General features: G+C 50.2%; 2 protein-coding genes across 8 annotated transcripts; one reads left to right on the forward strand and one right to left on the reverse strand.

Moving 5' to 3' along the window:
* Window positions 1–7,279: 7,279 nt before the first annotated feature.
* On the forward strand, window positions 7,280–18,364 carry KCNJ1 (potassium inwardly rectifying channel subfamily J member 1). Its single transcript, XM_085560089.1, has one exon. It carries the CDS (start codon window positions 12,463–12,465, stop codon window positions 13,576–13,578), a length of 1,116 nt encoding a protein of 371 aa, XP_085416215.1. The 5' UTR covers window positions 7,280–12,462; the 3' UTR covers window positions 13,579–18,364.
* A 6,673-nt stretch (window positions 18,365–25,037) lies between these two features.
* FLI1 (Fli-1 proto-oncogene, ETS transcription factor) lies at window positions 25,038–114,012 on the reverse strand. Of its 7 annotated transcripts, none has more exons than XM_085560094.1 (10): window positions 113,750–114,012; window positions 111,750–111,858; window positions 65,237–65,445; window positions 54,716–54,870; window positions 51,320–51,523; window positions 44,914–44,979; window positions 31,452–31,517; window positions 30,165–30,227; window positions 28,468–28,515; window positions 26,904–27,577 (listed from the first exon to the last, which is right to left on the reverse strand). In XM_085560094.1, the coding sequence occupies exons 2-10, from the start codon at window positions 111,813–111,815 to the stop codon at window positions 27,048–27,050; spliced, it is 1,407 nt and encodes a 468-aa protein (XP_085416220.1). In that variant the 5' UTR covers window positions 111,816–111,858; window positions 113,750–114,012; the 3' UTR covers window positions 26,904–27,047. The 7 variants fall into 7 exon arrangements, with proteins under 7 accessions (XP_085416216.1, XP_085416219.1, XP_085416217.1 ...); XM_077787968.2 differs by having other exon boundaries at window positions 111,777–111,858; window positions 113,750–114,011; XM_085560090.1 differs by lacking the exon at window positions 31,452–31,517 and having other exon boundaries at window positions 25,038–27,577; window positions 113,750–114,011.
* Window positions 114,013–142,249: the final 28,237 nt, after the last annotated feature.

Raw genomic sequence — 142,249 nt, forward strand, 5'->3', positions numbered from 1 at the left:
GATTACAGCAGGAATGAGGACAGTTTGACATGGGAATGGAACTTCCCCTTCCCAGCCAGGCTGCCCCAAGAGTGCCTACTGTGTGTTCCCTGGGCACACAATCCCAAAGCTGCACCAGCACCACACACCCTGCCTGGACTGCAGCTCAGCCTGCCCACAGAGAAAAGGAGCTTTAGAGCTCAGTTCCAGTGCTCTGGGTGCCCCAGAGGTCTTCAGGAGTCCTGTCCCCAGAGCAGGAGCAGCACGGGGCCGATGAGGGCTCACCCTCCCTGCTGAGCCTCACTCAGGTAAGGGTTAGTTCCCTTCTTGCTGTCCCCAGTTTGAAATAGCTTGGGTTTTGGTGAGGAGGAAAGCTGGGCTGGGACATGGGAACCTGCAGCATTCCATGAGAAAGGCCAGAGACTTTAACTTCGCTCAGGCTTTAATAAACTCTCCCAAGCACTGTGTGCTGTGGCAGAGCTGTGCACAGAGGAACCCAGAACAGGTAACAAGCTGCCAGGCACTGCTCGAAGCCCTTGGAATGCCCATCCCAAAGGGAAAACCAGGCAGTTCTACAAGTGACATGTGCATCACAGGGCAGAGCTGCTGAGACCTCAATGGCCACCCTGTGTGTGGAGGTTTGTTATTATCGAGAGGAGTCCATCTCACTTCCCTTTCTTGTTTAAATTTGGGGGCTGTGTCTAATCTTGTCACCCTGGGTGAGAGGAGACGCCCTGAAGAGAAGCTCCTTCAGCCCTCAAATTTAAACTGCAGCTCTGGTGCCTCCCTTAAATGAGCTGCCTGTGCTCATCAAATGTTAGAAGGGTAAAATGAGGTGAGAGTAAATCCTTCATGGGTTTTACACCACTTTAGTAAAACTTTGGAAATCTCAAATAGCATCCCGAGGTTTGCTGCATAATTGAATCCTACATGAAGTGGCACAACTGATACAAGATTTTAAAAAGCTTATTAATGGCTGAGGTCAGAGCTTCAGTTTTGGAAGTAATTTAGTCCCAGGTTCAACTTAGGTACTTAACAGAAGCAGAAACTTAAAATAGGAATCTTGGTACCTAGAACTGCTTGTGTAGCTTATGATCCAGGGAAGTTTGAAGCAATTCACTTTGAAATGCCAGTTTCTGAGAACTGAGAGGAATTCTGAGCCACCAGAGTCACTTGAATAAATTCCCTCAGGTTGGTGGAATGAATCACCACCACAAAAATTCCATCGAGATTTAAGCTCCTAAATGAGTGGGAAGGATGTGAGATGCCTGGACAGGTTAAGCTGTTTTTCCCTGGAAATGGAACAGTGGGGTATACGTAAAGGGAGTCTGAGAGGTCAACATCTCTCTCACTTTTCTGTCTGGCTCTGTCTGGAACATAAGGACCTCCTGCAGGAACTGCATTAGGTGCTGAAACATAAGAGGCAGAAAGAGCCACTGGACACTTGGTGATGGTGTAATTTAAATACAAAGCCTTGCACAGTGTGGGAGCTCATCATAAATCTAGACTTAAAACTTCAGTTTGCAAAAGGATCTGCAAATCAGCTTTATGTTTGTCCTCCTCCAAAAGGCATTGTATATTCCCTCTGTTTCACTCCTTGCTGAGAATATTGAGATATTATACTCGCAGAACTTTTTCCCTTCACAGATAATAAGCAGGTGCCTGCCAATATAGCAATGGGGCATCTCTTGAGACTCTCCTAAAATCTGTGCTCCATTCCAACTCTGACTACAGCAAGCTGATGCTGTTACTAGCCCACAGCTCCACACTCAAAACTTTGCAGTCACTGAATTTATCCACCCAACCCCCTCCTTCCTCTTCCATCTTATAAGCAGATGGGAAAACAGGCACAAAGAGGAGAATATTTGTCCCACAGTGCACAAAAAAAATTGGAAAGTTGGGAATTCAGCTGAGCTATTTGGACCTGGGGAATGCTTTATCACTTGACTGCACTTCCTAGGTCCTGCAGCCAAAAGCCATTTCATTAGGAGAGATCAGCTGGGTTTTGGGTTAAGACAGAATCTGCTCCCTAAGTTTACTCCTTGCTGTGAAATAGCAAGGAATGAATGTACTGAATGCTGGTCTCTGACCTTGGTAATAAGTTGATTTAATTGGATTTGATTTTTCAAATGTAACATCTCAAGTCAGCCATAAACTCTGGAATTAGCATAGCACATCTCGGCACAGGAGAGATTTTCAAGCAGCAGAAGGAGATGAAGTCCGTGCCCAATGAATTTCAAATTGCACTGAGGATGAACTCAGCCATATGCATGTCAAACCCAAATTGGGCAGGCTGAGTGCAGCAGGCAGCACAGTTATTAATGGCTCACATTTGCTATTAGGAATGCAAAGTAGCTGCTTTGCACCCACTTTGTTCTGACATCTCCTCACATCAATGACCCATGTGACGGGTCAATAATTCACTCCGTGCACTCTGCAAGCCAAGAATGTCTTGCAAGTCAATTACACTCATAGAAATAATTAGGAGCACAAAAGTAACTGGAAGATTGGGATAGAAAAAGCCTTGCTGGTGAAGTATTGCATATCCCAGGCAAAGCAGAGTGTTCCTGCCTTTAGATCTGCAGCTCGTGCCCCCCAGCACCTTCCAAGGGCAGTGAGCATGCCCCTGACAGCAGGAAATGGTCTGAAAAGGGGCAATTCTCAGTGTCAGTATTTCAGGCAATAATCAGGCTCCCGTGTAACTAAAATCTATTTTCTTTATGCAGGAGATGTATAAAAAAGTAGGACATTAGGCAAATAGCTGCCTGCTGAGATTTGAGCTTCAAAATTGTTCCTGAAATTTGTTTAGCTTCCATGGCATTAAACTGTAATAAATCCCAGGAACATTTTAACCAATCTGCTGGGCACAAGCAGACTCTAATCCAGATGGACAAAATCTGCTTCATCAGACCCTGTATGAAAGAGCACAAAGTGCTTTTACCAGCTCTGAGCTCAGCTGGGAAGTTCTGAAGTCAGGATTCTCACAGCCTAAGTCTTGGGCTGAGCCTCATGGCTGTGCAGGGGCTGCAGGCTGTGCTGTGCATCCCTGGAATTAGGGCTGTTATCCCCACCTTGGGGAGGCAGCCAGGGAGAGCTGAGGGATGGAAATTGCTGAGGTGAGATTGGAATGGGACTGGATGATGTTGAAAATGATGGGAATCAGGCCACAGGAACCAGGGGCAGGACAAAACCCATCAGCCCCAGTCTGGAGCACTTGTGATGGACAGGAATCATCCCAGTCACTGGTGTCTGGTCTGTGATTGTGCAGCCTGGACTGGTTCAAGGTGGAGATCAGCCTGCAGGTGCCAGCCTGAGCAGCTCAGGAGAGCAGGGCCAGGGAGAAAAAGGGGAGTAGGGAAAATCAACAGGTCGTGGTTGATGTGCTTCAGTGTCAGCTCAGCTCGTCACATGGGCAGACACTTAAAGGAATGCACAGGGCAGAAAACCTGTATTATCCAAAGGAATGTTCAGGAATGCAACAAATCCTCTCCCTTTTTAGCAGTTCTGTGGGATCACCAGAGGTTCCTTTGCTTTCTGGAGGTACAATGAGAATTAGGAGGTTGCTTTCTCCCCCCCCCCCCCCCCCCATGCTCCCATTCCCTGTGGTGCCACTGTGGCTCAGCTGACTTTGACTGCAGATATCGGGGGGCCTTTATTCTTCTGAGGTAAAAGAGTGAGTTCAGAAGCTGAAGTTCAAAATGTCTATTAATGGAGGGCAAGTCTAGAGTGATGCTCCTTCCAACACATCTGCTGGGAAATTCCTGAATGAGAGGCAGGACACATTCAGAGGAATCTAGCACACAACCATGAAGCACAGGGTCTGTTAATACTCCTGTCTAAGAGAAACTGATCCTATGTACAGAAATTCAGGAAACAAGGACAACTTGACTGCAAAACAAAGCCAAATCCGAGCAACAGCAGAGCCAGGAACAGACACAACAGTAGCTGAAGAACTAAGAGTAGAAAAGCCCTCTGTAAACTATGTATTTGTGGGATTTACTATGAAAGTACTGCTGTTTAAAGAAGGGGGTGTGAGGTGCTAAATCATGAGCAGCACAGAACTGAGGCTGCAGTGCAGCCTTTAATCCCTGGCAGGTGAGACAGGCAGAGCTGGGAAATGCTTCACGCACAGTGCACTGATGTAAAGGATCCAAGGGAAGAGTTCCACACACACTTTGATCTGGAGAGAAAGCCTTCCTCACTTTGTTCTGTGTTTACATGAGGAAAGAGATAAAATGTGAAAGAACTGCCTTCTGTGGGAAACAAATAGCAGTGAATTCTATTTACAGCCCAGCAGTGCTCCTGAAAGGTCTCAGAATCCCTGACAGCTTGCCCAGGGATCACTGCAGTTACTACTGAAGGAACTGTAGTACTCTAACAGGGCAGGGCAGAGAGTGCTGGGCACTAAAATAACACCTGCTGAAACCCCAGCCTCAGCCTTAAAATAGCCTCACAGTTGCATGTAAAGAAATGATTCTCATTTCCTTTGCAGACAGGGACCAGGAGTTAGAGAGAGATGGAAATATCCGAGCACACAGAATCAGGGCCCCAGCTCAGCAACTGCTGTTTCCAGGCCAGTGAATCCTCACATGAACCATCTCGGGGGGATGGGACATGCAGCTCCCACCTATCACATCCTGCTGCACATCTCCAAGTCTTTCCTCTCCAATCCTGCTGTCTGGGAAGGGCTCAGGGGCTGGCATTCCCAATGGAAACCTGGCAAAGCAGGGTTTGAGTCTGGCTATCCAGAGCAGTGTGACAGACCTCTGTGCTCTGCTCGGGTTATTGGCACCAAACCAGCACAGCGCAGGGGGAGTTCAGAAACCAAAGTCACCTTGGTGAGCACCAAAGGCTGGGCTGCTGGAATTACAGCCTCAGGTGAGGATGGTGCTCTTCTCATTCCATGAAAACATTCCCTGACTGGCTGAGGTTTTCCTGGTGCTGTAAGCAGGGGAGAGATGGCAGCAGAGCAGTGACCCCCAGGGCAGCATTCCCACCAGGGCTGCCAGCAGCTTTTTGTATCCCAAACCCACAGAGCAGCCCTTCCTGCTGCGGTCACACACAGGACAGGGGTTTCTTTGCCTTTCCATTCGCTTCCTCAGGCTCAAATCCCAGCAAATCCTGCCCTAAGGACGCAGAGTGGCCATGGCAGGGCCTGCCAGGCTCCTGGGTGTGTTCGGAGCAGCCCGTGCCACGTCTCTGCTGCAGAGCTGGAGCTGCTCTCTGAGCTACCTGGGGAGCCTTTCTGGCACACAGCATTTGCTGTCCTGTTTGTGTCCTTGTGCAGAGCCCAGCCAGAGGAGCTGCAATGCTCCCGCTGTGCCCTGAGTGAGCAGAAGCCTTTCCCAGCCCACTGAGGTGACCAGTGCTGAGTTCTCTGCCTCCACGCAGAGCTGGGGCCTGTCTGGGGCAGCACCACAGCAATAAATCCACCAGCACGCTGGGAGAAGGCCTGGACAGGGGCAGAGCTTTTATCTGCCAGGGCGGTGCTGGGTGCTGAGTGTCTGCCAGCAGAGCAGGGTTAGACCTGTCCGTGCTCACAGGTGCATCTGCCTTGGCAAGGTCTGTCCCCTGCTGTGTCCCCAAGCCCAGAACCAGCTGCCCTCGGGCTCCTGCAGCAGCTGCTGCCTGACACTTGACATTGCCAGCCTGGAGAAACACCACAGGAGTTAATAATTCAACCCCTTAAATGCCTCAGCAAAGAGCAGCACCATGGGGAATGTGCAGAAGTGGCTCACATGACTCTGCCCGTTTCCCCTGTGGCTTTTTGGGGCTGTTTATGCAGCATTTGCCTTCCAGGCCTCGCTGCTGAGGGTTCACTGCATTCAGATCAATCCCACATGTCCAGGTGAGAACCCATTTCCATCTGCCCTTCTCACACATTCACAGGACACTGCTTTTGTCTGGCAACACAGAGCAGAGGCAGCCACACAAAACCTGCCTTTCTCCATTAAAAATTTCAGCTAAAATTGTCTTAAAGTAGAACAGAAATCTAGTGCAACACTCAGGGTAAGTTAAATCCCTATTTTTTTTTCTCATGCAACTGCAATATGTCACACACAACTCTACTACAATGAGAATTATTTGCAGGGATTTTTTTTGCCAAATTATAAATCCCAAAATATATAATTTGCTTGGGAAATTATTTCTCCTAGACAGCAATTTCCTACTAAAACCTGAATATTTTCAGTGGAAACCTATTCGTCTGAAAATAGAAATGAGTTCTGCTGAGAAATCCTGCTTGAAAGGCAGCTCAGCTCCCAGTTCTCTGCGTGCAGAGGCAACATCCCAGCGTGGCTGCAGCCTGAGCTGGTGCCTGGGAATTCCCTGTCCCAGCAGAAGGTGCAGCAGGAGGTTCAGGCCAGCCATGGAATTGAAGCTGGCACTGCAAAAATATCCAATCATGATGTTTTCTCTGGAGCCTGTGAAGTGATTGTTGCTGAATGCTGGCAGATGGTTTTGTGCAGCCAGAGGTGTTTGCAAGGGCCAGGACAGGAGGAAATGCTGCTTCTGCTCCTCTACCAAACCCTTGCCAGTGGTTGTGTATGGGATGTGTCCTTTGCTCTCAGTCTGCTGGAGCCTTTAAGTCTCCCGCAGCAAATGCAGCCCTGGATTAATTTCTGTGCAGCACTAATTACAGTATTATTAATTGCTAACAATGACAGTAATGTCTTTATCACTGTAAATCCTTTCTTTATATATCAGAGGTAAATATTTTAACCTTTGAAGACCCCAAACACTCCTAAGCTTTCAGGAAACAAGATTTGCTTGAGTCTTCAGTGTTGCAGTGCCTGTTCTTTCATTTATTCCCTGGCCTGCATTCCCATGAGGGTGTTATTTCTTCCCCTCAGATCTGGAGGGGGGAACTGCAGCCCCTCCTTTCTAACAATGTGTACAGGGCACAACATTCCTGGGTGGAATTAGTGACTGTTTTTTATCACAGCAATATGATGAAAAGTGGCTCCAAGGGGCACCCAAGTCACACTGGGGCTGCTCAGCAGCAGCACATCAGGTGCCAAACCCTAGCAAGCAGGTGGGAAGCACCATGAGAAGATCTCAGGTAAGGCAGAGGGGCAGAACCCCCTGGCAGGGCAGGGCAGGGCAGCACTTCTGAGATGACTGAGTCCCTTGAGCAACCAAGTGCTCCTGTAGAGTCCCTACATCCCACAGATGTCAGAACCATGCCAGCATGGCTCTGCCCCTGAAAGTCAGGGCATGAAGAGAGGAAGGGAGGGGGCTGCACATGTGCTGGTTATGGCCCTGCTGGCCTGGCTCTCAGGTCTGAGATAGGAGGAGGAGACCTCCCCCTTCTCCCATCTAAGGGGGACAGTTTGGCACTTCAGGGGTTTCATCACTGGGTGCTCACACAGAGCTGTGTGCTCCCACAGAAATCTGGGCTGGAAGACACATCTTCCAAGGATATTCCATTTTCCCAGTGGATATTGTGGGCTGATGCCCAGCCCCCAGGCAGGCAGGCAGGTGCCCCTCTGTCTGTTCTGATGGAAAAGGGCATGGAGAGCTCACAGCATTCTGTTCAGCTGGAGAGAAGGCAAGGCAGGGGATAAAATCCTTTGGGATATCCACTTGAAATTCCACTTGGGCTTTAGGCAAACGCAGTCACTTGGGCTGGAGCTGTGACAAGACTCCAGCTTAGCTCTGAGCCGGATGGAAGGATCACATTTCCCACATGGAGCTGGCATTTCAGGCGACACTCTGAGGCACAGCCACAGTGCTCAGAGCTCCGAGCTGCTGCCAAGGATAAATATTCCATGGTAGCATTGCCAGGGCCAAGAAGGAACCTCACCAGTGCCAGCAGGTCTGGTCCCTTGGCAGATGTGTCCCTCAGGAGGATGCTCAGAGGATGGTTCAAATCAGGTTCTCAGCAGACAAATCCCAAGGCCAACTGGCTGCTGCAGAGACCTTAGATTTTCTTCCATTCCCAATTGATTCAGCTTTCTGTGACAGTCCTTGATTCTGATTTTGATATAAGCAACAAGACAGAATGGTGCAACTGCTATCCCCTTCCTACAGGCTCATTCCTGCTCCATCCCATCCCATCCCATCCCATCCCATCCCATCCCATCCCATCCCATCCCAATCCCATCCCATCCCATCCCATCCCATCCCATCCCATCCCATCCCATCCCATCCCATCCCATCCCATCCCATCATCTGGCCATTCCTGCCCTCTGTGCCATCCAGGCTCATTCCTGCTCTGCCCAGGGCAGCTGGCAAAGGACAAACGAGCTCTCCTCCCCAAAGGGCTCAGCAGTGAAGCAGCCAGCAGATAATCCACCATGAGAGTAAGTGTGAGAGTTTGCTGTTCTAATAAAAATGGATTTGATAACGTATTAGGAATTGTATATTTCACATACTTTGTTCAGAGAAAGTTCAACAAAAAGAAAAACACAGAAAGGACTGAAAGAAGATCTGAGTTTTGCAAAGAACTGAACAGGACTGAAAAAAAAATAATCCTTTAACTCTGTATCCCCTTTTTTCTACCTAAGCTGCTTAGAACTTCCTCTGAATCCCTAACAAAGATGTGTTTCTAGGCAGGCTGCGGGCTCAGGGAGCTGCTCTGTCTCCCCCTAATGATGCCCTGGTGCCAGCTTGGCTCCCTCACCCACAGCTGCCAGGAAGGGAAGTCTGGAGCCACAGACACCAAACGTCAGGGACAGAGCAGGAGATGGAACCTTGTTCCTACCAGCCCCTCACCAAACATTCAACACCTTTTCCTTCCTCCCCTCTCTGATCTCCTCAAGGGCTGCACGTGGCTGGGATGAAAGCCAATTCCCGGGACTAAAATTTACCCAAGGAACAATTGAATGTCGTTATCCCCCACATCCAAACTTTTCAAAACAGACCAGCTGAAAGGAAGTAAGAGCAAAGAGAAGTGCTCAGTAGCATTCCTGAGGGAGCAGAGGAGCTCCAGCTGCTCAGGACCTGCAAGGGTTGGTGTCACCCACTTGCAGGGCTGCAGGGAGCAGGCAGAAATACAGGTAACAGCTCTCAGATATTTGGGGTGGAGGCACTGCTGGAGTGCTTGGAAAGCTGAGAATGGAAACGTGAAAGTTTTTTCTTCCTCTGGTGATCACTGGGAAATACAAGACTGGGTCAGGGAAGTGGGACCTCCTTGGTTTCACAGCTAACCTTGACAGGTGGTGTTTATTCATGGAGTTTTTGTTGGTGAACGTCCCCCTGTGCAGGAACTGGAGCAGTGCCCCGTCTATAAACCCTCTGTGCCCGGGGACAGCAGCACCCCCCAAGTCCCACAACACAGAATTCCACACTCCAGACAGACAGCAGTGCCCTGTTTATTTGGGCCCAACAGGAAACCAATCCTGGTAAACATTAGCTAGGATGTAGTCAGGCACCTTTGCTGATTTGAATTAAAAGGCCTTTAATTGCTGTATTATATAACTTTCTATAATCTTCTCCAGACAGTCACTGACATGCTCACAGCATGCTTATCCAGGAGGGAATTTTTCTCCTGCTGAAGCAAATCAACACATTTCAGCTGTGTGTGGGGGCAAGGGATTTGTTGAAAGAAGAATTCCTTTGTCAACCTGCCTGAAGAGAGGTGTAATTCTTCTGCCTCTTTGATCTGCTCAGGGGTAGCTTAAGCAGGACTTGGAAAGGAGCCTCAGGAGGGGCCATGGATCATTTAAAGAGGCAGGAGAAGAATGGTGGAGTTGGTTCAAGGATCCAGGCTGAGCAAGCTGTTCTCAGCTCTTCTGTGGCTGTTACCTGTTCAGCTGCATGTCCAGATCCTCACCCAAATTCCAGGAGGTTTCCAGTGGACACTGGATCAGAACTGTGACAGTAATTTATCATGATCTCTGCTGTGAGGAGATGGGCAGAGTAGAAACCAGAATTCCTGCAGATTTCTCCCCTTCACAGCTATTCCTTGAGGTTAGGAGCCCCTCTATGCCGAAGGAGTGCACGTGCAGCTAACGATGTACAAGGTGAGGCATCCCAGAATTCCACCCTGCCATTCTGGTAAAGCCAATGTTCATATTCCTGCAGAAAAGGACAAAATGAACACAAGGGCCAGCTGAAGTTGGGTGCATTTGTGCAGAAAGTCTAAACCCTGGAGAATTTCTTGGAATAATGTGTTGCACAGGAATATTTTATTTCTGGTCAAATTATGCATTAACATGGACATATTAAAAATGCGTCAGGAAAATAAAACTTGAGAATTGTTCAGGAAAATGTGACCTCATTCCCCTTTCCTTGAATACAGGCTTAAAGTTTAACCTCTGTCAGCTCCATATGCAACCAATAAATTCAACAGCAAAAGGGTGAAAAGGTACAGTACAAAGTGACCTTCATTTCTCTCTTTTATTGAGCAGGGGAAGAAGGTGATTCAGTCCAAGTGCAGAAAGAAGGCAGCTGTAAGAGACACAGAAATGAGTTTATTCTTAGGACTGCTGATACTAACAAGGACATTAAATAATAGAATTACTTCTGGCTTTACAAAATGCAATTAATTTGTACTTAGACTCTGTCCTTGATAATTTAATATCTTCTCTTTGCTACTGATTGACACCTGTGAAGGTGTTTCCTGGCGCCTGTAACTGGGTCCAGTGGGAGGATTTCTGCTTTAGCCAGCTGAGACATCAGACAGCTTCTCGAAATTAATATTACAGGGTAAAGGAACCTTGCCAAACAGCAATTCTTGACTTCATAAAGCTGTTGTGGTGGCAAGGGGACCCTCAGAGAGGGCACTTGGTCCTCCCTGTGTCAGCTGTACAACTAGCACACACACTTCCCCAGCGTTTAAATGGCTGCAGTTAAATGAGACAAATTTCTCAAGAAACTCCTACCAGTGTCTAACAGCTCACTTGGGATTATTCTCATTTTGGATGTATGAAATTAGAGTTTAGGAGAGGTCTTGACACAAATATTTAAGCACGCAAAGTCAAGCAAAACTTGGGCAGTCCACTTGACACCAATTTGAGCCCAAACATTTTGTTGCTGACCAAAAGGAAGCCTGGGTGGGCTGGTGATAGGAGGCAGGGTTTCAGATAAGGGTGTAGCATCTTTAGCTTGCTCTAAATAGTCATCCCTGAAGCTTCTTTTACTGTCCCTTCCTATTGGGAAGGTAAAGTAACAATAGAAACACAAAGCCCTCGACATCTCCTCATTCCAGGTGCACTCACAGGTTTTCCCAAAGGAAGCATCCCCAGGCAGCTGCAGGAACCCCAAACCCTCACTCTGTGTGACTGGAGAATCTCCTCAGAGACCCACAGGCTCAGAACAACCCTGTGTGAGTCAGCACTGGGAATATTTTCCCTTCACATTCTTGCACTGCTTGGAAGCTGCAGCATTTTGCCCCAGGACACATGATCACAGCACACAGCTCATTCAGGCACTCCAGAAGGATTTTATTCAACAAAAGCTAGATAAAAAGGCACACATGGGTCCAGGCTCACTGTGCACTAATCCAACATCCTCTCTGGCAACCAAACACATTTTATGCTTCAAGGGTGATAAACTCAGAAATCAATTATTTCTAAGAACACTCCTAAGTTTTGTGTCAAAATCAGGCCCTAGGATGGTCCAGGAACATCCCAGGCAGTGTCTGACTCCAGTGCATCAGCCTCTCCCCACACCTGTGTGTCTGAGGAACTCCAAGACTGGGAATTTTTCAGATGTAGGGTGATCCAAATTCCAGTCTGAACACATCTGTAGCATTTTCTCCATCAATGACTTTTATTCCCTGGGCCTCTTGTTAACATGGCCGGACATACAGGACAAAATAAGAGGGACAGAGAGATACACATTCCTTTAAAGGATCAGCTTCTGAAATTCATTCTTAGTCTTAGCATCACCTTTGCGGTGAGAAAACACCCAAATTCTCCTGCTGGAGTTTCATCTTTTCTTTTGTTCTCACCTAATAATCCTATTTGAGATACTTGTGTGATTCCAGGGTCTGAATTTCACACCTCCAACCCCATCTCTAACCATGCTAAAAATAACTGCGTATTTGGCTTAATTTTGCCTCCTGCATCTGCTCCCCTTTGTCCCTAAATTTCCTATCCACATTTCACCCAGGAGACCTACTGTCAAGATACACACAAAACTGCATCAACAGACCAGGGTTCATCTCCTAAAAGGCAGCAAGGTCTCCAAACCCAGCAGTTTTCCCCACACATGCCCATGATGGAGTTACTGCTGCTCCAGGCTTCCCTTACACAGCTGAGCACAGGACAATATTAACACTTGACTGACTCGGAGTTTATTGAGCAAACCTAAATGATTGATTTTTGCTGGAATGCTCCTTAGGCAAGGAACTCATGAGTTTCCTCACCAGCTTACGGGAACTCTTCCCCACCAACTGGGGGAAAATATGCAAATTATATAACTTTGTCCTAATCAAGCATCTTGAGCCTGTGTCCCTGTTTCCCCCTGGCCTGCAGGTAGAGGTTAAACCCCCCTGGTCGTTGTTTCTCGCCCTGCAGAGCCCTGTCAGCAGCGGGGATGTTCAGCTACCTCCGGGAACGCTTCACCAGCCACCTCCGGGAGCGCAGCCGGCGCCGGGCCAGGCTCGTCTCCAAGGATGGGAGGTGCAACATCGAATTTGGCAACGTGGAACAGTCCAGGTTTGTGTTCCTGATCGACATATGGACAACCATCCTGGACCTCAGGTGGAGGTACAAGATGACCATCTTCATCTCGGCCTTCCTGGGCAGCTGGTTCCTGTTTGGGCTGCTCTGGTACGTCGTGGCCTACATCCACAAAGACCTGCCCGAGTTCAACCCCTCCATCAACCACACCCCCTGCGTGGAGAACATCAACGGCCTCACCTCAGCCTTCCTCTTCTCCCTGGAGACCCAGGTGACCATCGGGTACGGCTTCAGGTGTGTCACAGAGCAGTGTGCCACTGCCATCTTCCTGCTCATCTTCCAGTCCATCCTGGGTGTCATCATCAACTCCTTCATGTGTGGGGCCATCCTGGCCAAGATCTCCAGGTCCAAAAACCGGGCCAAGACCATCACGTTCAGCAAGAACGCTGTCATCAGCAAGCGTGGGGGGAAGCTCTGCCTCCTGATCCGCGTGGCCAACCTCCGCAAGAGCCTGCTGATTGGGAGCCACATCTACGGGAAGCTGCTGAAGACCACCATCACCCCCGAGGGGGAGACCATCATCCTGGACCAGGTCAACATCGAATTCGTTGTGGACGCTGGCAACGAGAATCTCTTCTTCATCTCGCCCCTCACCATTTACCACATCATAGACAAGAACAGCCCCTTCTTCCACATGGCAGCAGAAACCCTCCTGCAGCAGGACTTTGAGCTGGTGGTGTTTTTGGATGGCACCGTGGAGGCCACCAGTGCCACCTGCCAGGTGAGGACGTCCTACATCCCCGAGGAGGTGCTCTGGGGGTACCGCTTCGCTCCCATCGTGTCCAAGACCAAAGAAGGGAAATACAGAGTGGACTTCCAGAATTTCAGCAAGACAGTGGCTGTGGAGACACCCCACTGTGCCTTCTGTCTCTACAATGAGAAGGAAGCCAAAGCCAAAGAGAAGAAAGGTTATGACAATCCTGGCTTTGTCTTGTCTGAAGTCAATGAAACCAGCGACACAAAAATGTAGTGCCAGGTATTCGTGGGACTGAGTTGTTAGAGAGAATTCAATCTTGAGAGGATTAATAAATAATCAATAAAACAAAACAGAAACATAGGTTTGGGTTTGCTCTAACCCAACATTTGTTTTCTCAAAAGCCTCCAATCAAAGAGGAGCAGCATACCAGTGATCACTATTTAACTACACTATATATATTTCATAGAATTTATATTTTTATATCTATGGGACATTTAATGAAGCTGCTATGTTGGAATGTCCAACTCATTGAAGTTTTCAGGGGCATGCAAAGCTGTTAAAAAGCCTGAAAAGATGGAAAGAAATTTCAGGACATTAAAGATACACAGCTGCTGGAAGGAGAATGTGAAAAGGCAAGACAGAAGGCAAAGCTAAAGAAACCTAAGGGACTTAGGATCCAAAACCTCAAAAAAATTTCTGGTTGCCAAAGACCTCTATGAAAACAAAGTCTCTGGCTCTGGAAATTGAGCACCTTTGAATGTTCTGGAACAATTCCTTCCCTCTTTCTTTGGGGCTGGTACAGCTGCAGGACAGAGCAGTAAGGGATAGGACAAGCTTAGGAAATACAGAAGACAGAGCTTGGGCCAAGCTGCTGCATTTCCAACTCCAAAATGTGACTTCTCCCCTCTGAAAGCCTTTGACTTCATTCAGGGAAAAAGACCAAATGGAAATGAAAACTGAAAAATCAAGGAAAAGCAGAAACCCACTCCGGGACAAAAGGACTTTTGCAGCTTATTCCCAACTGTTCCAGCCTTCAGCTCCTCTTCACTGCCCCAGGAGCTCCCTGGATGGGGAATAGGCAAATATTTGAAGACAACTCCTGAGAAAGGTGGGGAGGTGGAGAACACATTCATTCCTTCACACCTGGCAGAAAGGACTCCACTGGGAGAAGAGAGGAAGTTCCCAGCTCTGGCTGTATCCTTCCAAAAAATCCCCAATGCAAACAGAAATTATCTTCCCCTTTGAAGCACAAAGGTCTTGTTCAAACAAAAACACAGCCCAGGAGTCTCCTACCAACATTTGGCTTCAGACTTGATTCCAAACTGTTCATCCCCCCACAGCCAAACGTGCATCCCTACAGGAAACTACTCCTGCTTGGTGGGAGCTGAGTAGTGCTGAACATTTTCTGGGGATGATTTTTGACATAAATGCAACAACAAGCTTCAATACCTTTTTAGTGAATTTCTACTTCCTCACAGTCAGTTTTTTTTTTCCCCAATTCATTTTGTTACTGAGAGTCCTAGTGGCAGACCAAAGAGTTTTTGGGAACTCTTCCCAGTGATGTAACTCAACTCATCAATTTTCAATGCTGTGGTAAAATGGAAATAGTGTTAAAAGCTGCTGGACTAAGTGGTTTTAAAAGAAGGGGAGAACTCAGCAGGTCAGATGATGGCAAGAGAAAGTTGTGCTGCAAATGAGCACAGTATGAGTATGGAAGTCACACTCTGGGAACCAGGAGTGTTCAGGTCCTAGTCCCAGTGTAGTGTGAACTCCTCTCTTGGGCCAGAACAAATCACTTCACTCTGTATCTCTGATTTGCCATCTGTAATACGGGACATAAACACTGACAGAGAGCAATGGTTTGAACAATTATGTCACTAAAGCACTTTAAAAGCCAATTCTGAGCTGTGTCAATCTTTCCTCAGTGCACCACTGTCACACCCGTCTCCGCTCTGGATGGTGAGGTCAGCACACAAAGTTCTGCTCTCATCACACATCAGAGCTACCAAAAGTGGCTGTACCAGGGCCAGAACTGTGAATAAAGAAGCAGGAGTGAGACCTTTGAGGTAGCTCACAGATACTGTCTGATATTTTAATTGTGCTGGATTGCAACTTTGCAAACCAACAGTATAAAAAATACTTTACAGTCCAAATCATCACAGCACCTTAGTGCCCCTCATATAATCAGCTTGGAAGGGCAGTTTTGATCCCCCAAAACAAACATCAAGAAATCAGTGGGCATGCACAGAAATCTCAGAGAGTGCAGGGAAGTGAAATGATGTGTCCAGAGTCCCAGAGTGGTCTGAACCAAAAGGCTGCTCCATCCTTCCAGAGCTGCTGCTGCATTTCCTCCCAAGGCTTCCTGTTCAGTTCCCTGGGTATAATGTCTCCAGAAAGTGGCACTGCCAGTGCTCAAGGCTCACAAGCTGTACCTCGTACCCCTGGGAGAAGAGATGCATCAAGATGCCTTTAATAGAGGCAGAAAAAGTGTCCCCACTGGACAAAAATAGCAAGTCCAAGGAAAATCCATTTGAAAGCTCAAAGTCAGCTGTGCAATGAGGAGTCAGGCAAGATTCCTACTTTAAGTACTGGTTTGGGATGTTAGTGCTTGTGGGAAAAAGAAATCAAATGCTCTGCAGGGCCCGTCCAAGAGGTGGTGCACACCCTCCAAAGCTTAGAGGGTTCCTAAACAATGCAGTTCCAGGTACTGCCCTTGGAAAGCCTCCTCAAAATCCCAAACCTCAGTGTTCTTCTGACCCAGCGATGGAACCCTTTGCCCTGTCTCTGCAGCATGAGGAGGCATTGTTCCATTTCTAGAAGCACAAAATGCTACCACTGCTCCAAGAGAAAGCACCTGCAGGGGTGGTTGCCTGCTGTTCCCTCTGCTGCGGGTCACACCTGCACCAGAGGAGGGTGACTGTGTTCTTTTGTGTATTTTGGCGTTACTGGAAGGGATCCAGGAGCAGAGGAAATTCGAGAGGATGGACCCAAAGCTGACAGGCCCATGGCTGAGCTATCAGGCTCCCTCCGAGCGGGATCATGCTGGGAGCTGACTGGGAATCCTGGAGCGAGCCTCCTGCTCGTTGTCACCCCAGGGAGCCCTGCCAGCCCCGCAGCAGCAGGAGATAGAGCTGAGGCAGCAGCACAGCAACGAGTGGAATTTCCTCTGGCTGTCCAGGGAGAGCAGTTTGTCACCCGGCAGATAAGGGCCCGGCCAGGAAGGAGGTTATCAGGGACAGGCCACTCGGGACACGCTCCAGAGGAAAGCTATTCTGGGGGCTGTCACCTCTGCTGCCATTAAAAGAAAGTTCAGTTAAGAGGACGAAAATAAATTTAATCTTGCTGAGCAGAAGCGGCTGGAGGGAACCACAGAGCCGATATGGGAAGACAAAGGCCGGGTTCTTCAGCCTGGCAGGGCTTCACTTCTCCAGCTCTGCCCAGGCTCTCTGCTCCCTGGGGATGCCCTCCTGCCTTTGGGCTTCCCCCAGACTGGGAACCCCATGGAGCTGGCAGCCTGGCCCCTACCCTGCAAAGGTCTAGGGAGAAAGGCCAGCCCTTCAGGAGAGCAAACCAGACTGCTCCTGCTGGATTAAGGCCTGAAGGATTTCACTGGGAAAGCCAAGCAGCCAAGCTTGGGAAAAATGTGTCTGCACTAAACTTAATTTATCTTCTCATTTCACAAACAACATGTTTCTTCTACTGTATTTATTTTAAACATTCATTCAAGCTGTGCATAATATTTCAATCATTTTGAAATAGATTTACCCTCCTGCTGGCAAATGAATAAGGCATCCTGCTGACTGCTGGAGAAAGGGCCATGAATTAAAATAACTGCTTTTGGTAAACTGACATGTGCTGGTTTGCTGACTGCCTGCACACATGCTCTGGGAGGGACTGATGAAAAGACACCCCTAAATAATAACAACAACAATAATAATAACAAAAGTCCCTGGCACACTGTTCAGATGCTCCCACTGACTCGCACTGCTGGATTGTGGCAGACCACTGCTCACAGGCTGCCAGTGAATGCCTGGATAGCTCCTGCCTGTACACAATTCCCTGGAAACTCTGCTGCTCACCACAAACCAGGCAGCAGGGAGCAAGGACACAAGGCAGCAGCTGAGGTGTCCCATCCCCTTCCCTCTCCCCAGGCAAACTGAGGTGGTCATAACGTTGGGAGTTCAGCTGGGAACAGCCAGGATTTCCACCTCATTTCTTCCCCCTAAAATCACCCCTGCCTTGATCCACAGTCGTGGTGCTGGCCCAGCTCCTGTTTCCCAGAGGAGCAGGGAGAGAACACAGCACCAGGCCAGGAATGTGAGCAGAGAGAGGGAAGCAAAGAGGGAAAATGTGTAAGTCGGGTGAATTCTCCTGCTGCAGCTGGGGGAACCTCTGACACCACCAGCACTGTCCCTAAATCACATTTAACCCTGTGATAGCATCACTGGAACAAGAATGAAGAAGGCTGAAGCTCTCTCCATGGCTGCTCGAATACACACAAAAGATAATGCCTGAGGCCAAGCTGACATTCCTGTGGTGGAAGCATCTGCCTGGGGACACTTTCACTTGAACAAACTCATTGCTGCACATAAATTCTGCTGCTCAGGGAGGTGGATGAGCGAGAGGAGGCTGGAGATGAGACAGAATCACTTGTTGTCTCCTTTTTTTTATGCTGCTGGCCAAATTTAAGCAAAGAAAGCATTAAGCCCTTGCTCTCCTGGGCAACCACATCCCAACAAGCTGTGCAAAATCACCACATCAATCCATTGTGATAGCCCAGCACGGACAGGCTGTCAGGAACCCCAGGATCCCAGGCTGGGATGTTGGGGAGCATGGGGATGCTGGGGAGCATGGGAATTCTGGGGAGCACAGTGATTCTGGGGAGCACAGGGATTCTGGGGAGCACAGGAGTGCTGGGGAGGTCAGGGATGCTGGGGACCACAGGGACCTTGGGGAGCACAGGGATGTTGTGAGGCTCAGGGATGCTGGGGACTATCAGGGATGCTGGGAAGCTCAGGGATGCTGGGGAGCACAGGGACGCTGGGGAGCACAGGGATGTAAGGGAACACAGGGATTTTAGGGAGCTCAGGGATGTTGGGGAGCACACGGAAGTTGGAGAGCACAGGGATGTTGGGGAGCACAGGGATGTTGGGGAGCACAGGGATGTTGGGGAGCACAGGGATGCTGGGGAGCTCAAGGGCTCTGGGGACTATCTGGGATTTTGGGGAGCACAGGGATGTTGGGGAGCACAGGGATATTGGGGAGCTCAAGGATGTTGGGGAGCACAGGGATGCTGGGGAGCACAGGGATGTTGGGGAGGTCAGGGATTTTGGGGAGCACAGGGATGCTGGGGAGCACAGGGATGCTGGGGAGGTCAAGGATGTTGGGGAGCACAGGGATGCTGGGGAGCACAGGGATGTTGGGGAGGTCAGGGATTTTGGGGAGCACAGGGATGCTGGGGAGCACAGGGATGCTGGGGAGGTCAGGGATTTTGGGGAGCACAGGGATGCTGGGGAGGTCAGGGATTTTGGGGAGCACAGGGATGCTGGGGAGCACAGGGATGCTGGGGAGGTCAGGGATTTTGGGGAGCACAGGGATGCTGGGGAGCACAGGGATGTTGGGGAGCACGGGAATTCTGGGGAGCTCAAGGGCTCTGGGGACTATCTGGGGTTTTGGGGAGCACAGGGATGTTGGGGAGCAGGGGAATGCTGGGGAGTTCGGGGGTTCTGGGGACCATCGGGGATTTCTTTAGGGGATGCAGCGATCCCCGCGGTGTTTTCCTGCCGCCGCCACAGGATGGCACCGCTCACCTGCGGATCCGCCGCTCCGCAGCCCCGGACTCCGCAGGGCGGCAAGCTTGAAAAGCAAAGCAAGAATTTATTGGGACTGTTCCGTGTTTTATTACACAAAGTTCAATGCATTTAGTGGCTCGGTTTTGGCACGGGCCGTGCTAGCAGGATATATTTAGCCCCTTCACGGAAGCGCTGGGAATTGTCGGCAGTGAATTCGGAGCTGATGTGTGAGTGGAGGGCTGGGGGCTGTAAACATCGGCTGCTGCTGCACCCGAAGGGAGCGGGGCGATCAGGAACGGCGAGCTTGGGTCTGGAGACACCGATATTCCATAGGGAACTCTGCTCTGGAACGCCGGACACTGCTCCCTGCTTTGTGCCTCAGTTTCCCCAGCGGTTAAAACCCAACAGCGCCGTGGTGCTGGGTTAGTGGTTGGATTCCATGACCCCAGAGGGCTTTTCCAATCTCGCTGAGTCCATGATTCTGCCACACACCACCCGGGATGGCCCTGAGTCCCCACTGTGTTAGTTTGCAGCAGTGCCCAAGGTTCCTGCTCAGATGAGCTCCCCCGTGTCCAAAGTGCTCCTGGTGCAGCAGGAAGCCAACCCGCCAAACAGTCACTGTCACTGTGGCAGGGCCTGCAGGGCCTTGGGATAGTTCTGGAAGCCCAGATCCCATCCCTTCGTGTGCCTGGAGCTCCCCAAACACTGCTATGGAGCCAGCCCACAATCCCAGGATGGTTTGGGCTGGAAGGGACCTTAAAGCTCATCTCTTTCCACCCCCATGCCAGGCCCCCCTGCTCCCCTCTGTCCCTCATGGAGAGGGATGCTGCTCCCCAAATTCCCACAGCAAGGTTGGGTGCCACTGGGTCTGCAGAGCTTGCAGTGTGCTGGCTGAGGATTTGGGGAGCTTCTCAGCTGCCTGTCAGCCTTGAGCCTCCAGAAATGGAGCACTAAGGGAAGTTTTAAATTCTCCACTGAAACATCTGCCCCACACTGAACTCCCTTCTTAATTTGTTTTACTGTAACACCACAGTGCACTTTTACATCAAATAAGTGTACATACACATACACAATTGTATCAAATATGTGTATATATACACACATGCAATTATATCAAATAGGTGTATATACACACACAACTATATCTAATGTGTGTATATATACACTCACAAAATTATATCAAATATGTATGTGTACAAATATATAATGTTCTATGAAATATACATAAATCCATATGGAATCACAGAGTGGTTTAGGTTGGGAGGGACATTAAAGCTCATCCCATTTCACCCTCTGCCATGGGCGCTATCCCACATTGCTCCAAGCCCCTTCCAGCCTGGCCTTGGACACTTCCAGGGGTGTGGTAAGTGTACATCTGTATGATAGATAGATAGATAAATAGATGGATAGGTAGATAGATAGATAGATAGATAGATAGATCGATGGATGGATGGATGGATGGATGGATGGATGGATGGATGGATGGATAGATATGTATGTATTAAACATGGGTCCTGAGGGAGACAGAAAACCCAGGGAAGGTGTTCAGGTTTCTATAGGTACCCTCTGCCAATGCTCCCAGCACAACCTCCCTCAGCCACTGCATGGGAACACCGGGAACACCGGGAATACCGGGAACACCGGGAACACTGGGAACACCGGGAACACCGGGAACACTGGGGACACCGGGAATACCGGGAACACTGGGAACACTGGGAACACCGGGGACACCGGGAACACCGGGAACACTGGGAACACCGGGAACACCGGGAACACCGGGAACACCGGGAACACTGGGGACACCGGGAACACTGGGAACACCAGGAACACTGGGAACACCAGGAACACCGGGAACACTGGGAATACCGGGAACACCGGGAACACCGGGAACACCAGGAACACTGGGGACACCGGGAACACTGGGAACACCGGGAACACTGGGAACACCGGGAACACCGGGAACACTGGGGACACCGGGAATACCGGGAACACTGGGAACACCGGGGACACCGGGAACACTGGGGACACTGGGAATACCGGGAACACTGGGAACACTGGGGACACCGGGAACACTGGGATCACCAGGAACACTGGGATCACCGGGCACACCAGGAACACCAGGAACACTGGGATAACTGGGAACACTGGGAACACCGGGCACACCGGGATCACCGGGCACACGGGCACACGGGATCACCGGCACACGGGATCACCGGGCACACCGGGATCACCGGGCACACGGGCACACGGGATCACCGGGCACACCGGGATCACCGGGCACACGGGATCACCGGGCACACGGGATCACCGGGACACCGGGATCACCGGGCACACGGGATCACCGGGCACACGGGATCACCGGGCACACCGGGATCACCGGGCACACGGGATCACCGGGACACCGGGATCACCGGGCACACGGCCCCTGTCCCAGGGCCGCCCGCCGGGACGGGCTCTGCCGGGCTGAGCGCGGCGCTCGCAGCGGCAGCACGGGAGGCGCAGCCAGCCCGGCGCTTTCCAGCTCCGGCAGACAGAAACTCAGCGAGAGGCCAAAGCAAATAAGAAGTTTGCAGCAGTTCCTGGAAAGGAAGGAGCTGGCTCTGGTGGTGAAATCGCCCCGAGCTGCCGGAGCCCCATCCTCCTTCGGCGCGGCCACTTCTCACAAGGCGCCCGGGACAAAGCCTCGTGTGCCCGGCCCTGGCTGGGAGCAGCGCGTACATACACATACACAATGGTGAGACTTCAGCCCGCTGCAAACCCAGCTGTGCCCATGCCCTGCCTCACAGGGCTCCTCGGGGAGCTCTCTCCGCGAGGGGCACGGGGCTGAGGGGCTTACTGCTGTCAAAGCTGCTCTGCCTTTGGTCTTCACATTCTGTGGGTTTGGTGTCAGGCTGTTTGCTGCTCTTGGAGCCTAAGAGCTGATTCTTGCCAAGGATCTATAATTCTATTCTGATCGAATAGAAGAATCTGAGCTTCATGTGCAGGGATTTCCACCTCTGTAGTGGAAAAAAAAATCAGAATACGCAAGCTAAATTACATGTTGTCATTCTCCACACAGCCTTAATCAGAGATCTCTCAATACTTTCCTGATACGACAGAAAGGTCTGAGCTTTATTTGCAGGGAGTTCTGATTTCACAGATGAAAATTATCATGTGTATGTTATGCTGGGTATTGTGCAAAAATATACAAATAAGGTCTTTGAAGAGAATTCATAAACGCCAGCCCCTGATGTGCCCCTGGACTGCAGCTCTAATTAACACCAAATGCAGCCACGCTCAGTTTGATGTGGGAGAGCAGACTGGGGTAGGCAGCAGGCTGAAGTCTCACCAACTAATTTCACAGAAGTTATTAAAAATATTGGATCAGCACAGCAAAGCAGCCTGTAAAAACTCTATTATTGTAATAGGATAATGAAGTGAAACTGGCTGCTTTCATGCAGCATTTACAGACTGATGGTTCTTTCCTTGTGACACAGAGGTGTGAAACAGCAGCTGGGCTCATCCCTCCTTTGAGCACAAAGCTTCAGGCCCGGGCATTTACTGCCATGGATGTGGAGGAAACATTGCTGGGCAACTCCAGCCTCACATTAAATATTTACATCAACAGAAGTTATGTCAGATTTCCCCCATAATTAATGTCCTGTTTGGGCTGGAGTGTACTTGTTGGGCATGAGTATGAGAAATCTGTCTTTGTCTTTCCTAAGGGAAGGTCTTGGCACAGGGAAATCCCTCTCCTTTGCCATAGCACTCTGTTAGAAATTTGCAGCTATTTGGACATTCATCCTCAGGACTAAAACACAATTTTTAGATATATAAAGCAGGAAGGCACCAGTGTGCACAGGACGTGGGCTCTGGCATACAGGGATTCTGGACAGGAATGATCTCAGGTGCTCGGCTCTGGAAGGATTTGTTATCCTCTAGTTTAGAGCATCTAATAAGTGCTTAAGCTAGGAGCTCCTTCTTCCAGTGAGGATAAAAAACCTGATTCAAAATCCAGTTCAAAGCAGGTTCTAAACCTGCTGGCTGTAATTAAGCAGAAGGAATTCACACGCAGAGGCAGGACCAGCTCAAACAGAGATCCAGCCAAGAGAGCTCTGAGCCCGTAAAGCCATCACCGATTCTAGTCCATGTACAGGCTGCACTCTCTATAGATAGAGGAACATAGGGTTAATTCCACTTTGGCATGTTTGAGCTAGATCCCATTCAGGCTGGTGGAACAGAAATCCTGGGGAAATACCAGATCCCTGGAAATCAGCAGTTGAATTCGCCCTGATTGCAATGTGAGCCGGGTTTCCTGGGGAGCTCTGAGTCCGGAACGTCAATGCAGGGAAGATTTTCTGCTGCCCCTGCTGACTCCCAGCTCGCATCCATGTGATCCTGCCTGGTAAACTTTCTGATTTAAGCCTGAAATACTTGAATTCAATCTGCCTTGTCCTCCTGGGAAAAGCAGAGAGTATCATTAAGGCTGTCAAATTCCTTGTTTGCTTTGTCCCAGTGTGCCCCAGAAACTTGGGCTGGGAGGGCAGATCTCCCTGTTCCCATCCTTGGCACCTCCAATGTGACAAAGTCAGGATGATTTTGAGGGGTACAAATTACCAGTCTCTGTGTTATTACTCTTTCTCTGTGTGAGGAATGTAAATTATTTAGATCCTATGAAAATGCTCTAAAAGGTGCCTGGGAAGTGCCCCAGCAGTGTGAGGCTGTCTGGCACTCTGGGGTGAGATCCCCTTGCTCTAAGATCTCTGGATTCCGTGGGAATGCCCGGAGTAGGAGGCAAAATCAGTCTAGAGATAAATATTAGCAAATACTAGAAAAAATTAATATCTGAAGATAAATATTAGTGAATACTAGAAAGGATTAATGCCAGCAAGTACCCTGAAGGGAAGGATGAAAGGAAGCAGAGAAGAGCTGAGCTGGGATGCTGCTGATCACCTCCCATCTCAGGAGGACTCATTTAACACACTTGGCAGCCCAGAATCAGATGCTTCTTAAATTGTTGGTTATTTTCAATCATCTTTTTTTCCCCCCAAGGTTCCTGCTGGCCAAATTTTGCTATGAGGGACATCTTTGCACTCTGATAACCTTCAGATTCTGCCTTTAGATGCTTTTGTGCAATCTCATCTTCTGATTTTCCTATTACTGGCAGGCAGGCAGGACATGGTATTCAAATAAAATACTTGATATTTCCACTGATGCTGCACAGCCAGAATTAATCTCGCTAGTGCTGCAGTGGAAAACAACGGAGATAAGCAACAAACCACCCGCTCTTGTGACTAAATTGAGCAACTCTGCTGGAATCCAGAGCGGGAGCAGCTCTGGGGGGCTGGAAGTGGCCCTTTTCCCGAGCCAATCAAGCTTTGTCCTGGAGCTCAGCAACAAAAGGTTGTGTGCAGGAAGGAAGTGCTGTGCTTGTGCAGCCCGGCCTTCCCAAGGCTTTATCAGGTCTGCAGGAGCTCCAGATATCTCTCAGGACCACCATGCAAAAGTGCAGGAAGTGCCTCGGCCTGACCTTTATCCACAATCAGAAGATCCCCTGGCAGAGCTTGTTTTTGCAGCCTCCACCTCAGGAATGCTGTGGAGCACTGGCTCTCCCTGGGGTTTGGGGCTAGGTGGGAAACAGGAGCAGGCTGGGCACACACTGACATTCCTGGGGGGCCCTGGGGCACCCCAAGAGCCACCTCAACACTCCAGCTGCTGGGCTCTGGCTGCCCTCCCACTTCCTCTGTCTCTCCACGGACAAAAGCCAGAGCCTGGGTTTTAATCCCTTCAACAACCAAATCCAGTCTGACCATCTCTGACAACAATTTTCTGGAATGAGTGGTCAATACTACAGGGATCAGGATGGGTTGCCACTACCTGGGAGTCACTTTCTTTCCCTCTTTAGCTAAATTTAATCACAAGTACATGCAAGTGTGAGAGGGGAGGGAGACAGTGGGACAATTTGATGCCTTAGAGAAGAAAACCACCATTTATTTTGTCGCCTTTTTTTACATCATCTTCTTCATACAACTGTTTCATTGTAACATTAATACATATTTTAAAAAAACCAATTCACCAAGATAGCTTGCAAAATTATATATATTTTAATATCCAAAAAGTACATTGCATATATATAGTAGCAAAAGCCCCATTTCCACGGGTAGTTCCTTCATACTTAATTGTTGCGATTATGGCAGAAATGTTGCTTAAGAACACCCTGAAAGCACTAAGACCTAACTGTATTAGCTTGATCTTCTCTTCCCACTTTGTTAAATAATGGCATCAGTGCTTGTGTTTAACGTTCTGAGCAGACTCCAATGCTCTGGTTTCAGACTCCCCTCCTGCAATGGGATGCACATGGACCAAATCTTGCCCCCACAGAGTCCCAGGGGTTGGTCTAGACTAGATAGTTGTGATCCTGTTAATTGGCTGCCACTTAGTACAAGTCAGCTAATGGGTTGTACATGGAAATTTCACGCCCCAGACATCTGTTCCAAACCCCAAACGCTTGTGGTTTACCCTCTGTTTATGGCACCAAACCGCCGCTTGTGCAGCGTCACATTCACATCTGCAAAGCTGGGGATGGCTCAGAGTTCTGGAAGGGGTCGGATTTCCACAGAACCCCCCAGCAGAAGCCATCAGAAATAGGAGTATTTCATCTTTTTATCTATGAAGTGGTTAGGATCTTCCCAAAGTTCAGGATTTGGGTTAAAAGTGATCACAGAATATTGCAATGGTTGCCTTGAGATGTTAGGCCTGTTTTCAATCAGCCTCAATGCAAACATGGGAGTAAGTGGAGTTAATTTGCAGACAGCTACAAGAGACTAATGCAGAAAATCCTCTCCTCTAGACAAACCCAGGGCAATCTGGAGGGTTTCTGGCCACTTTGGGGGTCAGTCATGGATCCAATTGCAGGACTAAGCCTATCTCCAACAGATACATTACTCACGTCTTATTTTTTTTTTTTTTTTTTAGCAAAAAGTACAAAGCTACAGCCCAAATGTACAGATTGAAAAGATGTACAAATTACATTAAAAAAATAAACAAAAAACAACCGAGCTGATAGTAAAAAACAAACCTGCATTTGTGACCGAGGTCAACTCGTTTTATTTACTCTTTCTTTTAAAACTGTGAGATATAGGGAAAAATAACTCTGCATAATTTATACAGTAATCTGCCTTCTGGTTTGTTGACCCTTGGTTTGACGGGCTGACAAACGCACAGCGTTCGCGAATCGGTGCTTCCAGAGCCCCGCGGCTCGGCAGAGCCAGGGACCTGCTGTCGTTTATTCACTTCACTTCTGCTTCCCAGGAATGTCTGTGCTTGGCTTTGCCTTACGCTTTGTTCTGGTTTCTGCTGCTTGCTGAGCTCACACACAGTCAAACGAAGTTGCACTCTAGAAAAGTTCCTTCAATGCCCTTTACTTCTTAAAATATACATGTACATATATATATATGAATATATATATATTTAATTTCCAGTTGGGTGAAAATCCTCCTCTGCCTTAGAGCTAAGATTCCAGTTGTGGTCCCCTGCAGCCCAGCATCCTCCACTGAATGGTCAAATGGCCAGTGAGAAAAACCCCATTGTGGTCATCTTTTCCTATGACCCACTGTTGGATCTATGCCTTGTCAAAAGCCTTTGAATCCTTAAGAATTGCTCTCATCCAAAAGCTAATAATCATTCCAGGGAACAGTGAACCATCTTCATTGTCACTTCCCACAGAGGACCCAACCCCAAGGAAAATGCAGAGTACTGGCCCACAGGAGCTTCCATCTCTCAGTTCAAGACACAAGAGGCAAAGTTACAAAAGTAAAAGGTTTGGTCCAGGAATAACAAAAATCCAGTTTTAATTCTTCCCCAGAAAGGCCACAACTATCCATCAAGGGTCCCCCCAAAAACCATACAAATCCCAGGAGTAAAGAAAAAGTCCAAACAGACTGCTCAAGGCCACTTGGCAGATCAAAGCATTTAGTAATAGCTGCCCAAGTGTGGTGTGACGTGGGCGTTGGGGTGGCGGGGCACGTTGGGGTTGGGGTAAATGCTTCCTGCAGGGGAGGTCCAATAGGGGGAGGCCGCTCCAAAGAAACTGGATGATGTGACAGGCATGGAGGAGGGGTGTGGGGGCACAAAGTTCACCTTCTGCTGGTGGGCGTGGTAGGACGGCATGTAGGACAGATCCGACGGGTACTTGTACATGGAGGACTCGGTGGGGTGGGGCTGCAGGGCCTGGGCGATGCCGTGAAAGTCAAATTTGTAGGCATACCTCTTGCCGTGCACTTTGGTCATAATGTTCTTGTCGTAGTAGTATCGCAGCGCCCGGCTCAGCTTGTCGTAATTCATGTTGGGCTTGCTCTTCCTCTCGCCCCAGCGCCGCGCCACCTCGTCGGGGTCCGTCATCTTGAACTCGCCGTTGGTGCCCTCCCAGGTGATGCAGGTGGCGTTGGAGCTGTCCGACAGCAGCTCCAGCAGGAACTGCCACAGCTGGATCTGCCCGCTCCCTGCAGACACAGCAGGGGAAGGAAATGACTCGGGCCTTCCTGCTCGGGGCACACACAAAGGCAGGAAACAGAAGGGCTATCTCGATCTCGACTGGGAACTGCTCCTTCAGGCCTTGGAAAGGCGGCCCGAGGAGTGGATAAACTGTTCCCAGCAAACAAGTTACTCAGCCCTTTGTTCTGGGCCTGGGTCTGAGGTCACATCACATTTCATAATGGTCGCCTTTGGCCTTAAAATCCTCAGGCTGGTCATAAACAGGGCTTTCTATGAGGACACTGCTCTGCAGAGTTTTCACTGACTGGTTAGCACAGTGTACTTCACCCCCCCACTGCTCTCTGCCATGGAGATTGTTTTGGATACCTCCAGCTCTCCTTCCAGTGGGTGATCGGAGTTACATGGGATGATTTGCTCCCCAGATGACTCCTGGTTTGACTCAGTGTAGTTGTACAAGCCATTAAGGGTAAGTTAAGAGTCTTAGGAGGATGTTTCCTTACAGGCATCCCATGTGTACAAGTTTGGTTAGTTTGAGCGGGATTTACTCCAGGCTAATTACTTACTCCCTAAAATCAGGGATTATTTACTGCAGATGATGTGCTAGGGACAGTTACACTGTGACTTTCAGAGATGTTTTCTGCCTTTGTTCTTGTAACCCACAGCAGGCAGTGAAAAATTAATCTGTACTGCAAATCTGAGAGACCAGCACTTAAGCTCCCTATAAAACTCTTCTCAGGAATTGCTGGGTTTGGGTCAGAACATCCAGGATGGGATTTTGTCCCAACAGAGATGCTGTTGCACCACTTTCCTCCCTTTTCTGTAAAGATTTTGGCAAAAGCCCTTGTGAGGTCACAGCTGCCAAGTTCAGTGGCTCTCACAGGATGTAAAATGAACTCACCTGGATTGGCCAGACGGCTGCTGGTAGGCCCCAGGATTTGGTAGGGATCTAAAAAATAAAGTAAAAAAGAAAAATCATCCAACAAAATTTAAAGGATGTTTAATCAAAAAGAAACTCCAGGTCATTATGTTTGTCCTAGAAACCAAATTTTCGGTTTCTTTCTTTACTCCTTCTATCCCTTCTCCCAGGGCCTGGAAGTGCTCCTTTCTTTCTTAGCAAACAACCACCAGGTATTTTTGGAATCAAAAATGGCACAGCCACAGTTTCTGGCAATGCTCTCAGACCTGCCTGTTTTTGCAGTTTGGGATCTCCTTGGACAATACCCTGCACTATGTGGCAACCAGAACACATCAAACGTGGAAAAAAAAACTGTGGGATAGAAGAACAGCCACAAAGCAGAAGCAAATGTACTTCTCCTAGCAAAAAATAGCTAAATAAAAAGGAGAGCAGATGACATTTTCAGATTCTTGTTAGCAGCTGAGCTTGCTGCCCTGGGAGAGCAGGAAATATTCACCCAAATCTCTCTTTGTGAGGGAAACACAGCATTAGAGAGATGAGAGTAACAGGAGTTTGTCGCTGGCTCCATCAAGGCTGAGTGGTTCTTGAAAATCCCACAAAGCATTTATTAGGAATGAATTCCTTCCCTTTCTGTGGGGCCTCCTCAGCCCTAATCTCTACACTTCTGCTCTGCCTCTCTCTGGTTGTGGTGATTTGGATCTGCAGCATTTGCTGGTGGATTGAACCGGTTCCAAGAGAGCCAAGCCCCGGAGCAGAGGCAGGGGATGGGAAGCAGCTGTGCCAGGCAGGGGAGGTGGGGAGGCAGCAGGGAACACCCTGAGCTGCCCAGCAGGGCTGCCTTCCTCCCCTGCCCCGCTCTGGGCTGGGGAAGCCCTGCTGCCATGGGACAAGCTGGGATGCTCCAAGGGGATCAGCCCATGGGGACACGGCAGATCCTGGCCCAGGGGCATGTGGGAATCCAGGGCTTCCCTCTGGCTGTCCTGGCAGGTCTGGGACCCCCCTGGACAGAGCCCCCAGAGACACTGGCTGTGATCTCTGGCCATGGAAAAGAGTTTTCAATCTTACTGGATCAATTACCAGCTCTGAGTGTTTGATATCAGTAATAATTAAGTGTGGCACGGGTGCAAAAGTAAAATTTTAGGATTCTAGATGAGGGGTCCAAAGGGGACAAGATGGAGGAAATTGGGTGTGCCTTGTCCTTTTTCTCCTTCTTCATGCCCTCCATGTCTCACTGTGGTGTTGGCATTTTTCTGTTGGTTCAGGCTGGGGACACACTGTCTAACGTAGGTGACAGATCCTGGCACGTTCTTGTAAATGCAGCCCAGGGAGTTTCTGGTATTTAATGTTTGTCACATCCCACTGAGGGCAGAGCCCCACACGCTGCCCTGCAGGACAGAGCTGGGCAGGGCAGCAGAACATGTGAGAGATAAACAGAATAAACAACCTGGAAACCAGCACAGACCAATTATGGCTTCTGCTTTGGCAGCGGGGCAGAAAGACAGAGACTTTTTGCAATTTTGGAATCACCAATAGCTCAGATTCCGACAGAGGCAGAGCAGCCACAGAGCCCCTTGGGAAGAGCTGCTGGCACAGCCCAGCCCCTGTCCTGAGCCTCCCCTGCCTGGGGCTGCTCCTCTCATGAATTCCCCCAGGCCCAGGGTCACAGACCCCACCCTCACCTGGCTGGGGCCGCTGCTGTTCCGTTGTCTTATTCACATTTTGTGTCCCTGTGACAGGAGGGCCTGGAAAGAGAGAAGGGGTTTGTAGGAACAGAGAACAGGTACAAAGTACAAAACACATCCCACAGGACTCACAGCAACTGCAAGGGAAAGGTTTGCTCGGACTAAGAGCTGATAGTTTGGGGCTTGCACTATAAAATTAAGAGATGTCCCTAGAAATCTAAAATTTCAGTGTAAAATGAAAATACACCAATAAGGAAAGCATTACATAGATATTTATAATTTTCCAAATAGTCAGTGAGACAAGGAAAATATTATGTGGATATTTCATTAATTTTCTGTCTTTTACTGTGACTGAACTTCCATTCTAGTTTGCATCCAGGTTGTGAACAAAAAATTGGATTATTAAATGTACAAATGCCCATCTCCTTCCATATTAGAGCTTTTCCCACATGTTTTCCAAATGCAAATTATTTTTTAGGCAAAAAAAAAATGGGGTTTATCAAACATTTATTTGAAAATATCATGATGATTTGTATAAATCCCTTCAACAGGAAGATCTGCTGCTCCTCCTTGTGTAATTTCTCACAAAAAAAAACTGTGACTCAAAGAATAATTCTCACATTTGGGGTGAGCACAGCTCAGAAAGCTGCAGAACAAAGGGAGGGAGCTCTGCCAGGTGCTGCCACGGGGATTTACAGCAGGAGTACCTTGCTGAGGGTCAGACGTGCCCACCCTGCCCAGGGAGAAGCCCCAGCAGTGGGACAGGGAACAGTGTCTCAGAGCCAGCAGCCTGGGCCAGCTGAAACACGGATTTTAGGGACAGAGAATTGGTCTGAGATATCCAGAAATCAAAACTCAAAAATCAAATCAAATCAAACCAAAACCACTACATCCCCCTACTGGGAATCCAAGGCACCCTAAACCCAGTAAGAACAGGAACTGGGTGTGAGCAGGGCTGGAGCAGAGGGGCCCCTCTGCCTGCTGGACTTTGCCTTTCTGAAGGTTGGCAGAAGCTCTCAGATGTCTGGATCTGTCCCTAAAACCATCACAGCATGGGACAGGCCTGTGATTAACAGTGTGTCTGTGCAGAGGATTTGCTCCAGGCCCTTAACCAAACCTTACAAGTATTACTCTGTCCATAACATCATTCTACTTCTTATCTGTCCCCAGTTCTACCTCTTATCTGTTCCCAAATCTTCTGCCCCTCTGACACAGGCCAGCTGTGCCCAAGTCTCATTTTAATCTTCCATTGCACAATTTGTGATTCCCATTGGGACAACTTACTTTTGGAGAGGCCAGAATTCCCATTAGTGCCCCATCCTGCTCTCCTGACTGCATCATAGGAGGGATCTAATGACAAAAGACAACAGGCACACAGGGCTTGAAAAGAACTTTTCCTAGAAAAAGACTTGTAAGACTCTGGCTTTACTTTGTGGTCCCAGCTGGCTTGGCTTCTGTAGGGCTGTGTTTTTTTCCTCTCCCACTCTCCAGTGTTCCCCTCACCTCTCACAGAAGTGTAAATAGGGGTGTAAATGTAGCAATGGGGATCTTTGGGCAGTTCTCAAGCCTGACATGTTCTGACCACGAAGTGCTGTCCTTGCACGCAGTGGAATTCAGTGTGACCCATCCCAGCCAAAAGGAGACCCCTTTCTCTTATCCCAAGACCACAGGCAGAGGAAGAGGTGATGAACCCTGTTACTATTTCACAGAAATTAAATTTGGATTTTAAACCTGGGGAGGCTGAGGATTTGAGGTGATGATAAGGAGGCTGTTTCAAGGAGATGAAAAAGGGGGACAAGCATCCTCCAGGGATGTCCCAAGTGCCCCTCTGCCTAGCACCTCCTGCCTGTGGGGTTGTGCAGCTCCCTGAGGATCCATCCCAGGCACCAGCACATTCCTCCAGCGCTGGGAAAGCCGCAGAGGCTTTGAAATTACAGCCTTGCAGTTATTGGCATGGAAAGGAAAACACAGAGGGACGGGAGAGGGGAGGGTGGGGGTGCCAGAGGAGGAGGGAAGAGAGAGGAATGGGGGAAAACAGAGATCATGTAATCTGCCTGGTTTTATTTTTATTTTACTTGTTTGTTTTTCTCCCTTTTTGCAGAAACCACAAACCCCACTGCAAATAGATCAGACTGGAAAACAAACCACTGTGGTTTCAGCTGGGACAAAGAGTGGGATGGGACAGCTGGAGAAGAGGGAGGTGACAACTTCGTCTACACTGTTCCAGCAGAGAGACCTGCCCCAAAACAGATTCCTGCCCAATTAGGGATCCTGTTCCCATTAGGGGATTCCTGTTCCCAATAGGGATTCCTGCCCCATTAGGGATCCCTGTTCCCATTAGGGATCCCTGTTCCCACTAGGGATCCTGTTCCCATTAGGGATCCCTGTCCTCCTCAGGAATTCCTGCCCCATTAGAGATCCCTGTTATGATTAGGGATCCCTGTTCCTATCAGGAATTCCTGCCCCATAAAGGATCCCTGTATCCATTAGAGATTCCTGTCCCATTTGGGGTCCTTGTCCCATTGAGGATCCCTGTCTCCATTACAGATCCCTGCTCCCATTAAGGATCCATCAGGAATTCCTGCCCCATTAGGGATCCTGTTCCCATCAGGAATTCCTGCCCCATTAGGGATCCTGTTCCCATCAGGAGTCCCTGTCCCATTCAGGATCCTGTTCCCATTAGGGATCCTGTTCCCATCAGGAGTCCCTGTCCCATTCAGGATCCTGTTCCCATTAGGGATCCTGTTCCCATCAGGAATCCCTGTCCCGTTCAGGATCTCTGTCCCTGCTCCCATGGCAGCAGCAGCAGCAGGACTGTCCCGTGCCTTGGTGCTGCTGGGACCTGTCCCCAGCCCCAGTGTCCAGCAGCTGTCCCTGCTCCAAACCAGGGGCTGTTTGCAGGGGCATTTTCCTGGCTGCAATCCCAATGGATCCCACTGGATCTCCCAGTGGCCAGAACCAGGGGAGCAGGGATGGGCTCTGAGGCAGCCCTGCCTTGTCCCGTGTCCTCCCTGCAGCCAGGCTCTGACTTCCACTGCTCCCCTGGGATTTCCCTCTGAGTTACTGCAGCCACAGCTGTCAGAGCCATGTTTGGGGAAACGCTTTGAAAAACCCAAGTTCTGCACTGAGAAAAGCAAAACCTTCAGCAACGTCCACCAACTGAGATGTTAATGTACATTTTGGGTTGTTCAATCCATAAACAGCTCTGTATGTAACATTAATGGAAATGCCATATGATGATTCTGTTAAAGGAAGGCAGCAATTTTTTTCCAACAGAATAATCCTTTACAAAATAGGGAAAAATTTCCTTCCCAAAAAATAGTGGAACTCATTGAAAAAATTGAGTTTTCTCTGGTTTTTTTTGGGGGCCAGATCATTGACTCAAGGGAATCAACTGCTACAAAGGGGTTGCTTGATCCAGAGTCATCAGCTTATTTTGGGTAAATAAATAGGCCATGATTTGGAGAGATGATCTTCCTCATCCTCCTCCTCCTCAGGTTTAATCCAGACTGACTGAGTCCCTCTGCCTCAGTTTTTCCTCTATAAATATGGATTATGGAGCAAAGTGTGAGAATATATAGGGGCAGCCTTGTGTTGTAGGATGAGATTCAGCCCTGAGTGTGACTTGGCCATAATAAGAAGGGATAAATATGATAATCAGCCCTGCTATTGAAACACCATGTGCACCCAGCTACTGCAAATTCCCAACTCTTTCTCTCCTCAAAAAAAAAAAAAAAAACAACAACAAAACCAAACAAAAAAAACCACACACACACACACAAAAAAAAAAAAAAACCAAACAAAAAACCAAAAAAAAGCACTAAATGCAGGAAGCTATTTTTATTTCACAAAAATCTTAGCAACGTGAAAGAACCACACCAGCCCTCCTGGCTTCCAGGCCCAGGCTTGAAAGTGTTTAAAGCAAAATGGAAAAGGCAGAGCCAGGGAACCCCTCCAGACTTTTGCAGGTTCCTACAAAAACAAGATCATTCCCAGGACCTGACGCCCAGTGGCTCAAAGAGATCCTACAGAACTGCAGCCAGATGGTGACAGGAATAGTCTTATCTGTCATTTAAACCATTTGGATTTTACACCAAAACTTGCCATAGGATGGAAATTCAATTAAAAGACTTGGACTGGGCTTCTCTCCTGGTGTAAATCAGCAAATGGCTACAGTGAAGTGGGGCAATTTTATCCCAGAAAGGATCAGGTCCCCATGTCTGGTTTAGACTTAAAAGGCCCCATGGAACAAGAGCCCTATGACAAATGTGTGTTCAATACAAAATGGAATTAAAGAGCAGAAAATAAATCATAGATGCTTTCAAGAACTGTCATTCTGCAGCTGTCTGGTTTATGTCCAGAAATTCCCCAGCATGAATGCTCAGTCTATTAGGAGGAAGGTAAAGGATATTAATAATGCTTTGCACTTTCACAGCACCTTTCAAGCGAGGATCTCACAACTTTGCAAACATTCACACTCACAGCGCGCCTGGGAAGAAGGTTAAATATAATTTTATTTATTTGCAGGCATAAATGCACTTTCTGCAGGCTTTAGCTGCCTTTTCCAGATGCACTGCCTTCCCCAGGAATCAGCCTGTGGGGACAGGCTGCAGCACTGCTCTCTGTGCCCTTTTAGCCCTTTTAGTCCACTCTCTTACCCCAAACCTGCCTCAGCTTCTCCCTTGCCACTCTGTGCTCAGCTCTCCAGACAGCCCCTGTCTCCCCTGGAGCTGTGTCCCCTCCCACCCCTCCGGGGCATATTTAGTCTGAACAGACTGATAGATATAGCTGGGGGCAGATGGACAGACACACAGACTCCCTTCCCAGGAAACCAGCCTGAAAACCCCCAGGTGGATTCCCATACCACCATCCCAAATCCTTGTCAGTCCTGTCAGCCTGAGTGCAGCCCAGTGAGCAAGGCTTTAGGGAGTCTGTGTTTGAGATATGATGTATTAGGGAGCAAACCCTCTCTGATAAACTTCAAAAAAACCCAAAAAAACCAACCCTGGTGTTTTATAAATCTGAGAGTTTGGGACAGAGGGGAGGCGAGGGGGGGTTTCACTGAACAATGGGCTCACAGTGCCTGTGCTTCCTGAGCTGCTGGGAAGTGCTGACAGCCCCTTCATCCTGCTCCCTCCGAGGAGCTTTCTCACTCAGGCCAAGTCAGGCACCAATTTGTGCCACCAGCCTGATGAGGCTCTCCAGGAGAACAACGAGCTTGGGGCCTGGAATATCCACATTTTTAGGCCTTTATTTTTCTAGGATGGATACAGTGGGGCTGGGTCATTTATGGTCTAAATGCTTCATGGGCACTATAGACGAATCTTATTTGGAAAGCCACCCATGCTAGCACTACAGGCCAGGCTGGGAAGGAATGGAGAGCCCAGGAGTCTCTGGAGCTGGCACCTCCAAGGAAATTCAGCAGCTGGAAGGTGGGAAGGGGCTTGTCCTAAGCCATGGAGACAGAGCCAGGAAGGGAGACAGGGGGAAGGCAGACCCAGGTGTCCTGGGGGATCCAGACTTGTGATGTGGCCAGGTGGTCCCTTGGGGTCTATTTTGTGGCAACCACTTTACAGGGAGAGAGGGACAAGAGGGTCAGGTACCTGGAAAATCTTGTGGATCTCATGGCCCACTTCAGATTTGCAGCCTTCTCCTTCCCCTTCTCCTGATCTGCTTCACTGAAATCTCTAAGGCCAAGTCCTGCCTGGAAATACCTGTGCTGCCAGTCCAGGTGAGGCAGGTCATCCCAGAACAGTTCCTCCTGCATGCCAGCTTTGGGCCATGGATTCTGACATGTTTTCATGCTGGTGCAAAACAGACTAGGTTTTGCAAGGAGTCCTCCTCCTGCTTCAGGAGGCAGAAAGGTCCCTGGCATGGGGGCTGGAATTTAAATTAGCTTCCCTAAATGAGGAAAGCAGACCCAGGTGTCCTGGGGGTGCAGACCTGTCAGTAATCCAAGTGGTCCCTTGGGGTCTATTTTGTGGCAGGCACTTTATGGGGAGAGAGGGAGAGGAGGGCACAGAGCCCCAGGGCCTCTCCTGCCCAGGTGAGGCTGTGAGAGGTGGCACTGCCAGGTGCCTTGGAAAGGTCCCAACACGGGGACAAACCCAGACCCTGTCCTCTGCCAGCCCAGCCCGTCACCAGGCCGGCCCAGGTGCGTGCCCAGCCTCACACTGCCCCTTCCCCTCCTGGGGATGCCAGCGAGGAGCTGGGCTGGGGTTCACAGCCAGCAGGAGAGCAGAAACCCAGGCTGCAGCCTTCTGCAGGGACCAGGGGGCCAAAACCACCCCCAGCTGCTCCCAGAAACATCCAGGGGGCTGGCTTACATGGTGGCACACACACTGAAGCTGTGGAGCCCACACGGTCCCCCCTGGATCCAGGGACACGTCCTGAGTGCCCCACACACCCACAGGATATTTCTGAGTGCCCCACACACCAAAGACATTTCTGAGTGCCCCACACACACACCCACAGGACATTTCTGAGTGCCCCACACACCCACAGGACATTTCTGAGTGCCCCACACATCCAGGACATTTCTGACTGCCCCACACACCCACAGGACATTTCTGAGTGCCCCACACATCCAGGACATTTCTGATTGCCCCACAAAACCATAGGACATTTCTGAGTGCCCCACACACAAAAGACATTTCTGAGTGCCCCACACACACTGAGGACATTTCTGAGTGCCCCTCACACACCCCCAGGACATTTCTGAGTACCCCATACACACACCCATAGGACATTTCTGAGTGCCCCACACACCAAAGACATTTCTGAGTGCCCCACACACACACCCACAGGACATTTCTGAGTGCCCCACACACCCACAGGACATTTCTGACTGACCCACAGGACATTTCTGAGTTCCCTACACACACTGAGGACATTTCTGAGTGCCCCTCACACAGTGCTGACCCCAGGGTCAGCAGAGGAGCCCCAGCACAAAGCTGGGAAGGCTCTGGGCTCTCACCTGTCTGTGGGTGTGGGCAGGGATGGTGGGACTGGACTGGAGCAGGGCAGGATCTGAAGGCTCCTGTGGCCTTTTCCAATGGCTCTGCTGACTTCCCATCCCATTTACCCAGGTGCACAGCACATTGTGTCTTTCCCCTTCAAGACACAATGTGCTGTTCCTTGAGCTGAGGAACCACCACTCCCAGGGTCAGAAGTGCAAATCAGAAATTCTGAGTCTCTTCACTAAGAGGAAGCAACTCACTGAGCGCAGAATGATTTCAAAATTACTAGTATTTTACATTATCAGGCAATTTGATTATTTCACAATTGAAAAATATTATCAAGCCATCTCTTGCATCCGAGTGCTCTGTTGGACATGATGATCTCAGAGGCCTTTCCAGATGGAATGATTATGTGATTCTCTATCTCTGCATTGCTGTTAACCTGTTTCACAGATCCCAAATCCAGGAATAACACTGGGTTTTGACCTGAAGTCAACTCAAACCAAGTGAGAAAGGACTGATTACTGGATTTAGGTGAGAAATCTGCTGCAGAGATGGATGCGAAGGAAAGATTTAGCTTGGGGAGTGTCTGAAAGTAGCTGATAGCCTGGTTATGAATTACTGCCTTTATAGAAATACAGACCAGAGGAATCAAACCTGTCTGATTGAACTGCTCTAAAACAGTGATGGATTGAAGCCCTGTGGCTGAAGCCCACTTATTTCCATAATGAGACAGGATCTGGATGGTGTAGGAATAGAACTGGAATTCAGTATTGCTGTCCCTGGCAGTGTCCAAAGCCAGGCTGGACAGGGCTTGGAGCAATGTGGGACAGTGGAAGGGGTGGGACAGTGGAAGGGGTGGCACTGGATGAGCTTTAAGGTCCTTCCAAGCCAACCCATCCTGGGGCTGTGATTTCCAGAGGGGATTTCCTGAGGCAGGGCATGCTCAGGACAGGTGTCCCTGTGCCCTGTCCCTGAGCAGGGGTGCAGGGAAGGAGCTCCCACAGGGCAGAGCCCAGCTCTGCTCCCCACTCAGCCCTGGAGTCACTCCCTGCTGCCCCAGCCAGAGGCGACAGCCCCCAGTGGTGCCTGTGGCTGGAAAACATCCCTGAGCCAGCAGCGCTGGCACTTCCTGAGCCACGTCTGCCTCAGCCCAGCTAGCCTCACAAAGACACATTATGAAGAAAAGGAGGAAGTAATGAGGAGATTTTTTTTTTCCTTGTTGTTGCTTTTTTAATATCAGCAGCAGAAATCCCAATGCACAGTGCACAGAGGCTGAAGAATGTGTCCCGAGAAGCCTTTCCAGAGCCAGCCTGGAAAAGCAGATGCTCTCCAGCCAGAGATGTTCCTGAGCCACGCAGGGCTGCAGGCACAGCCAAGGCACAGCTGCACATCCTCTGCACACCTACAGACCCACCCAAACACACCCAGGAACAGGCAGGAATGTGCCCACAGCAATGTGTGGATGTTGCCCCCAGCACAGGGTGTAAAACCAAACCATTTACAGGCTGGAGGTTGCTCTTGTTGAAAAACACACAAATGCAGAAGTAAAAAACCCCCAAACCTCATATCCATGGAGAAAAAGGCCACGCACACATGAGAGAAAAGGGAAGACCCACATGCACAGCCATGGCAATTTTACAGCTTTTAAGTCATCAGCAGGAAACAAATTAACTCTTGTTTTAGGAAGCAGCCCAAGCACTTCCAAGGCTTTGGGAGGGAGAGCCTGGCACCCCAGCAAATGTGTGAGCCCCCCCTCCCCAGCACAAAAACACTCCTTGCACTGCACTGCACTCCCGGCAAAATAATAATGGCTCTTTTGCTGGGGGAAAGGAAGGATAATGGTTACTTAGAAAGTGCTCCAGACAAGCTGTCAGGTTGAATTCAGAGAACTGGAGTCTACTCTGGGACAGCGCTGGCTCGGGGTGATCCCTTGTGAGTTGGGTTTCCTGCCTGCTACAGCTTAAAGACAACGATTCTTTGTTTCCAGTTTTTCTGGTGAAAAAACACACGCCTGCCTCCGAAGAGGGTCAGGGAGAAAGCAGACAAAACACTAACTCTGGAATTTCAAAGGAAAACAATTAAAAAAAAAAAAAAGGTATAAAAAGCAAAATCCAAGCACGCTGGCTACTGCCTCCCCTGAACTCATAAATCCTTGCTTGGCCACACAGCAAAAATGAAAGGAGACCTAAAAAAGCCTCCCCTTTTTCTGCTGCCGAGCTAAAAATGGGATATTTCATCACCAGGCACACAAATATCATAGAGAAATGTTTTAGCAAGTACAGACAATTAGGAGAGCACAAAGCTGCAGCTGCTTTTCCTCTGCCACAACTGAAGCGGGGAGTTTAAAACCTTTGCTGTGAAATGGGGCTGCACTGACACACTCAGAGGAGAGTTTATTGAACATGGTCAATATTTTTCACTACAACCTTTTAGATCTGAAAAATGACCTTTTCAGGAGAAGGGCTTTATGCAGGAATTTGAGAGGTTTTCCTGTGGGAACTGTGCTTATGCAACCTCATTCCCTGCGATCTCTGCCCCTATTTCCCCAGTTCCCCAAAATCTGAACCTGTTACCCAAACTGTCACTCAATTTGACAAGTGGGAGAGAAGAGTTTTGAGGAGCTCCTACCAGTTTAAAGGGAACAGAGGTTGCAGCTCTGATGGTGAGAAAAGCAGCTGCACAGACTCATATTTTTGAGGTACAAGGGAATTGGAGTGAGAGAGATTTTAATTGATGCTCCAACACCAGAAAACTCTTTCATAGGGCTTCACAACTGACATTGGTACAAAGCCCCAGGAAATCACACTGGATTTTGGAGTTCACTGATTTATTTATCTTCCTAAATTTGCAAACAGCCCCACCAAACACACAAACACACACCTTGCACCCAAACATCCTCATTGTTCACATGACTTCTATGACATGAACATAAATATGGGATAGCCACAGAATAAACCATTAAAATTCCCCCCTCCATCCCTGTTCATGCATTCACATAGAGATTTCTTCCCTGTTTGAAAGGTACCACATCCCTTTTTCCTGTACTCTGCTTGAGTTTTGGTTGGATTTCTGCGACTTTGGGTTGGTTTGTCACTGTTCTCAGCCAAATCTGAAAGGCTCAAGAAGGATCAAATCCCTCTCTGCAACTCCCTGCCAGGAGCCAGGTGGGGGCTGGGATTTCTCCTAGGAACAACTGCAGGATGAGAGGAAACCTCACATTGGAATTTCCTCATGGGAAGGGTTGTTAAACACTGGAAGGGGCTGCCCAGGGAGGTTTGGAGTCTCCATCCCTGGAGGTGTCCGAGGAACAATTGGAGGTGGCACTCAGTGCTCTGGGCTGGATGACAAGGTGGGGATGGGGCACAGGTTGCACTTGATGGTCTGGAAGGGCTTTTCCAATTTAAATTATTCTGGGATTCTGGGATTCTGTGACCTTGGGCTGAGCCTGGCATGTGCAGAGGACAGACCTGTGTGAATGCAGCTTTTGAACCAAGATCCTGAACGACCTGGAGACAAACAGCCCCAGGAACCCCTCTGGTTAATTGTCACCTGTGATGCTGAGCCTCCCCTCACACCCTCTGCCACCTCCCTGCACAAGCACCACTTCCCTGGGATCAGCACGTGTTGGAGCTGGGGGTGCTCAGCCTGGAGAGAAAGAGACTCAGGGGTGACTTTATCACTCTGTACAGCTCCTGAAAGGTGGCTGTGCTCAGGTGGAGTTGTTCTCTTTCCCCAGGCAGCACTGACAGAACAAGAGGACACAGTCTCAAGCTGCACCAAGGGAAATTTAGGTTGGATATTAGGAAGAAGTTTTTTACATCAAGAGTGATAAAGTTCTGGAATGGCTGCCCAGAGACGTGGTGGAGTCACCATCCCTGGGTGTGTTTAAAACAAGCCTGGAGGTGGCACTGGGTGCCAGGGTTTGGTTGAGGTGTTGGGGCTGGGTTGGACTCAATGATCTTGAAGGTCTCTTCCAACCCAGTGATTCTGAGAATTGAATTCTGTGATTTGGAAAGTACCACACATCCCAGCCCAGGCATTCCCACAGGCTGCATGGACCCAGGGACCTTCACACATCCACACACCAGGGTTCTGCCTCCTTGGGAGCCCCCAGCTCTGCCCTGGCCTCAGCTCCTGCACAGCATTCTGCTTGAGTATTAAACACAGGAATTACACAGACCCCGACACACTAAAAACTTTAAAACTGTGCTGGAGCGAGGCCAGAGAGCTCAGAGCCCTTTGGGGACGTGGCCCTTTGGCCTCCCAATGTTGCTGTATGTGAATATTCTTTCCATTTCCCTATAGGAAACCTGCTCAAATGACACTGTTCTGCAGGAGAGCAGTTTAAGGTCTCCCTGAACTGGGGCAGATCTGTGGGCTCAGATTCCTGTCCCTGTCTCCAGTACCCACAGCAGATCACTCATTTCTCCAAGCAGTCCCAGACCCAGACTATCTCTGCAGTGGGAAGGGGACACAGCTCTTTCCATTCAGCCATGACAGCAGCCTCATTTCATTTCCAAGAAAATTGCTCTCCAGCCAAAGAACACTGGTGATTTTCATCAGAGCCATTTAGTCCTCAGAGGCAGCTGAAGACAATTTGTCCCAGTGACGCTCGGTCCCATGCTCTGGAGAGTTTTTGAGGCTGGCAAGGGGAGAAGCTGAGGCAGCAGGAGTCCTTGGAACGGGACAAGGCTCTACCTGTCTGCTGTGAGAGCCCTCAGCTGCCCCGGGCCCCAGCTCTGGGACTTCAGGATTTGCCGTAAAGATTCCCAAGGTTCCTGCTGCAGAGATCTGCACTTGAGCTGCCCCGAAGCAGAACTGCAGCTCCTGTTTGCAGGGAGCCAGAGGGCAGAAAAAGGAAGGGAAAAAGGGAGTCAGGTCTGCAGCTGCAGCCAGGGCACCAAACCCAGCCCAGGGACAGCACTGGGACACGGGCCAGGCTCCCTGTGCTCCTGGGGACATCATCCTGGGGGAGGGAGCAGAGCCTGTGTTGCATCTGGAACATCTGCAGCTGCCTGTGCTGCAGCTGCACTTCTTTTTTTTTTTTTTTTTTTTTTTTGACGTGTGGGTTCTTTTTTCCAGCCGTGGATGGAATTTGTTGTGTAAAGCACAGTATAAATGTATGCAAAGCACTCCTGTCTCTCCCTGCAATCTGTGCAAGCAGGTTATTTGCACTGGTTATGTAGAAGAACTACAGGAAGAGTGAAGAAAATAGTATTTTTTTTCCTATCTTTGGCATGTTTGGTACTATTCCATCACCTGCTTTTGAATCCTCAAGGGAAGGTGGTTAGAAAAACTTGTCTGTTTTTACCACAGGCATAGAGAGGAGAAATATTTACAGGATTGGTAGATTCCAGATGCACTGGCATGAAGAAAACTGTTTAATCTTTTGAGAAGCTAAAAAATCGTAAAACAAAAAGTAATATTTTTTAATCTGAAATTCCTTTTCCAAAAGAATATAATCTTTTGGAGTGAGAATATAATCTTGAAGTGAGCCCATTAAAAAGGAAACAAGGAAAATCCTGTTTCCTAAGAAAAACAGACTGAAGAATTCCAAGTCTAGTTTTATGAGCATCATGAGTTTCTGCTGTGCTATTGGATGAGCCACTTCATTCTGCTCCCCCAGTCCCTTTTCTGCCTGCCTGTTGTGTTCTCCTGTCCCTTTTCCTGACCGTATCTCAGAAACCTCAGTCAGCTGCAGTGGGTTGTGGTGGGGCAGTTTATGCTACACCAACATCCAGTGTGGAAGGAATGAGGGAATTTATGCCTTATAGGGAGAAATGGGGGAGGAATAGATGGGATTTCAACATTTCTACGTAGTTCTTGATTTTTATTTGCCTCTCTCCTGGGTGTGCTTGGTCCTTTATTGACACATGATGAAAGTTCCATGTGAAGCTGAGGGCTCCACGCTGACAGCAGTGAACGCAGAGCTCTGTCAGCTGCACTACAGAGACACCCTCGAGGCCACTAAAAATGCAGGGGGAGGTACACTTTCCCCTCAAATTTCTTTCAGCCTGAATGACTCAGGGCCCAAGTCACAAAGTGTTTAAAAATTCAGAGGAGTGCAGTTCTAAACAGAGATTTTCTCTTGAAGAAAAAAAAAATAAAGAAAAAAAAAAACTGATTTTTCTTGGCTTTATTTTTAGCAACTGCCTGGCCTGAGACAGAATGAGCAGAAGTTTGGGTGTAAGGGGAAATTGTGAAGGAGCACATGTCCCTACTTTATTCACACAGTGCAAGCCCAGCTCAGATGAACTTTAAACAGATTGTTAATGTCTGAGCAGCAGTCAGAGCAAAGCCTGAGTGGCTCTGTCCCTGTAATGCTCCTGTTTTATCAACTGGTGCTGCCTCAGAGGAGGGAACAGTGTGCCAGGGAGCTCCAGTGGGCATTTACTTGCTGGACAAAAGGAAGCAGCCCTGATCTCATGTCCAGCTCCGAGGCAGATGTTGGGGATGAAATGCAAGGAGAAAGGAGGGGTTTGAGGACAGCACAGAAAGGAGGCAGCCAGACCCTCCCTGCAGAGCTGTTAAGCGTGGGGTCTGTTTGCTGCAGCCCCTCAGTGCAATGGGAGGTTTTGTCTTTCCAGCTGCTCCAATAAAAGACCTTCTGCCTGTTCCCACTGCTCTTTTGAATCCCAGCTTGTGGCTCGTGCATGCAGCCACGCTCTCCTGAAGAGCAGAGAAGCCTTTGTGACAGTCAGGGAACTGGCACAGGCGTGGGCTGGCTCCAGGGTGGGTGGGCAGGAGCTTCACCCCTCCCTAGGAACTTCTCCAAGGAGGAGCTGAACAGAGCCCAGGGAACAGCCCCAATGTTCTTGCAGCAGCACAAAGGGAAAGGAAAGCCCCATTTAAGGCTCCTGTCCCTACACAGGAGTTACAGAGCACAGAACAGACTTTTGCTCTTTATCACCCTACTTGGGAGTGATAAATTCACCCAAATGTTCACTATATCAATTCGACTTCTCTATGTTGGTAAGGGCTGTGCTTCATCCTGTCCCTGCCCATGGCCATGGACTGGAACAGATGATCTTAAAGGTCCCTTCCAGTCCCAGCCATTCTGGGATTCTGTGATCACACCAACGCTCACAACTTTATCCTGACTGAGAGTCCAGTTTGTCAATAAAAATAAGAACAAGGAGCAGGGCAGGAGCTGCAGAGAAAAATCTGAAATACCTGACTGAAGAACCCACAAACAACTGCAAAGCCTGACGGAGCTTCAAGAGGGTTATTAACTTTTAAACTCCAAGGTTTCTAAGCTATAATTACATGGTCAGAATTTCTACTAGAGAAAAACAAATGGGTTATTTGAAAGAAAATCAAACTATTCCAAAATAAAAGTGTCAAAAAGATACATGTGATCTTGCTTTCTAGTTGAAATGAGCTACAGATCCATGGATAGGTTTGGAATACCTGAGTGGCCTTTACAGTAGTGAAATTTATTGTGAGAAGATTTGATACTTCCAGCTGTGAACTCAGAGAGAAAGTCTCAGACCTTGCTGTCTGTGTGAGATTCCAAACTGTTCACATCAGGAACAGAAAATGTGCCACCAGTTCACCAGCTCAGCAAAACACAAATGTGACAGTGACACGTTTGATGCCACGGCTCTGGCTGGAGAACCAGAGATGGCATTTCCAGCCTGGGTGGGGCTGCACAGTGAGAATTAATCCTTTTTAACTGAGCTGTGAATGCAGAGCAGAGCAGAACGTTTTCTGCCAAGGATATTATTAACAAGGTCTAGTTTTAACCCAGTCAAACCCAGGACATTTATATGCAAAACACTGACCTTCTTTGGTGGCAAGACGTGAGGAATCTGTGTGGGATGGAGTGTTGTAGACCAGCAGTGAGCTACCTGCAAGGCAAAGAAAGGGAGTTAGAGCAGTCTGGTCACAATCTGCCACGGGGAGCCATGAGGGCAGGTAGGATATGTTGTTAATGGCATGAAGAAAACTAGTTTTGCTGTTAATTAAGCACACATCTTCTGTGAAATTCATCTGAAAGCTTGATAGCTGCAGATCACATGTGCTGCTGTTTCCTCACTTGCAAAAAATAAAGATATTTATCTCCTTCACTGAGTGCCTTGATGTCCCCCATTGAAAACTGATCTTAAAGGGTGAGGTTGTACAGGTACAGGATCTATCCCAGCACAGCCTCCAGAAATGCCTGTGGCACAGATTATGTGACAGGATAAGGAAGAAGCTTTTCTCTCTCTAGCTGTGATAGAGAAATTTCCTGTTTGAGGAACAGGCAGGAGAAAAGACACAAATTGCACCGTCAGGAGCTTTTTGGCCATTTTTAGAGTGTCACATGCTTGGTTTGGGGCCAGCAGCTGCACAGCTCTCACTGGGATTCCAGCATCTCCCTGCTCTGGGGAATGAGGGAGCAGCTCCCTTGGTTCAGAGAGGCCTTTCCATCCAGCCCCAGGTGACACACAAGTGCAGCACACAAAGAGCCTGTTGGAAGGGTCTCTGCAGTCTGTGGGGGAAATGCTCCTTTCTAAGCATTTCCCTCTGTTCTCCTGTAAACTCTCCTGGAAATGGAGGAGGAGATCCTGGGAGTCCAGGGAAGCCAGCATGAAATACCCATTTCATGGCTGTCTGGATAAGTGTGCTCACATCACCCCCCGGGCTCACCCTCCCTGCAGCTCTTGGGGCAGCTGGGGCTGGGTCAGTGGCAGCCCTGACAAGGCAGAGTGTCCTGTTTGTGCTGGTGGTGTGGCTGGAGCAGCACCAATCCTGCCCTGAGTGTTTTTACAGCTCTGCAGATCCCCTCCATGAGCCCTGAGCATCCCCAGCCCCTCAGCAGGGCAGGAACCCTCTGTGCGGGTACCACAGCACAGCCCAGCAGGACTGGGGGCTGAGCCCTGCAGTCCCATGTGCCTCTGGTGCACATGGCCCCAAATCACCTCAGCTGCCCCTCGGTGCTCACAGAGCATCTGTCTCCTGTGAGAGCTGAGCTTTGGCCAGCTCCCTGCCAGATTTGAGAGCCATTGCAGCTGCTGGATCCTGCTGGCCCTCTGCTGCAGTGGATTTCTGTCCTCCCCAAAGGCAAACAAAGCCAGAGACTGCACAAGCCAGCAGGACACAGAGGCAGGAGGTGCTGGGAAACAAAGCTGCTGGCAGGGAGGGGAGGGTAGATGGTACCAGATGCTGCAAGTCAGGGGATGCTTCCAAAGACCAGGATGGATAGTGAACGAGGAGGTAAAGAGTTCAGAGGGATCCCAAGGGCACCCTGGCTCTGAAAGCTGCCAATAGCCAAAGGGATTGGTTGAAATATTTAGGGAGATTGGCTGCTGGAGGAATTGAAACAACTCTATCCATGTAATTCATATTTTCATCAGACACTTTCTGGCTTTGGCATTTCTTTCTTGAATATCTGTGGGGAAACTCCTGTCCACTACTCTCTCCTTTTCAGGTTATTTAAAGCAATCCTGAGTGCAACGCCCAGCCCAGCTTCCCCCTGCCAGACAGGGAAGTACAGGGGAATTCAGAAACGTGGTTTTCTATGACTAAATGGGCTGGAAATGGGTGGCTGAGGGGGGGTGGGGTGATGAATAGCACTGAGCGAGCAGGATCAACCTATAGCTACTTTAGGGTAAAAAATGCAGCCCAAGCCACTGGAAAGGACCGGCGCCTCCCCCGGTTTAATTGCTCAAAGTTCTCACCTTTGCCCGGCAGTCTGAGGTTTCTGGTGGGAACACCACAGAGAGGGAAATGTGTTTCCTATTAAGGGTTTCAATGGAGGAGGGAAAGGGAGAAAAGCAGAGACCCAGATCAGGACAGAGGGAAGCAGGCAGACAGACACAAGCCAGGCTGCTCCTCCCTCTCCTGCCGGGGCAGAGCTTTGGCTGTGATTAATTTTCATTTTTGTTCCTATTCCCCCTCCCTGGGTCAGAGACACCGTGGATGGGTCAGCTCTCTGGTATGGTTAATGCAATGAGGGCTTTCTCCTGTAATTAATGTTTAAACACGTTATTTTATGGCATCCCCACCCTACCCTTTCTTTTATTTCCCCTGCATTCATTACAAAATGATGGAGAAGGACTGAAAAGCAGGAGAGTTTTTCCCCTAAACCCTTCCCTCTCACAAGGCAGCTCATCCTTCAGAGGGGCAGGAATATATTGGTTCCACAGTCTTGAGGTCTATTTAATTTGAAAGTCTTTTTCACCCACACCTTCCCCAGGCCCTACACAGCTCCTGCTGGAATTCAGGTCCTGCTGCACTTGGCAGGATGGTTTTACTGGGCATTAACACATGGCTCAATACCACTGATCAGTTTTCTACTTCTCACCACAGCCTCATTCTTTCCCCTTCAGGCTCTTCCCCTTTGTGCACACCCCACAGCCTGGCCCCCACCACCAGGGAGGGAAAGGATGGAGGTGGCAGGTCAGCTTATTTTGATCTTCATCCCAATGATAGCACGAATGCATCCCAAACTCCCTTTCCCTGCCCAACAGCTGCCTGGAGAGGATTCACCAGGCAGAGTGTGCTGAAGAAAGATCAGTCTGGAGCCCCAAAATGGTGGGGATGAATAAAAAGAAGGGAAATCAAGACATGGCTTCACGATTTTGGAGAGGGAACTAAAAGAATCATGCAAAGAAAGATGGTTGTTTGAGGGGGTGGAAAGGGAATTCCCTGAAAAAGTCACTGGGCTGCTTTGGGAGGCTCCAAAGGATGGAGAGTGCTGCAGGACTGGGCTCTGCACTCTGAAATCTCCTGAGGATCAGAGGAATTCCTGCCAGCTTCAACAGCTTGTGGCAACAGGAAACAACTGCACCATTTTGAGCCAGGCCTAAGCCAGAGACTAAAGGTGCTGTGGGATGAGTTTGGGTTACTCTCAACTGCATTACACTGCTCACCTTGAGCCTTCCACTGCTAAAACTCAGACTGAGCTTTTGTTGAGGTCACAAAGATGTTACTGGTTTATTTTTTCAGTCTGGACTCAGATGTGCCAAAATAATGTATTTCTACTAAATACATTAAGGAAGTTTTCACCCTGATTAGGAGTGTAAAATTCTGAGAACCTTCTGGGAAAGCTCATTTTCAGGGGGTCTCCTTGTTGGGTGAGCAAACAGATGAGAAAGTTCAGATCAACTTTGTTTCTTGGAAAACAAACCCCAAAGTTAAGGATTCATAAATCATCATAAATATCCAGCTTAACATCCTGAGACCACAGACATCTTTAGGGAGCCTGGGCAGAGAAAATCCAGCCTGTAGGTCTGCAACTCCCCCAAATCCTCCTGTGCTTGTGGCCACCACCTATTCCCTGCCCTAAGCAGGGAATATCTGTGGGACAAGCACCCTTCCAGAAGGGGGAAACTCGTGAAAATGAAAGCCCAAATCCCCATGGCACTGAGCTCCATGCTCAGCACTGAACAGCCACTGGTCTGGAAAAGCCATCAGCTCCTCTGGAAGGTGTTACTCCACGAGGGAGACAGCCAGCACTGCCCAGAGCAGCCTGTCCTCGGGCTGGGAGCAGCTGCAGGGAAGCAGGAATGCTGTGCCCAGCTCCAGCAGCCAGGAGCTGCTCTGACAGCACACACAGATCCATCATCCTACAGCTGGGATGGACTGGGGCTGAATTCCCTGTGAAACAGGAGCGAGCAGTCTGCCTGAGCCCAGCAAGGTTCCTCGGGTTTTGCAGTGGCTTAATAGCACAGAAATCACTGCAGGCACTGCCCTGGCAGGACAGGATGTTTTGATGATAATTATTGCAGCAGCACTTAAATGTTGCAGCCGCACCAGGGCTGCAGTGCTGGGCTGTGGAGGTGTGAGGCACAACCCCTGCTCCACAGACCCACCATCCTGTGATAGATGAGGCATGCCATGGCTGGCTCTCACAATTAAAAGGTAAATATTATGTATATGCTAAGAGAAGTTTTATAGATTTATACTGATGTTTGGCCCCCTTGCATTGTTATCTGAGGGTGGCCTCGGTAGTTGGGGCATTTGGGAGGGTCGACTCGTTCCTGTGGCAGCACCTGACCTCCAATCAAGATGTCAAGAAGTGATCTCCACCCCTGGACAGCGAAGGAGTCAAAGGACAGAAGTTTGGGAGGGGCTAAAGGGTTAAAATGTGAAACCTCCATTGTGTGGATGAGCACATAGTGGGAAAAATCCTCTACTCCTGGCGCTGTTGTATTTTCTCTGTTCAGTCTTCTGTTGTATTTTTGATAAGGTTTTAATAGCCCTTCTAAATTTTTGGAAGTGAATAGCATTGCTTACAATCCCAGGGGCCCAGCAAGAAGGCAGGATGGCTGGTGCCACCTTACAGACAGCAAAACCTCCTAATTTCAGGTGTTTAAAGGCAAGGTGTGGCTCAGGGACTGCTGCCCTGAGTGTCAGCATGCCCTGGTGCTGCCTTGCTGGCCATGGAGAGCAGTGTGACCAGACTCCAGTCCAAGGGTGGGGTCAAGCAGGAAGTTGCTCCTGAGAAATGGGCAGCAGCAGATGGTAAAATTGGCCTCTGAACCCAGATTTTTGGGCTTATGCCATGAGATCAACTATGCAATTCCCCTAATAGTGCCTTTGGTCAGCCCAAACAATGGGACACAAACACTGGGGATGATCCTGGAGATGCCACCTGGAGAACTCTGCTCCTCTGCCAAGCTTTCCAAATCTGGCCAGCTCGTGTGCTTTGAACCTATCCAACTCCATCTCTCTGACAATTCTCAAACCTTATCAATAAGACAGTTCATATCTTGTGAGAATTCAGAAGCGTTTCCGGTTACAAAGTGCCTGATTTCCCCAGCCCCAGTCAGCAGGTTTGGCCAAAGCACTGCTGCCTGCACAAAAATGCTTTCCCATTTCCCAGGAAATGGTCTAATTCCACAGGCAATCCTTTGAAAGCCCTTTGAAAGCTTTCTGTGGATTAGCAGCTATTTTCTGATGAAACAGAATTAAATTTGCCAATGATTTTGTATGGGAAATAATTTTATTGTCCGGTCACAAGGGACAGAAACTGTTCAAATCCAACAGTTTGGTTTTTTGTTGTGAATCATTTCCTTGGCTCGACTTCTCAAGAAAAATAAAGGTGGGGCTTCCAGAGACACCCATCTGTGATCTAACTTCTGTGCCACTGAAATCTGTGAAACTCCCACTGATTTTGGAAGAGATCAACTTTGAAGAAACACCCTAAATTCTGTATCTCTGCTTCACTCTGCTTCACTGGCCAGAGGAGACATCTGCAGCTGCCTTTTCATCACAATTGGATTTTCTAGTGGAGAAAATACACTTTTGCCTTTCTCTCCCTGTGCTTCCACCTTGATTTATGGCACCTTCTCCTGATTTTTGAGTGCTTAAATAATGATAGTCCTGTAAAAGCTGTTTCACTGGGAAAAACAGCAGAGCATGTGGGCCCAGCTCCAGCTCTCTGCCTCATCAGAGCACCATTACCCTCAGCACACCTTTGTGGGGAAAGGAAATGCTTTTAGCTCCATTTCTAGGTGAAGAGGAGACATTTGGAAGCTGTGGGTGTCATGATTGCACAGAAGTCTTGGAAAAGCTGAAATCTAAGACTCCCAGCATCAGGTGCATGAGCCGCCCCTAGGGTGATTATTCCTGTTTGGGTGCTGGGATAATACTTTTCCAGCCAGCTCACAGCTCCTGTATTTGAGGCTTAATAGAGCAAAAAGGGGGATTGGATCCATCCCATATTGAAGTGTGGGGCAGAAAGGAGCAATAAAGAACTTCCACAACCTTTCTCTGCTCATTTGCATTACAGTACATTTACATATGGGGAATCACTCTTGGGTTTTCAACTCTCTCCAACAAACCTGGGCGTGCAGGAACACTGGGTAGCTCCAACCCCTGGACATTGTGGGTCCTGCTTATGGGGAGGGCACAGCCCTCGAACTGCAGAGTTGTGGAATCGTTTGCCTCAGACAAATCAGTTAATGTCAGGTTTCAACTCCGTGGCAAATTTGTGTATTTTTATCACATAGCCACAGATGTTGTTATCTGTAAGACTTATCTAATCTCCTCCAGAGCCCTGCTCGGTTCTTCACCTCCCTGATAGCACCAGTAGCTCCATCTGTGTTCATCTGAATTTTCCATGACCATTTTATTCCTTGTTTCCCTGACTGCTCTCTCTGCTTGCCTTTCTCTGTTCATTTCCCTGTCCCTTGCTGCAGGAGGAGCCCTGGGAGTCCCACCCCCGGGGCAGGGGCTGGGATGGGCCAGGGCAATACTCACTTTCCCTGAGGTAACTGAGGTGAGAGAGCAGAATTTCTGTGTTGTAGGGGGAGGTGGTGCGCAGGAAGTCGTCCTTGTTCATTTTGCAGAGCTCTTTGCCGTCCATGTTCTGGAAGATGGTGGTGTCGATCTCCATCAAGCCGTACTCCTTGATTGCCCACTCCAGCCACTGGCGCACGTGCTCCTGGGTCCAGAGGGTGGGATCTGCCAGGAGAGAACAGAGGATGGGCACACAGCACCTCCAGGGTCCCTGCAGCCCTGCCAGAGCGCCGGCCATTGCTTCCACAAGCAGATATATTGAATTTACTGACCCCCTTTGCCAGGATGGACAGGCACTGTGCTGGAGCAGGCTCAGGATGGACAACCTGGCCTGGTCACTTCTGGCTGTCCCACCTGCCCCAAGCTCCCTCCTCTGCCTGGGGACAGGCCTGGTGACATTTGACTCTTCCCTGTCTGGAACAAAGCTTCCCAAGGGAAGCTGAGCCCTTTGAGAGGGAGTTCCTGTCCCTGTTCTGCAAGGCTGTGCAGTGACACCAGGGCTGTGCGAGTCCCACCATGGGCATTAGGGAGCCCACAGCTGGCATGAGAGACCCTGAGCATGGGCTGTTCATGGTCAGCAAAGGGACTCAGACAATAAAAAATAAGATATTAAAATAAAATAAATTAAAAATTAAAATTAAAAAATTAATTAAAATTAAAATGAAATAAAAACTTAAAATAAAATAAAATAAAAGAAAATAAAAGAAAATAAAATAATAAAATAAAATAAAATAAAATAAAATAAAATAAAATAAAATAAAATAAATGATGTGGCTAAAACAGAGCAGCTTGTCCTGGGTGTGAGTTGGAGTTATTCACCCCGAGGCAGGAGCACAATTCTGCCTCCACTGTTGCTGTAAAGGCAGCCAGCTGTGAGGCCAGGGTGGATTTTGGGCTGTCTGGGCGTCCCTGAGTGTCAGCAGAGCTCCAGCTGTGGGATCTTTATTGCTGCTGGTGACGTAAGAGACGCTCCGAGCCCGGCTGGAGCTCAGGCCCTGTGGAGATGAGTGGCTGCACCAGTGGTTAAAAAAAGAAATTAGCCTTTGAATTCTGGAAAGGGCATTAGATCAGAGGGCCCCAGCAAGAGCTGGTGCCACAGCACTGACTGTCATTTTCAGAGCATATCAGCATTCTCAGATGTTTCCTGTGCTGCTGCTCCCCACGTATCCGATTTCCAAGCTGGGGCTGCGCATTCATGTTCTGCTGCAGCTGGAGAGGATTGCAAAGGGTTCAGACTTTGGAGATGTCTGATGTGTCACTCACAGCTGGTCCAGCTCTGAGACAAACCTCAGGCTCCTCAGAGCCCGGGGAGCCGAGGACACGGATCACGAGCATTCCCAGGGCTCTGGGGGTGCTCTGGGCAGAACAAGAATTGCCTCTGCCTGGATTCAGCAACACCTCAGCCCAGGGCTGGACACTGGGTGCCCAGGCTGGGGGCAGCCCTGGGCACCAAAGGTCGGGAAGAGCCCATACCTGGCATTCCTGGGCACCTGAGCCCTGGAGTAATGGAGAAACTGAGACCAAGGGCACTGAAATTATATCTGAGACCTTTCCCACTGAAGCACCAGAAAACCTGAGCAGCTGAAAGCTGAATTCAGAACAGGGAATTTACAACCCCACACCTTTGCAAGTCTGCTCTGAGAAGGACAGATGGATTTCTTTCAGGTTTTGGCCATAGTTAATTCAAATTCTGCTTTCTAAGCACTGGCAAAAGGCTCTAAATTTTACAATGCAAGTATTCAAGGGAAGATTCTATTTTTTTGTTGTTTAATTGAAAGACTTATTTGTCTTGAGTTTTGAAAACAGCCCAATATCTAGAGGGCAGAGGGAATTTGTGACCTCCCTTTAAACACTGTAAAAGACATTGAATGGTGTCTGAAAATCTGCCTTCTTGAAACATGGCTTAGAGCTCATTATTACTACTATTGTAAGCCTAATGTGACATTATTCTTGCTTATCTTCACCCTAATGGTCTATAAATCTCCATTCTGGATTAAATTAAAATATCCAAATGCCATTCTTGGATGACTTGGGCCTTCTTCCTGCAGCCAGAGATCTGGGATGATGTTCATTATTGTCTTTCAAAGTCTGGTAAATCTCTGCTCTTTCACAAGGCTCTCAAGGGTTTGATTTGTGGATGGTCATAAGCAGGGGAAAAGTCCTTTTCTTCACTTTCCTCCAAAGAGGAGATTCCAAATCTTCTCTTCCACTGGGGGCACTAAAGTAATTTTCCCTATTTAAACAATGCTAAACTTTAGCCCACCCATGGTTTTTTTAACCATACAGGATAAATCCTGCCCCTGGAGCATCTTTAATAACACAGGGACTGGTTGGTGCCAGCTGCACCTTTCCAGGCAGGGTGACACTGGACACAACTGTGCAGCTCAGCCAGTCCCTCAAACATCAGCCTGAATGGGGCTTAGAGGTTTGTCATCAATCTTTTATTGGCTTCTCCTCACTGCATTCAGCTCAAGCTTTTCCTTTTCATCCTAAATGGCAAACAAATTCTTGGGAATTGTCATCTGCTCGTGGTCAAGCCACGCTCAGAGAAAGGAGCTGAATTCCACGAGTGCATTTCCTCCTGCCCTCACTGCCCTGCTGAAAGCCTCAGAGCCAGGGCGAGTTCTGGGAAGTCACTGGGCCAGCACTTGGCCCCTTTGCTGGAAACTTCCTGGCCCTGGCTGTTTATAAACTTCACAGGCAAACAGCTCCTCACTCCAGGTTCAGCCTTCCCCCCACAGCAGCTCTCACCCAAATGCATCCAGAGCATCCTGCCAGCTCCAAGCAGCAGATGTGGATACCAAACACAAAGAAAGATGGACAGGAAAGTTTCTGTGTGACAACTTTTGGAAGGATAATGCAGTTCCTGCAAAATATAATTTTTCTGGATTTTTACTTCTAACAAAAAAAAATGGAAAGAAAGTAGCTCATTTTGAATCAATCAGTGTGACTTGAAAGTGCAGCTGGATCCTGAGAGCACCAGGGGAGTTATAACTTAGGCCCCCCTCATTCCCCTTTGATCATCCCCTACATGTCCCAGGAAGCAGATTCTCCTCCAACACATGACAGGAGATGAATTTGGTTTAGCACACCAAAACAACATTTCATTCTGGGGAAAAAAAAAAAAAAAAAAAAAAAAGAAAAAAAAAAAAAGAAAAAGCACCAATTATCTGCTGCCTATCCTGATTCAGATCATGCACTGGGACATGGGAATTCCCACTAGCCAGAAACACCAATATTTTCCTTATTTTTTTTCTGTGGTTTGTAAGAGAGAAAATTCCTCTGGGAGTGGATAAAGAAACCAAACAAAAAACTTCCAAGCAGAGCAGGGACAGCTGCCCCAGCCCGTGGTGGTACCTGCGGGGACGATGACCCTCCTCTCGTTGGTGGTCATGTTGGGGGGAGGCCCGTTCTTCTCATCCATGTAGGTGCTGTAGCTCATGGGGTTGGACTCGGTCCCTGCTCCCACCAGCTTCCCACACTTGTTCATGCTGCAGTCCACGGGGGACTCCCTGCAAGGCAAAGGCAAAGCTGGGTGACCATCAGTGCCCCTCCATCCCTACACACAGCAGGGCCCATGGACACGGGCCCATGGGGACCCTGGCAGCTCCCTTGCAGACAGGCCATTCCTGACCTGGTGCTGGGTGTCATAAGGGCTCTGTGGGGCACACAGGGGATCACTGCTCATGCAGGTGGAGTCCCCAAGGAAACGACTCCAGACAAGGCAATGTCTGCAGCGGCTCTGAAATACCAACGCTCCCAGACCGGGTAAGGAGCCAGTGCCCAGGACACCAGTCTGGGGGCTATGCCCAGTATCTCACCCCTGGCTGCTCAGTGCACTCCAGCAGTCCTGCAGGCAGGCTGGCTGCTCCTGGGAGCCCTGTCAGGCTGTTCCATCCTTTGTGGTGCTAAAACACGCCTCGTGTTGCACTGGAGCCTGGCAGTGGCACACAGGTGCTCTGCTCACCTGCCCCGAGGTGTTTCTGCAGAGCTCACAGGGACACAAAACAGCCCTTTCATGACATTAACAAAGCACCCAGAACACCCACCCAAAGGGACAGGGCTGTCCCCAGAGAACACCCAATGGCAACACAGTCTGATTTGTACAGGGTTGAATGGGATGGAACTTGTCTCCTCTTGGAGCCTGCAGAGCTGCAGGAGCATTTGGATAACACTCAGGGGCAGGCTGGGATTGCTGGGCTGTCCTGTGCAGGGACAGGAGTTGTGGGACCCTTCCAGCACAGCCTGTTCCATTATTCTATTGTTCAATTATTCAATTATTCTAGTCTTCTATTATTCTGTTATTTTATTATTTTATTATTCTCTGATTAGTAGTGCCACAGTTCACAACCTGGTGAGGAAATGGGGGCATCTTGGATGGCCCAGGCATGAGTCAAGAACTTCAGCCCCCAGTACTGGGTGTGAAAAGGGCTCTGGCCCAGTTTAACTCCTGAGGTGCTGGGTGGCAAAGAGAGGACATCCAGAACCGTGCTAAGCCTGGCCTACTGCAGACCCCTGGGGAGGCTCTGGAGAACTGTGAGTCTCCAAAGCCCAGACAGGGAGCAGGGGTTGTGCTTTTCTGCAGCTGCAGGAGCAGCTCCTGCCTTTCCTCCTTCCAAACCCAACCCCGAGCCTGCCAGGCACACACAGCACATCCCACCTCGAGGGACTTCCAGGGAAGGGCACATCACTGCCCTCACCTTCCCAAGGGGGGAATTCGTGCACAACCTCTGCACAGAGCAAGCCCAGGCTTTAATCCCAGATTTAATCCCATTTCCAGGGAAGTTTAGGCCATGTTTAATCCCAGAGCTCTCCTCCTCCTCTGCCAGAAGCCAAGAGTTTTGGGAGGGAACCGTTCCCTGCAGAGTAAGAATGGTGACAGTGCACAAATCCCACCCTCCGAGCTCAGCTGGCAAGAATTCCAAGAAGGACACTAAACAAATTTGTCTCTTAACCTGAACTGGGGGGGAGGGAGCAGTGCCTGAAATTCAGTTATCATGGCCGGGAGATAAATGCTCCACCGAGATATTCCAAGGCAGACGGTAATTTTTTCCTCATGTCTGACGAAGGGAATGTTGCTGGAAAATGGAAATAAGATGTATAACTTACACATGTTCGAATTTAAGGGTTTACTGGTTCGCCTACTGTTTTTCCAGGCAGGGAACCAAAATCCGCCTTCAGAGAGGCAACTGCTGAAGGCTCCATGTGCCCAAGGCAGCCGGGAGAGGCTGAGGAGCTGCAAGGACACGGGGGTTTTGCAGGGGTTCAGCACTGCTGGTTCCTGTGGCACTGCTCCTGCCAGGTGGGAAAGTGCCTGTGCTGCCAGGGAATGGCCCCAGGGCAGCAGCGAGGAGCTGAGGGCTTGGGCACGGAGCTGAGAGAGCTGAGTGCAGCTGGGCACAGAGCTGAGGGCTTGGGCATGGAGCTGAGGGCTTGGGCACAGAGCTGAGGGCTTGGGCATGGAGCTGAGTGCTTGGGCATAGATCTGAGGGCTTGGGCACGGAGCTGAGGGCTTGGGCACGGATCTGAGGGCTTGGGCATAGATCTGAGGGCTTGGGCACGGAGCTGAGTGCTTGGGCATGGATCTGAGGGCTTGGGCACGGAGCTGAGAGAGCTGAGTGCAGCTGGGCACAGAGCTGAGGGCTTGGGCACGGAGCTGAGGGCTTGGGCATGGAGCTGAGTGCTTGGGCACAGAGCTGAGGGCTTGGGCACAGAGCTGAGTGCTTGGGCATGGAACTGAGTTCTTGGGCACAGAGCTGAGGGCTTGGGCACGGAGCTGAGAGAGCTGAGGGCTTGGGCACGGAGCTGAGGGCTTGGGCATGGAGCTGAGTGCTTGGGCACAGAGCTGAGGGCTGCTGGGCACAGCCTGGGCCAGGGAGGGCCAGGGCGGTGTCCGAAATCTGGTTGTGACCAAGCGATCCGGCTGTGACAGTGATCCAGGGTGTGACACTGTTTCAGGTGTGACAGGATGATCCAGGTGTGATGATCCAGGTGTGACAGAGTGATCCAGGTGTGCCACTGTGCTCAGGGGTGTGATTCTGTGCTCCAGGGACTCCTGCTGTCCTCCAGCATGTCACATTGTCTTCAGGGTGTGTCACCATGATACAGGGTGTGACAGTGTGATCCAGGGTGTGACATTGTGCTCAAGGTGTGACGCTGTGCTCTGAGTCATATCCTGCTCCAGGGTGTCAGACTCTGCTAAAGGGTGTCACAGAATGCTCCAGAGTGTGACACTGTGCTCCAGGCTGTCACACTGTACTCCAGGCTGTCACAGCATGCTCCAGGGTGTGACACTGTGCTCCAGGCTGTCACACTGTACTCCAGGCTGTCACAGCATGCTCCAGGGTGTGACACTCTGCTCCATGGTGTGACACTGTGCCCCAGGGTCTCATGTTGTTTTCCAGGGGCTCAGTCTGTTGTGCTCACAGATCACTGTCCCTGGTGAGTGACCAACCTCCTCTCCTGCTCTTCCTGGGGTCCAGAGTTCTATCTCCCATCCTGCTCTGGAGTAAAATTTCCCTGGAAAATGCCCCTGCAGATGGGACAGGCACTATTTATGATCAAATAATTCTATATATTTCACTCATACAGCTCCAGGATACAGGGAATGCCTTCCCACTGCCAGAGAGCAGAGATGGATGGGATACTGGGAAGGAATTGTTCCCTGTGAGGGCGGGCAGGCCCTGGCACAGGGTGCCCAGAGCAGCTGTGGCTGCCCCTGGATCCCTGGAAATGTTCATGGACAGGGCTTGGAGCAGCCTGGGACAGTGGGAGGTGTCCCTGCCCATGGCAGGGGTTTGGATTTGGATGGTACCTAAACGCCCTTCCAGCCCAAACCTCTCAGAGATTCTGTGACTCTGTGTTATCCAGACTCTTGGATAACAACACCTTGTAAAGAGCCTCTCCATGTTTCTGCTGGCATGGAGTGAGCACTGGGACAGAGCAGAGGCCTTGGCTGGCTGTGCTCCCTGCTCCCATCGTGCACACCCACATGACCCTGGCAGTGCAGTAACCAAAATAACCCCGGGGCTGTGAGATCCCCTCAGGTTTTTGGGATGCTTTTTCACATGACAGGCTCTGCTCTGGCAGTTCAGACCCTGCCCATCCCTTGCTCTGTGCCTTAGCAGCCCAACCAGAAACCTCTGGCAGAAAGGTGTGAAGAGAACTTTAAGACACTGAGGTGGCCCTGCCGGCACTGTGGGCAGAGGAGCTGCTCCATGAATCCTGCAGGACACTGAATGTGCCTGGCAGGGTCGTGTCCCTGTGGCTTCAGAGCTGCCTCCCTTCCCTCTGGGGAAGTTCTGCGGATGGCTGCATCCAGAGCTGACCCTGTAGGACACACGTAACTGGGAATAGAATCACCCAGCTGGGCAGGAGACTGAGCTGTCCCTGAGAAAGCACCATGGAATCTTCCGTGACAGCAAGTGAGAAGATCCTTAACTGTGTCCTCTGGAACCCAGCATTTCCTACCACACACAGCCTTTTCTTGGGAACAGAGACACTTTTGCCAGCCTGAGGCACCCCTGCAGCCCCTGCCCTGCCCCAGGGCAGGGATTTACCCCAGCAGGAGGAGGGTGTAGCTGTGGCCACACAGGGAAGGATTCAGCCTGGGGAACGACAGCATCAGAGGAGAGCAGGGAGCTGTGAGCCATGGATGAATCCATGGAATGTCGCTCCTTCCTCAGCTCACACATCACCCAGGGGCAGGCTGGGATTCATAGAAATACTCCCTCATCATCTGAAAGGGTTTGTGCCAGGGCATTTCAGCTGCCAGACCAATCCCTGCCTTTTCCCAGACGTTGCAGGGCTCTCCATGCTGGATTTGTCAGGCTGTGGATGCCCACAGGTAAATGGGCACAGGCTGGTTCCACAAGCTCTCCAGAGCACAGTTCCTGTGCCAGGGGCAGAGTCCAGGGAACAGGAAGCACAACTCATTCCCACTGTCCAGAGGCTCCTTGCTCCAGCAGCTCTCACTGGGGATGCCAAGAGTTTGCATCCTTTATTTGGGACAGTTTTTCCTAGACTGGCCAAAATGAGCAAGCAGCTTGCCTGACACTGGCCAGTAAATCTTCTGTACAGCTCCAGCCTGGGCTCCAGAGGTGAGGAAATAAAATAATTACTGTCCCAGGTCTCTGTCTAGGAACCACCTTTGACTTCTGCTTGAAAGAGCAAAATAATGGATTTCAGGAATTTCTGAACCTAACTCAGGGGAGTGTTTCCTCCTTTCTATCCCTCTTTTCCTATCTTTTCATTCCTTCTTTCTTCCACCCCTCTTTTCTTTTTAAATTTGCTGCTTTTTGGTGTAGAGCCCCATTTTAATTTGTTGTTGAGTGAAGGAAGGAAGAACAGACACTGGGTTCTGCCTGTTGTCCTCTCTTACAGAGGGAACAGCCAGCTCCTCCAAACTTGCATCTGCCTGCGCTTCAGCCCTGCTCTCGGGAACGCCTCGGGAGGAGGGAATCTCCACTGAACGAGGCTGCAGAACTGCCAAAAGGATGCAAAATCCAGGCCGTTTGTCCCAGCCAGGTAAAGGCAGGCAGGAGGGAGCACTTGGGGCAGAAGGAGCCGGCAGATCCCACTAGAGGGCTCACACGCGGCTCCGCGGGGAGCGGCTCCGCGGGCGCCAGGGCAGCTCCCCTCGCCACGGGCTGGCACAGCCCCGGGCACCAGCACCTTGGGGAGCCGAGCTTGGCGGTATTTGCATGTTCTGCAGCGAGAGAAACGCCAAATCACGGAACCCCGGAGGGGTTTGGACTGGAAGGACCCTTCAAGCCCATCCAGTCCCACCCCTGCCATGGCAGGGACACCTCCTGTTATCCCAGGCTGCTCCAAGCCCTGTCCAGCCTGGCCTTGGACACCTCCAGGGATCCAGGGGCAGCCACAGCTGCTCTGCAGTGTCTCCGCAGAATGGCTCCAAAGCATCTCCAAATTTCATTATTTCAGCTGGACAAAATCCGTGCCACAGCTGGGATTGCCCAGGGAAGTTTGCCCACATCCATCAGCACAAAACTTTCTTTCACATTTGAACATCAGACACATTTTATAATTTTTTTTTTAATGGCTCACTAAGTTTAGCTACAAATGCAGATTCAGTAAATTCGGTAAAAGCTCAGTAAATACAGTCAATACTGTATTTGGAATTGAATTAATTTTTAATTTATGTAAAATATAAGGAAGACTCTATTATTAATATTGGTTGTAAACTGGGTTAAACTTTACCCCATACTGTTCTAAATAATTCTCCTCCTTTATTCAGTAAAATTTCAAATGTGATTTTTTTTTTGTTTATTTTGTTATTGTTTTTAAGTATTATTTTAAATGGGTTTTCCTCTAAGCAAGGTGCTTTTTGAGGGCAAGGGCAGATTTTGAGCCATAACCTGCCTCAGGGTCTAATAACAGTAGAGGAGTTAATGAAATTTCTACATCTGAATGTTGCAATAATACAGAATTTCCAACCTTCTCCCATAAAACATTGATGCCTGCCTGAGCATTCCCTACAGGCAGTTAGAAGGCACTTATCTGGAAAATTCTTTCCAGTTTGAGGGCAAACCAGGGGATCCTGGCATGGGGTAGAAAGCTGGGTGGGCTTTTCATGTTGTTTAACACTTGGAGGGGTCCTTCAAAGACCCTTCTGCCACCCTGCTGAGGACCAAACCCCCATCACACCCTCAGCCCTGCTCCTGGTCTGAGAGAAAGAGCAAAGCTGGGCACTGTCCCTGCTGTCCCCTGGCACTGGCAGTCCCTGGAGCTGTCCTTGGCAGAGCACACGACCCCCCAGTCCTGCAGCACTCCCACCCAGGTGACAGCACAGCCCAGGCTGGTCCTGCTGGGGGCAGCTGCAACTCAGGGAGAGGACACTTGAGAGCAAGAGAGGCAGAGCCAGAGGGGCACTGGGTGTTCTTCAGCCTGCAGCTAGAGTTAGGTGGGATTGGGACCTGGGACTGGCATTGCCACTGGGTTTGGCATTGCCACTGGGTTTGGCATTGGCATTGGGATTAGCACTGGGGTTGGGATTTGGGTTAGCATTGGGGTTGGCATTGGGGTTAGCATTGGTATTGGGGTTGGGACTGGCTGCTCATACGTGTGTGGGGTTGGCCAGGCACTTGATAGGCTGGGGAATGAGAGATTGGAGTGGCCCAGTCCATCCGCACTGGGCTGGGATGGACATGCAGGGCAGGGACGAGAGGATGGAGGATGGGGGGAATGTTCTCCTGTCTGTGTGCCCTGGAGCTCCCGTGCTAAGGAGTTATCCAGAGGCAGGGTGGAAACTCTGGCAGTGCATGGCCCTGACATTCACAGCAGATTTTCTTCTCTCCTGACAGGGGGTTACCTCTTTTTAGGGACACTGAGTGCAGATTTTATGTCCAAGAACCTTGGAGCCTTGAGCAAGTCTGTAATGAAGGATTTCCTCTTTGCCCAGAACCAACACACTCCAAGGGCCTTTTCCTTGGCTCCCAGGGCTCCTACAGCTGTTCATGAATCAGTTTGTCCAGGCAGAGCTATTTCCTTTTTTTCTAATCAGTGGAGGAAATGGGTACACAGGAATAATCACAGAAGGACAGCCCAGGACGTTTCATTCCAGAGCACACAGAGCACTCGGACACTTTGGGTGTACAAGTACGGACACACTAAGGATGATACACAGCCTGTGCTTACAGGACCTGCAGAGCACGGACACATGTGGTTTATGGCAGCTCAGAGGATGGGGAGGGCTCCTTTTCCCTGCCAGATTTCCCTGGGACAGAGGAGTGGAAAGGAGAAACCCCTCTGTGTGCATGGGTCTGGCACTGGGGGTGTGAGCAACTGCAGCAACCACAGAATCCCAGGATGGTTTGAGTTGGGAGGGACCTTAAAGCTCATCCCATCCCATCCCATCCCATCCCATCCCATCCCATCCCATCCCATCCCATCCCATCCCATCCCATCCCATCCCCTGCCATGGGCAGGGACACATCCATGACCCCAGGCTGGTCCAAGCCCCAGCCGTGACTTGGGCAGCCTGGCAATGCTGCAGAGGCTCCTTCCTCCTTTTCCTGAGAAAACTATCCTTGGTAGCCAAAGGTAAACCCCATGATTATCAAAACCCCAGGCACTTTCAAGATCCATCCTTCTCTCTGTGTTATGCTTTTTCAGGAAATTACTCATTTCCCCATGTTTCACCCCAGTTCTGAGATTGGGAACACAGTGCAAATACCCATGGGGTTTTCATGGAGTCAAGAAATGCTCCTGAGGTACAATCAGGGTGAGATGGAGTTCAGCCTGCAAATGATGCCCACAAGAGAGCAACTGCCACAAAGGCCTTTATCTGAGGGCAAAATCAGCATCAACTGTACACTCACGAGAAAAAAACAGCATGCTGCTGTTTGATGTCCCTAACAGCATCATCTCTCTGTAGAGCGCTGAAAGTATAAGGCTGCTTTCTGTTTCCAACTCTGTGCTCTGCTGTGTTCTCAGAAAGCAGGAAAATGTGCTGCTAAACTCATCCAAAAGTAGAAAAACTTTTGAGAGTTTCACCATGAGACACTACAAATGCAGAGGTGTTTGTGACTTAGACATTCAAATCACATTTAAAATGAATGTGAACTCTAAAAGTTTTTGCTAAAACCCAAAAGTGTATCTATATTATATCTATATTTAAAATTGAAAAAGAAATTTAAATTTTTACACTTAAAAATTATGTTCAAGAAGGTGAAATTTGTTTCCAGGCTGTGGACTTGTAGCAATGTTTCTAAAAGGGGCCACTTGGGCTGCTATAACAAAATGTTGGAACCCTGGATGCTGAGAATTTCAGAGTTTCTGTGCTGGCAGACTCTGACCCCCAGGAGAACACTGCATTGACCTGAGGCCATGGAGAAGCTCCCAAAATGGAATGATAGCACTGGGATTGTGGGTGTGGAGTTTGGATAGAAGTGTGTGATACCACAGGGTGGGAAACTCAGAGTTTAAGGGCTTAGAATATAGTAATAGATATAAAGCAAGATGTAGGTTTTAGAGCGGAGGCTGGACCTTCTTCTTCTTCTTCTTCTTCTTCTTCTTCTTCTTCTTCTTCTTCAGCTTCTTCAGCTTCTTCTCCACCTTCTTCTTCATGGGTTTGGGTGGTTTTGTGTAATTGGACAGAAAAGTCCACATTACAGGCCATGGGTGGTTGGTTATTGGGTAAAAAGTGAAAATAATTTAGGTGTCATTTCTTAATTGGACAGTTTAGCCTTAAAAGATCTTGTAGAGAGGTATACGGGGCCATTTTTTACCTTGTTAAAGTACTGTAGAACTCACAGCTTGTGCGACTTTGATATAGATAAGAACTAATAAATATCTGAGTCCAAACAAAAAATACCATCTCATGATTTAATCCCAGCCTTAGCAGAAGTGAAGAATCCATTAACAAAATGTTTTCAAACCCTTCAATTTCCCATTGACCAGGAAATTATTCACCTCTAAGTACAAATGACAGGGGCTGGGCTGTCCTTTGGCTGTGAGCTGGGCAGGTTACACCATCCCCAGGCACCCTGTGGGGGTTCACACAATGAACCTTCTCTAATGACTCCTGAATCCCCTGTGTCACCTCTGTCCACTCAGAAGAGGTGGGCACAATTATTTTTATTTTAATTTTTATTTTTATTTTTATTTTTATTTTTATTTTTATTTTTATTTTTATTTTTATTTTTAATAATTATTTAAAGTCCGCAATATGGACTTTTCTGTTTAATTACAAAATATTACTTAAACTTATAAAGAAGAAGGTGAAGAAGAACTTGTTTTTGTTTTAAAACTTTTATCTTGTTTTATATTAATAATTACTATATTTTAACACTCTAAACTCTAAGTTTTTTACTTTGTGATATTATATATTTTTAATTAATGATACACTTGTAATTGTAGTATTATCAATTAATTTTGGAAGGTTTTTTTATGGCTTCAGGTTAAATGCAGTGGTCTTCCAGGAATCAGGGTCTGTTAGCACAGAAAGTCTAAAATTCTCAGCATCTAGAATTCTAACAGGCACAGGCTGTTTTGTTCCACCTCTCAGACTCCCATAAAGGACCTCAGTCTCCTCCTTCTCCACAGAATCCTCAGAATTCTCAGAATCACTGGGTTGGAAGAGACCTTCAAGATCATTGAATCCAACCCAGCCCCGCCCCAACACCTCAACCAAGCCCTGGCACCCAGTGCCACCTCCAGGCTTGTTTTAAACACACCCAGGGATGGTGACTCCACCACCTCCCCAGGCAGCCATTGCAGAACTTTATCACTCTTGATGTAAAAAACTTCTTCCTAATATCCAACCTAAATTTCCCTTGATGCTGCTTAAGACATCAAAAAGCTTTCCATTTCCAGAAGTTTGCTTATGCCCTGGTAGAGCACAAATAAAAAGTGCCCTTCAGGGAAGCCCTGGCAGCCCAGCAGTGCAGCTTTCAGTGCTTCACTGGCAGAAACTCCGATTATTGCTGCATGTTCCCTCTGTGAGCTCCTGGAAACACAGCACAGCCATGGGGTGCTGAAGTCAGAGGTGAAATGTGGGATGTACAGCAGCATTTGCAGCACGAGCTCTGCCCCGGCAGTCTCATGCCCAGTGTGTGGAGTGTCCATGGAGACTGCGAGGGACACGTCCTGCAGGACCTGCACAGCCAAGGTGCTCAGGCTGCTAAAAATGATTCACAACAGAAGGAATTGCAGGAGAGTGGGAGATGGCCCTGCACAGAGAGGTTTGTTGGTATGCAGGACAAGAGCACAAATGGACAGTGTGCGCTTTGCCTTTGTTTGGGCTCAGGGTTTGGATTCAGGAGCTGGGTTCAATGATCCCTGCGGGTCCCTCCCAGCCGGGCCATTCTGTGATTCCGTGGTTAAGACTCTGTAAGTATGGAAAGGGTTTTGCCTTACCTGGATCCGTTCATGTGGTCATACTCCCGTTTGACACTGACCCTCACGGGCTGGTTGATCCACTCCTGCTGGGGGGGCAGGGGGTTGATCTTGTGGGGCTGCCCAAAGTCGGGGCTGCCGGAGGCCGTCATGTCCTTGGGGAGCTGCGCGGCCGCGCCGTACGTGGGGTCGAACAGGGACTGGTCGTCGCTCACCACCGACAGAGCCTCCTGGGGAGAGACAGAAGCAGCCCTCAGAGCCATGGCTAAAGCAGGAGCTGCCCTCTGGCTCTCCCTCTGAGCTGGGAGCACCTGCAGGGCCCCACAGCTGCCCTGTGCTGGCTGCCACCGCCACCTGCCTGAGGAGCAAGAGCCCGGGCTCCAGGAGCCCCTATGCAAACCAGGCTTGCTCTGCTCTGCTCTGCTTTGCGGGCTTGGGGTGGGAGCAGCGTTCAGGTTCACCGGAGCTCTGCAAACAGCAGAGGAGCTGCTGGGCTGTCACCTCACGGGGCTGTGTCACCTCACGGGGCTGTGTCACCCCAATGCTCACTGTGAGCAGCTCAGCCCCAGTGCCAGTGACCGACCTGCCCACCTGCAGCACCGCTGTTCCAAAGCCAGCTGGTGTGGATGGGAACACCTCTGGAGTGGCATGTGAAGGTCTCTGCATCTCCTTTCGGAGGGTTTGTGTGCTGTTTGTGTTTTGAGGTTGCTGCCTGAAGGAGAAGCAGCCAGAGCAGGTCACAGTTATGGGTGTTTGTGGTGGGGAAAAAAATGCATTACTTTACACTTTTTGTTTATTTTGTGGGAAGTAAAGGGCTGGTGTGTTACTCAACTATGCATTTCTAGAAATGCTTGAAAACAGGAAATTGTTATCCTTTTTTTTTTTTTTTTTTTTTTAATTTTTCCCTCCCTTGCTGAAACTCCAAATATTGACAAAAAGTTCTGGCTATCAATTTCCTTGTGTGGATGTGCTTGAGTTTTCCAAGTGAGGAATGCCAGGCTCCTGATGGCTTTGGCACAGCCCTGCCTGACTCAAAGTGCATCTGGCAAGGGCTGCCTGCTCTGGAGAGAGCTCAGCTAACCACACACAACACAGCTGCCTTTATGAGTGGCGGGGCAGAAACCAAAGGAGGAACCTCCCGCACTGAAAGCAGCCCCCACTTTCATCTGAGCTGATGGAGCAGACTCCGAACCAAAGCTACAGACTCACCTATTCTGGGCACTCAGTGCTCAAAAGCCACCCAGCAGAGGCTCACTGAACACACAGCTGAAACCTGGTGTGTGCTAACTCCCCGTGCTCAACACTCACAGGGCACAGCCTCAACAGAGAGCTTCTAAAAATAATAATTTATTGCTCTCTCCCCTCCCCCTTCCCCCGAGTAGTTGTTTCAGAGGTTTGTTTTGTAAATTCTTCCATAACCAGGGAGGGAAAAAAATTCTGACAGCTTAGAGAAGTGCAGCTCCTGGAAAGACATGAGAATCTAAGCACAAATCAGATACCACCAGGCTCATGATATTGTCACAAAAAACATCAGTAATTCAGAGTTGGCTGGGCAAACACAAAAATCCCCCTCAGCCTGAAGCTAACCCACTTAAAGAGAGTCAGGCCTACAAAAACCAGCACTTTTCTATCTCTGATCTCAGATCGTGTAACAAACCCAAACAAGCCAAAGTGGCCTAGAATTTGAGTGGGCCTGGCTAAGCTTTAATTCAGAGGAACCCTCAAACATCTGCATAAATCCTGCATTTGCTGCACTTTGTGGTCAACCTCTCACACCGGTTACAGCCACTAAACAGCAAAAAGGAGTTTTAGCCCACATGGCCCAGTGGTGGTTGGTGAAAGGAGGTCACGCTGTGTTCAACCTTTCCTGCAGCTTTTCCTTGGTGCATTCACAACCTTTCAAAAATACCCCTCCCCTCCCTTTTTCAGCTTTAGAGTAAAGGAGGGAGTGGGACGTGTCCCTGGGAAGGACTGATATGAATTGTGTCAGAAACGCCTCAAAGGGCTGGCATTTTCTCCAGGCTGCAAACTTTGCCTGTGCAGGAAGGCACAAGAACAAGAGATGGTTCAGTCTTAAAGAGGAGCAAAGCCTTCCCATCAGAGATCAGGATTTGCTGCTCCTCTGACTCACTGAGGTCAGGATCCACCCTAGGCAGGGGTTCCCACAGACACATTTTCTGCAGCCTTCTACTTCCTCACGGTACACAAAGTGTCGGGTTTCCTACCTGAGGTGGTGGGTGAACCCCACATTGGGCTGCTGGACCTGCTTAGGGCCCTCTAGACCCAGTCTCATCAAGGCAGAGACAAGGGAAATGTGTGCAAATTCATCAGATTTTGTATATTTGGGTTTAGAGATTAACAATCTAAAAACATACTCTAAAAACATACACAAAATTGGTTTTGTTTTAGTGAAATATCTGGGAAAATAACTATAATGACAGTTATCCCGCAAAATCAGTGTGAGAGGTTGCTCACAAGATTTTTACAGGCAATTCAGCAGGATTTATGCAGAGGTTGGAGGGCTCTTCAGAATTCAAGCTTAGTCAGGCACTCTTAATTCCAGGCTGCTTGTTCTGCCTAAAGCCATTTTTCTTCAAAGAAATTTTCTAGTAGTAAAGAAATTAGAAGAAGGGATCTCTCTGGCTGTCCCCAAAACCCCTAAACTTATCAACACTCCACAGAATAACTCTGGACCAAGACCCTGGGGCTGCACGAAGTACAACTTTACACATACAAGCAAGTACACACTGCTCTGTGACACAGAGTATGTGGCACAGAACCTCCTCAGATAAGGATCTTCATTGAAAGACAAAGCGATGCTCAGACCTGCCTGCATGCAACTGGTGTTAACTGGGGCAGCAATAACCTCACCGGGGCAGCAATGACCTCACTGAGGCGCTGGGCCCGAGCTCTGCCTCCTGCTGCGTGAACGGTTTCGTCCTGAAAACAGGAGCAGAAATCCGGATGCTCCGGCTGCTCCTGGGGCAGGAGCGCCGAGCTGAGGCCGAGCTGGTGGCAGCACAAAGGCTCAGCAGGGGAGATGAGGAGAGATAGCACTGGTGGCACCTGCTCAGCTCCAGGGGCACGGCACCAGCGTGCTGGTGACATGCAAGGTCGGGTGGCACCGAGCCAGCCCCGCTGCCACAGCTCAGCCCTGCGCCCACATGCAGCTCACAGGAAAAGCGTGGGGCAAGCAGCAGGCAGCGCTTGCTGAGGGGAGCCCTGCGTGGGGCTCTCCTGGAAGGGCAGGGCTCGGCGCCAGGCCGAGGGATCCTGCACAGCCCTCCCAGCTCGCTGTGGGCTCAGCTCCCAGCAGAGCCGGCCAGGCCCAGCCTGCTCAGAGGGCATTCCTGAGGCACAGGGCAGCAGCCCCACCAAACACCGAGCTCCTCTGCCCTGCACTCGAGAGCTGCTCAGTGTTTGGAGGCTGGGAAAACACTCCGAGGTGTCCTGGTGCCAACACAGCCTGCCCAGAGGGGGCACAGCCCGCCAGGCACCCCACGGCGCTGCCTCGGCCTGAGACAGGAGCTGTGTGTGCTCCTCTGGCATATATGTTACCTTATAGTGCCTCTGGGAATAGGCTGGCCTCAGTTTTTCCAGCTTTTAATCACATTCCTGGCATAAATGTTGCCGTGGAAGCTCGCAGGTTGTCCAGCTCCCTGGGCAGCCCAGCCCCAGCCCCAGCTTCTGCCCCCCAGGGCAGCCCACTGAAATGAACAGGGCTTATGTATTTATTAATGTTCAGCTCTTTATTAAAAAGATCATTACACCCACCAGTGACTGCCCCAAAGGAGGAGCTGGCACACACTCCTGCATCCCTCAGGCAGGAACCCATGGTGTCCCTCCTATTTATACAGCACTTTCCAGTTGTAAGAGAGTGAATTATCAGGTTTGCCTCTACTTGGATGAGCCATCCTGACCCAGGTCCCAGGTTGAGGGGGACACAGCGGAAGGCACAGTTTGGCTGTGGCCCTGGGGGCAGGAACAGCCAACCTGACATTCTGTGAGGGCTGACAAGCCAGCAGGGCTTCAACCAAGTTTTCCTGATCTTGCAAAGGGAGATGACACGCACACTTTAGCAAGGTTTTACTTAATTAATGAATTGAACAGGACATTTGAGACAGGAGAAAGGTCAGGGGTACAAGGGCTGGTGAGGTGAGTAGTCAGTGTTCTCACCCTAGGTGTCCCAAATAACTGAGATTATTCCATGTGTGTGCAATGAGATTTCACTGAACATCAACTTTTAGCTCTCTACATTCACTTTTCTGGCCATAACCACATTTAAAAGGCATTGCTAAAGATCAAAGCCTCATCTTCCTCCGCAAAGGCTGCCTTAGAAGAGAAGACAGTGCTGAGTACCTGAACCATTGTGCCATGGAGGGATGACTCCACTGCTAGAGACCGTTTCCTTTCCTTTTGCCCCCTCCCCAGAATTTCACCACTCCTGGTCTTGTGAGAAAATCACTCCTGAAATATTTTTGTCAAGAGAATATTGCCAACACAGACCTGAAGAGCCCAGACCTAATAATGTAAAACACCAAAATCCGAGGTCCAGCAGCCTCACACACGGCCCAGGGTTTGCACCGAGGAGCAGTCCTGGAGTAGAGATGACTTTGGCATTGCAGTGTTTCAAGTCAGCGTTTCTGCTGCCAACATCTCATATGAGCACAGAGATAACATCAGACTTACAAGAAAATGAGTCAAATAAGAAATTCAAAAAGGAGCAGGGTCCGTGCTGATTGTGGGGCAGCACATTAGGGAGGATCGGGCACTGGATTGGAGTGTTCTCATACCTGCCCCCAATCTTAGGCATCACCTTTAGGGAGCATTCCCCTCTCCCTGCCTCCCCCTCTTCTGTTGCCCTGTACTGTGCACACTGAGCCCTGGCCAGTGCTGCCCCTGGGAGACACACAGGAATCCTTTGGACACACTCTCAGATATCCACTCTTCCCTTGCTCCTAGTCAAAACAAGAATTGGCTCTGCAGCTTTTACAGACCACTTTTCCTGACGTTTGCTCCTGCTATTCCACCTTCCTTACAGGATGTGACTGGGGCAGGGACTCCCCATAAAACTGTAACCATGAACATTTGATTGCCAACAGCCACAATCCAGTCTTGTACCCTTCACAATCCACTTAAGTCCTGCTTAGCATTTCCTGGCTGCAGCTGGAGATCCATCATCTCCCTGGTGAGTCCAGCAGGATGAGAGCTGTCACTTCAAGGTGCCCTGTTCTTCCCCCTGGTACCCACCTGCAGCACTGCCCACTGTCCCCCACTGTGCTGCTCACAGCATTTCCCCACTGAGCTGCTGGTGGTGGGGCTGGGACATCCCAGCTGCTGGAATCCCTGTCCAGAGCTGGCCCTGCCCCAGGAGGGATGGGATGAGATGCAGGCTGCTGTCACAGAATCATGAATGGTTTGGCTTGGAAAAGACCTTAAAGCTCCTCCTGTTCCACCTCCTGCCAAGGGCAGGGACACCTTCCCCTGTCCCAGGCTGCTCCAAGCCCCCTCCCTTGCTGTAGCAGCACTCAGGGTTAAGACAGCAGTAAACATTTAACACTGTGTCCAAGCTTCTGCAGATCTGAGGATTTCTGTGAGTATAAAAGCAAGGTTTCATTTAATAATTTTAGAGCATCCCACACTGCAAGATTTTGTCCTGTCTACACTGGAGACTTGCTCAGAGCCACAGAGCAGGACAGTTACCTGGACAGAGAGCCACCCACTCAGCCCAGGCTGCCTTTTCTTCCCTTTCCTCCCTTTTCCTTCTCTTTCCACCCAGGCTGCTCCATCCAAGGCTAGCTTGGCAGCCTTGGAATACACCATAGTTCCCTCACAATTTAAATGAATGGGAAACCACAACGTGGTAACTCACGTTAGGGGGAAACAAAGCAGGAGTAAAAGCAGCAGAAATAGCAAAGAACACTGAAAACCACCAATATCATGCTGAAATTAGACAGCTCAAAATTTGGGCAAAATGATTTGGTAAAACTCCTCAGAAGGAAAAAAAATACATATATCTTTATCTTTTGGGGGTTATTTTTATGCTCACCATTTCCATGAAATTTTGTATCAAGTGGGTAAAAGAAGGCTGCTAAAATCAATGCTTTATTATTTTCATCTCAAGAACCCCAAAATCAGACTCAAAAAGGATAAAAATAGAAATCATTCTTCTGTACTTCACTTCTCAGAAAAGCACTTTACTTCAGGCACACTTTTATAGGATCTGGACCAAAGAAATTTTTTCCTCCGTCTAGACTTCACATTAATGGTTTCAGGGCCTATTTTGGTTTGTTTCCAGCCAACTGGGAATAACCAGGTGACAGTTTCTCTTTCCCAGCAAGTTGCTGCATTAAGCATAATGATAAGGAGGCTTAAACCAGGCCTGGAACTGTGGGAAATCCCCAGGAAAAGCCTCTGTGAGGTCTCAGCACAGGCCCAGGAATGGAGGTAGAATTTAAAAAGAACCTGCCCAAATTATCTCTGTGGCCTCTCGACCTCTGGAAAGTAAATGTGGTGAAAGCTGAGGCTGGAGGGACCATCCCATCCCCATCACCTGAAATCCTGGAGCGTGCTGCAGCCCTTCCCTTGGGGCATGAGCAGCTGTGCAAGGAACAGGAGCAGCCCTCCAGTCCCCAGCTGGCTCATCCCATCCCTGGGCTGTGGCAGGGAGCTCCCCAAGCACTCCTGCCCTCCCCAGTGCTCCCCACCCTGCTGGGACTGGCACTGGGATGAGGTGTGTGTCCGCTGGGACAAAGCACAGCTTCTGGCTGCCCTTCCCAGAGAATTCCCTGGCTTCTGTCCCCATCCAGTTCTGCCAACCAGGACACATGAGGCAATTCAGGATGAGGACAGAGTGAAACCTTTACCTTTGGCATGGCTTGGGCCAGGTTTCTTATCTTGGAGGTGATTTCACTGAATCACTGGAAATCTGGTATCTGATCAAAGCCAGAGAGTGGCTCTGACTGGGATGGACAGTCCTGAGCTGGTGATTTTCTCAGGAGACTGAAGTGACACAGAACACAAAAGGATTCACCTCTGTGGATTAACCAGCCTGACCCTGCTCAGGCTGAGGACTGTACGATCTCACAAGATCTTTTCCAAGCCATGTCATGTTCCCAGAAAATCAATCGGCCTTTGCCAGGTATTAGCACTCCCCTCAGTCACTTTCCTGTGCTTGTATCTCCACTCCTCTGTGCCCACAGCTTTTCTTCCCCAAAGGTATATCCCCTTCTCACTGAGACTGACACTGTTGGGTGATTGCTTCCCAAGGCTGAGCACTCAAATCCACCGAGATCTAGCTCACCTTCCTTTTCATTTCATTTCTTTGTCCCCTCAAGCTTTTAAAATAATTGTCTTGCTCTGAGCAGATGTGTTTGTAAACAGAGACACATGGAACTAACTGGGAACATGCACCCTTCAGTAAATATTATTGTAGCATTTTTATAGTCTTCTCTGCTGAAGAAACAGGGAGGGAAACTGCAAGATGGTTTCAGAGTCTGGCTTGCAGACAAACCCCAAGAATCCTGGAGCATAAATGTAGAAATGCTGTGCTGACCTCAACTCTGTCCTGGAGCACCCAGTGCTCAGCCCCTTGCCTTGATGTGCTGCAGAGGCTCTTGCCAATGGCCAGTATTCCATCAGGATTTTGCAGACTGACCCAGCACTTTGCATCAGGAGAGCTGAGATCACCCCGAGCTGCATCTGCCATTGTCCCTCAAAGCTGAGCTTCTGAGGGGTATTTTTACTTGCGTCAGAAACTGAGACTGTGACAATCCTGCTGGTTTTGTTTCCAACATGCAGAGAGAAATTGAAGCTTTTCAATATAAATGATTTGCCCTAGAAAGGAAAACAACAAATGGAGAAACCCAAAAATACTGGGGGTTTGTTATAGGAGAAGGTTTGTCCCACCTCTGGGCTTCCTCTGCGGCTGCCTTGGACATAAAGCAGAGTCCTAAAAACATGAAGGAATAGATGCAAACCATGAAACCTTATCTTTTCTCTTTGGGTCCATACTGCCAAAGCACTGGAAACTGTAAAAAAAGCATTCTCCCAAGAATTCAAGAGGTGGGAGGTGGCAGCTTTGGGAGACACAAATATTTCAGGTTGTGACTCAAAGCTCCAGCAGTGCCCATTCATTATTTTTATTCCACTTTGATACCATTGTCCCGGTTACATTCACAAGCCTGTGTTGTATCCTGTTTTGTTCCCTGACACCATTCCCTGCACAATCGCAGGAAACCCATCAGGAAGCGGCCATCGGGGGCTGTTTTGTTTCCATCCGCAGAGAACAAAACAAGCTCCTGCAGCCCGAGATGACTTATCCCAGACTGAGGAAAAACAACAGCACCAAAGGATCCCAGCAGCATCTCCAGGAGCGAGCACAGCCTGCGCTGCTGCCTGGGCCAGGAGCCTGGAGCACCTCAGCAGCTCTCGAGGGAATGCTCAGCTAAAAGCAAGTATAAGGAATAATCCATCACTGACACCTACAGTGCATAGTGAAGCTCTGGACACTCTATGGGGGCACACACAAGTCCAACACAATCCTGCAGCTAAATCCAAAACGAGATGTGGCTTGGGTTTTCCAGTATGAGGGCTTGAGTCTATTTGTGTCCTGAGCCTTTAGCCAGGTTTGGGTTAAATCTGAGCTCAGGCATTGAGTGCCCAAGACACCCAGAGGGCAAACTCAGGGTTTGAGCCCAGAGCAGGTTCCTTGGGCAGGACCGGGGCTTGCATCACACGGAGCCCAGAGATAAGAGGAGGGAGGGAGTTGGTCCTGGACTCACAGGAACCTGTTTGTTCCCCAAGGAGCAGATGAATACTCCTGATCCAGCACCAGGAGTTTGATCTCTGTCTCTGCACCAGACAAAGGGCTCTGACTAGGATGGACAGGTCCTGATGGAGAGATTCCCAAAGAGCCTGAAGTCATACAAATCACACTTTCATTTACAGGTGTTGGAGCCACAGTGCCATAAATCCCTCTCAAATATTGTGACTGGCCCAGGTTTCCATTTCCCTGCCCCTGGGCACACCCGGTGCCCTTGTACAGCACTGCAGCCTCTGCTGGCTCCTGACCCACACCCCAGCTGCTCTGCTGACCCTGGCAGAGGCGCTGAGGGTTGCCACCCTGCTGGGATGGCATGGATCTGTGTTTTCCTTGTGCACCGAGCCCAGCCCCTGTGGCTCCAGTTGAGGGGATTGTTTCTGCCTACGCCTATAGCGAAAGCAGAGATTTTGTGAACAAGCCTGCCCGTGGCATTCCAAGGAAAACAGCTCCGCAGGATTACACGGAGATATTTTCTTTGTCAATCTCCATCGAGATATTTGAACAGGAAAACCCAGTTTACACCAGTGGAAATTCCCAGAGGCTTTTGATTTCTTTACAAAGGAACACTGATGTTTTAACTTTGATGCAAGAGGAAGGTCCTGGAAGGATTCAGGGCTTGCCATCACACCTACCTCTTGGACAAAAAGGCTGAATCCCATCCTGGCATCTCAGCTGGAACCCAAAGTTTACATTGCCATACAAAAAGGGGTTGACAAGGTGCTAGTCCTCCTCCTGATATCAACCATGGCAGAGCAAAGACCACCCCACCAACAGTTCCAGGGAGCTGCAGCAGGGAAAGAGCCTCTGCTGCATAAATGTAGTGAAGCTCTTGCTGAGGACAAACATTCCCACTAAATAAGCACGTCCAAGGCCTTCTCTGGTGTTACACCTACAAGAACCAGGCTTGAATCAGCAAGAATCTACAAGAAACAGGCACTGCATACTGGCTCCTGGCTCACCCAACAGCAGATGTGACAGTAAAAATGAGAGAAGGACTTTTTCACAGCTGAATTAATGTCCCCATACCTCAGTTTCCCTGTCTGTGTGATGCTGCCCCCTAAACAGCTCAGATTTTGTAAATCCCTTGTCCTTGGAGAAGGAGGCTACAGAACAGCCAAGTGTTATCCCAGGGGTAGGATTGATAGACAAAGCAAAACTGACTTTCCTCTGAGACTGAGCAAAAAGCCCTCTCCAAAATCTGTTATCAGCGACTATTAACAGAAAGGCTGTTGGCTTTATCAGTGTGTCACTGAGAAGGGCTTTGAGCCTGGCTCAGATAAATGAGGTCCCTTAGCACCTCAAGAAATCCCAGAATCATAGAATGGTCCAGGTCTGTCCCCAAGGACAGTTTTCCATGCCTGGGAGACCCAATGTCTGGTACAGCAGGGTCCGTGTGTGAGCCCCTGGCAGGGATTTTGGATATTCTGCTGCAGGGAGGGCAGATAAGAGCTGCAGCAGAGGCTCCTGGTGAGTTTGGGAGGGACTGGGAGCCAGGGCTGCCAGGAGGAAAATCCCAGCCTGGAGCCCACTCAGTGTTGTGACTTTGTCCAGGTCACTCAGCTCTGCATCCTTTTCCTCTTTCACACTGTCCCCAGGAGCCAGGTTGGGGCTGATTCTGCAGGTTTCTGCCATCCCCAGGACCTCTGCTCAGACCTCTATGGGATTCACGTTACCCTCAGCAGATCCTCACCTGTACAATCAATGTGATGGGTTTGTCCTGGTTTATTTTGCTGTATTTTAAATGAAAATCATTAGCTCTGAGTTGATAACTAAAGTAGGGGCTGTCAAGTTCTGTCATAGCAATGATCTCAAAATATAAAGCCACCATCTCAGGGGTGCCCTGCAGACACAGATAAGGCTGTTGCAGTAACTTTGCAGCATGGGAACCAAGACAAAGCACCAAGTCATCGTGTCAGTGTAGCTGACCAAGACTAAAACCATGACTAAACCCCAGGCCACCCCTGAAGCTCTCTCTCCTATAGAGTAGAAGATCTGCCTTTCCTCCTGCACTTAGGGGTGCTTTCTGAGCTGACTGCAGCGTGTCTTCCTTTTGCTGGAGAGTTTCTTGCACTCAGCCTGGGCTCAGTAACACAAATAAGAAGCAGAACCCTCGGCACATCTCCATGTTCTCAGCAGAGCTGATAGCACTGCTCTTATCTCCAGCAGGGCAAGTCCCCTGAGCTGTGTTGAAAAGCCTTTTATCAGATGCAGTGTAAGGAGAACTCTCTCTGAGATGTAGTTCTGCAGCTTTGGCAGCAAAGTGGGGCTTCTGAGTGAACCTCCTCTGGTTTTATTTAGTGTTGGGGTGAGGGAGCAGGACAAGGTCCTGTTTGTGGGGCTGGCAAGACAGGGCTGCTCCTTGGCTTTCCTGAAACAACTCCCCATTCCCTGAGCCAGAGGAAAGCCCTGTCAGAAATGGCTTAACGATCTTCTAATATTTCCCTGCAATTAAAGGGCACATCTGTCTTGCAGACCCTGTCCTCCTTTGCTAAAGCGTAGGCATGAACTAAACAGTCTGTGGTGTCGGGCCCAGGGTAACAAAGGGGCCCATTCATAACCCAGCACTCGGCCACTTTGTGTGTGTGAAGTGAAGGAGAGTTTGCATTTGGAGAATAACCTGTGCTGGAGCGAGCAGGAGACTTCTGCTCTCATAAATCATTCAGCTTTCCCTGCTAATAACCCAGCCTGCCTCCCAGCCCTGCCTGCAGTGAGCAGCAGCCACCCTGCAGAGACCCAGCTCTGCCGGCAGGGCTCCAGGGAGAGCCTGCTGGCTGTTACAGCTTGATTAAAGAGGGTTAAAACAACTGGCACCAGCCTGGGTTCTCCGAGGCGTGGAGGAGAAGGGGCTATCCCAGCCCAAGGAATTCCTCTGTGGCCTGAGCTGTGCCAGTTCCTGGGCTGGCATTTCACACTGTGCCAGTCCCTGGGGCTGGGCCACAGCCAGGGATGGCCCTGCTCTTGTCTTGGCAGGAGAACGGGAGCACTGCAGGGCAAACCAAAACCAAACCCAACCAGACCAAACTGAACCAAATCAGACCAAACCTAACTGAACCAGACCAAACCAGACCAAACCAAACCCAACCAGACCAAACTGAACCAAATCAGACCAAACCAAACCCAACCAGACCAAACTGAACCAAATCAGACCAAACCAAACCAAACCAAACCAAACCAAACCAAACCAAACCAAACCAAACCAAACCAAACCAAACCAAACCAAACCAAACCAAAGAAGACCAACCCAAAACAGACCAAACCACACCACACCAAACCAACAACCAACCATCCCTCAAAGACCCATTCCTGATTTTAGTGAAGCTGAGGGCTTAAACCCAAGAAAATCAATTGAGGCACACCTTGGCAGTGTCCTGGGCCAAGGCCAGGTTGTGCCCTGGCTGAGAGTGTCAGGCAGTCCCTGCAGGTTAATCCAGGTGCAGTGTTTAACATTCATTTCGAAATGCCTTAGGAATGGGCTCTTAAGGGTTTTTCTCTTTTCTGATCCCAGCACCTTGGTCATGGGCTGTGTCTCTGTCTCTTAGTGATCTCCCCCTACAAACAAACAGAGTTCACACCTCAGCATACCTCATTTCCTCAGCTTTCAAGCAAGCAGGAAATAGCCAGGAAGCACCCACAAGACGGTCCTGTGGTTTCAATACTACAGTGACATTTGGGAAATGGGGGCTCATTTACCATCTCGGCAGCAAAGTTGTTAGTTCAGCTCTAGGCAAAGTTTTCTGTGTAAAATGAGGGGTAAAAAGGGTGTCAAGGCCATGGGGTAAGGGATGAAAAAGTACAGAATGTGGTGGGAGATCCTTGTTGTATCCTGAAAAAATTCTGGAGGCTGGGGGAAAATTTTCAATCCTAATGTCCGACAGAAGGTCAAAACAATTATCCAGAGAATTCCACCTTAAATTTACCAAAGTTTGTTTCGGATATTCTGAGTGTTTCATTGCAGTTTTAATCTTTTCATGTCCTTAAAATATTGCAGTTGGTTTCCAACTAAAGTGGAGTTTAAAAGGAAGACTTGAAAAACCTGACAAGGCACCAAGTAGGGCAGCCTGTCAGAACTCAGTCTTTCCAGGAACAGGAGGGCTTGGATCCATTTGCATCTTTCTGAGGAAAAGACACCACATAGGAAAAGGTCAGACTGTGTCTCACAGGAATCTCCTCTATCTGTCCCTGGTGCAAACACAGTGAATTCTGGCACAGCCTTGGGGACAGGGCCAAATTAAGGCTGCCCATGTCAGCAGAGCCAGTGGGAGCTCCGCCTTTGCCTTTGGGGTGATGTGTGATCCAGCCTTCCCTCCAACTCTTTGTGTATTTTTGTGCTTTGTGTGAATGCAAGAATGATTCCAACCCACAGATCCACAGGATCTGTCCTGGAAAACTTGCAATAGCCAAGCAGTTGGAGTCTGTAGACTTTTAATTATATTTTTTAATACTTTATACAAATACTAAAGAAGAAATTGGATGCTTAGAAATAATTCAGAGAAAATCTATTTTGTTTTGGCTCTGGCTGATGCCATTTGACTGCACAGGTACCTCGATATCACTAACATTTGGCATTTTGATATCATGGTGACCCAAACTACGTCAGATTCTTATCCTGACAGGACTATGGAGGTCTCAGAGAGACCAAAGGAAAACTGGATCATCCCGTGATACCTGGCACAGACTGCTCTGAGCAGCTCTTGCAAACCTGAGTTGAGTTGTCTGGGGGTCTGATTTTCCTCCCAGCCCTCAGCACTCGGGGAGCTCAGTGGGGCCCTTTGAAGGCACAGGTTCTCCCTGGTTGGGAAGGTCCCACAGGAACATCCAAGGGAAGAAGCAGGAGTGCCTCGTGGCAGGTCTTACAGTCACCTTCCTCACCAGCATCCTCTAGGAGTGAGATTTCAGCAATTCAGCAGTGCCTCCCTGGGAGCTGCCCTGCCTCTTCCTGGGGGTCTCAGGTGAGGGTGATGATGGAATTCCTCTTCCATGGGGGCAACAAAGAGATCTCAAACATTGGTTCAGATGATGTTTATAGGGTTGCCAGTAAAAAAATCAGTCTCTCACAAGGAACAAAGCTTTGAAAGGACCTGTGGCCTGGCTGGGGACTTGCTGACAAAACACCTGATGGAGCTACAGTGGGTAAAGCATTCAAAATTAGAATTGCAGAGTCACAGCGGGCTTTGGGCTGGGAGGTCCTTATAGCCCATCCAGTGCCACCCCTGCCATGGGCAGGGACACCTTCCACTGTCCCAGGTTGCTCCAAGCCCTGTCCAACCTGGCCTTGGGCACTGCCAGCGATGTGGGGAGGAATAGGTTGGGAATAGGAGTTAGCTCCCAGGAGAAGCTGGTGGGGCAAAGCCTCTACTGGTCACATTTTAATTACACAGATAAATGTAGGTTTGGGGAAGCAGAGGCTGTGGAGATCATGGGCAGATCTTTTACATATCTTACACTGATGTAATCACTGATGTTTTACTGTCCCCTCCTCCTTCTCCATGTCACCCCAGACAGAGCGTGTTTGGGAATGCCAGGGGACCCCAGGGTTAACCAGGGAAACAATCTTTTCAGTGTCATCAAGGAAAAAATGTTGGTGGGGACTGTTAAACATGTCAAAATATTGCCTGCCTCTCCCTCACATGCTCAAGGTCACCTTTAGGGGCAGATTTCACACTGCTTTTCTCATCTCTGAACAACTTTTCTGTAACATACAGTCACAGGAGGCCCAAGGACATCAAGTAGTGGGAGTCACACAGCACAACTGCAGCAAAATTCGGCTGAGAGCAGAAGGATTTGGGCTCCCCGGGCACTGCCTCAGGTACTGAGCCACAGTGGGATGTGTAAACAAGGGCATCTTTGAAAGGGAAAATCTGAATCAGGCAAGCAAATACATTTTATCCTTCATTTAAATCTCAAATCCTACTCTGTGCCTTCACTCAGCTCATATAAAATAGCACGGAGGTAAAGTCTCAACCAGCCAGAGCGGGGACAGAACATTCTGTCTCTGTTTCATTCATTAGGCCTTTTCTCCCCAGCCTTGCCTGCAATTCCCATTTCCTTGCCTGCCTCTCCCAGCAAACAGCTCCATTGCACACACCCACTCTGCCTCACTGGCTGCACTCACAGGGAAACTGGTTCACAATGGTCTTTTACAAGAATATTCTGCTTCTGAGCATTCCTGCCTGATTTTGTGGACAGGAGCAAAGGGATCAGTTGGACCCTGATTCCTTCCCCAGTGGGGCAGTTCCAGTCTGTCCGTGATCTGAAAAATTCCCTTCCCAATTTCTCATATAAACTGAAGGAACAATTTATAATTTCTATAGTTTCATAAAGATGGGATCGATTCTCTGATCAAATCAACCACAAAGACAGATCCAAGCTTAATAACTCTGGGCAACATAAATCTGTGTTTGTCTTTCACTTTGGGAAGGAACTTTTAAAGACTCAACAGCACAGTATCTTCTTTGGATGTGCCCAAGTTATCTTTAATGTATGACCCTAAGTTTTTAGCTCTGTTTGGGCAGAAAGCCTAAGCCAAGTATTTGTGACCCAGGCTTTCAGCTCATTCTGTTTAGCAAAAAGGACATTGCCAAAACTATTAAAAAAAAAAAATTCAAAACAAAATTAGTGGTTTGAATGAAACTGCTGAGTTAAAAATTCTATATTTGCAGAAACTTTCAGTCCAGTTCTCTAAAGTCTTAATTCATACATGAGGATCCAGAGCCCTCCCCTCAGTTTGTTTCCTTTCTCCTTGAGGTGTGTCTGCGATTAACAAGCAGATGGTAGTGTGACTTTTGCTTCCATTTTCACAGAAATAACAAATCCACTTAAAACACAGAATTCAGTAAATATCAGGCATAAAACAAGGCAGAAGGTATTTGCATTTCTGTTTCTCTCAATTCAGGTTTTAATGTGCTCGATTTCCTTTGACAAACAAAATTAAGAATGTGTATAAATTGAAATAACCTGGGATGCAAATATGGATGAATGTGACAAACCACGGCATAGGATCCCTGAATGGTTTGAATTGGGAGACCTTAAAAATCATCTTGTTCCACCCCACGGGCAGGGACACCTTCTGCTACTACAGGTTACTCCAAGCCCCATCCAACCTGGCTTGGAACATTTCCAGGGATTTAAGTGTCTGTTAAAATGTAATTAAGTCATGAAGTGTAATCAATTTAACTGTAATTAAGTGTATATAGACATTCAAGTCAACTCATCTCAATAGCAGGAGATTTTACCATTTTGCTGGTCTGAATTCCTTCCATAAAGAATATTCCTGGTTCATTAAGGATGAACATTTGGCTCAGTGGCACGAACCCCGGAGAGGCTGATTTTAAGCATAAAATGCTATTTTCACTGGAGCACAGAGCAGGGGACGTATGAGTGACTGTGTGGATTCAGTCACACCCTCAGCCAGACACAAACCCTGTGCAAGCTGCAGAAAGAACAACAGGAAATGGCCGGGGGTATTTATAGCAGGATTGTGTTTATCCTGAAGTGATGTTTGCACAGATTATGATGAAGCTTTTTGTGGGACAGGACACAGCTTGTGTCAGCTGGAGGTTTGCGTGCACTTCACCCCATGTGCTCCTGCCAGACTCCCTCATCTCCCTCAGCTTTCCTTGGACTTTTCCAGCTTTGCTGAGCATCCGAAGTCCCCCCAGTGAGCCCTGGTGCCACCGGGGTCGCCACAAAACTTGGTTTCTGTAGATTTGCAAATCCCCCCTGAGATAGCACGAGAGGAAAACAACCTCTCACACGTCCGTGTACTGAGTCGCAGAGAAATGCAGGCCCTGCTGCCCCCACACAAAAGTTCTTCTCACATTTTGGGTCCTGTTAACAAAGAAACTGATGGCACAAAATGCCTTTTATCAGAGCTCAGCTCTGCAGCACAGACTCCTCCTTTCCTGCAATTCTCTTGGGGGATCCTTTCTGTGTCCTGTATTTTCAGATGGGGTATTGACACACCTTCTCATTCATCCCTTTTTCGAGGGTAGGCATCCAACAAGAAGCAATAATTTTCATGGACAGATCATCTCCATATCCCCAGCCTCACCTTTACCATCTCTCTCTGGTTTGAACATGTAAAGAGACTTTTTCTTATTCATTCCCATTATCTAAATTTCCCCGAAGAAGAAAACAAAACAAAACAAAACAAAACAACAACAAAAAACAAACAAACAAACAAAAAAAAAAAACCCTACAAATATAGGAGCTGAAATAGATAGGGCATCAAGTTAATATCTCTGTGGGGTAAAGAGACCTCCACCCTCCCACACAGCCTTTGAAAGTGCATGTCCATCCCTGCCGAGCAGTTTATCTCGGCCACAGATATGGAATGGGGAACGCTAAAATAATAATGATAAAAAGTGGAACTCGAGCAGCAAAGAACCTGCTACTAGTTCATTGTCAGAACAGCTCTTCCGTATCTGAGTCACATCTCCTGAGGTTTGTTCAACTCACGAGCGCTCAGCTCATTTCTCTGTTTACACCCCATGATATCTGAAAACCTTGATTAAAAGCAATCACAAAAATCCATCATATGACACTGAGACCGTTTGCAGCCTGTGACAGTTATTAGCAAATGTTAACCTTTCCTTTGAGAAAACAGAAGGAAATCCTGCTTTAATTTAGGCTTTCAAAGATCACCCCCCTCTATCTCTGCAGTAAATCAGAGCATCTCCACGAGGCCATTGTTTGCAGATATAATAAGTCCCGGGTTTGTGTGTTTAAAACCAAACAGCGAGAGCAAAGCATCAGGAAGTGCCCGTGAATGGGAGCTGCGGCTCGGGATGGGCGCATTAATTACTGCAATTGAGCCAATGCCCCGTGAATGCCGTGCGAGGCATTATCAGTGTTATTAGTGCTTCATTAGGGCTGCGGGAGCACGGGCAGCTCTCCGGGCTCATTTGCATCCTGTTCTGACAGGTGCTGGTCCAGGTGTCCTATTGTCACCCCAATTAACAAACATGCTCCGAGCCCCGCTCCCTTCAGCGTCTGCGGGAGAGGCAAGAATAGAGACGGGGCGGGCTGCGGGGGGCACAGCGACCTGACCGCGTCTCCCCGAAAGGCTTTTGCTGGGCTTTGCCGCGTTGAATTGTGCAGCGATGAGCTCGTACCTGTCAGAGCTCCCATCCCTGCCGCAGCGATGCTGAGGCGGGGCTGGCCCGGCCCCGGGCTCTGCCCCAGGGCTTCTTCCTCCGTCCCGCAAGTTAGTGGGGCTGGAGGCTCCCCCGGGCGTGTCTGCTTTGGGCCCTCTCAGATCTCCTTTAGAAAGTCCTTCTTGTCCATCCCTGAGCCCCCAGGTTCTACCTGATCGCTCACAGACTAAAATTAGACTCCTAAAGACATCCTGCTGTTGGTTTTTACACTTTTATTCATGGCTGGTGCTGATGAGCCTAAGTAGGATGCACATAGCAAGCCATGAGGGGCTTTCCAGTCCCACACTTTAATTGAACATAATCTTAATTGAACATGGAATTGTATTTATAACTGTTTTTTTCAAACTTTTTAGGATATAATTTCAAGCTCTTCCTGCAATCTTAATTTTATTAATAAATTAATAAAATCTTGTTAATTTATTTAATATCACCTATTAAATAAAAGGTTATATTCTCATGCATTTGGAGCATAATTCAGGATATCCAGATGAACACCAAATCCCCCAAGAGCTGGCAGCAGCAGTGCCAGCACCCAGCACCCAGTGTCCCTCCTTCCATCCTTCTGCAGCAGCCAGCTGGCCCCACACTGTCCCTTTTCTGGCTTCTCTTCTGAGTTCCCTGATTTCCCAGAGCCTCCCTGGCCATGTGGTGTCCTGATCCCATTGCACCTGGGCTTTGTGGTGGGTCCAGCTCGGTGACGGGAGCAGAGGCTGCAGGGACCTTGGTGGCTGCTGTCACCTGCCTGATGGCTCCCACCAGCTCCTCACCTTCCTCGGGCTCTGCTGGGGAACAGGGAATGCACTCCAGCCTCATCCCAGGCCTGCCCTCTGTGCCTTTGGGAGGTGCAGAAGTTTCATTGAACCTGCAGTGTTACTGTCCATAAAAAACCACAAATTCCAGACTGTCCTCATTTCCTTCACTAAGGTAACAACTGAAGCTCCTGCTGTTTATGTGCAAAGAATATTTCTGAATGTCCTAATATTCCACAAATTCATCCCACCCTGCCTCACTCCACTGAGGTACAACCAGAGGGAGGAAACCTGGGCTTCATAGCCCCTACAAATGTCCTTGACTAGTGAGACAAAAACCACTTTTCTAAAACATGCTAATTCATGCCTAGACGAGCAGGTGAATGACCTCCTCAAGAGACCAGGTCCTCTAGACTTCAGGTTGCCTGCCTGGCTCACCTTTTTTTTTAAACTGGGCATCTTTATATACAACTTGGGCATCTTTTAATTTACCTTGTGTATCTTTTTATTTAGGATCTGCATCTTTTTGTTTAGTTTGTGCATCTTTTTGTATAACTTGTGCATATTTTTATGTAACTTCAGCACCTTTTCATTTGCCTTCTGCATCTTTTTGTTTAGCCTGTGCACCCTTTCTCTCTGAGTGATGAAGTAACAGCCTCCCACACCTGCACTCACTCTTGCACTTCCCCCGTACCCAACCAAGGCTCTGAGCTTGCTCAAAAACCAAAACTCATTTCAAGTGCGTTTTTTTCACCCCTTTGTCTTTTAAGAATCAGCTCGCCACAAATGGCACTCGCCAAATGACTGTCCAGGCAGACACAAAGGTGCAGCAGAGGAGGAAAGGCCCTGTCAGGTGCTGCAGAAGAGCCCCCAGTTCTATGGAGCATTGAGAGACAAGAGCTGTTTCTTGTTGTCGCAGCCTCTTGGGAAAATTTGCCTGCTATGTGCCCGGGTGTGATCTGGAAGCAGATTTGCACCTGTCCCAGCAGCCCAAAACCAAACAATGACAGCGCTGAGAGAGCCAAGGCACAGCAAAGGAGCTGTGCTCCTCTGCTGCTCTCAGGTTCTGGTTACCATGTCAGCAGAGCATGGGTTCTCTGTGACCCCAGACACCTCACAGCCCTCTCTGCCCCAGGAGAGCAGCCCATGGCTCATGTGGCCTTTGCACCTCTGATTGTCAGGGCTGGAGGAGCAGAAGTGTCCTGGGGGGGCCGAGCAGGCCATGGCAGCTCCGTGCAGGCTCTGGGTGCTGTGGGAGGCATCCCCTGCTCCCTGCTCACCCTGAAGGGCTCGGGCTGCACAGGCCCTGCACAGCGTGTGCCACGAGGCCCTGGCGATGCACGGCCTTAGCTTGCAGGGCTGCAGAGCACAGACTGCTTCCCTCTGTGTTTCACAAGCACCAGAACACTTTATGTCCTATAAATAGCTCTTTCCTAGTTGCAAAAGCTGCAGCTTTTGCATCCAGCTGCTTTGAACTGGATTTCAGAGAGATTTTCTGCTGACATTTCAGGCACCTGCACCTTCTTTATCCAGGGCTTACAAAACTCTTTGTGGAGATTTGTCACTTCTCAGCTTTACCTCAGAAGAGCGTTTCTCATTATTATTTTACAATTAGGAAAATCAAGGCACAGAAACATCTGATGATTTGCTCTGGGTTTCTGGGTAAGGAGAAGGAATAAAGCCAGGGTTTGATTCTACCCAAAGTTGAGAGTTTTTAAAGAGGGCCATGTGAGCTGATTGTTATCTGCTGAGCAGAGCAGATACCAGCTGAGAGATCTCTCCTCCTTATCTTCTCACTAAATAATAGATGTCTGATTAGGATCTCATATGCTAAGAAAACTTTGTCACAGATAATGGCAGGTTTCTGAACATGTTCTCTAGAAGTATCCTTATCTCCATAATCCTTTAACTGAGCCTTAACAGAAGGGGAATATCCAAGGGCAGTTCTTGTACACAATTCCTGGGGAAATTCTCACCTCCCAACCCAGGATGAGCAACCCTCAGGTTGCCCCTGTTCTTGTGCTGGGCAAATATACCCTGGGGATGGCTCCTATTCCAAACAGCTCAAGGATGGACAGGAAGGGGATAAACAGGGAATGACCAGGCTTGCCTGAGAGTTCAGTGGCTTCTCGAGGCTGCACAAAAAGTCACTAGCAGATCCAGGGATGGATGTCAAATGTCCTGGATGATAAAATCATATTTTGCGACCTTGGCACAGATTGCCCAGAGAAGCTGTGTCTGTCCCATCTCTGGAAGGGTCCAAGGCCAGGCTTGGAGCTGGTCTAGCACAAGGTGTCCCTGCTCACAGTAGGGGGTGGAACAAGGTGATTTTTAAAGTCCCTCCCAACCCACCCCATGCAATGATTCTGTGGTATATGAAATTAGCATTGCCTGAGACTGAGCCATTTTACAGCTGTTTGCTTAACTCTGCCACTTTACCCTGCTGTTTGTACAGGGTGAGAGCACATCCCTTTAATCCCTGAGCTGATGACACTCCAGAGCCCTTTGTTTACTCGGGACATTGCCCATCCACTGAGCCTTGTGTGCACAAACCCTGCACATGCCCACCTGTATCCTCCTCTGCTGCATTTGTGGGCACCCCAAACACCCAGGCAGAGGGAGAGGAGCCTGGGCAGGACATGAGGCACTGGTGGAAACATGAAGGGACCCCAGAGTGGTTCTTGTGTGCTAGGAGAGGCTGTGAAAGCAGAACACACCTTGTGGGCTCCAGAATGGAGCCCTTGGGACCTAAAAACAGCTGAGGTCATGACCTGGGTAAGGAGAGACCTTGGTGGCACTTGGGACAGTGATCTGTCGGGACTTGGAGGGATTTCTCTGCACAGCCAACTCCCTCTCTGCTCCTCTGCTACCCTGTTCCATCCACATTTCCCCTCTCTGCTGAGTGCCCACACCTTCCACATCCCACATTTGCAAAGATTTGCCCGGCCTCCTGAGCTCCCCCAGCCTGGCACAGAGCTGCACGTGGTGAGCAAAGGGCTGCTCATAAGGTGGAGTTTCTGTGGCTTAGGGTTATGTTAATTAATGAATTCTTTTTTATTTTTGGAAGCCTGCAGCTGTTAGTTTTGAAACAACAGAACCTCACACTGCAATAAGGTAAGAAACGGATGGAAGAGAGAACCAGAGCAGAGTCCTGAGCCTGTGCTGGCTGCTGGCTTCTAAACACATCAAGTTTGGCTTATGCAAGAAGCCATCTGGCATTTAGGCCCTGCTGAAACGCTGGCAGTGCTGTGTGTGTGGGTCCATGGAGCAGCTCCACAGGCACACACATGGACTCTGCTGCCTCCTCCTCCTCCAGGGCACTTGCTGCAAACCCCTGGAACACCTGGAGGCCTTCACACCCTGCCTCCTCCTCTGGAATGGCCTTTGGTCTGTGGGAAAGCATTCCTGCCATTCTCCAAAGCCACACTGCAAATATGTGCAGGACCCCAAAGGTTGGGAACTACGCTCATGTCCCAGGACAGGCAGAAGGTTGTCGGATGTTAATGAAGGACAAGGATGGGAATGACCTCTGATCTCTCTGTCCATGTCATGGCACTGCAGGACAGGCCTGCACTGAGATCTCTGCTGCTCCTGAGCAAGCCAAAGTCATTCCCAACCTGGGACAGCATTGCTGCAAGTGGAGCAGAGGAGGCAGGGAGGGAACAGAGCATCTGCTGAGTCCCATGGAGGAGAAGCTGAGGTACAGAGAGGTGAAGAGCCTGAGATCCTGCAGTGGCACCACAACTGACTAAGCCAGGCTGGGCACTGCTGACACAAAGGCTGGAGTCAATTAACAGCACAGATTTTTCTGATTCACCAGAACCTAAAAAAGCCAAAGCATCCCAATCCCAGGATTGCATCAGGAGGGCATTTCCAGCCAAGCCCTGGGAACAGGGTGTTGCCACTCCAGTGATGCTGAGAAAAGGCAAATCCAGATGGGATCAGGTGCAGCTGAGGCCTAAGGAATAACCTGGAGAAGGAAGGTGTGAAGGGATCATAAGGGTTTTGTTTGTCCCAGTAAATGAGGTACAGCAGTGGTCTGTAAATGCACTGGGGACAGAAGTGCTGGGAAGGAAAAGTGCTGCAGTGTGTCTGGCATGAGAAAGGCATGAATCAGTCATGAGCAAATGCCAGCCCCAATTCAGAAGAAAGTGTCCAAACCTCAGAAGGAAGAAGTTACGGAAGTCCTGTTCGATGGGGAGCAGTGGGGGTGGAAAGAAAATCCTTTACAGAAACCTTAGAGATTTTGGGAAAGGAATGACAGAACCTGGTCCTGTCTGACAGTAGAGCAGAGCCCTAGAACTGCTCCCACTCTGGAGTTCAAATTAAGTGCCTTAACTTTTCTTCACTGTTCAGGAATTTTGAGGAGGACTCTCCTGTTACACACAGCAGAGACCACACTGGTCTCCAGGCACTGCTGCAGCACAAATAATTCCTCACACTAACGACCAACCATAATTACATCCTTCCTGCAGCACAGATGACATAGGAGAATACCAAAACTGAGGAGCAGGGAGCAAACTGCAAATTTATTCCATCCATTACTGAGCAGCCTGTGTCCTGTGAGGATGAGAGCACGTCTGCTCTCACATGCCGTGGTGCAAATCCAGAGGATTTATCACAGGCCAGCTTGAACCTCAGGGCATTGCTTTCCCTTTCTGGAGGGGATGAACTCTGTCCCTTTGTTGAAACCTTTGCCTGCTGCTCTGGGAGAGCATTCCTACAGCTGTGGAGCTGGGTTTGGGGTGCCCTGTGGAAAGCAGCAAAAGGGAGAGACACAACTTCAGCACTGACAGACAGAAAATGTCCCTGGCAGGAAGGAATTTGTGTTTGGAGTTACAACTGGATTCACACTTTTCCTGCCACGAAAAGGATCCTCTGGGGCTGCGTGTGAGTAAGGTTTTTACCCAGCCTTGCACACTCTGCTCACCCTCCAGAGGATCCAGTCTCACTGCCAAGAGCAGCGCAGCGGAACGGCCCAAGAGGTGCCACGGCAAAGTCCTGTCCTGCACCTTCTCTGCCCAGCTCTGCTGTGGGTGAGAACGCTCTCCATCCTGGACCTGCCCATGCTCCTGCTTCCCTTTCTGCAGCCCAGACTGCAGGACACAACCATGTGCTGGGCACAGAGGCTGGGTGAGGGTGGCAGGGCAGGAACTGGCCCCAGCCATCACATCCCTCCCTTTGCCTTCTGGAGACATCTCAGATCTCCAGCACAATCCCAGTGTCCTGGGGGACCTCACATCGCTGGGGCAGAATGTGACACACAGAAAACTTGCACACACACTTGTCTGGCAGAAAAACAGATTCAGGAGAAATGTGTGCAGGTCACAGCACCCCAGATCCTGACAAGGTCCTGCAGTCTTTGTCCCTCACTGGGGCTCATTCCTTCTCCTGTCACTGGAGCTGTAAAGACAATTTTGGTAATATTTGCAGGATGATGCTGAGACCTCTGGCCTAACAAATCACTCCAGCCAGTGCTTATTTTAAAGCTTGGTTGGTTCTAACAAAGTCAGATGTATGAGTTTAGAAATATCTGCTAAATATAAATATTTGTGCTGTGGAAAGATATACATGGGCTTATTAGATCTAATTAAGGAAGGCTGTTACGGCTTGTGTCATGTGAATTCTGCTTTGGGTTGGGAGTGTCATGGACAGAAAATTGTGCCTGATGCAGCAAAGTGGCCCTGAAGGACCTCTGGTCTGGATCCTCAGTGGCCTTGGAGACATCCCCAGCAGCTGCTCAAAACAGATCTCAGGCTTTTGGGATCAATGTTAAAGGGATTTGTCCCCTTTTTAGCTTATACTGTATCAATCATTTCTGCCTCTGGTGATTTTTCAGTGGTAAAACCATGGAAGGTGTTTAAAATTCACTAGTCCCTGGGAAATTCTGACGCCAGGAACTTGTGAACAGAATCTTTGCATCTCTGCTGGTGCCTTGCTGAGTGACCAGATGCTTCCTGCATTTCATCTTCTGGTTGTTTTTCCTTTTTCCCTTTGCCTGCTTGGATTTTGGGCTCCTATTCCATCTACGTGCCAGGGTTCTCCTTGATGGGAACCTCTGGGGACAATCCCCATAATACAGGGAATTAATCATAGAGCCATGACTTCTGGTTCTAATCAGGAGTCAGTCCTAAAGGCTGAATTACAGCACAACCCTCACAGACAAATCCTCAGAATTTAATAGGGATTAATCAATGGAGTTTTTATGGAAATTGAATTATACTGTATAGAAATTGCTCCATAAACAGAACACAGCAAAAAAGGCAAAACTGCCTTGATTTTCCCCTGGATTTTACAGTAGGGATATAATTTTCTGATGCCTTTTGCTAGGCAGCCGAAAGTGATTTGATTAAAAGTGACATTTTGGACTGTAAAGGTGCATCTCAAAGCAGTACACAGAAATGTGCAGAAAGGCAGTTCTCTAGGGAGGCAGTGATGTTATTTTCCTGGTAATTTGTGATTTATTTGTGATGTTATTTTCCAAGTAATGCAGCTCCTACTGCTTCCTTAGTGTTGGGTGAGCAGGAGTCCCTGGAAACTCTGCCTGCCTGTCCCTGGATGTGGTGCAGGAATCCTCTACTGCCTCAGCCTGGTATAACCAGGGCCTTGCTCTGGCCACCCTTCCACACCACAGACACACGTTCAGGCATATCCAGGGAAGAGCCAAGTCCAGAATCTCCAATCCTATTCCATATTCTGCCATTCCTGAGTGCTATTCCATATCCTGCCACTCCTGAGTGCTGATGGTTTGAATAAATGAGCCTTGGATTTCAGCTGCCTGCTCTGGGCAGGCTGAATTGGCAAATTCCCTTTGCCTCCCCAGCCCAATTTCCCTTCTCCTTTCTCATCACAGAATTCACAGAACTCTCAGAAATCCTGCTGAGCTCCTGGGTCTGGATGAATGGATAAAACCTCAGCATGAGCTCTTTACACTGATTTCAGTGGGAATTTGCAGATATCCCATGTCTATTCCTTGGAATCAGGCCCAACTTTGCTCTGAACTTTGCACTAACATCAGCTCCACACTTGTCCAGTGGATTCTGGTTGTGTTTGAAGGATTTGTACAAGCATCTACTTAGTCCTGCTCTGGGCTGGTGTTCCTCTGTCTGGATAGGAAAACAAGGGATCCTTGTCAGTCAAGACAACAAGAACTTGGAATTTTTGTGAAGAAAAAGCCTCAGCTCTGAGATATGGGGATTATAAAGGGATGGAGCATCTCAGCAGAACAGCTGGGGCAAAAGGGCTTTCCCAAGGAAAAGGATCCTCATTTCAGGGCAGGATTTGGATTTTGCAGCCTTGTGTGAATGGCAGGACTGAAGGAGAGCTGCAGCCCCTCACAGCTGAGGGAAAACCGGAGCAAGAAGAGGGCAATTGCCCTTCAGTGTGGTGCTTTGAAAATAATCCATATTAAAATATAATATACAGGGCTGCCAGTTCCAGTGTGTGCCACAGCAGTGACTGTGCATGTGTGACCTTTTTGGGGCTCATTTCCACCAGTGGTCCATTTCAGGACATAAATTCCCAGGTTCAAGTATCAAAGTTCATAACATCAGCCTGCACAAATCACTGAGACCCCAACACTTGATATTTTCTTCAGCAGGTCATTAAAAATCCCATCTCTGCAGTGACACACTGAGCCTTTGGGTGAAGAGTTTCCCTTTCTGCTTTACTACATTTTAGCTACTAAAGGCTGCCAGTGGCAGTGGTTTCCTTTCAATAGCACTGGGTTCTTGTCCCTCTGCAGCTGGCAGAGATGAAGAGGGCACTGGAGCTCCAGGCAGAGAAAAGACAAGGCAAAGGTTGGATGGTGAGAGTGTGTGCAGTCCAAGGAGATTGGGAACAGGAGCAGCAGAGGAGTTACAGTTTCCTTTGTTCTGTTAAAAGGAAAAAGGAAACACATCAGGAAACCAGACTGTGGAGCACAGGAAGTCTCACTCGGGCTGATAAAAAGGAACTGATGTGAGGTTGGTTCAGATGCAGTTATAAGTCAATCAAGCTTGGAACAACAAGAAGAGATATTCAGAAGAAACCAGAGAGCCAAATTCTGCACTTAGCTGTAAAAAGAGTATTTTAACCTCTCCTAATCTTTTCCTTATCTTCTTCTTCTTATTATTTTCTTTTTTTTTTTTTTTAAGAAAAGCTCCTATGAAAGCCATTCAAATAAGTATGTTCTCATCATACAGAAGTTGGTTTCCTGAACTCACCACACCTTCCCCTGACCCCACCATACCTTACTCCAATTTCTTTCTTTCACTCATCAGCCAACTTAAAAAACTGTATTCTTGCTGATTTATCTCTTCCCCTCAGATCAAAACCAGCAGTATTAAGAAGGGCAGTTTTTTTGCTGAATGAGGAATCAGCAGATGAGTAATGAGAGGCTCTGCTGCCTGCTGGGTTATTTTTCACTGCCTCTGGATGACTGACAAAGATTGTAACGTACAGTTCCTGGGTATGCAGCTTTGGCAGGCTGGGCTTAAGGCTTTCTAATTTATTTTAATTTTTTCTGACTCCTTCACAGCCCTGGTAGAGTCCTGGGTTGGTCTATGCTGGAAGAACAAGAAGGAGATAAATGCAAATAAAGCAGCAAGCTTATCCATGACACTTCCTCTCCTGGGCTGTGCTTCTTACTGGATTTTAGTGAAAAAGCAGGAAAAGAATGCTGAACACACATGAAGGTTTATTTTCTGTACAGCATTCTGAAGAGAAGCTAAGGCTGGAATTTGCACAACCTCTGTGTGACTGAACCTTCTTCCTCCATATCCCATGGTCCTTGTCAGGGTGTTATTCCCAAATTTTGCCTTTGGTGCTGTTTGGAGAGGCAAGAGCTTGGTCAGGAGAGCCTGAGCCTCCTGCTACACATCCCTTTGGTTTGGGGCTCTGCTTGGGCTGAAGGAGAAGCTTCAGGTGGGGGAGGAGGGCAGGAGGGAGGCACCGTTTGTGGTAAGCTCAGCACAGAGCCAGGTTTCCAGGTGGGTGGTACCCGCGGGGGAGATATGCATCAGTAATTATGTGGCCTGGTAATGAGAGGGAGGAAGAAAACAAGCAGAAAACGCATCAACATCTTGAAGGCTTTGATACCTGGAAGTCAGCAGAGCGGAGCAGGCAGTGTCCTGTCACACACCAGGCTGTTCTTAGGGCATGGAGGCTGCCCAGGTGCCTGAGGAGACACAGCGGCCCCCACTCGGCTCCTCCTCAGAGTGATTCCCCAGGGAGGCAGAAACCCACATTTGGGAGGATATTATAGTCTGTGCTTCAAACCCAGCTATAAATGTGTGGCCACAATCTTGTCTGAAAATATTTGTTGGCTCAGAAAATGTCCCTGGCCCTCGCCCAGGGCTGTGTGACAGGCCCCATGTCACTGAGGTGCCCTCAGGCAGCTGCTTTTAGATGCCAAAGCTTCACCTGCATGGAGCATCTGTGTTCAGGTGTGCACCAGAGCACAGGAGAGGCACAGGCTGGGAAACAGACCTGCTGTCCAATTCAGGGGAGAGATCTGAAGAGAATTTCACATTTCTGGTGCAAATTGGCTTCAAACCAAGTTGTAGAACTTAACCGGATGTGTTAGACCCGCTTTTCCTAGGGGCACATCCATGCACACCAGGCTTCTGCAGCTTTAGGGGTTCAGCAGACCCACAAATACCTGAAACCCTGAAGTTAATGCTCCCTTGGCTCCTTTAATTCTGCTGCTAGTGCATATTTGCTCTGAGGTGAGACACAGGGTCTCTCTGTAAGTGCTCAGATGAACACAGCCACAAGGAGAGACTTTAGTTTGTCAAGGGCAGCTGATGAGGAGCTGTAAAGGAACCTCAAACACCGATGGGTTGTGGGGGAAAAAAGGCTGGGAGATGCTCTGTGCTGAGGCTGTACATTCATGTGTTCCAGACCTGACCCTTCAGAGCAGATGGGAACTGAACGTAAGAGGAAAACGCTCCTGGTAAGTCCAGGAAGGGCAGACCTGAAGGAAATAAACTCTGCTGCCTGCAAACCTTGCCCCAAGTGCCCTTCCCCCAGCACATCTCACCTCTCAGGGTGTCATCTAAGAGCTCACTCCGAGGTGCAGCCTCCCCTGTGCTGCTCCTGATGGTGACACTGCAAGAACAGCATTCTGCACCCCACAGAACTCCCAGGGCAAGAAATGCTGTGAGCAGGGACAGAAGCTCTTTCTTTACTCATCTCAGAGAAGGAATAGCCCAGAATTAAAATCAATAACTAAAATAAAAGCATGAAATCCTCAAGACATGCACTGCTACTCCTTTGAGTGACCACATCCTGTGGAGGTGAAGAGAAACTACGCCAGGCTCTCAGCGCCTCCTCAGAGCCTCGCAGCAAAACCCCAAGGGCTTCAAATCCAAGCAGTTGCATTTTCTTGGGTAAAGGTTTTCTTCAGAGAAAACATTCTTTTTTTTTTTTTTTTTTGAGGAGGGAAAAGTACACTAGAGGCTTGGAAAAGGCTTTCCCAGTGTTTGCTGGCAAGTGGCAGCCAGCACCGTGCACTGCGAGCTGGCAGCAGCCAGCAGGACACCGAGGCTGGAGGTTCCTGCTGGGGCAGGAGATATCCCTTTGCACAGATCTCAAGAGGAAAATTCAGCAGCAGCATCAAAATATCCCCATATAAAACCTTTCTAAATGGTTTTTGATGTTAGAAAGTTATTATGCAATGTAAATACCTTTGAATGGAGATTATTTAGGAGGGAATATTGCTGTTTGTGCCCTGGAAATTCCAGATGGTTTTGTTCCAAATTGCTTTTGATGGACAGCAACATGGAAAGTTGTTGTCCCTCAAATATTTGTGATTTATTTATGATTTTTCCAGTGTGGAGATTAGGAGCCTTGCCCCAGGAGTCAACACCCTTTAGCCAGGAAAGGCCAAAGCCGGGGTGATTCAAAAGAGCCAAACAAGACACTAAAATTGCTCAAAAAGGAAACATTTTCTTAGTCCGAGATCCCCACGGCCAAGTTTGAGAGGGAGAGCAAACGCCTCCAGCTCACAGAAGACAGTGACTGCTCCAAAACCCAGCCCCACCCTTTGCTATGACAACGCCAGCACACCAGTCCTGCCTTCAAGGACACTGCTGTCCTCCACTGAAATCATGCAAAATCCTCGCTGCACGTCCCTCGGAGGGGCTCTCTGATGGCCACAACATCAGAATATTTCTTTTTCCTGGAATGAAGGCAAGAGCCACACAAATATGCTTTTCCATGAAACAGGCAGGCTCTGGCCAGTATGTATTTTTTAAATTATTCTCCACACATAAAGTGGAACTGAAACAATTAAAGCAGTCCGAAACCACACCATTTGTTATTGTGAGGAAGGCCATGCATGAACATCTTGCTGTTGATGAGATGTGCCCTTTTCTGATTTATTGTGAGGCAATGAAAACCAAGTCCCCCAAACACAATGCAAGTCAGTCAAAGTGGGGTGTTAACCCAAAGAAGATGGGATTTGAGTGAAAGAGGCATGTTGTAAAGGATGGATAAATATAATTGCCTGGCAAAAGATTCACAATAGTACAGCCAGGATGAAAATAATCCCCCCTTCTGGTTTAACAGTGCCCTTACCTACAGGGAGGTCCAAGGGTCAAATGGACTGTTGGATCTCACCCCAATGTATGGTTCATCCACACCTGGAACCCTCCCCTGAAACATCAAGTGTCTGTGACCCCATTGGCCCAAGTCTTGTTCCAGCCCACCTTGAACCCCCTGATAAAGGGTCTCTGAGGGGCCAGACGTCCTCTTGGAACCCCCGCTCTCTTAGAACTTCCACCCTCTCCTGGAGCATCCTCTCTGCCCCTTGTCTCTCCCCTCCCCATCCCCTCAGGCCTTGCCCCATGCTATGTCTGGCAGCTCCAAGCAAGACCTTTCTCCATCCCTAATAAACCTGATATTCTAAGAGCAGCCTGCAGAGATCTCTCGTTCCATTCATCAAAGCTGTCCTGGAGCACAGCCTTCCCTACAGAGGCACAATAAAAATGTTGGTGACTATTTAAAATTAGTGCTAACACAAGAGTCAGGAATTTCACTGGCTGCCATCATCATCTGCCGGTGCTGCTCACAGCATATGAACAGAAGGTGGAAATAACTCAGATTTCCTGCGCTTCTTCCTCCACAGAGCTCTTTGGGCATTGCTGCAGGGGGCACTTCCCAAGCCAGCCAGTTCTGCTCATGGCAGGTATTACACAGATTATTCAGAGAATGCAGCAAAAACCAACCTCCTCAGCAGGTGATCTAATGCTCTTCAAGATAAATAATGCATTGTGAATAAAGACAAATGTGTTCATTTTTATGTTGCATCGACTCAGCACTGTCACATGTGATGTCAGTCAGTGCATAGTGGGGAATGATGACTTAAAATCCCGAGCTGATCCTGTGGTTTATGTTTATATCCATGGAATTCCCTGCTTGGGTTGAAAGCCTGAGGACAACTCAATTCACCCTTGCACACAATGTCCATATGGGATCCATGTCCACAAAGATCATCCCAACCACATTTGTTCAATTCTGCCCATGCCCCGTTTCCCCAGCATGGCTCTGAGCCCTTGGGACAGCTCAAGCCTCCAGTGGATTTATCCCTTCACCTCCAGCTGGGCAGGTGTGCAGGTAAATTACCCTAGGGAGGTAAAACCAGAAGTCAGAGAGTCATCAAAGCCTTTTCTGATAAGAGGATGAAGAGGAAAGTACCAGCCTGCCTTGGTAATGCAGCCTAAAACAATACCAAATACTGGAGATTGCAGGCAAAGGGAGAGATGTGCAAAGTAGGCTGGACCCAAACCCTACATCTGCCAGCCTGCAGTTAAAGCCTTCAGCTCAATTAAAGCAATTAGTCTGTGCAATAGCGTTGCATAGGCTTAAAAAATAGCCACTTGTCAAATTTAAATTGCTCAAGAAGAAAATCATCTGGAGGGCACAGCCCTGTCCCAAATCTAGCAGTAGTCCTCTCTAAGGACAGGACTATTTCTGAGCTTGGGGTGGGAAGCGCCTTTCCCCATGCCGGAACTCAGATTTCATCTGGGGCCGCCCCAGATGATGAAAGAACATTTCTCTGTGTTTTTCTTGCCCTCTAGTCACTGATGTGCATCTTTCTGCCATATATTTTCACAGACACAAATGCAGAGCTCTGAGATAAATCAATGCCTCCATGGAAGAGCCAAGCTGAGGGCACTATTGCTGTTAAATTGCTTTGCTCTGGATGTGCCCGGGTTTGCCTTGCTGTGCCCTGAGTCACACCCGCCCTGCAGCACAGGTTAAATACAGAGCTCAGCACACCAAAAGCATTGCAGCATCTCAAGCCACATCCTCTCATGCTGCCCTTCACCTGTGAGAAGCCAGGCAAGGAGGTCTCACCCTTCCCTGCAGCCAATCTCTCCGTGGGGGAGGCTGGCACTCCCTCCATCCCACAGTTTTCTGCCCAGCATGAAAATTTACAAGAAGCCTCAGCTCATCCTTTGGGCAGGACAGGAGCACTGATCTCAGTGCATGGCACAGAAAGAGGGTACATTGGTAGAGGGGACAAACAGGACACAGGGACCTGCAAAGTGCTGCTGATCCTGGAATGGCTTGGTAAAGGAGCCAAGGAGGAGATCCTGTGTCTGGATCCCGTGTCTGGATGCTGTGTCTGGATCCCGTGTCTGGATGCTGTGTCTAGATGCTGGGCCTGGATCCTGTGTCTGGATCCCATGTCTGGATGCTGTGTCTGGATGCTGCCTCTGGATCCTATCTCTGGATGCTGTGTCTGGATCCTGTGTCTGGATCCCATGTCTGGATCCCATGTCTGGATGCTGTGTCTGGATCCTGTGCCTGGATCCTGTGCCTGGATCCTGTGTCTGGATGCTGTGATGGATCCCGTGTCTGGATCCCGTTCCTGGATCCCGTGTCTGGATCCCGTGCCTGGATGCTGCCTCTGAATGCTGTGTCTGGATGCTGTGTCTGGATGCCGTGTCTCCCAGCCCCAGGAGTGCCCGGATTCCTGCCCTAGCAGGGCAGCAGGGCATGGCAGAGTGGCTGCAGAGCAGCTGCAGGGCAGGCCCAGCCCCGGGCAGTGACCTGGGCTGTGGCCGAGTTCCTCCTTTGGCCGCAGCCTCCAGCGTGACTGAGCCCAGCTCGGAGCGCTGCAGTTCCTCATCCCCAAACCGCAGCCGGGGGGAGAGCTCAGGGAGCGGGGCCAGGAGCAGCTCCCGGGCCCCAGAGGAGCAGGGAACGGCCCCGCTCTGCTCAGGGACCGGGCAGGGGACTCCTGGCCTGTGCAGAAAAGCAGGGCCACGTGTGCACCACAGCAAAGGCACAGATGGGGAATTTCTGCACTTTCACTGCACAATATTTAGGGCTCCACAAATCAAAGAAAGTTGTGGTGCATTAAATATATCCTGAATGAGGCCCAGGTTACTTTTGCTACAGATCAGAGGAGGTGGAGGGGAAAACCTGTCTTATTCCAGCCATACCTCCCAGATATTGTGCTTTTCAACACTCCTGCTTTCTCCCTTCCTTTCTGACATTCACCCTTTCATTCCCTCTTTCTTTCCTCTTTCCATTTTCTCTTCCTGCCCATCTCCTTCCCTCCCCCTTCTCATGAGACCTTTCCAAACTGTGCACTTGTCACAAGCTGCAGTCTAAGGGAGAGTTTCAGTTCCTGCCCGTTTGCAACTTTGTTCTACCCAGGTCAGCAAAATAAATTAAAAAAAAAAATTAAAAGAGAAAAAAAAAAGAAAAAAAAAAAGAAAAAAAAAGCACTTTTAAGCAGAGCTCGACACCCCACCCAGGCAGGCGATAGGCATCTTTCGAAATCCTCCAACCCAAACACACCCACAGCGTCTCTCGCTTCAAGGCTCCTCTGTTCCAGCGGCTTCTGTTCCGCAGCGCTCCCTAAGAAGAGCCCGTCACAATCGCACAGGGGTCCCCCACAGCCAGCCCTGCGCTGCCTCGGCCTGGAGCAGCACCCCGGGGTGCTTGGAGGGCTCGGTTTGGCTGTGCAGGGCCGAAGGAGCGGCCGCAGGGCAGGAGGGGGAACTGCTCTCGCAGCCCCAGCGGCGTCCCTGCTTGCTCAAGGCCACCAGAGGTTGGTTATGTTGGTGGTTTATTTGCCTCACTCTGCTTCCCTTTCCCCCCGGCCTGGGTGATGTTTCTCCTCCAGCCCGGGGCTTTTTCCCTGCCAAAAAGCCCCAAAAAGCTGCCGGAGGAAACTCGCGGGCGAGCACCAGAGGCAGAGCGCCTCGGCCAGGGCCGGGCGAGCAGCGGGGCCGGGGACGCACGGCCAGCGGGGCAGCTCCGAGGCACGCCGGGGACAGAGCTGGCCCTGGTCTGCCCCTGGTCTGCCCCTGGTCTGCCCCGGAGCCGGGCACTGCCCGGGCCCTCCTCGGGCCCCGGCCCAGGGCTGCGGGCCGGCTGCGGAGCCCCGAGCGCCGGGGAGCGCCGGAGAGCCCCGGGACGCGGCGGCGGCGAAAGCGGAGGAGGAGGAGGAGGAGGAGGAGGAGGAGGAGGAGGAGGAGGAGGAGAGAGCCCGGCCGGAGCCGGCCCCCACCCCGCGCCCCTTCCCAGAGCCCCCAGCCCGAGGGGACCCCCGGCCCCTCCTGCCCCCTTACCTTAATAGTGCCGTCCATCGGGAATAACTTCCAGCCGGGACCAGCAATATTCCACACATTGACCCGGTTTAGCCTGCGACTGACGCCTCCTGAAGTTTTTTATCCTTCTCTCTCTTTTCGCTCTTCTCGCTGCCCTTCCAGCGGTTTTGTTGCTCTCTCCGTACCCCCTCTTCCCCTCTCTCTCCCTCCCTCCCTCTCTCTCGGTCTCTCTCTTTTTTTAACTTTGCTTCTTGCAGCAGAGCGAAAAAGAGACAGTTAACCGGATGAAACGTTTTTTTCTGCTAATTTTGGGAAGTGAAGTCACTCGAGGAGGAAACCTTCGTCTCTACGCTGGTCCTGCCTTCTTGATGAAAATATATATATTTTACATACAGGATATTTGCTCCATTTAGATAAGAAGAGGCAGAACAATAGCCACCTCTGTCACAGCTCCTGTTTGTCGCTGGGACAGCCCGGCCAGCGCAGAGCTTTCCTCGCACCCCAGTCCGTGCTAGCCAGCCTGTGTCATCTCACGGCTTAGTTTAACGTGAGGTTTTGCCATTTTTTTTTTTCTTTTGGCTGGAGCAGCTTTAGCCTGACTCACTGAATTTCCGTCTCTTCCCACAGAATTTTTTTATTAATGCGTTTTCCAGTCAACGGGCAAAATTAAGGGGAGAAAACCGTAAATGCAATTCGGTGACGGCAGGCGGAGGGAGAAAAGAAAAAGTCTGGCGATTAAAACGTATTCAAAGCTTATTTCGAGCCCTCTCCTTGACGCCTCCCAGCACGGAGCGTGAGCCGAGGGTGCAGCCCCTGGCAGGAGCGAGCGCGGAGTGCACTAATGCAGGACAGACAGACGGATCGAACTCAGGCTGCGGATGGGGCTGCGGGCGAGCCGGGGCTCCCGGCCGCTCTCGCCTCGCGGGCTGGGATGTGGGCTGGGAAGGAAAAGCATGGGCACGGACGGCTTTCCGTCCTTTCTTTCAGGTGCCGGGAGTCCTTGCCCAGCCTCCTTTCCCAGTGTGAGCTCCTCGCGAAGGTGTTAAATCCTCTCAGGGCAGGGGGACACCCCCACTTGATAAAAACGCCAGAACCTCACAACAGCTATCGGAACCGCCCCATGTACCGCTCCGGTGCCGCGTCCTGACGGGCACAGCAAACAAAACCCCTCATGTTCAGCCAGCAGCCTTTAGACCTCGCTTCAGACCCGGCGAGCCCCTGACGTGCAGTCCTCCCTCTCATTCGAACCGGAGCGAGCGGCGGAGGAGAAACGCGCGTTTTCCTTTTTCCGGGAAAAGCCGAAGCCTTCCAAAGGAGCGGGGGAATGAGACAATACCCTCCTGTCCAGCTCCCCCCCTCCCCGCCCTCGCCAAAACAGCCACGGCGGAACACATCATGCAACAGCGGGGGCGGCCCTCCTGCCCCGCTTCCACAAAGCGGGCACAGAGCAGGGAGGGCAAGGAGGGTGAAGGCGAGAAGGAAAAGTGCCGGGGCAGGAGGACACCCTGCCCGTCGGTGGAGCGCGTTACCTTGTCCAGTGCCAGTCGTGTCCAGGCTTTTTGTTTCCCCCGTCTTTAGTCCAGCCACGGGGAAGGGGATGAGGGGAAGCAAAATTATATCCAAAGTTATCCTGCCCCTGCTCTCGTCCAAAAGGGAAATGCAATAATGCCACCGGTGTTTCTCCCCGGCTGCGGCAGAGATGCTTTATTAATACTTTATTTCTCCAAGCCCGAAGCTGGCAGGAGAGAGCCGCAGATCCCCCTTGCCCCTCCCTCCCCGCCCTCCCCCTCCTCTGAAATTAGCCTCATCAATTCAGCTACAATTTTTCAGTTGGGATGCAGACACGGGGCTGAACGTGACCAGACCTGGAGGTTTTTGGCTCGCTCCTGCCAGCGATTGAGGCCGCCTGCAGCCGGGAGGTGAAGGGGGAGCGCAGGGCCAGCCCGGCCGCCTCCCCTCGGCCCCGGCCTCTCCCGTCTGCTCCGCGCTCCGGGGCTGCGCCGGGGTCCCCCGAGAGCAGCACATCTGGATGCTGCTAGCGGGGTCAGGTCCCCCCTTGCCTAGGGCCACAAAACTGGAGTTCAATTAAAAGAAATCACCGTTAACCCTTTGCTTTCCTCATTCCTCTTGCTTTTCCGTGCCCTCTGTCCTGCCCCTCCCCGGCAATGCTCCGGTCCCGGCTCCCCCTCGGCGTTCCCGCGTGGCTGCAGGCGGCAGCGGCCACAAAAGCGAGAGGTTAAAGGCAAGAGTGAAACGCGTCCTTTCAAAACCCGAATGGTTTCCTCTCTACAACGCTCCCCACCAGCCCCGACAAGCAACGCGGGTGGGAGGTGAGGGAGAGGACAGGCTGAGGATCTCAACCGCGAAAGGAAGAGGAAAAAATCCCCTGGCAGGAGCCTCTGTCACCCACCAACCTCACAGGGCACTTCGAGTCGGGGCTGCGGGACCGACAGTGGGGGAGCCTAGGATCCGGGAGAGGCGGGGGGAAACCACCTGGAAACGGGCCCAGCTGGCGGGAGAGGACCCCGATACCCCCAAAACCCCTGTGCCCGACACCCTCAAACCCCTGAGCCCAACACCCTCAAAACCCTGAGGCCGACACCCTCAAACCCCTGAACCCGGCACCCTCAACCCCCCTGAGCCCGACACCCTCAAAGCCCCGATTCCAGTACCTTCAAACCCCCTGAGCCCGGCACCCTCAAACCCCTGAACCCGGCACCCTCAAACCCCCGATTCCAGCACCCTCAAACCCCTGAGCCCGGCACCCTCAACCCCCCTGAGCCCGGCACCCTCAAACCCCCGATTCCAGCACCCTCAAACCCCTGAACCCGGCACCCTCAAACTCCTGAGGCCGGCACCCTCAACCCCCCTGAGCCCGGCACCCTCAAACCCCCGATTCCAGCACCCTCAAACCCCTGAACCCAGCACCCTCAAACCCCTGAGCCCGGCACCCTCAAAGCCCTGAGCCCGGCACCCTCAAAGCCCTGAACCCAGCACCCTCAAACCCCCGATTCCAGTACCTTCAAACCCCCTGAGCCCGGCACCCTCAAACCCCTGAACCCAGCACCCTCAAACCCCTGAACCCAGCACCCTCAAACCCCCGATTCCAGCACCCTCAACCCCCCTGAGCCCGGCACCCTCAAAGCCCCGATTCCAGCTCCTTCAAACCCCCTTTGCCCAGCCCCGGGCTGAACAAATCCGGCCCCCGCTGCGCATCCCCGACGCTCCCAAAGACGGGAAGTTGCCGAACAGACCCCCCGCCATCCCACCGGGAGATATTTTTGGAACTCAATTCTGCATTTTATGGCCAGACGGACACCGTGACCCGAAGGGGTTTATTTTGCATGTCTGGGGATGACTAAAGCGGAGCCTGCTCAGGTCACTTGTGATACCGGCTCTGTCAGGGATGCTCCGTGCTTCTCCTTCTGTGTTTGAGCCAAAGCAACATTTGGGAGAATCCAAGAGATGAGGGAATGACCGAAGGTGTTACACATTCTAAAGACAAGCCAAACAATCTGCTATTTTCTTCCCAAATAACGAAAAATAGAAGCTTTGCATTAATTTTTTTTTCTGCTTTAGTTTTAATCCCCCACCTTCCACCCCACCACCCCCCCTAAAAAAAAAAAAAAAAAAAAAAAAAAAACCAAAACAAAACAAAGAACCCCCAAAAATAACCCCTAAAAACCTCAAAACCAAACCCAAAGCTGCCTTTGAAGTTATGCCATGCTTTTTGGAAAAGGCTGAAATATTCATAACCTCCGGACGCCAAGCTCTGAATCATCCTAGGTGGTTGTGCCGTGACTCTGGGTATTTAACTGTTATTTAACGGAGTATTTGACGGAGGTTTTAACTAGTATTTAACTGGGTATTTAAGTGTTATCTAACCGAGTTTTAAACTGTTATTGCATTTAACCAAGAAGGAGGGAGCCGAGGCAGGCGGGGGAAAGGCGCCGAGCAGTGTGCGCCACTCTGGATCTGTCGCTCGCCCTTCGGCTGCACATGTACGTACAGCAGAGGAATTAGGATCTGTTTAATGTGGTCGCCACTAGACAGCTGGAAAATCATTTGATCTTGGCAACCACGGAAGATGTCAAATGCTTACGTCGGGACAGGCTGGCAGAAGTCAGTTACTCCTCTATTATTACTATTTATTATTATTATTATTATTTTCCTATTTCACTCCGTTAACGACTGGAACGGAATTGTGGAGCGGCGTTTTTGATTCGCTCAGTATTGATCTCGGGCGCCTGGCACGTCCCCAGCTGCTCTCCCCGTCCTTAGGGCTGGGTCCCAGCGGCTGCAGCCCCACACGGAGAAGGTGAAAACGCCGCGTTCGGAGCGATCTGAACGAAAGGAATGGAATCCTCGCAGTCCACTGGGGGATGTGGCCTGGAGCTGTTTCGTGTCCAGACCCAAAGGAGTTAACTCCCGGTGTAGTCTGTGCCAGTCCCTCGCAGAACCCCAAAGATTTGGATTTTCTGTCTGTTACCCACACGGGATTAGCGGGCATCACTTGTTAAATAAAACCGTCCGGTTATTCCCTGGAAGCAAACACAATAAAAACCTTCCCGAGCCCCACTGCAGGTTGGGAATCTGATTTTCCGAGGAGAGGAGAGGGGATTGGCTTCTGTCACCCTCTCTGGCCCCAACAGCATCAGCTGAGCTCTCGCCGAGCCCAGCCTGGAGCTGGCGCTGTGAATAACGCGGGGATAAGGAAGGGGAGCTCAAAACCCTCCCCAACATCCACGCCCTGGCTTTGTGGCTAGAACGTGCCTCATTCCCACCAAATGTGGTCAAGTGTCCTCTTTGTAGAACGAGCTTTCAATGCACGCGTATTTACACAACGCGCGCTGGCACATTGTGTGTGTTGCGTATTAATAATACCGCTTTCTGGATAATTTGCCATACGCTCTGTTCTCTCTGAACAATTCCCGTCATTCTGGACTTGCAGGGGGCCACAGTTTATCCCGTCCAGCCGTCACTGGAGGGAAACTCTCCCCCAGCTCCAGCGGACGTTTAAAATCCCCGGCTCCGACTTTCCTCTGGCACTGACCCCATCGCAGAAAGAAAAACGTGTTTATTTTCTAACCCCACATTCTTACAAGCAAAAAACCCAAACTGCAGCCCTGGGATTTGATTCCCCCGAAACGAATCCCAATTTTAAACCTAATTAATTGGGCAAACCTCCGCTTTTCAGCTGCAGCAATAAAAGGGAATCAGGAGAGTGTTCCAGGCGCAGAACTGAAGGATCGGGTCCCTCCTCCCGACAGGAACAGCCCAGGAGATCTGGGGAGCTGAAGCCGGGAAGTTACTCCCCGTTAATCGGTACTAAGTAAAACATAATGTCTTAAAAGTGGGGAGGAGAAGATGCAGGAGCTTTGAAGCTGCATCGCAATGAGGGGCGAGCGGGGCGAGCCAGGGGTGTCCTGGATGCTTTTATTTGAGTTCCGTGTCCCAATAAAACAGCCCCCGCCCTCCTTCCTTCCCCCATCCCGCAGTTATTGAAAAGCTGAGGCACAAAAAACAAAAATACTGAAGGCCAAAAAAACAGACTGCAGTGCACTAGCTCCGAACGTCTGGCCCCTCGCTTGAGGCCATAATTAATTTGAGATTTATTTTTATTGGAGAAACCAGTCTCGTCTGACCTTAGCCAAACAAGACTTCAGCGAGACCCTTGATGCGCTTGAATGGAACAGAATATTTCTCTCTAACTTCTCTTCAGGCGGCCGTGCCTGCTTTGAATTTGTTCCTCAGACTTCATATATTTGGAGATTTACAGGAAAGATTTAAAGCATTTTTCCCCTTAGCATTCACTCTGTCTTTTCTTCCCTTTTTGCTCCCCTTTCCCTCCACATCTCCTCTCTTTCCAGCCACGGGGCTGGGAGAGCGTAGGGAGGGCTGGAATACAAAATTCCCTGGATCCAGCATGTTGGGAGGGGGGCGTTTTTCCTGTAAATTGGGAAAGAATGGAGCCTTTAAAAGGTCGCAGAGCTGGGGAGGGGGGTTGGTTGCTGCTGCCTAAAGACGGAGGTCACTGGAAAAGCTCGTCCCTTGTGCCCGATTTATTTTAGAAAGCCCCAACGTGCCACAATTCCAGAAGAAATACACTTTTTCCTCCCACCTCGACTTAAATTCAAGCCGCGTCTTGAAGGTAAAGAGGGAAGGAACAATGCCAGCCCTTCCCCACGCAGCGCGGGGCTGGGCACGGGCAAAAGGCAGGACACGGGGGCGTGGAGAGGGATTTTTCTCTTTAAAATAGAAAGATCGGTGCAAACAAGACCTAAATCCTTAAGCATCAAATTGTCATGAAGCGTTAATCAACGACTTGCTAAAAGTACGGCAATTTAGCAGCGCTTGTGCCCTGAGAAATGGGTGTGAAAAAGGGAAAGGAAGAGAAACGAACGGGCATAAACGTCATTAGTGATCGCGGAGGGTGAGTGACGGAGGAGGTCACAGCACCTCTGCCGCCGGGGTTCCTGCCTGTCCCTCCTCCCGAGCCCGGCGAGAAGGACTGGAACCCTCCGGGATGGAGGGAATGGGGAAAAAGGGAAAAAAGGGGAAAAAAAAAAAAAAAAAAAAAAAGCAGAAAGGGATAAAGCGCTGGAGGACGCACTCAGTAGGAGCATCAGTACCCAGAGCGAGGAAAAACTACGCCAGGGACAGGGAGGTTTTGGTTTTGCCTTTCCTGCCCGGCTCCGGTTCTCCAGCCGTTCCTGGAGCACGGGCAGGTTCCTGCCCGCCCCACCCGCGCATCCCTGCGCACCTGCGGCCGAGCCCGCCCGGCTCCCCAGCAGCGCTCGCTCCGCAGGACCAACCCCGCCGCAAAACAAACCAAATCCCAAACCCCGGGATATTCTCTCCTGGCAACCTGCTCCCTGCGCCTGTTCTGCGGGAAAGGGACGTGTCCGTGCCGGGCTTTGGCAGTGCCCGCTCCAAAGAAAACTCCACTGTTTTGTCCTTAAAATAAGAATTTACCCCGTCTCTCTTTAGGGCTTCTGTAAACTTTCCAGGCGGAGGGAGAGCAAGAACAAACCCAATATTGTTCCCAGCCACGCAGCCCCTTTTCCCTCCATGAATATCCTTCTTTGTGCTGCACCACAAACCTTAGGGCTGCGTTAAACTCGGGTGAGGCACCTTCCCGAGGGGCAGAACCCATCTCCGTGCCCTTCCCAGGACAGGACCCATCTCCGTGCCCATCCCGGGGCAGGACCCATCTCCCTCCCCAGGGCACCTGCCCGCAGGGTCTGCCTGGCGGGGCTGGGACCCGCAGTGGGAACTGCCCCAGAGTGGAAGTGCCAGGGGCAGGAAAGGGCTCCAGGAGAAGGAAAAGGGCTCCGGGAGCAGGAAAAGAAGGAAAAGGTTTCTGGGAGTAGGAAAGGAGCTCCAGGAACAGGAAAAGGGCTCCAGGAGAAGAAAAAGGAGGAGGAAAAGGGCTCCAAGAGCAGGAAAAGGGTTCCGGGAGCAGGAAAAGGGCTCTGGGAGCAGGAAAAGGGCTCCAGGAGAAGGAAAAGGAGCAGGAAAAGGGCTCCAGGAGAGGGAAAAGGGCTCCAGGAGAGGGAAAAGGAGCAGAAAAAGGGCTCCAAGAGCAGGAAAAGGGCTTCAGGAGAGGGAAAAGGAGCAGAAAAAGGGCTCCAAGAGCAGGAAAAGGGCTCCAGGAGAGGGAAAAGGAGCAGGAAAAGGGCTCTGGGAGCAGGAAAAGGGCTCCAGGAGCAGGAAAAGGAGAAGGAAAAGAGCCTCCAAGAGCAAGAAAAGGGCTCCAAGAGCAGGAAAAGGGCTCCAAGAGCAGGAAAAGGGCTCCAGGAGCAGCAAGGGAGAGAGGCCCCCGCCGGCCCGGCGCTGCCTCGGGGAGGGCAGGGCACGGGAAGCGAAAGCAGAAGCGCTGGGTGTGCGAGGAGGAGGCGATCAAGGGGACACGAAGCGTTTGGATGTTGCTCAAGGGCAGAAGAAACGCGCGGGTGAACAATGAACCCCCAAATTATCCTCGTGCTGCTTTATACACGGCTGAAAGCACAGACTGGCAGGGCAGGAGGGAACCGAGGGCTGCTGTGACCTAGAGGAGCTGTTGCAATGGTAATAATTAAAAAATCAGAATTCAGAGGTCATGTTGCTTTGCTTATGGCTCTAATTCTTTCCATATCCCTCCAGTCAGGATTCTAGTGCTATCTTATGTTAAATTTTAATTTCCCAATTATATTCTGTGTTTCATTCTCTAAAGTCAAGTCCTTGTGTTTAGATGAGATAAGCACCCTCTGATACACTGTGAATTATTAAATATTTGCGGATCAGCCAGTTCCTAATGGTCTGAGGGATAGAAATCCTTCAACAGTTATGCAGGATAAGCCATGAAGGATCAAAATTATTTTTTCTTTCTATGAATTCCCAGCCCTCCATTGAATTAAGGCCCCTACAAGAAGTGGGTACGAGAGAGAAGCTTGGGTTCCCCTGTCAGTTCTGTGGGATTGGAATTCTGTGGGATTGGGATCCCTTGTCAGCAGTTCTGTGGGATTTGAGTTCTGTGGGATTGGGTTCCTCTGTCAGTTCTGTGGGACTGGGATCCCCTGTCAGTTCTGTGGGATTGGGATCTCCTGTCAGGAGTTCTGTGGGATCTGTTATCAGTGCTTTTGATAACCCCTCTGTGTTCTGATGGAAATCGAGGTTACAGCACCGAGAAGCTGAGCTCCAATCCGAGTGACTCCACATAAAAATCCTTGTTAAAACAAAGCATTTTCGAGTGAAATCCTGCTCTGCCTCCCGCAGCTCCCTCACCTCACCTCACCCCTCATCCTGCTTTTGGAAAGCCATGACAAGAGCCCTGTGGCCTGAAGGTGTCCCAGGATATTTGGTGAATTGGTTCCTCCTGGAATTCCCGTGGAACACCCTGTGGGTGTGTGGGACACCCTGTAGGTGTGTGGAACACCCTGTGGGTGTGTGGGACACCCTGCAGCCGCCCCCCCTGGGCTCCAGCTGAGGGGGACGAGGCGTTTTCTGTCCAAGGCACGGAGTAAACCTGAAGTGAATGCACACTGCAGGATTTGGGGAAAAGATCAATCCTCATCTCTCTTTTACTGGTGGGGGTGGTGTACACATCCCACAAAAGTAACAAAGAAATAATTCTCCCTTCCATAAGACAGGAAATAAGGCTTGGTGGGGAAGGAATGACATTAATAATAATAATAATAATAATAGTAATAGTAGTAATAATAATAATAATAATAAGAAGAAGAAGAAGAAGAAGAAGAAGAATCCGAATAATAATAATAAGCAGAATAGACACAGAAAGAGCCAGTCTTCTGCTTTTCAAACTTTGTGCTCCCCAGAGCTTGGGAAGCCCTCCCAGGCCAGCGTGGGGCAGCAGGAAGGGACGGAGGGCAGGGGGGTCTCGGGGGGACCTTGCTGAGCTTCACCCACACTCTGAGATGGGGAGATGCAGCAGCAGAGGGTGGAGGAGCCCTGCCCAGGAGCACGGAGCGGATCCACAGCCACATTTCCAGTGCCTGGAACATTCATCAGCCCCAGCCCTTCCGGGGATAAGGCAGGCACTGTCAGAGCCTCTCTGCTGCTCTCGGTGCATTCGGGTCACTGGAAGCTGCCACCAAACCCTGAGGGGCAGAGGCTGACACAGAATCGCAGAATAATCGCAGAATAATCGCAGAATAATCGCAGAATAATCGCAGAATAATCGCAGAATAATCGCAGAATAATCGCAGAATAATCGCAGAATAATCGCAGAATAATCGCAGAATAATCGCAGAATAATCGCAGAATAATCGCAGAATAATCGCAGAATAATCGCAGAATAATGGGGTTGAAAGAGACCTCTAAATCCAACCCATGCCCTAACACCACAACCAGACTATAGCACCAAGTGCCAAGTCCAGTCTTTCTTTAAACATATCCAGAGATGGTGATTCCACTGCCTCCCTAGGAAGACAATTCCAGTATTTTATTATTCTTTCAGTGACATTTTTTTTCCCCAATATCCAACCTAAACCTTCCCTGATGTAGCTTGAGACTCACCTCACACCTCACTGTGTGTTTAAGATTCAAACTTCCCTGAATTTCACCACACCCCCCACCTTAATGAGCTGCTCTGAACGAGCTGCCCAGGCACCTTTTGGTCCCTCTGGGACAGATCTGCCCAGCTCAAACCACTCAGAGCCAGTGGCAGACAATTCCTTTGTCTCCAGAGGATTTTGGGTCAGATTTAATTGAAATCCCCTTGATGTTTTTAAGCACAGGAATAAATAATTTCCCCAGTGCCACCGGCGTGGAATAAGCTCTGCAGACAAAACAGCAGAGACAGTATCCTTGCCCAAAATACCATCAGCTGAGGAAGAAGGGCTGTGCCAGAGGCAGAGTCAGCCCCCCACAGCCCATGCCTCCCTCCACACTGCCAGTCCCACCTGGGGACATTTCCTGCTGGGTACAGCACAAACCCCTGGGCAGAGAAGCCTGTCCCAGCCCTGTCCTGCACTTCCAGCGCCGGGCACGGGCTCCCAGCCCTGCTGCCAGGTCCTGCTCCTCGCTTCCAGCATGCCAGAGGAATGCTGCTCCTGGAGCTGCCTCCAGCCCAGGGCAGTGACACCGATGTCACAGGGGATGTCGCAGGGGGTGTCGCAGGGGATGTCGCAGGGGGTGTCGCAGGACCTCATCTCCTCACTGCACACAGAGCATCCCGGGGCATTTCCTGCATCCCCCCACTCCAGCTGGCCACAGCCAGTCCCACTCTGGGGAGCACCTTCCCGTGCTCGAACTCCGAGGGGATTTGCCTTCCCCAGACCCGAATTTCAGCTCTTTGCCGCAATTTCTGTTGTTCCAGAACCTGGTCCACAGCTATGCGAACTTACTGAGCAAAATTACCTCACCGACAATCCCTGGAACACCCAGATGGGAGTGGGATTTTGGGGGATATCAGCCCAGGGGGGAATCCTGCCCATTCCTGGTTGGATTTGTTGTCGTGATGTGGAGCAGCAGCACGAACTCAGCCAGTGCCACACGAGCCGGGATCATCCCAAACTTGCATTTCCACTGCTGACTGCCCCAGCCAGTGCCCAAACTGAGCCATGAGCTCGGAATTATTCACAGGAATCACCCCCAGTAATCCAGGGCACAGATCATTGAGAGAGGGAAAGGGGGGGGGGGGGGGGAAGACCAAATTCCTGTGATAAATTATTCATTACAAATTATCCACCCAGCTGTAGTTAACACCCTCCTGTGTTTCTTCAGGGACAGGAGAGGCTTGTGGTTTAGATTTTCCCTAAGTGCTGCTGCATGCAGGGTTTGCCTCAAACGTGTAACCCAGATGTCCCAGGCTTGGTTTATTTACATTCTTGGGAGCTGTTGTGAAAAAACCCCTATATTATGTCAAATATAATATAGAGCTCAGCTGAGGTATAAAGAGACAAGGCTGTGCCCAAGCAAACCTGCTTTGGTTTTTGTTTTAATCTTTAAAAAAGAAAGAGGCGGAAGTGGTCCAACAAAATACATTGTAAGATCCATTTTTTTTTTTTTTAACTTAAAATAAATAGATAAATGAAAACAAATATTTGAAGTGCAAGATCTGGTAATATCAGTTAAAACCAAAATAACTAAAGTTAATTTTCCTACTAAATTGCATGGAGACATTCAAGCACGGAAAGGAACTTCAGGAGCACAGAAAGAAGTCCCAGTGTCACCCAGCACTGCCTGGTGTGACAATCCACTGCTTCAGCAGCTGACAGAGATCTTTGCCTTTCACTCACCCAATATTCCCCCTCTAAACCCTTCTGAAATGGACCTTTCAGAATCCACACAACTCCACAGGTCATCTTGCACGTGGAGCTCAGGGGCTGGCACGGCAGAGAAGAGCGATGAAATTCAGCTCTGCCTCGGGCCTGAGGGGCTGGGAAAGCAGAAATTTGGAAGGAAAGGGAAGGAACGCTGTGCCAGGCTCTGGGGCACGGCCCCGGGGGTGCGCTGCTTCCAGGGCAGCGCAGCAGGACCGCGGCGGGTGTGGGACAGCCCGAGCACGGGAAAAGCCGGCATCACCCAAGGGTGGCAGCCGAACCCCCTGGAACTCACTGTTCCTCATCAGTGCTGCGGCTTCCGAGTCAGCCCTGCACGTTCCAAACGATACATTTGACATTTCACTCTCTGACCCCTCCCCACTGAAAATCAAGGGATTTTTTCCCTGCTAAATTCAGTAAGAAACGGAATGAGATTTTCAGCCAATACAAACGACTGTGAATTTGGGAGGATTGTAATTTTTGACATTACCTGTTTAAAGATGCTGTCATGTCTTACCTTGACGTAAGACGAAGTGTCTGGTACAGTCTGAAACATCCTTACTTGTTTATTAGATATATTTAAAGGTCCTAAATTTGACCTGAAATAAATCATAAAAATACTCCCAGTCATATATATGCATGTAGAAAAAGAAAGGAATAAAGCCTGGTTTAAATAATAAGATTGGTAATAAAATATAGAGGGGAATGAGCAAGCATTTAAGTGTTACTTTTAAAGGACAGAGAACCACATCAACACAGTAACTAAAATCAAGTAAAGGACTCACAGAGCAGGGGTTTATTTCTCTCTTTTAATACCAGTTTGGTTTTTCCTTTGGATTCTCCCTCCTCCTCAGGAAAAGAGCCTTCTTCACTTTAGACCAGAGCAGAGGGAAATGTTTGACATTTGATTAACTGAATTTCTTAGCCAACAATTAAAAGGCAGCTGAAATACTCGTGTTTTCATGTCGAGCCTAGTTAACCCCATTGACTCGTACCCGAGGTTTCCCGGGCTGAGTGAGGGGCACTTGCCTTTCCTGGCTCATTGAAACCATCCCGAGCCATTAACCCGCCGGCCCCGACTGATGGAAGGAACCTTCCTCACCAACAGTAATGAAACCATAAATTAGAAATACTCCGAAAGGAAGCTTCGCTGCAAATATTAAAAGAACTCTCAGGGTTGTCAATCCCGTTTCTACTTCGGGTCCTGCTCAGACTTTGTCTCAGACTCGAGGCACCCCATCTGTTTTCCTTTCTCCTAAGCCTTGATGAGCTCCCGACGAGCAGAGCGTTTTCTGCCGCCAAGCCCCAAAATCGTCACTGCAGAGACGCAGAGATCAACAGCGATGCTGCGAAACGGGATGGTGTGAGGGACAACAAACCCGCAGCCACCAAAACATCCGACAAACCCACTTTATTGGTCCTCCCCGATCCTCTCGGGGTCTCCAGCTGGAACGCGCCAGAAAACAATTAGCTCAGTGTAATTAGCGAAGTAGAGCATGGTTAAGCATCCCGGGCACCCTCGCACCCATCTCCGCCTGCGGTTCTGTGCCGCTTCGGGGCTGGAAGGAAGGGTCAGAGATGGAGCCGGGAATTCCCGCAGGGAAAGGAGCGGGCGGGATGGGAAGGACGCGCAGGAGCCGCGCAGGAGCCGCGCAGGAGCCGCGCAGGAGCCGCGCAGGAGCCGCGCACCCCGGCTGCTGCGTGGGGTTTTCTCCAGGCTCCTGAGGAAAAGCTGCGGGGTCCTGACAGCGCCTGGAGCGCGGCTTGTCCCGCTCTGATCCGAGCCAGCCCGGGTTAATTACAGCCCCGCGTTAATGAGGCTGCCCGGCCGCTGGAGCTGAGACCTCGCAGAGGCCGGGGACACCCCCGCACCCCTGAGCCGCGGAACCATCCGTGCAGTTCAGGGGAAAAAAGAAATTAAAACAAGAAAAACAAAACAAAACAAAAAAAAACAACCCTCAGCCAACAACTGGAGAATAAAAGCTCGCTATCTGCACGTAACCCCCCTTTAATTGATTTTTAAAGTATTTATTGCCCGTCCAGCTGGCACGGGAGGGCAGGCGGCTCTAAAGCGGACAATGTGTTTCTGATAAGTACAATTCTTTTTTTTCCTGTCGTCCTCCCTCCTAACACATTCCAGTTTCTTTTGCTTCTGAACTTGCGACGGGGGGTGGGGGCAGGCAGAGTGGAGGGACAAGGTAATTTTGCCTCGCCAGTAAATTTTCTGGGGTCAAGGATTCCCATATTGGTTTTCCCCGCTCTCCTCTTTACCCCTGATTAGCGTCCCCCTCCCGCCTCCTTTACCTCCCTGCTGTAATTACGCCGTGCATGTAAATAAATACATCTGCATATTTTGGAGCCGGTTCTCAAGAGCCTGCAGCGGATTATTTATCAATCGGCTCGCCCTGCCAGCGATAGAAAAAGGCCTCTTGAGCTACTTTGAGAATTTTAGAATGGCTTATTCTTATTGCTATGGTTGGAAGGACTCACCTCTTGGAGCCTTTCCCCTCAGCCAGCGGAGAGCAGTTTGCAAAGATCCAGGGTGAGACAAACCCCGGCTGCCCCCGGCTGCGGAGCGCTGCCCTCGGGTTTGGGGCGAGAAGAGAGGTTTCAGCTCGCTGGATCCAGAGCAGCGCTGAAGTTAAAATTCCCAGCCCATCCAGACAGGCTGCATCAAGCAGGCATTTCCTCAGGGGGCTTCTGTGCTGCTCGCAGCTCCAGGACGTGCTTTGCTTTCCTTTCCCTCGCTTCTCTGCCCTCTACTTTTCATTTGATTTCCGTTTTCCCCCCTTATCAATATTCCAGCTGTTCCCTCAGATTATTCCTGGCCATGGGACATCCTCGCCCCGTGAGCCCTCCTGGCGCTACGAGCGACTTTAAACAACACACTAAAAAAAGAAAAGGAGAAAAAAAAAAGGGAAAAAATGTACAACTTTTCTAAAAAAAGTATTGCTGAGGAGTCAAGCCGAAAAGAGACGCTGAGTGGAGCTCAAGTGCTACTTTAAATCCCCCTTTTAAAATAAGGAAGTTTCAAATATCCGTTTTTAAATCATCAGTCCTTATTTTGAGGTTTTCTTTCCTGACTCTTACCTAGAAAAGAGTTAACCCAAAGCATGACGGAGCGCGCTGCAGATGCGCACGGCTGGGGGAGCGGGATGGAATCGGCTCCAAAAGATTCTTTTGGTTAAAGAACTCCTCATTTCTGCCTGCAAACCGAGAGCTCCAGCTCTTTTTAGCTATTTCACAAGAGCCTACCAAACAGTAACGTGTTCAGGAGGGAAAGGAAACACATCTTCAACCCAGGGATGGTTTTCCCCATCGGAGTCACGTTCCGGGTGCATTTTGTCATTTCAGAAACCTTCACAGACAATATTTTACGCTAACCTGGGCGAAAACTCCCAGGGATTTTAGTACAACATCAATTTTAAACGCAACCCTCAGAAGGGTTACCAAAACTATTTGGAAAATGTTCTTCCATTCTCTATTCTCTTTCTCTCCTTCCCGGCTTTGCCCCGAATTCCAACATATTGAAACATTTTTCTCCTTAATAAGAGGAACATATAAAGTGAAGGGGTGAAAGGGCAACCTGGGAGCCGTGCCTTGAGCTCCGCACACAATTTACTCCCTGGTAGACGAGGCGTTTAGCATTCCTCCCAATTTCCAAGGAAAACAGACTCAGACCTGGACCAGAGACCAGGGACCTCGCCACTTTTTAATATAGAAATTCTTCGGATTCTTTGTTGTTATTATAATTGTTGTTGTTTGTGGCGAGAGAAGCCCTTCCCTAAGGTGAGGGGACGCGGGTTTTAGGGAGAAGCTTCCTTGGGATGGAAGGAAAAGCAAAGCGACAGGAGGGACACGCGAGGTGCGCAGGAGGGAAGGGGTCGGGGGAACAATCAGGACAGAAAGGGAATGGGGGGAAAACGCTCTAAAATCAAAAGCAGCGTTGTCATCATTAAAGGCTTTTTTAAAATCGCGTGCACGGGGTTAAAAATGCTCTTTCCAAGCCTTAATCGCATTATTCTGCGAGATGGGAACAACTCTGTGCCCAGCCCAGCCGGCCGGGACCGCACGGGCTCACGTTTCAAAGGCATCGCTCATCCTTTTCTCCCGTTTCCACGTGTGAATTGCACAGAACGCGGCCCGGGAGGAACCCCGGGGCTCCGCTCTCCTGGCCACCGCCGCCTCTTCCCTTTCTCCTGCGGGGCAGGCAGCCCGCGAGTGCCCCTCTGCCCCGGAGCTCATTTGCCTCTCATTTTCCTGCACTTTTAAAGCACTCAGCCTGGCTGCGGCAGGGACCCTTGAGCACACGCACGACCTGCGATGAAAACTCCTTTAAAGGCTGGCGTGAACAGGATTTTGGGATGTAAAGCGCTCCCAAGTTCAGGGGAAACGCCTGCCCCGAATCCCGAGTTGGGCTTGCTGCCCCTTGTAAGCAAACCCCAGAGCCGAGGGGAGAAACCCATGTGGCCAGTTCCAGCCATCCTGGGAGCTTTACTAGCCCAAAAGAAAATTGCTGGCAAATTGGAAACAGCTGTAGCGTCGGAGGCTGAAAAACCCCCAACCCACCGCCCCCCTGCTCCGGCGGGCAGGGAAAGTTGCAGGAGTTTTGTTTACACGAACATCTCGGAGGCAGAGCCCGCATTTCAGCTTTTGCTGCCCGAACGCGGCTGAGTTGTTCGTAAGGAACATTTCAGCGCCCATCAGCGGGTTTTTAAAGATGCCGGAGGAATCCTGCGCTCGGCTGCCGGCCCTGGCCCTGTCCCTTCCACGGGGTGTGAGCGACACAAAGCCAGCGACCCCAGCCCCAAAAAGGGTTTTGTCCCGGGCTCCGACAAGTGCCGCGTTCCCATCAGCCCGGCAGACGATTGCTGGAACAAACGGAGCGGTGGAAAAGCTCCGAGCCCTGCAAAATGTGCTCTTTTCATGTTTTCTATTTATTAGCTACGTTAAGAGAAAACAGACTCATATGAGTCCCAAATGGAGGCAGGGTATTAAAAGAGGCATGTGAATGCTCCGGCAATTACAGCTGAATTTGATTAAGAACGTCATGAGGGCTGCAAAAGCAGGAGTTACCTGATACACTCACCCCGAGGTTGCTTTAGGATGAATTATAACACAATTCATTTTATTTTAATAGGTCGCTATAAGATTAACTGTTTAAGGATGGAGCTGCGCTATAAATGTTTACATCAAACCGGAGAGAAGCAAGCTTTCCTTTCGGGTTGTTTAGAAATAATGTTTATTACATTTTAAAATTCCTCAACATGTTAATTAGGAATAAGGGGAAAGTCTGGGAAGGCAGATGGAGCTCCAGTGCCTGACATGGAACCACACACACACGGCTGTGCTTCAGCTTCTCCTTCCTGGCAGGGAAATGTGGGGTTTGGAGCTGGCCACCGCTGATCCCCCATGCTATGGGCAAATAATGACAATTTGTTGGCTCCTGCTCCTCTCCCAGGCTTGGCCCATTGTCGGAATCTGTGGTATTGATGATTCTGAGATTGTAGAAAGTCTCTGTCTGTCAGCCCCCTGCCAAAGCAGAAGCCATAATTGGTCTGTGCTGGTTTCCAGGTTGTTTATTCTGTTTATCTCTCACATGTTCTGCTGCCCTGCCCAGCTCTGTCCTGCAGGGCAGCGTGTGGGGCTCTGCCCTCAGTGGGATGTGACAAACATTAAATACCAGAAACTCCCTGGGCTGCATTTACAATAATGTGCCAATATCTGTCACCTACGTTGGACAGTGTGTCCCCAGCCTGAACCAACAGAAAAATGCCAACACCACAGTGAGACATGGAGGGCATGAAGAAGGAGAAAAAGGACAAGGCACACCCAATTTCCTCCATCTTGTCCCCTTTGGACCCCTCATCTAGAATCCTAAAATTTTACTTTTGCACCCCTGCCACACTTAATTATTACTGATATCAAACACTCAGAGCTGGTAATTGATCCTGTAAGATTGAAAACTCTTTTCCATGGGCAGAGATCACAGCCAGTGTCTCTGGGGGCTCTGTCCTGGGGGTTCCTGACCCCTGCCAGGTTTCCAGACCTGCCAGGGCAGCCAGAGGGAAGCCCTGGGTTCCCAGAGTCACGATTTAATGGCACCTCACAACCTGCCAAGGAGAGCAGCCCCAGGTGAGGTGACACTGTCCCCGGGGAATTGGCCACCACACCCCCAGATTTGGGAGTCTGGGGTGGGAAAGGGGAGGATCCAGCAGTGACCAAGGGCAGAAGCCCCAGGAGTGCAGGATCCCAGCACCTTCCACACCCAGGCACTGCGGCTCTGTGCTCTAAGGACACGAGGCTCACATGCCAGAGGTGAGCCGGGAGCTGGGATACAACCAGGCTCCCGAAGTCCCCTGAATCCCTGGATTTGGGGAAGAAATGGTGAAACAGCTGCCATGGAGAGATGTCCAGCTGGGTTTGCATCTGCTGTGCTGCTGGGGATTTGGGGACAAGATAAAAACCCTCTGTGCCTGCAATTTCTGCCTTTCCCCTGTGCTAACTTGAAGCAGCATCTGATACAAAGGTACTTCTGCATAGCTGGGGCTTCAAGGAGCAGTTAAATTGAATTAAAATTAGCCATATTCCTGAATTAAATTATTATTCTGAGAGACAAATCCTCTCTGTTAGAATTTGTTTTCATTTTCCATTGATAAAAAGGACAAATTTAGAATTTTAGCATGAAAAGAATTTTCTGTCATAAATTACCAATGCAGAAAGGTTTCATTCAGAGAGCTCAGAAATTTCCATTTCAGCAAGGATCTACTCCTTCATTTCCACTAATTAATTATTTAATCATTAAAGGCACTTTGATGGAGTCCACTGAAAATCTGCAAACCCACTGTAAATATTTTTTGGGACAAATATTTCAGCTTTGCTAAATCACTCCCTTGCAGGAAAAACACCTTTGAAATAGAATACGCTTCACCCTAACATTAGTGATGGATGTGATCAGTGTATTCAAATAAATAATCATAAATTATTGATAAAATCATTATCACAACACAGGGAAAGCTTTGGTTCCAGAGATAAAATGAGGGCATAGCAAAAAAGGGATTGCTGTCATTGTTGGATGCTATATTATTCCTGAAAAAGGAATGTTAGGTGAAGGTTCATGAGTGCCCCAGGAATTTTAATTTCCTTGTTCCCTGTCTGTTTGATGGGAATGAGAACCTTTCTCTTTTCACTGTCTGCATTTGAGCACGTTTGGAGTATTTATTTTGAGGAATGTTCATTGTTCCAAAAAGTGGGAGTTTGGTGTTGTTAAAGCCCTGATCATTTACAGAACGCGGGAGTTTCCACTCCCGTTGTTTATAAACACCCAGGCCACGATTTCGTGCCTGTGGAACTCCCATTAACGCACTTTGGGCTGGGGCTGCTGGCAGTTCCTGGGGTTCTCCCCGTCCCTGGAGAGATCCTCCTGGAGCTGGGTGGGGTGGGATGGCAGGGTGACACTGACACCTCCTGCACAGGAAAGCCCCACGGACAAAGGCAGGAAGGGAAGTTTAGGGATGGGGTGATAAGAGCTCAGACCCCAGGGCAGTGGGGTGGGCAGAGGGATCCAGTCCCTGTGCAGGGGGGACAGGAATTCCTGTGGCAGAGGCATTTAATCCTGTAGTGGCAAGGGTGGAACAGGAGTTTCATCCCTGTGGAGAGGGATTTTATCCCTGTGGCAGAGATGGGACAGGAATTCCTGTGGCAGAGGGATTTAATCCCATAGTGGCAAAGGTGGAACAGGAATTTCATCCCTGTGGAGAGGGATTTCATCCCTATGGCAGAGGGGTGACAGGAATTCTTGTGGCAGAAGTGGGACAGGAATTCCTGTGCCAGAGGGTGTGGCAAGCACATTTCTCTCTGTGCACCTCTATGAAAATCCTGAGAGAGAGAGAAATGTGCTTGCCACAAGAGGGATCTAATCCCACAGTGGCAAAGGTGGAACAGGAATTTCATCCTTGTGGAGAGGGATTTAATCCCTGAGTGGCAGAGATGGGACAGGAATTCCTGTGGCAGAAGTGGGACAGGAATTCCTGTGGCAGAGGGATTTAAGCCCACAGTGGCAAAGTTGGAACAGGAATTTCACCGCAGTGGCAGAGGGATTTAATCCCTGAGTGGCAGAGATGGGACAGGAATTCCTGTGGCAGAGGGATTGGTTCCTTTAGTGGCTGAGGCAAGACAGGAACCCCACAAAGCCTCACCCCACACCCCTCCTGAGCAGTCCCCAGCAGCAGCCTCCATTCTCCTGCATCTCTCTGCTGGACACTTGGCCCTGGACACTCCTCTTTTAGCCCAGGATTTTTGTGTTCAGCCCCTTCAGCATCCTGCTAGTGACAGAAGGGCCATGATGTCAGCCTCTAAGTGGCATCTGCAGAGGCTCACCTGGGTGGCCGTGGCCACTGGTGACAGCTCTGCCACCCCTCCGAGCTCCCTTCACCACAGAGATCCCTGGCCAGATGATGCTGACTAGAAAAATGGAAGAAAAGAAGGAAAAGAAATGAAAAACAAGCCTCTTCCTCCAGAGGAGTTTTGCATCTTCAGAAAAGAGAAGTGGCTGTGACCCCAAGGTTCCCTGCAAGATTTGCTGTTGTTTTGCTTTTTAGTAAATTTTACATGAGGCACCTCTTCTAGAAGAGAGAAAAATCTTCTTTTTTGAGATATAAAACTTGAGGTTGCCCTTGCCTCTGCTAAAGCTTCCCCTCCTTGTATAGCCCAGCTCCACAGCCTGAGGCCTTTACTCACTCTGGGATTGCTTCTTTCCTCTTTTTTTTTTTAAAAGCAAAACCCTAAATTTTTGTCCTGATTCTCTCTTGGAGCCACCCTGGCCAACCTGGACTGGAGCTCTCCAGCTCAGGAGAGACCAGGCAGCCCCTGCAGAATTTTCTGGAGCTCTGAGGAGGCTCCACCTGCTCTGACCCCCCAAGAAAAACAACCAGTCAAGCAAATACATCCAATATTTCTTCCCAGAGATCAATTCCTTGAAAATATCTCACCTTGTGACATGCACTGAGCTCAGGACTCGCTGCAGGATTTGGGGAGCACAGGAGGGGGCTCAGAACTCACTGCAGGATTTGGGGAGCACAGGGGGAGCTCAGAACTCACTGCAGGATTTGGGGAGCACAGGGGGAGCTCAGAACTCACTGCAGGATTTGGGGAGCACAGGAGGAGGCTCAGGACTCGCTGCAGGATTTGGGGAGCACAGGGGGAGCTCAGGATGGTACAGGAGGAGAGCAGAAGGGAGCAGAAAGGCAGCTCCACCGAAACCATAAACAGCCAGAGGAATGAAATGGATTAAAACAACGCCAAGCCCAAGGTGAATGAAAGGAATATAAATGACTAAAGCAGCAGCTTGATGCCATTCCAAGGCTTTGACATGGAAGTGTGTTTCCCATTCCACTCCTCCGCCGAGGAGGTTTCTCTCTGAATCAGATGAACCATAAAATAAAGAGGAAATTTAGAACAACGCAGAAAAAAGGTGTTTTACAGCCCTTCCCACTGAGGGCTTTCCCTTGAGGAGCTCTGGTACCTCAGCCCTTGTCCCCAGACTGTCCCAGCAGCTCGGGGGCTCGGGCAGATGAAAGGGCTGCTGGAGGAGGAGGGTTAAAGGGAAAAAGGATAAAGGATAAAGGATAAAGCTTTCCATGGGTGCTTTGGGGGAATAACTGCTCCAGCTGGGGAGGAGCCACCGCTTGGGAAATCCCCCTGGCTCGTGCTGTGAGTGAGTTTGCTGCAGTGTCAGGGCTTTGCCAGGCACTGCCAGGGCATCCCGGGCATCCCGGGCATCCCGGCCGGAGCAGGGACAGCAGGGGAGCCTGAGAGCAGCTCCCACCAACCCAAGGGCCAGAGAGACTGCCTGGGGCACGAGGGGAGAGCTGCTCCCTGCTGGAGCCCTGCCTGCTGGGAATTTCACAGTTTCTGTGCTGGCAGACTCTGACCCCCAGGAGAACACTGCATTGACCTGAGGCCATGGAGAAGCTCCCAAAATTGAATGATAGCACTGGGATTGTGGGTGTGGAGTTTGGATAGAAGTGTGTGATACCACAGGGTGGGAAACTCAGAGTTTAAGGGCTTAGAATATAGTAATAGATATAAAGCAAGATGGAGGTTGTAGGGTGGAGGCTACTCCTTCTTCTTCTCCTTCTTCCCCTTCTTCTCCACCTTCTTCTCCATGGGTTTGGGTGGTTTTGCATAATTGGAGAGAAAAGTTCACATTACAGGCCATGGGTGGTTGGTTATTGGGTAAAACGTGAAAATAATTGAGGTGTCATTTCTTAACTGGACACTTTAACCCTAAAAGACCTTGAGAGAAAGTTGGTGAGCTGTTTTGTAGCTGGTTAGTGAAGAACTGCAGAGCTCACTGCTGTGAGACTGTGACATGGATAAGAAACAATAAACACCCGAGTCTGAACATGAAATATCGTCTCTAGTGATTCAATCCTGACCTTAACCAAAAAAAGCCAAGAGCCAGCAGCAGTTCCTGTGCAAGGAGAGGAGGTGGCAGAAATGCAGGTTTCACAGAATGGCTTGGGTTGGAGGGGAACTTGGAGATCACCTCAATCCAAGCCCTGCTGTGGGCAGGGAATCTTCCACCAGCTTCAGACAGCAAAAGTATGGAGGGGATGAAACCTGGATTCAAACCATCCACAGGAAAAGGTGCGGCGGTGAAAGAGGAATCTGTAGGAAGGGGGAGGGAAGGTTTGGTTTCCTCTGTGCCAGCTCTGGACAGCACCTGAGGAATATCCTGGGATCCATGGCAGGGATGGACTGGGGAAGATTTCTGGTCTCTCCAACCCAAACCAATCTGGGATTCTGTGAGTGCCCTCAGAGGTGCCTGGAGCAGGGACAATGACTGGGACAGGGACACTGCTGGGACAGGGCCACTGCTGGGACAGGGACAATGACTGGGACAGGGATAGTGCTGGGACAGGGACACTGCTGGCACAGGGACACTGCTGGAACAAGGACACTGCTGGCACAGGGACACTGCTGGGACAGGGACACTGCTGGGACAGGGACACTGCTGGCACAGGGACACTGCTGGGACAGGGACAATGACTGGGACAGGGACACTGCTGGGACAGGGACACTGCTGGGACAGGGACACTGCTGGCACAGGGACACTCCCTGGGGCACTGTTTAGTCCAGCACAGCAGTCCTGGGGCCCTGGGGCTCACAGCTGGAGCTGGGTTTGTGCCAGGGCAACAACAGCAGCAGAACAGAAGCTGCTGGAGCAAGGTGAGTGTGGAACAGCAGCATCCCAGCCAGGGCTGGAGCAGTGCACGGGACAAACCCCATCAGCAAGCAGAGGAAAATGCTGTGAACTCAGGGAGTTCAGCCAGGAAAACCTGAACCAGGACGGGGCTGGGGTGGCCCCGGCCCTGCAGCTGGAGGCTGTTGGACATCAGTGGCACTCTGCTCTCCTTGAGGCTGCCTTTCCTCTCAGTAGCTCAGATATGAAGGCTCTGCCATAAATTACAGAGTATAAGGTAAAACCAGAGCAGCTGCCCCAAAGAACAGAGTTTGCAGAAGTTTTCCTGCTTAGAAACAACCATCAGAGCATGAAAGCTTCCTTCAGCTGGTTTTCCAAAGGAGAGCAGGCAGCCTCACTTTTCCCTTCCACAGCCATGCTTACAACAGTTTTTGGGCAGCCAGAACAATGTGAGCTGTTGTTCTTGGATATAATTAGCCCAGATATTTTTGTGTTTGAAATACATTACAGACGAAGCCCACAGGCTTTTCCAGTTACCACCAAACCCCTCATGCACATGGGGATAACAGGTGATTATAAAAATAACGTGGCGGTTCTAAAAATCTCCTGGTGCCCATGTGAGCAGCTCCTGCCTCGTGCTGTGCGTTCTGGGCCACACTGGGGGCACATGGACGAGACCAGGGGATCCTCTGGGGCCCAGGGAGCTTCTGGATTTACCCAGCACTTGATAAACCCCAGGTGGGACCCACCGAGCTGGGGACTACTGCTGGGCCCAGCTCGTGCCCCTGTCGGAATCTGAGCTATTGATGATTCTGAGATTGTAGAAAGTCTCTGTCTGTCAGCCCCGCTGCCAAAGCAGAAGCCATAATTGGTCTGTGCTGGTTTCCAGGTTGTTTATTCTGTTTATCTCTCACATGTTCTGCTGCCCTGCCCAGCTCTGTCCTGCAGGGCAGCGTGTGGGGCTCTGCCCTCAGTGGGATGTGACAAACATTAAATACCAGAAACTCCCTGGGCTGGATTTACAAGAACGTGCCAATATCTGTCACCTACGTTGGACAGTGTGTCCCCAGCCTGAACCAACAGAAAAATGCCAACACCACAGTGAGACATGGAGGGCATGAAGAAGGAGAAAAAGGACAAGGCACACCCAATTTCCTCCATCTTGTCCCCTTTGGACCCCTCATCTAGAATCCTAAAATTTTACTTTTGCACCCGTGCCACACTTAATTATTACTGATATCAAACACTCAGAGCTGGTAATTCATGCTGTAAGATTGAAAACTCTTTTCCATGGCCAGAGATCACAGCCAGTGTCTCTGGGGGCTCTGTCCAGGGGGGTTCCTGACCCCTGCCGGGGTCCCAGGGCAGCCAGAGGGAAGCCCTGGATTCCCACATGCTCCCAGTCCTGCAAAACCAAGTGGATTATTTCAGGGGCCTGCTTATGGGTTGAGGAGCTTAAATTTGGGCTCTTCACTGGCAAACATTCCAGGTGTGTAGAGAGATCAGGATGTTTCTGCTGTCCGTGGCAGGCAGGGAGCACTGCAGGCGAATCCTCCCTGCTTTGCAGTCGTGACAGAGTCGTGACACCGAGTCACATCCCGCCACGCCTGGGCTGTCCGGCTGCTCGCTGAGCTTTGTTGGCTCTGCTCCAGCCACCAGCCCTATTTATTCCTGGACTTATCTGCCCCAGCAGATTTCCCCTGCCGTCCCTCCTCCCTGCCATAAACCCTGCAGGCTCCTGCAGCCCCAGCCTGCGTGGAGCACATAGCAGCAGATAAGGGCCAGCCCACATTGTCTTTTCGCAGCCTGCGCCCCGAGCTCACTTTTAAATCTGAAAAGTGTTTGCTTAAGGAAAAGGAAATGTGCCTGTGTGTGCTGGGGGCAGCGGGAGGGGAGGGGAAAGAGGAAGGGAGCTGGTCCAGAGAGCAAACTGGGGCACACGGGAGGGAGGATTGATGGAGACGGATGAGGGGAGCTCAGTGCTTGGAGCCCCTGTGCTCCCCTCGTCCTGCCCTGGTCCCAAATTTGGGGCCTTTCCCAAGGAGGGGCAGGCACAGCCCTGGGGTGAGCAGCTCCCTCCAGGCTCTCCAAGGCCGAGTTTGGCTGGAGTGACACACTGCTCCTCATGCCTTGGAAGGACACCCCATGAGAGGAGTTCTGCCACGTCCCACGGTGAGACTTGATCCCTAAACCAGCCAAAAATCCCAGTGTAAACACATTTACACCCAGTGCTCAGACTGGGACAGTACGGAACCTCTATCCCTGCAATCTGTCCTCCTGCATGGATGAAAAATGCTCTGTATTCCATGTCCCTGCTGGGTGACACCTTGTCGCTTGTTCTCATCAGCACAACAAACTTATTTCATTTCCCACGTCCTGAGCAGGCCAGGAATTCCTGCAGGATTTGGGGAGCTCAGGACTCACTGCATGATTTGGGAAGCTCAGGACTCACTGCAGGATTTGGGGAGCTCAGGGGGAGCTCAGGACTCAGTGCAGGATTTGGGAATCTCAGGGGGAGCTCAGGACTCACTGCAGGATTTGGGAAGCTCAGGACTCACTGCAGGATTTGGGAAGCTCAGGGAGAGCTCAGGCCTCGCTGCTCTGAGGCTCTGGGAGTGTGGGAATGCTCCTGTGCTGGCAGAATGCTCAGGGTGGAAGGAAACTGGGGAGCTCAGTGGCTGTAAACCTTTTATCCAGTGTCCCAGTGAGAGGCAGGGGCTGTGGCACTGCAGCCCACGAGCAGAGATTCCCAGCCCAGCTTTGGGCACAGTGACAATTGGTCACAGTGACAATTGGTCACAGTCTTTGGTCACAGTGACAAAGCTCCAGCAGAAGAGAAAGTCAGAGGGAGCTCGTCCAGCAGCCCAGAATACTTCCCTCTGAGCCTGCAAAGTTCCCTTTTGATCTCTGAGGTTCCCAGATAGCCCAGGTTCCATGGATCAGGGCGTGCTCAGGGCCCGGGGCAGCCCAGGGCTGAAGGGAGCAATAAAGGGAGTTCTGAGCCTGGCATTGCTGTGTTAATTCATGGATTGATCTCCCGGTGCTGCTGAAGTCAACAAACCCCACTGTTGTCTCCACTGGGTGCAAGGTTTAGACCCTCTCTGGGGGTGTATTTGGAGCCATGGATATGCATTCCCTGAGAAGCTGGGATGCAGCAGGGATGAAGCAGGGATGAAGCAGGGATGCAGCAGGGATGCAGCAGGGATGCAGCAGGGATGCAGCAGGGGTGCACAGGGAAAGCCGAGGGCTGATCCTCCTCTGGGGACACACTTTACATCCAGGCAGCTCTGAGGCGCAGGAAACACCCACATTTTTACACAGCTTTGGCAACAAACACATTGGAAAAAACCAGAAGCAGGAGGAAATGATAATGGAATCCCAGAATCCCAGATTGGTTTGGGTTGGAAGAGTCCTTAAAGCCCATCTCATTGCAACCCCTGCCGTGGGCAGGGCCACCTTCCTCACCTCATCCATTATGGGGCCTAAGAAAGCAAAGAGAAGCTGGGCAGGCCATTGATGCCTCTTTATCGATGGGCCGGGCACGGCTCATTTGGAAAACTCATTTCCTGGGATCAGAGGGGGCTGTGGAGCTGCAGGAGCTGGCAGGGGAGCGTGAGCTGCTGGCTGAGCTGGGCACCAAGCCGAGCTCCCCGACCTGCAGCAAGATGTGTGCAAGGAACAGTCTGAACCTGTGCAAGGAAAGGACTAAAGCCTGGAGGAGAGATGGGGCACTCAGAATGCAATTTATTGTACCCAAGGCGTTACAGCAGCCCAGGGTCATGGGTGACAGAGCCTGTGCCTACAGCTGTCAGCTCCAGCTGCAGGCAAGCCTGGAGACCCTTTAATGTTGCTTACATTGCATTATATACTTTTCTTTGCTGAGCATCTTAATACAGAAGAACCAATCTATACCTTAAGTTTTACCTATAGCCTATTATAGCTACTATAATTACCATATTCATACTACTGTTCTTCAATCACTAAAAGTTAGTATGTTACAGTTTAGGCTAGAAGTTGTTTTTTAGTTTTCTTCCAGTGGAAGATTCTGAGACCTTTTTTCTACTTGCAACATTTGCAGTCTTATTTGCCTGTGGTATCTTTTTCCTTGGTAAAAACATATTCTTGATTGAGGTGGGTTTATCCTTTGCTCTGAGCCATAAAAACCCCTTCTAACTAACATATCCCTTGCCTTCTTAGTTATCCAGTAAAACTGGCTCAGCAGTTCTTTTCTTCTATATCAAAACTTGCTTTCAATTCTATTCCTTCTTCAGATTCCACATTCAAAAATCTTTCTGCCAAGCATACATATCTGTGGGACTTTCTTGTCAAACTTTCACCCTTCCCAACATAAAGGGGTCATGGTGGGAATGGCAGAACTCTCTGGGCCCAGAGAATGGCTGTGGGGATGGCTGTGGGATTGGCTGTGGGGATGGCTTTGGGGATGGATGTGGGAATAGTGTGGGATTGACTGTGGGATTGGTGTGGGATTGGATGTGGGATTGACTGTGGGATTGGATGTGGGACTGGCTGTGGGATTGGTGTGGGACTGGATGTGGGATTGGCTGTGGGATTGGATGTGGGATTGGCTGTGGGATTGGCTGTGGGATTGGTGTGGGATTGGATGTGGGATTGGTGTGGGATTGACTGTGGGACTGGTGTGGGATTGGATGTGGGGATGGCTGTGGGATTGGATGTGGGATTGGTGTGGGATTGGTGTGGGATTGGATGTGGGATTGGCTGTAGGGTTGGGTGTGGGGATGGATGTGGGGATGGCTGTGGGATTGGCTGTGGGATTGGATGTGGGATTGGATGTGGGATTGGATGTAGGGTTGGGTGTGGGGATGGATGTGGGGATGGTTGTGGGATTGGTGTGGGATTGGTGTGGGATTGGATGTGGGACTGGCTGTGGGATGGATGTGGGATTGGTGTGGGATTGGATGTGGGATTGGATGTGGGATTGGATGTGGGGATGGCTGTGGGATTGGATGTGGGATTGGCTGTAGGGATGGATGTGGGATTGGTGTGGGATTGGATGTGGGATTGGATGTGGGACTGGCTGTGGGACTGGCTGTGGGATGAAGCACTGATTCCTTGGTCCCTGGCAGTGTTCTCAGGCCTGTGCTGCAGACTGGAGATGCAGCAGGGCTCTGTTGCCCCATCCCCGAGGGATAACTGTGCCATGGCAGCATGGCTGGGCACTGTGGGAATGCTGAGGGCCGAGCTGGGGAAGGACAGAGGGGACAGCAGAGCATCCCTGCCCTGTGGTTTCCCAGGGAAAGCAGTACAGGTCTCACAGGAGTGCCTGGAGCACCACATGGGGATTTTTTTAGGAAGAAGCAGCTCAATCCATGGGGATTCTCTGCTCCATCACCTCCCCATACCATCTCTGGCCTCTCCCAGGAAAATCCTTCACGTGCTCATGTTCCCACAGTGAAGGAGGATGGCAATGAGAACAGAGGGCAGCTGCAAGCTCCCAGCTTTTATGGCTGAGCCATCAAAAATGGCCTCAAAAATGCCAAGGTTGGATTTTGAAGGGCTGGGGAGCTGCTCAAATACCACCCTGAGTGCCTGGGTGGAGGCAGATGGGGTCTGGGCAGGTTTTCCTGGCCAGAGCCTCCGTGGCAGAGCAGTTTCAGCTCCCGTTCCCACCCCGGCATTTCCTGCTCTGCTCCGACACTTTGATTCACGGTGCCCGGCCACCCGTGACCACCCGGGGAAATGGGAGCTGGCCCAGGCCAGGGCCCTCCGTGGTCCCCCAGGGGGAGGAGCAGAGGCCACGATAACATCGATAACATCTCTTCATTTCAGCCAGAGCCCGTGTGTCCCTGGCCCCTTCCCAGTGATCCCTTGGGGAGCTGCCACTGTCCCCAGCACGGGCAGCACCCAAACTGGGGGCAGAGGTGACCTCAGAGCCACCTTCCCTGGGCTGGGCTCCCAGGCTCTTCCTGGGGCCAGGACCTTCAGCTCTGCCACAGACACAAGGGGTGGCCCTGTGCCTCAGTTTCTCCGCCCTGTTCATTGGGACCTTGGAGACACAAAGCCATCGGGAGTTCCCAGGTGCCTGAGGAGCCCTGGGCAGAGCTCCTCTGCAGGCTGGGAGCAGACAGGCTCTCTCCCACTTCCCATCCCATTGTCCTCATGAAAATGAGCTCTGCTCAGGCCATTTCCCAGTGTTTGGGTTTGGTTTGCTGCTGGAATCCTCAGCCACGAGCAGCAGCCAGATGGCAAAGGCAGCCCGAGCCAGCTTTCCAAGGAGCTTTCCAAGGAGCTTTCCAAGGAAGTTCCTGGCTAAGACAAAGACACAATCGAGGGCAAATAAACAGAAATAGAGGAGCAGAACGTCAACAGGAGCAGAGCCCCAGGAGGGGGAGCAGGAGGGGCCAGCCTGGGCTGGGGATCAATGAGGGGAGGCTGCAGCCTTGCCCCGGCCCAGGAAAGGTACCAGGAGTGTCCTGGAGAAGGATGAACAGCATGGCATGGCCACTGCTTTTTGAATTGTTTCTGGGTTACAGATATCCTGTGCACAGCAGAATGAAACCAGCCTGATCCTGTGGGATCTAGTCCTGGTCCCCTGCTCATGCCCTTCCTCCCCCTGTGTCCTCTCCCACCAGCAGGGCTGGGCTGGCCCCGCTGTGGTGTCACATCAGGGCCCTGACTGGCTCTCCTCTCCACCCAGCTGCTGATTTTTATAAAATCTGTAGAAATTTAATCATGACTGGGACACCCATACTTTGGAGTGTCGGGGTTAAATCAGATGGATGAGCAGGGAGATTGATCCAAGTTCCACTGTCAGGAGCCCAGCTCAGCTTCCCTGCAGCTCTGAAATGCCTCACAAATGTCTCTCAGATTCAGACTTTCTTCCCAGTGTTTTCAAACTTGAGGTCTCCTGGTTTGGTAGCTGTCAAATGCTTTTTTATTTTCACCCTGAGAACCATTTGGTTTTAAAAAGCTCTTTAATTCTACGTCAAACAGCACAATAGCTCATGATTTAGGTGGTTTGAGTCTGTCAAAAATAAATATTTCATTATTAAAAATGAAAATAGAATAATTAGAAATAAAAAAATAAATATTTTCACGATTCCTTCCCCTCTTTCTTCTTTCTCTTTATTGATTTGGTTTTTTTTTTAAATCTGGAATAGTGAAAGTTTCAAAATCACGCAGAAAGCGCATTTCTCACGCTGCAGGTAGAGTGGCCTGTCCTGGGTGCTTGGCCAAGGCTGTTCCCTGGCCTGTTCCTGGGACCAGAACACACCCGGTGTGAGGCATGGGGAGCCCTGGCTTTGGGTCTGGCAGCTCAGGGGTGGTGACATTTCTGCTGTAGACACCAGGATGGTGACACTGCTGCCATAAATGCAAATCTTTGTTCCTGGGGCATCCTCGGTGTCAGAGGGCGTGGCAAGGGCTGGGCTGGGGGATGAGGATTGTCTGGGTGAGCCTCGGGCAGGGCAGGGCAGTGTGGGCACCCTGCCCAGGCTCTGGCTGCCTGGGAATTCTGGAATTCAGCCCTGATGTCACCCAGGGTGGAGATCTGTGTCCATCAGAGGAGATTTCTCCTGGAAGCACCACAGGGACCATCCCAGGCTGGTGGGTCTGTAAGGGAAACCATCTCCCACCCCACACCCCTCTCATTCCATCCCCCCAAAGCCACGCTCCAGGTTTGGTCCTGGAATGAACCCAGATCCCCTGGGGGTTTGCTGTGGTGTTCATGGGAGCTTCCAGGGTTGTGGGAATCCAGGGCTTCCCTCTGGCTGCCCTGGCTGCCCTGGGACCCTGGCAGGGGTCAGGAACCCCCTGGACAGAGCCCCCAGAGACACTGGCTGTGATCTCTGTCCATGCAAAAGAGTTTTCAATCTTACAGGATCAATTACCAGCTCTGAGTGTTTGATATCAGTAATAATTAAGTGTGGCACATGTGCAAAAGTAAAATTTTAGGATTCTAGATTAGAGGTCCAAAGGGGACAAGATGGAGGAAATTGGGTGTGTCTTGTCCTTTTTCTCCTTCTTCATGCCCTCCATGTCTCACTGTGGTGTTGGCATTTTTCTGTTGGTTCAGGCTGGGGACACACTGTCCAACGTAGGTGACAGATATTGGCACGTTCTTGTAAATGCAGCCCAGGGAGTTTCTGGTATTTAATGTTTGTCACATCCCACTGAGGGCAGAGCCCCACACGCTGCCCTGCAGGACAGAGCTGGGCAGGGCAGCAGAACATGTGAGAGATAAACAGAATAAACAACCTGGAAACCAGCACAGACCAATTCTGGCTTCTGCTTTGGCAGGGGGCTGACAGACAGAGACTTTCTACAATCTCAGAATCATCAATAGCACAGATTCTAACACAGGGTGCTCTGGGTGTCTCCTGAACCCTGAGAAAGAAGCTCTCCATCCCCAGCAGCTCCTTGCCCCTTCTTGGGGCAAACAGCACCTCCCAAGCCCGGGGGGAGGGTGAATTATTCCTGGATTTTTCCTGCTGTGGAGGTCACAGCCAGACCTTTCCTTCTGCGGGAGGCTTGGCACAGGCTGAGGCAGGAGCAGGTGCCACTCCTGCCATGGGCACAGCCTGGGCAGTGTCCTGCCTGCCCTGGCTGCGTCTGTGTGCCTGTCAGGGGGCTCCTGACACTCTGTGCCAGCCTGTGCCCTGTGCTTTGCCTGCTGGCCCCATGGAAAGGGATCATTCCAGACCCTCACTGCCCATCTGCAGCAGGAAAACGGGCACAGCTTCCAGCTCAGCTGGCATCAGTGGCTACCCCTCTGAAACAGCAGGAAAAAGTGTGTACTCTCCACTCCTGGGCTACCTCAGACATAGAAACCCAGATCTCCCTGCATACCTGGGATCACAGCTCTTCTCAAGTTTCCCCACCTGTTGCAGTAAGGGAGAAAAATCATAAAGAAAAGCTTCATAGAATCCAGCCTGCTCTCCTAGAATCAGTAGCTGGTCTTGTCAAAGCCAGCACTTTGCAAATTGCCACGTGAAAACAGTCCTGGTGTGAGCAGTTCATTAACATAACAACCTATGCCTGGGCAAAAAACAACTGGCACCTGCATAAACTGTTATATAAACTGTTTATAATCTGTTTTCACACCATGAGATAGAAAATTGAAAACTATCTCTCACAAACAACTTTTCCTGCATGCCCACCCCAGGGCTTGGAGTGACCAATCAATACAGAATAACAACTTGTTAGTAACCAATAAATGGCAAAAAACTATCAACCAATTGGAGTCACACACGAGGTCTGTGAACCTGTATAAAAATGAGTTATGGGAATAAAGAATGGGTTTTTTCCACCATGAAGAAAATGGAGGCTGTGTGATTTATCCCCATAGCCACCCATTTTTTAAACTCAGATCCCCTGCTGAGGATGGCCCCAGCCCCAGAGATGTTCCTGTCCCTGCACAGGGGCACAACCAGTTCCTCTATAATCAGACTTTTCTTCATTTTTACAGAAATTCACAGTCACTCCACGCAGGATTCTGCTCTTGGTGATGAGTGGAAATCCTGGGCAATCTCCTCAGTGAGGCTGGGAGCTGAGGCCCATGCCTGCCCCAGCCAGACTCCTGCATCACTCATGGCAGTGTCACGGGAGCTTCCCAGTGCTGGAGGTTGCTCTCCACATCCCCAGGCTGCCGAGGAGAGCTGCCCATCCCGACAGCCTCCGCTTGGCTGGCAGCCCCGGGGGGGTCCTGCTGGGGGGAGCGGTGCTGGCAGGCAAGGAGGGGTGTGAAGCACAGCAGGCAGAGGCAGGACAGCAGCACCCACAGAAAGAAATGCTCTTTGTGCAAAGAAGGCAGCTTCCGCTCTCTGGGCACCGTAACTCTGGTTTTCCTCATTTATTTTACCTAACCCCTGACTCCAGTGGGATTCACAGAGGAGAGTTGTGGCCAAGGAAATCAGCCTGGCTGGTGCAGGGATGCATTTCTGCTGGGCCTTTGCAAATTGCTGTGGAGGAACGAGCAGGGCAGGCTCCAGAGGGGCTGGGGGAAGGTTCCTTGGGGAACAGCTGTGTGTTTAGGCTGGAAGCAGCTCTGCTGTCACCTGCCCATTGTGGGAACTCAAAATGTCCCTCAGACGTTTTTGGAGGTTTCAGGCCCAGGTCAGAAGCATTTGAGACCCTGGCAGGCATCTGGAAACAGCTGTGATTTTGGGTTTGAATCATGGAATGATTTACCAACCTTGCAGGAAGAACAAGAAGTCACAAACATTTAGATATTAGAGTAGAAGTAGTTACAAAGTAGAGGGAAGAATTTTTGAGTGCTGTACAGGGGGTTTTGGTTTTGTACATGGGGGTCAGAGGTTTTAAGATGGATTTGGGATTTGGGTCTGCCCTGTCTTCCCTCTTTCTTCTTCCTTACCTCCATGTTCTTGGTGATGTTGGCACTCACAGATTGGTTTAGAGTCGAAAAGCACCATTTAATATAGGTAATAGGCATTGGGAAAAACTGTAACCATGTAACACGTAATGTACCATATAAAAGATAGAAAATCACCATTTAATATAGGTAATAGGCATTGGGGAAAAACTGTAACCATGTAACACGTAATGTACCATATAAAAGACAGCAGCAGCCCTGGGTGGGAGAGAAGAAGCAGTCGGGGTCAGAGAGGATGTCAGGGTGTGTGTGTGCCTCTGCCTGAGCTGTGAGCAAACCACAGCAGCCCAAGGAGAAAATCTTTTAGATAACTTGCAATAAACTGCCTTGAGACCCAACAACAGAGACTGCTGAGCCTTTCTTTGGAAGCTCGGGCTGGAGGAGAGACTTTTCCACCACACAGAGCCACCCCTGACCCAGGGTGGTGTTCAACAGCCCATTGCCCCTGGGGTCACCTGTGGCTCCTTTGCAGCTCCAGGTGCAGAGAAATAGGAGACACAGCATTTATTTGACAGGAAAAAAAGGGGAATTGTAGGCACAGTTTGTGGTGATTGGGGTGGGGCTGTGGCCCAGCCTCATCCCAGTGGGTGCACTGGGAGAAGCAGTGAGCAGCACTGGCAGCAGTGAGCCCTGGAGTGCCCAGGTGTGCTGAGAACCACACAGGGAACAGGGGGCACACAGGTGTGAAGCATGAACACAAGGGGTGGAAAAGGCTGGGTTAAAGAACGAGAAGGGCAGATGCTTGAAGCCTTCTGAAGTGATGGGGTGTTACTCTGTATGGTTGGAGCTTTCTGACATTCTGTGGTGGCACTTTGGGCGTTGTGGCTCTCTCAGCTGTGGCACCCTGGTGTCTCCAGGAGAGCTGCTGGACAGCCAGAGCCTATCACCAAAGAAGCAGTCACTCTGCCAAGTGATTTATTTCTCCTGACTTCAGACATGAAATGTATTTCTAGAGAGACATTTACAGAGTCAAACCCACCGCCGTGGTGGCTGCGAGGTGACAGTGTCCTGCTGTCCCCAGCTCTGAGCCAGGCTCCTGTTCCTGGGGCAGCTGCTCTGAGCAGGGTCACGGGGCTGGGTTCAAATCCCAGCTGCAGCAGAACTCAGCCCAAACACGATAAAACATCCCTTCCCTGCCATCTGCAGCAGAGCTCAGCCCAAGCATGATAAAACATCCCTTCCCTGCGCCCAGCCCCACACACAGGGCTCAGAGGAGCAGAGCCCCCACTCCAGTGGGGTGTGAGCATCACGCAGGGCATCCAGACCCTCCAAGCCAGACTTTTCCAGCATGAATGACCCCCTGATTTCCTGAGTCTGTGACCCCATCCCAACCTGCCAGCTGAGATTTCCTCAGCCAGCCACAGCCCCTGGTGTGAAAACTGGAAGCAGAATCAGGCCCCTGAGGTGGCCAGGGGTGCTGAGAGCACACGGGGCAGGGGCAGGGTTGGGGTTTGATGTCCCGGGAATGTCACTGGTTGGTGAAGTCAGGCAGGGGAAAAGAGGGGAGCTCTCCCATGGATTTGTACCTGGAGAGCTCTGGGGCTGAGCTTAAATCAGTGAAGCAGAGCAGGAGGTGGGCTGGGGGTGAGGCTGAGAACAGCCCCATTCCAGTAGGGCTGAGGTCACCCTGGGGAGAACACCAACTCAGGATGTCCCCATGGGGGAGAACACCAGCTCAGGCTGTCCCCATGAGGGAGGACACCAGGTCAGGATGTCCCCATGAAGGAAGACACCAGCCCAGGGTGTCCCCAAGGAGGAGGACACCAGCTCAGGCTGTCCCCACAGGGGACTGCCCCAGCACTGGTGGAACCCAGAACGTTTCCCTTTCTGGGGCTGTGCCTCCTGCCTCTGGAATGGGGCTTTGCTTTTGGGGCAGTGTTTCCAGGCAGGCTCAGGGACCCCATGGTCCTGTCCTGTGCTCAGAGCATCCAGGATCATCCCAGCAGGACGCAGGGCTTGGCTGGACACTCCTGCTTTTCACATCGTGGGTGATCCTGGCTGGGGTTTGGGCAGGAGCCACCAAGGCCCTGCTGTTCCCTGCTCCCTGTTGGCTCCCAGATGACATTACCCTTGAGCACGGGGCGCAGGGATTTTGGGTGCACTTTGGGATCAGCCTGCAGGAGGGGATGAGGACCCTCCTCACCCCAGGGGTGCCCTAAGTGCAGACCCCGTGGTGCTGTGCAGATGGGTCAGTGTCCATCCGGGACTCCAGGGCAGCAGGAGGAATGCTGATCCCCATGGAGTGGGACATTTCCTTTGCAGTCCCAATCCCCCTGGGTTCCATGGCCTGCTCAGGGCTGTGGTTGCTCTCCCTGGGAGCAGGGATGTTGCTCCAAGCTGAGCTGTCACTGTGGCACAGCCTTTCCTGGGGACCCTCCATGTCAGCCAGGCCCTGCACCCTGCAGGATCCGTGGATGCTCCTCCTTTCCCTTTTTTCCAGTTATTTTTTGTTGTTGTTTTTGCACTGTTGGTCTGAGCAGATGTCCCACACATCTGGCCACAGCATGTTTGCTCTGCAGGCTGGCCTGTGCTGCGTTGGTGACACAGCAGCAGGGGAAGGAGCAGGGATGTCTCTGCCACATCTGCACGATCCAGAGGTTTTGGTGCCTTTGCTGCTGCCCAGGGCCTGGGGGCTGGCAGCAGGTCCCAGTTAAACTGGGCAGCCTCCAGGACTCCCAGTGCCAGGCGGGCTGGGCCTGGGGCGTGGTGCAGAGTGATCAGTGAGGCTGATTAGGGCTGAGGTTTGCTCAGTGACCTGGGGAAACTCCAACTTGCCACGTACCAAAGCTCTGGTGGGAAGTTTTCCCTGAGCAAAGGTGATGATGAAATACTCCTTTATTTTTTCTGAGTGCAAAGACTGCACAGCCTCAACTGCAGAATGGAAATATTACCAGAAAACTACAGATCAATAATTTGTGGTTGCTTAAAGAAAGAGGTAGGTTGCTCTCTAACAAAAATCAATTAGGAGCGTACGGTAAAACATTTGATTTTCTGCTCTGGAGCAGAGAAGTCCATTTTATGTGAGTGTGTGTGGAAAAAAGAGATCCATTTCTGAGCATCCCTGGGTGTCACAGGCCAGCCCACGCTGTCAGCTCCAGCTGAGGGTTTGACCTGCCAGCCTGTGGTGAGCAGGAAAGGAATTATTGCACAACCCACAGCTCTCTTTTATGGAGAAGCATTGTCTGGAGCAGTGTCTGCCTCCCTAAATATTCCCTGATAAAGCTGTGGCTCGCTGCTGCAGGAGCGAAACAGGAAATTTATCCAACACCTCTGTGGAGCCATGGAAAGCAGAGTGCTGGAAGACTGGGAAGTGTAAAAATCATGGCAAGGTACAAAAAGTCCTTGGCCTGGGCTCCAGGCTGTGAAAACTGAGTTCTTTGCTGACATCAACCCTGATTTGCTGCAGTGAGGTGAGGAATTTCGTGATTGCAAAGACAAATTCCCAAGGAAAATTGTCCTCCCATGCTGTGGTCTGGGTAATAAAGCTCCAAACCAGCTGGCAACCCTCAAAGCAAACAGGGATTTGGATTTTTAGTATATTATCCATAATTTCCAATTATCTGCCTTATCCCTCTGGGATAAGGGAAGGGAGATCCATGAAGCAAGAAATAAAGGAAAAGGAATACATTTATTTATAGAAACAAATACTTATAGAGACATGAGTGTTGATTCTCCCATCTCCCCATCTTTGGGGGAATGGACAGAAAAGGGGATGGGGACTGCTGGATCTTGTTGGAGAGCTTTTGAGGGTGCCAAGGGGTGTCCTCCAGCCCGCTGCCACTGTGGATGTGCTGTTAAGGAGTCACAGAGGAGCCCCGAGGGTTTCAGCTGCCCTGGGCAGCTCCTGCAGCCCCTGTCCCTCATCCCCTGCAGAAGGGATGGACTGGGAGGACCCTCGTGGGGTTTGGGATGTTTGCAGGATTAGGGGAATTACCCAAGGCTGCTGGCAAACAAGGGGGTCAGCAGGTTATCAGTGGGAGGGAGGAGCTGTATTTCTTCCATGTCTTTCCACAGGAGGAAAAAAGCTCCTCTGAGTTGGAAAAGCCCCTTAGGCTGCTCCTTCTTGGTGGCACTCTCAGGTTTAGGGACATGCAGGGGTTCTGTGCCCCAGAGCAGTGACTCCTGGAGGAGAGCTGGGCCCACAGAGTCCTTCTGCTCCTGCTGGGACCTGCTGGAGGGCTGAGGGTGGAGCAGGTGGGGCAGAAACAGAACTGAAAGAGAGCTGGGAGCTCCCCAGGGCTGCCAGGGATAACTGATGGGAGAAAATGGGGAACTGCTTTGTTTGGCTCTCTCTCTTTGGGGAAGTGAGAGGGAAAACTGCTACTGCAAGTGCCTGGGGATGCTGAGGAAGGATTCAGAGAAGCACGTGCACAGTTCAGGAGGAGGAGGAGGTTTCCTTTGAGCACAGAAAGAGCTTTGAGCGTTCCCAGCCCAGCTGGAGGGTCTGTGGCCCCGCCAGGCTCAGGGTGCCCTTCCCTGCATCCATAAATCCCGGGGTGTGCTCCATCCCAGGGGAGCCCGGGCTGGGCCCCACAGGGAGCTGCAGAGCTGCTGAGCCTGCTCTGCCTGCAGGCCAGCAGCCACAGCTTCCCCTGCCAGGAAAGGGCTTTCCTCCCCTCGCAGGAGGATGCCCTCCTCCGTTTCCCAGGAAGGCATTTTCCTCCATCCCCCAAGAAGATGCTTTTGCCCATCTCCCACAGAAGCGCTTCCCTCACCTCCCAGGGAGATGTTCTCCTGAATCTCTGGGATGCTTCCCTCACGTCCCATGGAGATGTTCTCCTGAATCTCTGGGATGCTTCCCTCACATCCCACGGAGATGTTCTCCTGAATCTCTGGGATGCTTCCCTCACGTCCCATGGAGATGTTCTCCTGAATCTCTGGGATGCTTTCCTCACTTCCCATGGAGATGTTCTCCTGAATCTCCTGGGATACTTCCCTCACTTCCCATGGAGATGTTCTCCTGAATCTCCTGGGATGCTTCCCTCACTTCCCATGGAGATGTTCTCCTCAATCTCCTGGGATACTTCCCTCACTTCCCATGGAGATGTTCTCCTGAATCTCCTGGGATGCTTCCCTCACGTCCCAGGGAGATGTTCTCCTGAATCTCTGGGATGCTTCCCTCACATCCCATGGAGATGTTCTCCTGAATCTCTGGGATGCTTCCCTCACCTCCCACGGAGAAGTTTCGTCCATCTCCCACAGAAGTGCTTTCCTGGCCTCCCACAGCAATGCTTTTGCTCCACCTCGGACGCAGGTCCTTCCCGGAGCTCCGCTGAGGACGCTTTCCTCCCCGCTGCCCACGCGGGTCCCGGCCCGGGCGGGGCCGGAGGGGCTCGGGGCCATCCCGGGCGGGCCGGAGCCGCAGAGGGGCTCGCCCCGCTCGGGAACTCTCTGAAATGCTGGCATCTTGCGGCGGCCTGGCAAAACAGCATTTCTACTGAGGCTGCCGCTTGGAGAAACCCCCGGGTGTTTCGGATCCCGAGGGACGGGGATGGAATTCTGGCAAGCGGAGAGAGGAATTTGGGCGCATTTGTTCGGGGGGAAGAGGAGACATGGAAGTCCTGCTCCTCCCACCCCCCGACGGCTGCTGCAGCCCCGTCCCCTTCAGAGGATGTGGTTATCAAACAACGAGCTTCCCAGATGGATTTTGATCCCCATTCTTCCTCCATGCCATGTTTTGCCCTGCCTGTGGTCCCCGGGCTGGGAGGTTGTGTCAATCAGCCGAGGAGCTGAGACCACACGAGACATTTTCCCCCATCCTGGAGATCTCTCTCATCTGATTTTGGAAGATCTGAGGGAGCTGAGGTTTGATGGCAGCTCTGTCCCCTCCAAACAGTGCCAGATAGGGGTGAAAAATCTCTGTGGGTTCGGCTCAGCTCTTCTCCAGCTCCTTGTGCAGATGGACTCTCAGCCAAGCTCAGCTGCAGCGCTGGGAATCCTCGTCCAGCAGGGGAAGGGTTGTTTAATCCCCTGGAACAAGGGAGTTCCCACAGCTGCACTTTCACATGGAGTCACCCAGGTGCACAGTGGGTGCCAAATTCCCTCCCTCAGAGCCCTCCTGATGCACCAATTCTCATCTCAGAGCATTAAATCACCACGAGCAGCTCCCAGCCTCCCTCTCTGCACTGCTCCTGGCAGGGACACACCCTGGCATGCTCCAGGAGCTCCTGTGGCCCTCACTGCTCTGAAGAATGACCTGGGGACCTAGAGCACTTTAATAAAGCAGGAAATATCAAATATTCCAGGCGTATAAATCACCCAGGAGAATATCTGGTTCTGCACACTCCGTGTGGCCTGAGGGCACGGGCCAGGAGCTGGGAGAGATCCCGGCTGTGCCCACAGCAGGGCCCTGGGTGCCAGCAGAGCCCTCTGAGCTGCCCTGCTGGAGCCCTGGCTGCTGGAATTTCTGTGCTGGCAGACTCTGACCCCCAGGAGAACACTGCATTGACCTGAGGCCGTGGAGAAGGCTCTCAAAATGGAATGACAGCACTGGGATTGTGGGTGTGGAGTTTGGTTTGAAGTGTGTGGCTGTGCTCAGGCGGGGTTGGGCTCTTCTCCAGGCAGCACTGACAGAACCAGAGGACACAGCCTTAAGCTGCATCAAGGGAAATTTAGGTTGGATATTAGGAAGAAGATTTTACATCAAGAGTGGTAAAATTCTGGAATGGCTGCCCAGGGAGGTGGTGGAGTCACCATCCCTGGGTGTGTTTAAAACAAGCCTGGATGTGGCACTGGGTGCCAGGGTTTGGTTGAGGGGCTGGGGCTGGGTTGGACTCGATGATCTCAAAGGTCTCTTCCAACCTGGGATTCTGAGAATTCTGTGAATATCACGTGGTGAATAATTCTAAAATATTAGATTATAAAATATTTTAAAGTATTCTAAAACCCCACTTAGAGTTTGGGGTTTTAGAATACAGCAATATATATGGGGCACTTCTTCTTCACCTTCTTCTCCATGGGTTTGGGTGGTTTTGTGTAGTTGAACAGAAAAATCCACTTTGTGGGGCACAGGTGGTTGGTTATTGGGTTAAAAGTGAAAATAATTTAGGTTTCATTTCTTAATTGGACAGTTTAGCCTTAAAAGACCTTGTAGCAAAAGATAGTTGGCCATTTTGTAGCTTGTTAGTAGAACTCATCACTTGTGAATTATAGATATATAGAGTATATAGATAAGAAATAATAAACATCTAAACCTGAACATGAAATTCCATCTTGAGAGCTTCAATCCCGACCTTGACAGAGGCAGGAAAAAGAAGCTGAGCACTGACACACAAGAAGTGTGCACTGTCAGCTCCAATGGGAGAAAGCTCCAGGAGTCAGATGAGTCCAAGGCAGGAGCACGGGGAGGGGACACACGTCCCACCCCAAGGCACGTCCCAGAGGTCAGCAGCTCTCCCAAACCCCGTCTGTTACCAGATTTCTGAGAGACAGGACATGGTTTGTATTTAGGGTGAAGGGTGGAGCTACCCTCAGACTAGGCCTCTGATAAGTGGCCTTGGTGGGGCCTGTGAGTCCTTTGGTGTAGCAAGAAAACAGTTGTGGCACAATTAGAAATTACTTTTAGGTAACCATGGTGTTAATAGGTTTTCTGGGTGTGAATTAGGGTAGAGCTGCAGTGTGAAAATCTGGCCACCTTGAGACAAACAATATTTGCTGACCAGTGATAGTGTGCTCACAATTTGTAAACTATTTGTAAACTATACTGAAGTGTATATAAACTGCCATCTTATAGACAATAAATGGAGAACGTAGCTTTAACTACATTGGCTCGACCTGCGTTTGTCCTGTCCAGCACTCCCTATTTTATATGAAGTCCCTGGCTTTTTCCTGTCCCTGCTCCCGTGTGCTGTCCGGGTGAGCTGAGCCTGGCCGGGGCTGTCCCAGCCTGGTGCTGTGGGATGTGAGCCCAGGAACCTGGGAGGGATGAGGAGCCCTGCTGCCCGTGCCTGTCCCGAGAGCCCAGCAGGGCTGGGACCTGTCAGCTCTTCCCTGCTCCTCCAGCAGGATGGGAAGAGGCTGGAGGAGCCATGGATTCACAGGGATTGGGGAGTTCTGGGGGTGTTTTCTGCAGAACCTCTGCTGGTCTGGCAGCCCGTGGGGGTTGGAAGGATCAGGGTGGCTGAAGGCTCTCAGGGAGGAATTCTTGTGTGCATTGGCAAAACATGCTGGGATTTTTTCTGGGAAAAACAACCAGCTTCCAAGGAATGTGCTGAGGGAATGTTTTCACAGCCACAATGGGCTTCAGAAGATGATGCTCATAGAGAAATGACCAATTTAGAGTTCATCAACTGCAACACTGGAGAGAACAGAAACACTTGGGGGCAAATCCTTCTGTGAGTGCTCTGTGCTTTGTTTGAGGGGGGAGGCAGCCTGGGAGCCATCCTTTACCTAGAGAGGCTTCTGGCACGTAAGCCCAGCTCTAAATCACTTCCTCCTTTATTAGAAATAACCATTGGCACAAGCTGCCACGGGAAGTGATGGATTCTCCATCTCTTGAAGGCTTTAAATCCAGTCCGGATGCCGTTTTGGAGGCGATGTGGAGCCAGGCAGAGGGGCTGGGCTCATCTGGCCTGCGTTAGAAGGGAAGTCAGCCTGGATAATCTATGGTCCTCTCTGGCTCCCAGGGCTGTGCAAGTTCAGATCTGCAGCCAAAGGGGGAGGCTCCAGCCGTGCCTTCGGCAGAGCAGCGCCCTGGGGTGCAGCAAAGGCTCTGAGCTGCCTGCAAAGCTCCAGTGCTGCAGATTTCTCCTCGCTGGCACCTGGGGCAGTGTCACTTCCCAGGAAACGACCTCTGCTCTGCACTTCACTTGGTTCACTCTACCGCCAAAAGCCTCCAAATGTTCCGGCTTCCTGCTCCTAGCCTGGGCACTCAAAGATTGCCAGAGGTTCTCCACCATCCCTCCCCTTCCCAGCACCTGGGGGTGGCTCTCCTCCAGCCTCTCATGCCAAGCAATCTCATAATAATTAAACCTGAGCTAATTACCGCAGCAGGGGAAGTTGGAGCAAACCCCCCAGCCCTGCAATAGAGTGGCCAAAAGGAGATGAGCTTGGAGAACTTATTTTTAGCTCTTTCCAGCACTTAGGAGATGGATGTGGAAAACAAGCCAGGAAAGCCAGGAGGGAGGGAATCCACTGAGCTCAAAATGAAGATGAAAATCTTGATCCAGTGACTGTTAACAGTGACTGTGTGCTCCAGGTCTTGCACAGGTGAAGCCAAATCACAGAGACCAAAGTTTGGGAGTTTGGGAGATTTAATCCTTGGACATGTTTAACATTATTTAATAGTAAAAGAGCATCCCACTTGTGACTTCTGCCTCCCTGGAGGAGAAAAGGTAGAGAAAGAAGCTTTTATTCAGCCCCGAGACTGTCTGCACCTGCCAGATCTCGTGATGGAAAGTGGTTTGTGCTGCTCTTG

The sequence above is a fragment of the Lonchura striata genome, chromosome 24 (genome assembly GCF_050655825.1).
Source record: "Lonchura striata isolate lonStrDom1 chromosome 24, ASM5065582v1, whole genome shotgun sequence".
Lineage (NCBI taxonomy): Eukaryota > Metazoa > Chordata > Aves > Passeriformes > Estrildidae > Lonchura > Lonchura striata.

Coding starts and splice junctions, on each gene's coding strand:
- KCNJ1 (XM_085560089.1), top strand. CDS start 12,463: ATGTTCAGCTACCTCCGGGAACGCTTCACCAGCCACCTCCGGGAGCGC.
- FLI1 (XM_085560094.1), bottom strand. CDS start 111,815: ATGTTTCAGACTGTACCAGACACTTCGTCTTACGTCAAGGTAAGACAT. Junction 30,228..31,451: donor GAATTCTGGCCTCTCCAAAA/GTAAGTTGTCCC, acceptor CTCTCTTTCCAG/GCCCTCCTGTCACAGGGACA. Junction 27,578..28,467: donor CAGCCGTCTGGCCAATCCAG/GTGAGTTCATTT, acceptor CTGTGTCTGCAG/GGAGCGGGCAGATCCAGCTG.